Source organism: Trichosurus vulpecula, chromosome 4 (genome assembly GCF_011100635.1).
Source record: "Trichosurus vulpecula isolate mTriVul1 chromosome 4, mTriVul1.pri, whole genome shotgun sequence".
Taxonomy (NCBI): domain Eukaryota; kingdom Metazoa; phylum Chordata; class Mammalia; order Diprotodontia; family Phalangeridae; genus Trichosurus; species Trichosurus vulpecula.
In genome coordinates, this window is record NC_050576.1 from 276,858,752 (window position 1) to 277,002,930 (window position 144,179).

At 37.7% G+C, this 144,179-nt stretch overlaps 1 protein-coding gene and 1 pseudogene across 5 annotated transcripts; both read right to left on the reverse strand.

The window, feature by feature from the left end:
* Positions 1–11,638: 11,638 nt before the first annotated feature.
* Positions 11,639–95,557, reverse strand: ACSL3 (acyl-CoA synthetase long chain family member 3). 5 transcript variants are annotated; one of them, XM_036754093.1, is made up of 16 exons: positions 95,178–95,320; positions 90,538–90,624; positions 64,493–64,909; positions 44,897–45,074; positions 41,264–41,373; positions 38,893–39,031; positions 34,955–35,105; positions 34,340–34,463; positions 34,054–34,125; positions 30,359–30,498; positions 29,100–29,272; positions 26,913–26,987; positions 21,660–21,851; positions 19,645–19,759; positions 18,093–18,250; positions 11,639–15,038 (listed from the first exon to the last, which is right to left on the reverse strand). In XM_036754093.1, the coding sequence occupies exons 3-16, from the start codon at positions 64,868–64,870 to the stop codon at positions 14,881–14,883; spliced, it is 2,163 nt and encodes a 720-aa protein (XP_036609988.1). In that variant the 5' UTR covers positions 64,871–64,909; positions 90,538–90,624; positions 95,178–95,320; the 3' UTR covers positions 11,639–14,880. The 5 variants fall into 5 exon arrangements, with proteins under 5 accessions (XP_036609988.1, XP_036609991.1, XP_036609989.1 ...); XM_036754096.1 differs by lacking the exon at positions 90,538–90,624 and having other exon boundaries at positions 11,639–15,035; positions 95,178–95,557; XM_036754094.1 differs by lacking the exons at positions 90,538–90,624; positions 95,178–95,320 and adding an exon at positions 95,478–95,495.
* A 21,955-nt stretch (positions 95,558–117,512) lies between these two features.
* LOC118845495 lies at positions 117,513–117,876 on the reverse strand (annotated as a pseudogene).
* Positions 117,877–144,179: the final 26,303 nt, after the last annotated feature.

Below are 144,179 nucleotides of genomic sequence, written 5' to 3' on the forward strand. Positions count from 1 at the left end.
CTTGCAGTTGACTTTGATTTGAGTGAGGGAAGGCTGAGGAGGTAACACTTGAAGGAGCCTTGGAATAGAAGTCAAAAGGGCAGGTGTAAGGAGAACATTCCAGGCACGAGGGACAACCTATACAAAGGCACAAAGACAAGATAGGTAATATCACACATAGGAAAAGAAAGTAGGCTAGTCTGGTGGAGAAATCATGTGTATTCCACCTGGAAAAATAGGCTGATTCATATTGCAAATGATTTTAAATGACAAAAAGGAATTTGTGTTTTATTTAGGGGCAACAACAAACCATAGAAGCTTCTGGAGCAGGGGAGTAATATGGTTAGACTTGGGTTTTAGGGAGATCAATGTGGCAGATTTGTGGAGGATGGATTAGAGAGGGGAGAGGGAGATCAATGAAGGGGCTATTTCAATAGGCCAGGAGAGAGGTGTTGAAGACCTGAATCAGTTGGCATGGTTGTGCTAAAGGTGGGGAGGAGATAGGTGTAAGAAGTTGTCGGGGTAGAACATACAAGACATGGTGAATGGTTAGATACTGGAGGGGAAGGGAAGACATATGTGAAATGAGACAAAGCAATATGAGCTGAACCAAGAAAATGATTATACATGATTTCAACAATGCGAAAGGAAAGAGCTACCAGAAAAATCAAACTAAATGCTGTGAAAATAATAGTAACCAAGCCTGGTCCCAGAGAGCAGATAGGAGAAGGCATCTTCTTCCATTCTTTGCAAAGGCAGGATACTATGAGTATGGAACACTGCATAGAATGTTAGACTTGGCTGGTGTATTGGTTAGCTTTGCTAAAATGATTTTCCCTCTCTTTTCAATTCTTTGTTATAAAGGATGGTTCTCTCTTGGAGAGAAAGAGGAGAAAGGAATATTAAAAAATATTTTTATTTTTAAAAATAAAAACCCAAAGCTATCAATTTTTTTAAAGATATGGGAGTGAATAAGAGGAAGATTGAGGATAATTCCTAGGTTGCAAACCTGAGTGACTGTAAGAATGATTGCACCTTATCTCGACGTAGATAAGGAAGAAATGAGGAAAGGGAGTCTTATTTTCTTCAGGCTAAACAACTCTTCACCATCACCATTCTGGCTGCCCACCTCTGGTCACTCTCCAAGCTTATTTTTTTATTGAATATTTCATTTCTCCCCATTTACATGTAAAACAACATTTAACATTCTTTTTATAAATTTTTTGAGTTCCAAATTCTTTTCCTCTCCCTCCACTTTCCCCCTCAGAGAAAAGGCAAGCCCTTCAAATATAGGTTCTGCAGGTATAGTCATGCAAAATATTTCCATGGTAGTCATGCTGTGAAAGAAAACACAGACCAAAAGAAAAAGAAAAAGAAAGAAAGTAGAGAAAAAGTATAATTGGATCTGGATTCAGACTCCATCAGTTCTTTCCCTGGAGACAGACAGCATTTGTCATCATAAATCCTTCATAATTGTCTTGGATCAGTATATTGCTGACAATAGCTATCTCCAGTGTATTAATGACCTTCTTAAACCACATTGCCCAGAATTTAATATAATATTCCAGATAAGATCTGATGAAGGCAAAGCACAGTAGGACAATCATCTCCCCATTCCTGGAGGACAAGATCCTTTTAGCTCTTTTGGCTTCTATGTTACACTGCTGAATTATATTGAGCTTACAGTTAACTAAAAAACACAGGTCTCTTCCAGAACAACCACCATTCTAGCCGTACCTCCCTCACCTACTTGGGAAACTGATTTTTTTTTGTGTACCCAAGAGCAAGACTTTACATATATCCTTATTGAATTTCATCTTATTAAATTCATCTCAATGTTCTAGACTATTGGATCCTGCCTCTGTCATCCGATGTATTAGCTAGCCCTCCCGGCTTGGAGTCATCTGATGACCATCTACGCCTTTATCCAAATTACTGATAAAAATGTTGACTAGCATAGGACCAAGCACAGATCTTTGGGCTATTGCCATAAGGAGCTGGAAAGCTCCTGGCACAGCAGCACTGGTCCATTAACAAATATTATTATTTGAAGTGCTGGAAGGTGGAAAAAGTGGAAGCACCAAAATATTGAGCTTTTTTCTGAGAGTTTGGTTATGAAAGAGAGGAGAGATGCGAATGATAGTTTAACGAGGACATAAAGCCAAATGAAGGTTTGCTTATTTGTTTTCAATAGAGGTAACTTGATAGTTTATAGGCAGAAGGAGAGGAATCAGTGAATATCTGGGCAAGAGAGATCTCAAAGGGGTAAGCTTCCGGGCAGGATGGGATCAATAAACAGAGGGCTTGGTGCTGGATCCTCTGAGAAGAGAGCTAAGGAATAAAAAAAAAGGGTGGATGATATTCTAGTGACTTGAAATGTGGTATTGAGAAGAGGGAACCTGTATCAGTTGACCTCGATCTATAGCACTTTTTCCTTGCCATTTGTCTACCACCCCATAAGACATTAGCTTACTGGTTAGCTCACTTTCTTCTTTCCTTCCTATTCCTTGCCATCATCCCAGGTAATTCCAATATCTATGTTGAAGAAAAATTACATACCTGACCACATTGTTCCTCCTTGACTGTGATTATCTCCACCTCTATTCCACATCGTCACACAGCATGGTATGACTATACCCTAGAATTTATCATCGTAAGATACTTTTTGTCTCCAACATATCAAGCTTGGTTCTTCCTCTCCTGTCATCACTCCCACTCTTTTACAACACAAAAACCTCCCATTATTCAATCACTCCCTTATCACCAAGTCTATTAACGTATTGTGGGCTACATTTGATTATAAATCATGAATTCTGCGAAAAAATTTTTTAAAATAATATTGTATTCAAAACTTTTTTATATCATTGAGATTTCCCAATATAACCTTCCCCCAAACTCTCTCTCCACCTCAAAAATTAATGCCTTACCATAATTTTTAAAAAGGAAAAAAAAAACTAACCTTTTTTAACTTTAAAATTATGTGTATATATTGTTCCACAGCCATAGCTGACCCCTGTCACTACTTCTGAAAAGAATCAGGGGAAGTGCTTTTTCGTAAACCTTTTGGGGCTATGCTATGGCAGCTGAGAGTACCACCAGTTTAGGGTACAAAATCAATTAAAAGATTGCATTGAGGTACATGGTAAAAGATTATAAGCAATATAGTTTCATAAAACAGTGAAAAGCTCTGGAAAGAAAAGTTCAACGAAAACTTGAGAAGAGACCCAACTAAACAAAATCACACTGAATGTACTTAAGGATGAAACTAGGAGCATAACAACAGATAGATGAAAAATGGGAACTATCTGTACCAATGGTTAGAACACCACTTACTATCAAGCGTGGTGGAACTACAACGTTTAAACTCTAATGTGACGAGGGTAGAAAAGGCACCCTAGGAAACAAAGATGGGAAAATAAAGTGAATAGATTAAACCAAAGGTTCCCAAACTTATCTGGACTACCACCCCTTTAAAAAAAATTATTTAGCACCTCCTGGAAATCTACCTTCTTTAACCCTTTAATGGTTTTTTAAAAATTTGTATCATTTCAAAAAAAATACAAATTTTTTTAAATGATGCATTTTAAACATAATAATTTATTGTGAATTTGCGGGGTTCTTCCTTCATTGAAATTTTAATGATGCAATATTGCATCGTGTAACCATATAGTATCATATTGTAAACAAGTCATTTTTTTAATATATTCCAGCCAGTGCATGCTGGACTTCCTGGACAACTTGTGACACACTTGCATGTCAACGTTTGCTTGTTAAGACCTGTCAGCGGACTTGACCACTGATGGATTATAACTTGCATTTTGTGTGTTTATTTGGAAAATAATATAATCACTATGACTTTAACTCTGTTATACAACAGATGAAACATGTACAGTTTTTAAAAATTTTCTTCTCTTCTTTCCTTATGCTTCCACCACCCCTTTTATTGTGTGCCCCAATTGCACCTGAGGCTACTACTGCCCCCTTGGATATTCCAGCACCCCCAGGGCAGTATCACCCATTTTGGGAATCTCTGGATTAAACAAAATATACCAGGAGGAGGTCCACCATGGAGGTCTCCAATGTTGAGGGCATCGAGGAACTGGTTCTCAAAGACTACGAAAGAAGAAAAGAGACCAAAGGCTTGGGGGGAGGGGAAGGAAAGGGAAGGGGAAGTCTAGGATCTTATTATTACAAAAAATTATAATTGACAGAAAAAATATTTAATAACTACCAACCCATATACTCTGAGACCTGACTGATGAGATTTCATTTTATCTTACCCTGAGTCAAGGCCTGATGGTCATGTCAATGAATTCAAGTCTCTTCCTCACACTAGAATTGAAGTTGCTTTTCTTAGAATATAGACTCCTTGAGTTTTACAGGGCCTATCTTGCTTAGTACTGGGCACAAGAGCTTAGGTTTTTCATTCATTTATGCGCATTTGCAGGCAGTAGGGATGCAGCTGGTAGACAGCGGGAAAATGAAGAGAGATGAAAGTGTTGGTACAACAGAGGGAACAGTCGGTTGGAGAAGAGAGATGGACTAGGATCACTCGTGCAAGTGGAGGGATTTACCCTGGTAAGGAGAAAGGTTACCTCATCACGTCAGACAGAGAGGTAGTAGCAGAAGTCTGGTGAGATGTGAGAAGAAGAAGTTCTCGGCAAATGGCCTCCAGTTTTTCAGTGAAATGAGGCAAAATTCTCAGTTAAGAGGATGAGAAGAAGAGAGCTATGGGAGGCTGGAGGAAGGATGAAAAGGTTTGGAAAAAAACTGCTCTGGTAGGAAAGTGAATCAATTAGGGAGGTATAAAAAGAATGCTGTGCAGCAGTGAAGTTCCAGCTGAGTTTACATAACATAAAGTTGCAGTGGCTCTGTGATACTCTCTAAAGCTCTCTTCAGCCATACAAGAGTAGGCGTGAAGACAGTAGATGTTGAGGGTAAACCAGGGCTAAGGCTTTTGAGCAGAAAGTGAAGTTGAACTGGTTCCCTAAGAGGTCAAAAAGGGGAAGGAGAATGTAATCAGTGCAGGAGAGATGGCCTGGAAGAGAACTAAGGGTTCAAAGGACTGGAATCAATGAGGACCAAAAAACAGGGTTTGGGGCATCTAGAAAGGAATCCTGTACTCGTGGGGCATTGTCCTCTCTCCCACATTGCTGTCAGAGTGAGGCACAATGGAAAGGGGGAATCCCTGAGCTGAGCTGGACAAGGCAAAGCTGCCTAGAGAACCCAGAAGGAATACTTCAAGAAGTTTTAATTCCATGTGGAAGAGATTAGAGAGGGATTAAATAATGAGAGAGGTCCTGAGCCAGAGAATTCAAGTCTAAAGTAGACAGAGAGGATGGATAAAGGAGAGAAAGAAGTCCTTCTTGTAAAAGGACACAAAATACACACACAGAGAGAGAGAGAGAGAGAAAGAGAGAGAGAGAGAGAGAGAGAGAGAGAAACTCAAAAAACTAATGAACAGGACTAGCTGAAGGAAAGAGGAAGTAAGAATCTCTTTGACTTGAAAGGGAAAAAAAGAGGAAAAGAAATAAATAACCAGATAAAAGCAGGAAAGAAAAAGAAATTAATAAGCAAAACTCTAAAGAAAAAGTAACGAATGCGAAGGAGGGATCAGGACCAATGGGAATAGAGCCATCTCTTTAAACATTGAGCTAAAGTAAATAAAGAGACATAGTAATTAATATGTTTACAATGAAAGAATGAAAAAAAACCCTAACTTTCCAAAAAATTAAAAAGCTAACAAATAAACCAAAAATAAGCACAAAGGAGGAAATATTAAGAGAGGAAATAAGTTGAAAGCAAAAAAAACCATAGAAACAATAAATAAAACTAAAAGCTAATTCTCTAAAATTGATGAACCTTTACTAATCTGATTTAAATAAGAGGGTAGAAAATCAAATTAATATCATAGCAAATGGACAAGGCAAAACCACAACAAAACCAGAAGGGATAAAAGGAATAATAAGAACATACAGTCATATCCTAACAAAACTGAGACCACAAAAGAAAGAGGAATATTTGCAAAAATACAAAATACCTAAACTATCAGGAGGCCAGGTAGAGATCTTAAATAACCCAATTTCAGAAAACAAAACAATTAAGGAATTACCAAGGGGGCACAGGGGCATTTCTTGTCTAGTGGCTTCACAGGAAGATTCTATCAAACTTTTAAGAACAATTAGTACCTATACTTTATAAATTATTCTCAAAAAAAATGAGAAAGAAAGCACCAGAATCCTTTTATGAAGCAAATATAGTCCTAATAACTAGAGAAAAACAAAACACAGAAGGAAAATGATAGGCCAATATCATTAATATTGACCCAAAAGTTTTTAAACAAAATTCTATCAAGCAGACTGGAGTGATTTATCTAAGGAATCATTCCTTATAACCAAGGCTGGATTTGTGCCAGGGATGTAAGGATGATTCAAGATGAGTACGTTAACATAATTAATCATATCATAAACTAAAACATCCCAAACTACATGATTATCTCACTAGAGGTAAAGCCTTTGACAAAATACAGTAACATTTATGCTTAAAAACCCTACAAGTATATAGACATAAAAGACCTTTCTTTTAATTATAAAAAGTATCTGTCTAAAACCAAAACCAAGTTCATATACAATAAGAATACACTAAAACCTTTCCCAATAACCAACAACAGGAGTGAAGCAAGGATGCCCAGTCTCCCCATTATTATTTGACAAAGTTGTAGAGATGATAGGAAAAGCAAGATGAGAAAAATAAACTAAAGGCATAAAGATAAAGAGGAGCAAAAATTACCCCTATTTGCTGATGATATGATGGAATACTTAGAAAATCCTACAGAATCAGTAAAGATTTTGAGACAATAGCTTAAACAAAGTTGCCAGATACAAAATAAACCCTCAAAAATCAACAGCATTTCTACATAATAAAACACAAGAAGAAGCAATAATACAAAGAGTAATCCTATTCTAATTAACTAGAAAACACATAAACTATCTGGGAATTGACCTACCAAAGCATACAGCCTCGTGTAAATTCAATTATTTCAAAGTGCTCCTTAAAGAAATAAGGAACAACTTAAGTAGCTGGAGGAACAGTCAGAGCTCTTGGCTAGGCTGTGTCAATATAATAAAAATATCAATACTATCAAAGTGAATTTACAATTTAATGCTATACCAATTAAATTACCAAGGGGATACTTTATAGAATTTAATAAAATAATAAATTCATTTGGAAAAGACACAAAAGATAGGGGATATCAAGGGAAATGAATAAGTAGGGATAAAGGGAGAATAGCACTTCCAGAACTCAAACTTTATCATAAAGCAGCATCAAAACCATGTAGTCTTGGTTAGCAGAGAGACGAAAAGAGAGGGAGGGAGAGAGGGAGGGAGGGAGGGAGAGAGAGAGAAAGAGAGAGAGACAGAGAGAGAGAGAGAGAGACAGAGACAGAGACAGAGAGAGAATATTAATAGAACAGACATACAAAGAAGAATCAGAAACAATGGAACTCAATAACCCAGTGAATGATTAAAGAGAAAATATAAATTACCTAGGGAAAAACTGATTTTTTAAAAAACCTACTGGGAAAACTAGACATCTGGTAGAAATTAGCTTTAGACTAACGCCTTGTCGTATATTCCACAATATATTCTAAATACACATACCTAGTTATATAAATACATATTACACATATGTGTATGTGTATATAACTATTGGCCATTATCCAATAAATTGTTGATCAAAGTACATGAACAAATAGTTTTCAAAAGAAGAAATGCAAAGTATTCACAAGTACACAAAAGAATGTCCCAAATCACTAGTAATAAGAGAAATGCATATCAAAACTGAGTTTCACCTCATACCCTGAAATTTGGCAAAGATGACAAAAAATTGTAAGATTAATGTCTGAGTGATTGTAGAACAATTGGTATATTAATACATTGTTGGTGGAGCTGTAAAATGATATAACCATTTTGGAAAATATTTGTTGGAATTAATGTAAATGACTAAAAATGTCCATGCCCTTTGAACCAGAGAATCCATTACTGGGCTTATAGCCCATGGAGGTCACTAATAAAAAGAAAGTTCTCATATAAACCAAAATATTTACAGCATTACTCTTAGTGATAGCAAAGGACTGGTGAAAAATAGTTGCCCATCTATCAGAGAGCGGCTAAATAAATTGCAATACTGTAACAATGTTACTTGCAGCTACTGTGGACGTGTAAGGCATGTGAGGCCTATAACACCAGCACACAGGAGGGCTGCTAGCACAGGATCTTTGATCTGCTTTTCTAAAGGAAAGCAACTTTGAGGGGCTAACAATCTTAATTTAATTAAACATACATATGTCATTCACTTCATTCAGGGGAAAAAGTCAGCACCCTGAACTTCAGAGCAAATACAAACAGAAATTACAGAGAAAATAACACAAATCAACATACAGGCTCCTGTCTGACCATAGCAATACATACATAGTTACCAGAGAGAGAAGTACCAATATCTGGCTTTTCAAAGCTGGGGGGCTCCTTAACAACTACCCAGTCTTGTGTGGCCAAATCACATGAACACTCTTCCAATGAATGAGCCCCTAAAGCAAAATGCTAACCTCAGAGTATATATACACTTCCTCAGGGTCAGGCAACCATGTGACTCAAACTCAAGTGACTTAGGCTTTCTTGTGACTTAAGCAGGTCATCAGACTCTTGATTCAATGAAACACTCAAAGGCACTTGATTGCCTTAGTGCTGAAAAGCACTCCAAAAGAAAAAACAGCAAAAAGTCCCACTTTGCTTGCTATTAGATACATGAAATGTAATAAAATACTAATGTGCTGTAAAAAATTACATATGTGAAGAACAGAGAAACATGTTAAGTTCTATATGAACTATTAGAATGAAGTAAGCAAAGCCAAGAAGACAGTATACAGATAAACCTCCAGGTATTGTTGTTGAGTAGTGTCTGACTCTTCCTAACTCCATTTGGGGTTTTCTTGGCCAAGATACTGGAGTGGTTTGCCATTTTCTTCACCAGCTCATTTTATAGATGAAGAAACTGAGGCAAACAGGGTGAAATGACTTGCCCAGGGTCATGCAGCTAGTGTCTGAGGTAGGATTTGAACTCAGGAAGATGAGTCTTCTGGACTCTGGGCCCAGCACTCTGTCCACTGTGTCACCTAGCTGACCCTTCTCCAAGTTTTTTTTTTATTTTTATATGTGTGATGAAAAACATGACTCTACTCGACCAATTATAATTATTAAATAACTTCTAGTCCCCAAAATAAATACATACACATTATGTAGGAACTAAGCTTCCTGAGTTGGGGGGAAGGACATCTCAAAAAAACATTCCATGGAATAATTGTATAGATAACAGCTATATGCCTTGGCCCAAGCAATTGAGGCCAGTTAGAGCTTCCCCACACAAAGGTTACATAACCAAGTTTTGGAGTGTAGGAAGGAAACATAAATTGTAGTCTTATGACATCACTTGAAATGCCACATTCAAAACATATAACTCTCGTCACTTGCAAGAGGATATTGAAATAGAAAAGCCCAAAGCATAAGAAAGGTAGACCTTAACAGCAAAAAGAAAAATGAGTTTATTATTTAACAGAATTGTGATCAATGGTCAATTACAATATACAAGTAAAAATGAAAAAGATCCTGAATTTTATTGTAAGAACTTTCAGCAACTAGTTTTAAAGACTAGTGACAATTCAGAAGAGGTTAAGCCTAAATGTAAAGAGAATCATGGAAAGAGAACTAGATTCAGTATCAGAGAAGAAAAGAAGAAAATGGCCCACTTGCACAAAATTATTTACAGGAGCTCTTTTTGTGGTGGTGAAGAATGGGAAATTGAGGAATGGCTCCCATTAAATTCCCCATTAATTGGGGAATGGCTGAACCAGCGATGGCAGATGAATGTGATGGAAGACTGTTGTTCTATAAGCAACGATAAAGGGGATGGTTCAGAGAAACCTGGGAAGATTCATATGACCTGATGCAGATTGAAGTGAGCAAATCAGAAAAGCAATATAGTAATTTATATAGCAATCAACTTCTTAGTAATGTTGATGAACACAATGAACCACCTACAATTCCAGGGACTCATAGTGAAACCTGATATCCAGCTCCAAATAATGAACAGATGGACTTAAGAGTGCAGATTAAAGCATCTTTACTTCTATTTCTGCCTTTTTTGGAGGGTGCAGTCTGGAGAACATGGCTAATGCAGAAATTTGTTTTGTCTATATATATTTGTAATGGGTTCTATTTTTCCTCCCTTCCTAATGGGTGGAGAGAATTTGGAATTAAAAATAAAATTGAAATTTCAAAAAAGGCAAAATGCAAATCTAAGCATATTTTAAAACTTTGTTTTGTTGGGTGGGTTCTTTCATAACATGATTAATATGGAAATATCAAGTTCTAAGCACTCCACAGTGCCTGCTTCAGCTGCCTTCATGACCATTGGAACAAATTGTTATCTACCCATTCCACTAGGGGAAGTCTTAACATGCTTCAGGTAGACAAACCCAACCCCAACTAACTCACTGACAAGAACAACGTAGTATTTTGCATGACTGCACATGCATAAGCTATATCAAACTGCTTGTCTTCTCAATGGGGGGAGGAGTGTGATTGAAGACAGAGAATTTGGAACTCAACATCATTAAAAATTAATGTTAAAAAATAAAGTATCTGAAAAATAAGTTTAAGGGGGTTCAAATTCTAACTCTTCTTATTTACTACCTTGTGACGGGCTCTGGTGCTTCATCTAGGTGTGTGAATGAATGACCATCTAAGTGTATGAGTCTCTATTATGGAGAAAAAGAAATCAGCCTGTTATGTTATTTGATACTACCCAATACAAGTGTTTTTGCCAACTCTTAGGATTACATTTATATATCCAAACTTACCCATCTCATTTTGTCTACACAAAGATCAATTGGTCCAATTATAATACTACCCAAGTGTTTTTGCCAACTGTTAGGATTACATTTATATATCCAACCTTCCCCATCTCATTTTGCCTACACAAAGATCAATTAATTTAATTAATAACCTAAATGGTACTATCAGGAATATCCTAATAGCAATATTCAATATCAACTGTCGTCCAAAGATAAATGTTTTGTGTTCAAATATGGACAGGACATAGCCATGGTCTTCCAAAGACCAGCCTCCCTCAAAGTTTTATTTCACTTGCATACAAAAATATCAAGCTCTGAACAATGGTCTAAGTAGCACAAATCTCAGTACTAATGTTCCAAATTTGAGTAATGTAATTTCTGATCTCTATAAATAAGATTAAATGTACAAGACAATCTAGTTACCAGCCCTCATTAGAAAATGTTCTTACAAAAGTACAGCTTTTAGACTCTAAATGAAATGAGACAGGGCACATAAGGAAATAATGGAAGAAGCAGCAGTAAGAAAAACTAAAAAGTTAGAATGTAAAACATCCTAGGATTTAACATCACAGAATACTTTTTAAATGGCAAAATGAAGATCACTTTCATTCAGAAGGAATACTGTGAAAAGGGGGGAGAAGGGAACAGTAAACAATAGAAAAGTTAAGAGCATTCAAGGATGTATTCTGAAGTGCTAGTTACTAGGAAAAGCCTTTTAAAGAAGCACCCAATAAAGTAAAAAATTCGGGGTTTAACTTGAGAAACATATTTTACATTTCTTTATTCTTGAAACTTGTCCAATTACAAATAAATAATCCATACAACATAACTCTTTGATATACACTTTTTTCAGGCAGGTAAGAGCGACAACCAAGAATACATTGAAAATGAGTTTACATTAAATAACCAATTACGATATACAACTGGTCATTCAGTTACATTTTCAGCATGGTCCAATATGTACACTGTTAAAAGTGGACCACTTTATATAAAACACAGATGTATACAATTTTCTTACAGGCCCAAGAGAATGAACACACATCACAGCTTTAAAAAAAAAGTTGCATCACAGAGTCTCTAAGAGTTCAAATACAAAAATGTTTATAAGCTTGTGAATTTTGGCTGCAAACACGAGAATGTATGCCAGGTTACCCTATTCTTGCTGGCAAGTGCTGGAAAAACTGACAAGCTCCACGGGATTTTATAGAGGTTATCAAGTCGACATTTTAAAAAGATTAGTACCTAAAGAGAACTGACATCATCTAATGCCATGGATTCAATCTTGCACTGCATTTAGCTTACTGTTTCAGCAAATTATTTCACTAACAGAAGAATGCTTCCTTGGTGGACACAGCTTATCGTCTGTAAATTGTGGAGATTATTGCATCAACAAACTTGTGACAACTCTTCAGACATCTCATTTTCCCAATTAATTCCAGAAGACCTCTCTACTCTCTTAAGACTAAGTCTTCTGACATCTGCATTGTGACACAGTTCAACATGCATTTTAATTTTTTCAGCAACAATGCCAAAGCTAAGGAAAACACCTTATAACTGATTTCTTTCCTAACTTACTATCTTTCACAATAAAACATTTTAAAGTTATTTAATTTTCCTAATGACAATGCAAGATTAACTGAAGGATAAACAGAAGCTGTTGTACTTACTTAAGTCTCAACATTCTTGTTTTACTGTGGTCATAGGTGTCTGGCTCTGGTTTGGTGGACTGAACAAATATTCAACTTTGTTAATTTGATTATCTAATTGGCAAATCTTTTGTAACTAAACTCTGCCTTTCTTACGCACATCCCCCTAACTGGAAGAAAGTACATTGTAGAACACAACAGAAGCCGAAATTAGAAAAATACTACCCTTGAGGGAATTTCATTCTATGTGGTCAAAAAAAAAAAAAAGTATGACTAAATAGCATGTGAACTGTATTTCTTTTCGAAAGTTTTTTATTCCATTTGCTGCAAATCTACATTTTCTTACTCTTCTTAATCCTTGTGCCACGTTCCATGTAGGCAATAAGCTTAGCGATTTAAATGTTTCTAATCTCCACTTTCCTAGAATCCAATACTTTCTACTTCATGTATTAAAGTTGATGCAGAAAGGCTTCTTGTTCCACCTCAAAAGAATTCATCCCTTTAAATTCTTCCTCATTTTAAAAAAAGCATTTTCTCTGGGCAACTGTTCTAAACTTTATCAAGAAAGCATTTATGGCAAAGGGAGAAATATGCAAATACATGATAATGAGAAGCCAAAGAAGAAATATCTATTTCTCCAAGTGTGATACCTTTGTGATGCAACCAAAGCCTTCCAACCAAGCAACATACATCTGTTTAATCTTAGGCCCTCTCAACATTCAAAAATCTTGCCCAAATTACACACGGCCAAATATCCACTATCTTTGCCTTTATTTTTATACCTAAAGGAGCTGAGATACAGTTATTACTATGAACTGTGCTTTTATGTTAATAGGTACAAAATATTTCATGTAACATGTTGCTGAAAATAGTGCCTCAGAATTAAAAAAGCATTGATTTGTGCACATTTCCATTTGTGTGATCACCTTTGATGCCGTACTCTCTAATTCCTTACGTAACGTTTTATAAATCCAAAGCATTTCAGAAAGCTTATCTATTAAGACAGGCAGCAAGAAGAGTGTGCAGTGATACAGAAAAACCTGCAAATTCAGTCTTGGCACTTCTCTCACTATAAGGTTAACAAGAAGAATATCTTCTAAATTTTCACATAACCCTGACAAGGACACTTTTCAATCCCAGATGGCCCCATTTTTATTCATATAGCATATTCACAACCTTTAAGATAAGAACATTTATAATTAATTAGCAAAAAAGGGAAGTTGAAGACTTCTTTACAAGAAGGACTTAGGTCAAATATCCAACCTATATATATATGATGTAAAATAAATACAACCTGGTGCAAATTTTTATCCAAGAAAATAGTCCTAAATTAAAAACAAGAAACAAGCCATTTGGACTACAGCTAGGAGATGCGACAGTTTTCAATGATTCATGTGTAGCAAATATGGAAACTTGAATGTTTTTTAAGGCTGATGTAGACAAAAGATGTTTGGCTTTTTAAACTCCCACCTTTAAAAAATACCTTGTCAAACCTTCAGAGTTGTTTTCCTTTAACAGTTTCAGTGTCTTCCTAGTTTCAACAATTGCATAAAATTATCTGAATAGATTTTGAAGGAAAACCATCAGAGGAGAGTTACTAACTGGCATCACACTTGCTATGTTAAATATCTTCTGAATTCATAAAGAGTGACCTGTAGTATTGCTTCACTATATACAGTGCCATGACCAAACTTCAGTATTTCCCATTTTAAAACTAAATATTTAAAGAAGAAACTGTCAGGCACATATTCACAAGGTGTTGATCTCTTAAATCATAAGAGCCTGGATATATTTATTTCTCTCAAATGCATACAAGACAATAATTACACAACAACAAATCGGATCTTCTGTTCAACAATGATTTGATTCATAAGCATTTGAAATTTACATAATTTCACATCAATATCCTTTTTGTTTTTAAATACTGTAAGTAAAAAAGGCCCCCAAAGTAACCATTTCTAATATTTCTTAGTTATCCCTCTATACAACCAAACTTTAAAAAGTTACAAACTGAACATTATACAGGATATATAAATCATTTTTAAAAATCTGAGGTTTTAAAATCATTGCTTCCCCAATATGATTCAGGAAAATCCACAAACTGACAAATATATAGTCATAGGTAGTGAAGTAAATTGGGGGTGAAAAAAAAAAAGGAGACAGACACAAGTTTGCTGTCTTAAAATTTTACTAATCCTGTCAGTTAAAGATGGTGATGTCATGAGAAATAACAGTTTGGGCTTAAAATGAGGAACGGTGTTTGTCTCAAAAGCTGAGACATGCAATTCAAGTATTTTCCTATTTGATCTGAGCTCACTGTAGCAAACAGATGCAGAAAGAGAATGATCATTTTCCTCCATACATTCGCTCAATGTCCTCTTGATAATGTGTTTTAAGTTCTTTGCGTTTTAATTTGAAGGCATCAGTCACCAGGCCGGTTTCAGGGGTCCATGGATCTGGGCTCAAACGAATTTTTACTGGAATTTCAAACTTTTCCAGACCTGCTGCCATGACATAAAAAAAAGTTTCAAAATTCAAAAGCATAAAAAACGCCCATTAACAATGTATATTTACTATTCCCCATTTAAAAATTCATCATTATAACTGGTAAAATTTAAAAGGCATGGTTTTTAACCAAGTCCATTTCTTCTCTCAGGTTACCCAAATATCATAAAAAGTTCTAAGAGATGAATATTATTGTAAGAGAACAAATTTCAAAAGGGGAGGGCCCTTTCACCCAGCAATAATATTAAGTACATACCCCAAAGAAATTAAAAGACAAAGGGAAAGTACCCATAATTGCTACAAGAATATTTGTACTCTGGGTTACACCAAAGAACTAGAAGTGGTTATTACCATTAACTGAGAAATGGCTGAATAAATGTAAAATAAATGAGTATAATGTCAGTTAATAAACATTTATTAAGCACCTATTATTTGTGCCAGACACTGTGCTGTGTTCTTGGGATACAAAAAAAGACAGCAAAAACTAGGCACATACAAGAAATACACAGGATAAATAGCAGATAGTCAACAGAGAGAAAGTACTAGCATTGAAGGAGATTGGGAAAAGTTTTCTATAGAAGGTGGGATATTAAGTTGGGACTTGAAGGAAGCCAAGCAAGTCACGAAGCATGGATGTGGAGGCATCCAATCATTCCAAGCATAGAGGACAGGCCTGTGAAAATAAACAGAAATTTGGGAGATAGGGGCATCTTGTTTACACAAGGTAAACTATTTTCACTGAATCTCAGAGTACATGGGATGGTATGAGGTATAAGAAGACTGGAAAGATGGGGTCAGGTTATGAAGAACTTTGAACGTCCAATACAGGATTTAATTGTTGATTCTGGAGACAGTAGGGAACCTCTGGGATTTATTATTAAGAAGGGGTGACATGGTCAGATCAGTGCTTTAAAATCACTTTGACAATTGAGTAGAAGATGTATTAGAGTGAGGAGACCACTGTAATAGTCCAGGTGTGAGGTGATAAGGATGTACCCTAAAATGGTGGCAGTTTCAGAGAAGAAAGCCTATGGGAGGGATGGAAAGGTAGTAAAATTGACAGGACTCAGTGAGAACGAATAGTTAAGGATGACATCTAGGTTTCAAGCCTCAGTGACTCAGAGGATGGTGATGCCTTCAAGGGAAGTCTGGAAGGAGATAGGGTTTGGGGGGAGAAAGATAATGAATTCAGTTTTGGACATGTTAAGTTTAAGATGTCTACAGAACATCCAGCTTGAAATGTTCAATAAGCTTTAAGAGATGTGAAAATGTAAATAGATTCGAGAATCAACAGCATCATTGATACATGGGAAAATAAGATCACCAAGTGAAATAGTACAGATGAAGAAGAGGTTCTATGCCAGAGACCGGGGGAACACCCACAGTTTACAGCATGACTTGGATGAAGATCAAGCAAAGGAGAACAAGAAAGATCAATAGGTAAAAGGAGAACCAGGAGGGCAGTGTCATGAAAACCTAGAGAAGAAAGTACTGAAGGGAAGTGGATGATCTGCAAAGACCACTAAGGGCTGCAGTGAGCTCAAGAAGGATGAGGCTTAAGAAAAGGCCATTAGATCTGGCAATTAAGAAATCATTAGTAACTTTAGACAGAGGAGGCTTGGTTGAATAATGAGGTTAAAAACCACAATGCAAAGAATTAAGAAAAGAGTGAGATATTACTATGTTATAAGAAATGACCAAAGAGACAGATTCAGAGAAACCTGGAGTACTTATATGAATTGAGGAATAAAGTGAGTAAAACCAGAATAAAAATGTATACAATGACTATCATGGTCCCTGCTTCTTGGAAGAGTTTATGGACTAAAGCTACAGAATAAAACATTCATTTTCAGACACTTTTGTTTGACTATATTTCTTTGTGAAAACAGAACATTTGATAGTGATACTAAAAAAAAAAACAAAAGAAGAAAAGATTGTCAATTGACCCATTTAAAAACATAACACAAAAGAATAATAGGTGGTTAGATAGGACAGCACAGACAAGCAGACCAGTGTTGGAACAGGTTAAATTTGAAATACACATTTGCTATGCATAATGCAGCTTTCACATTCTCATATGTAGTCCTTTTTGTTCTTCTTTGTGGGGGAAATGCTTGGTTTTGTTGATATTTATTAAGGTCATGATAAGAAAAAGAAAATTTAATGTAAGGGAAAGAGGAAGAAAGAAGAGCTGATGAATAGTGTCCTGAATAATTGCCTATGAAGTTTGAACTTACAGGAACCTGTATGTACAAAAGTATTTATAGCAGCTCTTTTTGTGGTGGCAAAGAATTGTAAATCAGGGGGATGACCATCAATTGGGGAATGGCTAAACAAATTGTGGTAGATAAATGTAATGGAATACTACTGTGCTATAAGAAATGAGGAACACACGGACTTCGTAATAACCTGGAAAGACTTACGTGATCTGATGCTAAGAGAGGGAGCAGAACCAGGAGAACATTGTACACAACCACAGACATATTGCTTCTGTGATGACTAACTTTAACAGACTTGGCTCTTCTCAGCAATACAAGATTCAAAGACAGCTCCAAAGGACTCATGATAGAAAAAGCTATCCACATCCAGAAAGAATTACAGAATCTGAATGCAGATTGAGGCAAACTATTTGCTCTCTTTTTTTTCCCTTCTTTTTTGGTTTTGTTTCTTCTTTCTCATGATTCATTCCATTGGTTATAATTCTTCTTTACAACTTGACTATTGTGTAAATAAGTTCAATGCGAAAGTGTATGTAGAACCTAAATAGGATTACATGCTGTCTTGGGGGGCAGAGGGGAGGGAGGTAGGGGGAGAAAATTTGGAACTCAAAAACTTGTGGAAGTGAGTGTTGTAAACTAAAAATAAAAAATAAATCAATGAAATAAAACTTCTAGAAATAGGGAGCCATGGAAGTTGTTTGAACAGGAGAATGACATAATTCAAGTTTTCAAAAGGATGATATTGTGTAATATCATCAGAAGACCCACATTGATCCTTCCCATCTCTTCTAGCAGATTTCCCATGAACTCTGCAGAGTCTGACGCAGCGCTCACCTGAAGCGGCGGCTTCAGAGAGCACTTTCAGCACCTCCTTCTCCATTTCAGGGCTGTCACAGATCTCCTCCCAAGTCCCTCGAAGGTCTTTTTGTCGAGCTAGCTCTGTTAGTTCCTTCTGATTTGGCACAACAAATCCAATGACATAAGAATGATAACTGAAATATATAAGATACAGCACATCATGTGTTAATAAGAGGTTTTAGATGAAGCAGCAGTGAATTAGTAATACCTAAGAATACTTGATATTTTCAAAGTTCTGTAGCTAAGAAATTCTAAATTATAAGGTTCTCTAAATTCTTTGTAAACATATGACATTTGAATGTACTGTATTTTACTAAACAAAATTCTATCTATTCCTTCAATATTTCACAGCATTTCACATCTCTCACAATGCTTTTTAGAATTCATTGCTGTAGTAATGCAGATGTGGACATTTATGGCTTTGGATAATTCTAAAACCATCACAGACACCATCCATTTGCACAGTGCTTCATAGTTTTCCAAGTGATTTCACATATTCTTTCTCATTTGGGTCTCAAGACATTATGGACAAAGAAACTTAAATGTAGGAAATCAGGAGGTTTATCCATTATCCTTTGCAGTTTTTCATGCCCAATTATACATTTCTTTAATGTTATGCTTTGTGTCCCTTCTTGCACAAGTCATCCCTAGTGATATTCTATGATCTCTTTATACACACTCTCCATTGCTCTGTCAGCCATAATTTTGATTCTATAGAATGCGTAGTCTATGACTGAAAAAACTGGTATTTAAAAAAAATTTTTTTTAAACTTTCAGAAGCACTTTCAAAGTGCTGAAAGCAGTGAACAATTTCCCCAAAGCAAAGCAGAGCTTTCTCTTTCTTTTATTTAATTCTGGGTCTAGCTCACTGTTGATATGCAGGACCTGACAAAGAGAGATGCACCGTTAACCTCAATGGCATGTCTATTTAACTCTATGCAATATTATGAACAATAGACATTGTTCAGCCATTTGATTTATCCAGTGTAGATTTTTTTTTTAAATCATAAACTTCTACAAAAAAATGCTAGTATTCTGGAACTTGATGAAATCAGTCCAATGTCATCCACAAACAGGAAAATCTGGAAGCCATTGCTTCTGTAATGAACGTCTTTCAACAGTGGTGGATTCTTTATATATTTGTCTCCTCGTTTTATGCCTCACTTGATAGTGTAATGAGGAGAATGTCAAAAAGTTCTTCTGTTACACTGAGGTGAATCAATAATCCAAATAAAATAAGACCCAGACCTGTTGAACAAAGTGATGGTTTAGTTGGTAGATTAGCATAGCTAACTGGAGTAAAATGTCATGAAAGAACTTTAAGCTGGCCTGTCCTAGTTTGGTATTTGAGAATAATCAATAAAAAAATTATTGAAGGGTCAGTTATCTGCATAAAGTTGAAAACTGAACCCATGGAAACTAATGAGACCACTGAAAGAAAGGGTATGGAGACAAAAAAAAAGAGAGATAATCTATATAAAATAAAAATGTTAAAACAGACAAAGTAGCATCAAACGCCTTACCATACCTGTTTGCATATGCACAGATGTTATCTATTAATGGGAGATTCTTTAAGGCCGCCTCAACTTTTCCAAGAGAGACATATTCTCCTGCCTGAAGTTTTACAAGATCCTTTTTACGATCTATTATTAAAAAAAAGAATTTATTCCCCAGATGAAAATTACACATACACATACAGTAAAACTATCCAATATACAGACTCACTAAATATCCTTAAAAAGTTAGTTATCAACTAAATTTATAACAGTAAGACTAAGCAAAAAACAAGTATCATGAACTTAGGCTCTAATGAGCAATATTGAATACGTATTTTTAAAAGTGAGGCCAAACACTTTGCCTTTTTAATAAAGTGGCATCAAAATCAACTAACCTCTAATTTTTCTACTTTTGTTAGATAAATTCAAGAAATAAAGAATATGAAAAGATCTCCAGTTGACATGAAGGCAAAAAGCCACTGTCTTTAAAATAACTTAAAACAAATTGAACATAATGAAATGTATGCTTATGACATAGATGATAGCTAGCTATTAGTGCAAATTCAAGCAAAGACCAACAGCTCCAGCATTTCATCTAATAAAGAAACATTTTTAACAAAGATAAATAACTGTATCCTTCAGATGAGTGTGCTAGAAATTCATTCAAAAGAGAGTAACATATTAGCCCAATACATTTTTAAAAAACTGTTATGTATGACCAACTACGTTCAATGATGAAGGGCCTAATTAGAATGCATGGAGAAATAGTAGTTGCTAAAATAAATCAAGATGGATAACCTAGTCATTATTTTTCCAAGTATAAAAGGGGAAGGTCATAAATAGGGTCAAATACGATCACAGCCTTCCTTCTAACTTTCACATTTTTGTTGATGATACTACCATGTCTGGGTCATCTGGGCTCAAAACGTGGGGGTTATCTTTGATTATTCCCTCTCCTCATGGTCCATATCAAATCATCGACTGCCCACGCTTGCTGATTCTACTTCCATAACATCACTGGTACCCATTCCCTTTCTCTCTAATAATAGTAGTTTATTTCAGGATTTCACTTCCTCTCACTTAGATTAAGTTAATGAAATAGCCTAAGAAGTAGTTTCACTACCTCCTCTCTCTTCCCCCTCCAATCTCTCCTCCATAGAGTTATCAAAATAATTCTCCTAGTGTACACTGTCCCATACAAAGAAGATACTCACTTCATGTCTAATGAATTAAACTGACTCAGGTGGCCAAACAGTGGTAAAAATGACCTACCAAAGACCTCTATACTAGTTGTTCTATGAGACCTCAGAGAGAGGTAAGCCATTTGTGGGAACTCTCCCCAAGGACAAAGCAAACATGACTGTTCAGAAATATAAAACCAAAACCTAGTATAATATCTAGTGAATAGGAAAGGTCACACAAACGAGTGCTGACAACACAGGCAGAAATAAAATGTGTCACTAAATATTACAATAATACTAGAAAATTGTCATAGTATTTATTGGAACCCCACAATATAAAAAGTATCGAACATAATATCCACACTAGAAATAACCATCTTGGTCTGAATATAGGCTTCATTTTGCCCCGAAATATGGCTTACATAAAAGCTGAATGTTAACTTAAAAATCACAATCTTAGTAAGATAAAACAATTCAAAATGTTTAAAAGAGAATTATGAATACAATCATAAATCATAGTCGTAGAGTATTTGTTTTAATTAAAAGATTAAAGATACTTTGACTGGAACTTAAAGAACACAATACTTTTATGGAAAAATTCATTACCTATATATAGTAGGGAACCTACATTTAGATGCAGTCTGTAGCCTAATGCATTCTAACAAAGTGGAACATATGTACATATATCACAAGCTAAAATGATTAAGATTTATGTAATTATTTCTCATAAATTCTCTAATTTGTGTGACAGATGCCACAAAAAGATTAATGTAGTTTTACGCTACTTTAGCTTAAAATATAAGATTTGGGGGGGGGCACTGTTATTAGAAAGGATTTACTTCCAACACCCACATCAGATGGCTCACCAATAATCTTTAAACATCCATCAGGATCAAATTCTCCAATATCTCCCGTACAGAGCCACCTCTGTCCATGTTCATCTTCAAAGAAATCGGTATTTGTTTTTGCATCATTTTTGTAGTAGCCCATTGTCACATTCGGGCCACCAATGAGAATCTCACCTCTTGGATGTGGTTTATCTGTATTAAAGTATCCACCTAATTAATAGAAAGAACATTTTACATTGTGTGTGAATCTTTTTTTTTTAAGTACCAAAAGAAGAAAACACGTATGTCAATGCAAATTACTTATCTACCTTATCTTCCAAGGTTACTTCTAGAAATATACAGCTACATAAATAAAAAAATGCTATGAATATTTAGAAAAAACTCTACATCTAGCTTAAGTATACTAACAGACTGGAGAAATAATTTTATTATAGGTATGTGCACAATACTGTGTGAAATCTATCATTTCCTAATACTCCTGGGAGTAGGGAAAGAAGCAGTCCACACTTGTGAGGGAACAAAAGGGAACTTTTTTTGTTCTATAAAATTTCTAAACATTAGACATCTCACATTCTTCCTTTTTACTAGCTAATCCTCACTGTTTAGTAATCATTGCTCTCATGAAATGTTGTAAAGGATATAAATCACCATTTCGATCTTCACTTTTACCATATATACAAAAGCAAAAGTATGTTTATAAATTATATAACATTAAAATAGAAGTTACATTAATAACTGACATAAATTATATTAATGGTGCTAAGAAAACAGCTTAGAGCACTGAAAGGTTATGAAGATTACCACAGAATCAGGAGTTCTGGTTAAGCAAATTTGTCTAGGTGGAATAAATTAATAAAAAAGCATTTAATAAATACTATTTGCCAAATACTATACTACTAATGAGGATAAAATGAGACAATCTCTGCTATCAAGGAAGTCATACTTTATCGGGGGGGGGAACAAGACATAAGAAAGTTCAGTCACAAGAAAGACAGAGGTGCTTAAGTCCTAAGGGGGCAGCAACAAAGTGGATGGCAAAAGCTCAGAGGTCCAAAGGGCATAAACACAGGGCAAATGGTCAAACCTAGATGACCCGAAGACATAACAGCAGAGCAAATTACAAGGCCTAGCAATCCCCTATCTCTCCAGAGGCACTAGAACATGACTCCCATCCCATCCAAGCCATGTGAGGAGTCTCTGTCACTCTTCCCCATTAGCTTGCCCCATGCAAGTAAAGATGACAAGGAAAGGAACAAAGGGAAGGTAGGAAATCATGCCAAGTGGCACCTGTGAACTGGGGGAAAGGAGTGAAAAGAAGGCAAAGCTTGAAGCATGAATATATTTTTCTGAAAAAATTTGAATTTTTAAAAATTGTTCAAATTGACTTCTCATCTTTATTAAACAGAATGTACTTTGATGGATCCACGATCTCACTGTGGGCATTTTGTAATGATATGGATTATGAGTCATTAACACCTTGTGATCCTATGCACTTACTGTTCATTTGCTACCATAAATTCTTCACGGGGGGTGGGGGCGGTTCTGAGTCCCTTCCAACATGCTGGGAGCTTTTTTTTTTTAAATGCATAGATATAAATAGAGGACATGGGCTGTCCAGTAGTTATTCTCTGTTCCCAGCCTATCTTCTTGTATAAACATACACCTCTCTCAAGATGCATCCTTTCGTGCTAATTGGTAATATGTTGCATTATTATGCCTACCATGCCATCTGCTCACTCTTTTTTGTGTGAGCTGCAATTTTAATTATTTGGAAACTGGTACTCCAAGACGCCATACAGACATTATTGTTCTTAGCCAAAGGTGATACCACCCACTCTCCTCCTAGGTCCAATTCACAGTCCATCTTTAGCATCTAAGGCAGGCACTGGTGGAACAATGCTATGGATTATCCATATAATTGGATATCAGAACCCAGACAAGAAACAATCTTTATCCAGTTGGTTTTATTCTTCTATGAATAGTTGGAACACTCCCAGATGATCCAATATCTCACTTAGGAAACTGCAACATTCTCAAGTTGTATGAAATCAATACTAAGTCATCTGTAATAAAGGAGTCTCTGAAGCACATCATTTATAGAAAAATCAATCTTCTACTCCGGATCTGACAGTGGCAAATACTTTTAGACAGCATTCGCCTCTCTATTCCATGCCTTTTTGGATATTAATAACCAGAAAACTAAATAAAGTTATCTTTTCCAAAGAATCCTGTAGGATTTTAACATACGAATGGAATACACCCTGTCAGAAGGAAGCCTCTAAAGCAATATTTTGATCTCCCAAATCAAATGCCATAAAAAAAAAAACCTGGAACATTCTGAATTTCCCATATTTTAGTCAACTGTACAACTAAAGATGTAGTCTGCTCTAAAATATAATTTATGAAAGCCTATCTGTCCTACTCTCATGCCTTCAAATTGAAGATGTTAGAATTTATAGAGATAGTAAAAAGAGAAATATGGTCAAGTAGCTACTGACATTCTCTCAATCAACTCTTTTGATGAAAATAAGGCCCACTATTCCTTCCAAATGTTTGGCATCCTTCTCACCCAATTACCTTGAGAACTATAACCCCAAATGCTCTCAGTACTGTCACCTTTAGTGCAATCTCCTCCATACAGAATGGTTCAGTCCAGCTACTCTTCCCTTATTTTTTTTTTTACTATTATCGGTGATGTTAACTGTTGCTGATGAAGAATATATTTTATTAAAGAAACAGATTTGCCCAATTTTTTGTCTTTTTGAGACAAAATAGTCTCAGAAGGATCTATATTATTAAGGTATTTTGATGATAAAGTATAGTACCCACAATTACCTGATGAGTTCAGGGGACATTTTTTGTATGAGACCAATACAGGATTTTTTTTGGCTTGACTATCTATATTTACTAAAAGGGATGGCCTTTTTTTTTAATGGGGGACTGGGGAGTCAATTTTCCATTAAAAGCAAATAATCTTTTAAAATAAAGTATTGTTTTCCCTTGAACTCTTTCTTTCTTAGTTTTATGAGGTGATGCTACTAATAATCTTCCAGCATTCTCCTTCAGAATCTTTTATAATCATGTTCAGAATCTAAAGCAGTACAACTCTTGGCTGCCATCTCTTTCCTTATGACATTAAAATCAGGTATTTAGTAGGCTAATTTCATTTCCAAGCTGTGACAGTTGATTTCTACAAGATAAAATGCCTAAGGAAATTAGTGATAGTCTGTATTCATATATATTCTTGTCACTATTTCCTACTGCTTGGTCTCAATTGCTTTTAAAAAACAAGGAAGGCTGGAGTTGCTTCAATTGTATGTCCTATTTTTTTTTTCTCACTATATCTGTGTTAGATTCTCTTCTGCTAAGTTTCTTGCCAGCTTACTGTCCAAAGGCAAAGTGTGAATGTCTTAAGGAGCATTTTTTCATCTGTTCTTCCTCCAGTTGAATCCTCCTAATGTGTTGCCTCCCCTAATTAGAATGTAAGCAGCTTAAGAGCAAAGAATGTCTTGGTTTGCATGGATCCCCAGACGTTAGCAGCGCTTGGCATAAGTAAGAGCTTAATAAATGTTTTTTTTTTTCCCATTCCTTCATTTTAATGAAAATTCAACTATAAAGAAAAGATCTGGAAATTACTCTTATTTATAACCAGTTGTTTCCTGACTTACAGAAAGTAATCAACTTAATTTTTTATGGTGTCATTTGTGCTTAACTTTCCTCTTGAAGTATTAATGACATATGGGAATAAGAGTTTTGCTCAATATACAACAAGCAATTATTACTGGCCTCTCTTTTTCTTACTCCTAAACCAGAGTTTTCCAACACAGTTTTCACTCTCTTGCTTTATACTCAATTTTTACATTAAAGTCACCAAGTATTAAAATATTATGTTGATATAATCTGAAGGGCTTAATCAAGTTCTTCATAAAATTTTTCTACTCCCTTGCACCCGGAACAGATGCTGGAGCACAGCTTGCAATCATTTTTCTGGTGGTCTCTTTGCAAATGTTTATTATGAACACTGGACTGGTGAGATAATCAATTGTCCCAAGAAATGACTTTTTGTTGCCACTGACGCAGAACAAAACCAACTCCACCAACTCCTTTTGCCTGACTAATAAGAACTTAGATCTATCCTTCCATTCAACTGCAAAATTCATAGAATTCATTTCAGGCAGTAGTCAACAGTCCATTGGTCAAGAGACAAAGTTCTCACATGTACAACACCAACATTCAACATTTAAAAAGAGTCAAAAAACTGTGTGATGCCTGGCATCCTCTGACATACATCGTCACAACAGATGTAAAAAAGGTTCACTATCACTAAGAGCCATTTTATATTCTTCCTTGGTTTGCCATAGTCAAAGAATCACCAATGGCCCATTGTCATGGAATTGCTAGGAGGAAAACATTATCTAAAACCTAAAATCACTCTACTAATATGAATGTTCAAAAAATTCTGCCTCCCATGAGAAACTTCATTTTTAAACGGAGCAATAAAGGAATCAACTGTTTAAAATTAGTTGCCTTTTAAACTGTTCCTTGCTTATAACTTGTGAACTCTGACAATAAATGAACATTAAATATTTTACTAGCCCGACTGAATAACAAATCAATTCAACACATTTCAACAATCAATTATTATATGCATCTTACGCACACATGGCAATGTTTTAGGCACTGAGAATTTATTTTATTACCGTAACAACCAAATAGCCTTAGAATTTTACTAAGAAAACAGAACACCAAAGAAATGACTTCTACTAGATCATATAAGATTTTACTTTTTTAATAGAACTAAATGTAATTATTATTTGAATTTATATTTAAGCAGAAAAAATTAGATACTTACATGGTATCACGCACTCATGGATCAATAATTTTCTGTCAATGTGCTGAACTAATAATAAAACATATCCTTAAATCGGATACCAATATTCTAAAAATTCATGTTTTTTGCTAACACAGACCAATAAGGTTATGAATATTTTACCTATTCTTATTCTCTTAATTTCAAAGTTATTTTGGCATAATTTTTAATTATGTTGATTGTAATCAAATAATAAATGAAAAAATAAAAATTTCAAAAACAAATGCTCTTTAAAAACAATAAAACTAACTGAGATCATTATACCTGACAAAATATCATTGCTATACAGGAAAAAAAAATAAGAACACATTAAGAGATTTTATTATAAAATGAGAAAACTAAATTCAAATTTAAAAGTCCAATCATATACTAATATACCATTGTACAAAATGTTTAATTACCTTCTTCCCAGTTTTTTAATTTGATTTCACAGCAAACTAATGGTGCTCCAACTCTGCCTGTATTATAGTCCCAAACTAGATTAAAAAGAAAAAAAGTTTAATCCGAGAAAAGGAAAGACTGTATGCATCTTTTTATATCATCAAAAAAGATGATTCCCTACATACAGTTTTTCTACAGAGAACTTTTGAAGTATGTTAGAGACTCTCATCATTTTATATAGCTTCTTATTTCTCCCCTCATCTATTTGGAGCCCAGATTAGCTCCATTTCAGAGTTATGCTCTTCAAACTACTATCTTCTAATCACTAGGTTATATTTCTTTCAAAAGTATCAAAAATTCCTTGGTGATACCTGTAGACTGCTATGTCCAAAGTAATTAATAACACAACTTTATAGTTCCTGGCATAGGCTAAGTTGTACTCTGTCTTTCTATTGTACAGGGTGTCCCAAAAGTCTTGGTGCAGTTTTAGGCTATCAATGCTTAAGTTAAAGGTTCCAGAGGAAATTTTAAAAAGTTATTTTAAGCTATTGATGTTTAAAAGTGCACTGAGGATTTTTCTGAGACACCCTGTATAGCTTTTAATTTGACATTTTTTTCTTTGAATAAGGACCATAACTTCAGTTCAAATTTTGTATTTTGTAACTAACATTAAGCTCTTGGGAAGAAAGATAAAAGCTCTCATGTTAGGGATGTGGTCCACCTTTTGTGGTGGCCTCTATTCAGACCACTATGGCATATATGTATATGTAGAGATAGGATAGGAACAGGACATGTGATTTAATTGGTACAAGAAACACCTGAAAGAGGAAATTCCCACTACAAACACAGGCTGATACCCCTTCTGCAACTTCAGCATCTCAGATACATGGGTGTGTGTGCGCGTGTGTGTGTAACACAGTCATACGCATACACAAACATAGCACCTATTATGACACCATAGTGCACAAAGTGCTGGCCCTGTAATCAGGAGGACCCGAGTTCAAATTCAACCTCAGACACTAGCTGTGTGACCCTTAGTAAGTCACTCAGCCTCTCTTTGCCTCAGTTTCCTCATCTGTAAAATAAGGATATTATTAGTACTTGCTTCCCAGGATTGTTGTGAAGACCAAATGAGGGAATAATCGTAAAGTGGCTAGACAGTGCCTACCTGGCACATAGTAAGCATTATATAAATATTAGCAAGTGTTTTTTGGTCATTATCATGTATATGGGACATACATAATTTATCTGTTATGCATATACAAATCATCTTAATGTCTTTTTGAACCTCCACAAAAATAATTTTAAAATTACTTTTATCTCCTTTGGACCCATAGCCTTTAAGTTACCTGTTTATACCTCAGCAGTGTTTCTCTGTAAATTTGGTGGACATCATATTTGTACATGTACACACGCACACACACAGCCATCTTTTTCATACACATATGTATATACAGTGAGGATAATGAACCATCTAGGATCACAAAGATACTTTGTTGTGCAATCTCATATTCAAAAATATGGAGTTCAAAAATACATATGGACTACAGTATGTAGAAATCAGCACATCTGACAACATGTTGCTCATCATATCTACAAAGCACTGCCAAGATAGAAACAAAATAAGTTAAGAATATAAAAGGAAATGAAGGTAATTTTAATTCCATTAAAGTTTTCAATTAATATAAAATTTATCTTAATTCAGTCTTTTAAAATTTAATTGTATTCTGAATCCTGAACCAATCCTATATTCTTTGGGAGGTTCCTACCTGCTTAATTTATAGTCTGCAAAATAGCTTAATATAGGCACTTAAATCATAATATAACAAACTGGATTTCATTTTTTCTTGAACAAAATATATTTAAGTATGATGAGAATAAAAAAAAAATTTTACAGTCAAGATTTGTCTTTTTCTAAAATCATTTTAAAATGTCAGTATTTTTTTTAAACTACATAATTTTACTCAATAAGTGCATTTGGATGCATTTATGGATGACAAAATTTCAACCTGCTGCATAAGTGTTTTAAATTCATACTGGTAGTACCTAGAGTTACTTGTCCTTTCCCCCAACTGCTCCTAAAATTTGCTGCATGTTTATTGAAAACAAAACAAACCAAAACTACTCCTCGTCACTTGTTCTTATTTGGGGAAAAATCTATACATATCATCAAATGGATGGGTATTACATTTCAGGTTAACACTGACCTTCAGTGATTGTCCCAGCCCCAGCTGATTCAGTGAGTCCATAGCCCTGACCAACAGGACAGCAGAAACAGATGTTCATAAATCGCTGAGTTGTTGCAGAAAGCGGAGCACCTCCACAGAGCAGGACGCGGATATTTCCACCTAGCAGGCGTCGTACTTTCTGGAAAACAAACCTAGAAATCACAGAGTCAGAGTTTTACATGAAAGGTACTGTCCCCTGATCCCCACTCCTTCCCCCACTACAATCATGTGGCTCCCAACAGAGTTGGTGACCTTGTTCAATTAACAGAACTGGGTCTAGAGCCCAAATCAGCTCCATTTCAGGGTTATGCTCTTAAATTCTTACCATTCAAATGACATAAATACTATATGGTCTAATTGTCTTTAAACAAAGAAATGCTTCTCAAGTGAAGTACAGAAACAAAGTTTTTAGGTATCATTTTTATACACTAATCACAGGTCTGGATTTCCCTCTCCCCTGAAAAAAAAAATCAAAGATACCTTAATCATTTAAAAATGTTTCCAATCTGTGGGAAACCAAGCTATCAACAAGTGTGTGGTGAGCACTGTGACAGGTGCTCGGCAGTGAAAGACAAAAATGACAAATTCAAAATACCACCCTCGACAAGTTCACATTTTAAAGGAGACCAATGTACAGACACATACCAGCAGCACAAAATAAGCATAAGATAATATGGGAGCAAGGGGATGCATCAACTGCTGGTGAATCAGAAAAGGCCCCATACAGGGACTGGCTGGCATATCAGCTGAGCTTTGAAGGAACAAGGGAGTCTAAGAGGTACAGCTGAAGAGGCAATTCATCCCAGGCACATCCTTGCACAGTTGTGCCAAGGTAAGCAGAGATGGCCTTGTTTACAAATTATAGCATAAATCCATAAACTATTAAAAATGTGAAGACTAATATTTTATAAACAATTTTTCATCAACAATTGCCTTCCATTGAAAAGAAATATCTGAATTGGGTTTTTTGATTTATGCTTGTTAGAATAAACGTGGAAGCGACAGGAACTACAGCTCAAATTGGTAGAAACGAAGTCTGTTGGAAAATACAGGTAATATAATTAATACAACCTGGACAAACTGAAGAAAAACTACTGCCAATTTTATTGTCTAAAAGCAGTTAAACCTAAAGGTGATTTGCTTTAATGACTTTCAAAGAGTGATGTGACTTCATGTCAACATCTCAACTCAGCAGTTACTAAATGTAAACTGAAGAGCAAAGGCAGGAATCGAGCTACCTGTCACAAAGTGGGGTGCAATAGCCTTTTGAAAGTTGCTCCATTTTGTAATTATAGGCCAAAATAAATAGATTGCGTTGAAAACTGCTCATTTCATTCACTTTATTCATGACATTTTTGTAGATCCGATCCATGATTTCCTAGTTGATATAAAAAGGAATACATTTAATACCAGAACTTGAATGCATTCCTAACAATGTGATATTAAAACTTATAATATTAAGATAGTTAATTGAATTACTGAACAAAAACCCCAAGATTTTAGGCTTTCCACAATCTGGTTCCAATCTCCCTTTCTTTTTCACATTACTGCACAAATTCTGTTAGCAACAAAGCCACACCATTCCCCTACTCAACAACTTCCAGTCACACCTTCCTACCTCTAGGATAAAATATCAACTAGTCTATTTGGCTTAGAATACCATGGCCTTAACCTACCTTTCCAGCCTCATTATAAATTATACTATAGATTAACTCCCTTCCCAAACTCTTTCAGTCTGACCAAAGCGGCCTTCTAATGATTTTTCACAAATAATACTTCCTCTTTCATCTCTGTGCCCTTTGTTCTGGTCATCCAATGCTGGACTTTATCATTCTTGCCTCTTAGAATAATCTTTATCTTCCCTCAAGGTTCATCTCTGGTACCACATCCCTCAGGCCACCTTCCAAGCTTGACTCTCCCAGTACAAATTATTCTCCTTCCTCAAATATTTCTGGAGACTTTGTTCAGGCACTCATTTACCCATCACTCTTTCTGCCCTGCATTATACGTAACTGTATACACAGAGGTCCCCTCCACACCTCCAAATTATAAAGCCCCTGTTTTTTCATCTCTGGATCCTAAGTGCTTAATCAAATTAACAAAATACTTGTTATTTATTATTGTAGTCATAATACTTATTACTTATTATTTGTTGTTGTCATTATGTGTTGGAGGAGGATTCAAACACACTAATGAAACAATTCTTGTCCTGGTGGAGCTTCTACTCCATTGGGAAGAAAGCAAGTATACTTTATAAGTGAATGTAAAATAGACAAAAAAATAAACACAAGGTAATGGGGGAGGGTGGTGTCAGGGAGATGCAGAAGACATCGACAACAGGGGGCTGGGATCAGAAGAGGCTGAGGTTGTCCAACAGTAGAAGCACCTGAGATGCTTTCTAAAGGAAATCAGTGATTTTAAGACAATGAGGTGTCAACCCATTCTGTGCCTGGGGACAACCTGTGCAAAGCCACAATGATGAGGGACCAAGTGCAACATGTGAGGAAGGGCAAGAAAGTCAGTTTGGCTGGACCACAGGGGGATTGAGGGAAAGTAAAGTATAAAAACATTTGGAAAGACAGGTTGAAAAGAGACTGTGAAGGACTTTAAATACCAAATGGAAGCATTTACATTTTATGCTGAAGGTGAAAGGAAACCCCTGAGGGTCACTGAGCAAGGGAGTGCCAAAGTCTGACTTATGCTTCTGGAAAATCACTTTAGCAACAATGTGGAGGAAAGATTAGGGTGATGACAGACCTGAGACAGGGCAATAATTAGCAGGTTTCTTGAAATAGTCCAGGTAAAAGTTGAGAAGGGTCTGAACTGGGGTTGCAGGAGATTTAAGAGATGTCATGAAATGAGAACTGACAAGACTGAGGCTAAGGAGTGAAGAAGGATTCTTAGGTTGTAAACCTGGGTGCCTGGAAGGATGCTGAAGTTATTGTCAGGAACAGGTTCAGAAAAAGTGATATATCTAGGGGGTGAAATAATAGGCCCATAATCAATGTTCACTAAATGAGCAAGATCTGAACATAGGTATAGGGCTAGCTTTGCAGAGGGTGAACACTCTACAGTTATGAGAATTTTTATTCTACTTATAAACTTTTTGCTAGTGAACCACTTTAGGAAAGGAAGAGTCAGTCAACCAACATTTATTAAGAAATTACTAAAAAACCCAGTCCCTGCACATAAGGAGCGAATAACCTAATGGGGGAGATGGCATGCGAACAGCTACGGTCAAACCAGATATACAAAGGACAAATTGTAGATAATCTCAGAGGGAAGGGAGCAGAATTAAGGAGGATCAGCAAAGCTTCCAGTAAAAAGTGGAATTTTAGCTGTAACTTGAGGAAAGCCAGGAGACAGAGATGAGGAGGGAGAGCATTCCAAGAATAGGGAACATCCAGAAAAAATGTCCCAAGTCAAGAGATGACTGATTGGGGTCTTGTTGGCAGAACAGAAAGAAGACCAGTGTCACTAGATTGAAGAGTACATGGAGAAGATTAAGGGTTTAAGAAGACTACAAAGGTAGGATGGAGCCAAGTTATGAAGGGCTTTAAAAGCCAAATAGAGAATTTTTATATTTGATCTTGGAAATTAATAAATAGAGAACCAATGGAGCTTACTGAATGGGGCAGGGGGAGGGGGAGGATGACATCATTAGGTTTGGATAGAAGATTTGAGACATGCAACATGGAAACAGGAAACAGCTGGAACAGGTTCAATTTTTAATGTTTGCTAATACTAGGGGGATTATCTCCTCCATTCAACCAATGAGAGGTGATTTAGAGGTGGGTCACAACAATGTATAAAATCAAAATTCAAAGATTAGTCTGGGTAGAAAGGACCTTAAGAGAGGAGAGCAATAAGGGGAAGCTGAGTTCGAGAAAAGTCTCATGATGCTGAGTCACAAGGTCAGAAAACAAAAGAATTTAACCTCTTGATTAGTTGTAAAGTTTGGAAACTCCTCTACTACAGAGAACCCTCCACCCTTTCTCCCATTACTATCCCCCTCTACGACCTTCAGTTCTGTTGAACGCCTACCCTCTGAAGCTGCCTGCCAGCCACAGTCTATATATATGGTAAAGAAACACAACCAAGAAACAAACAAGAAATTCTCTGGGTATTGGAGACAACTCCCTGGGATCCTACTGCCCATCCCTAACAATCTTTTCCATTCTCTGGATGCAAGGGGAAGGGGAAAAAATTGATGGGTTTGTAGTGAGATTTCTCTATCTCTAAGGAACCCGAAGGAAAATGCAGAGAGTGGTTGAGAAGACACAAACAGGAGACACCTGCCTCCTTCCTGCCGTACCAGCTGCATCCACACAGGCCCTTTTCTAGCCTCTGTGTACATGTTAAGGGAGGAATGGTTCAGTGGGTTTCAAGACTGCTACTTTTACAACGCCAGTGAGGGCACTAAGATGTAAGCTAAGAGTCTTCCTTCCTTCTCCCTTCTTGATTATGGTCATTCAGCTAACTCTCCTATTAAATACCATGAACAAAATTAAATGATTTGACTTTGAAACAGGAGACTGTTTCTACCTTTCCATATCCTGCTAAGCTACTAGCTAAAATTTCAGAGAATCAAGCAGATAATTATCAGCAAATAAATTATTAAGTAGAGGAACTGTAATGGCATAGAGAAATGGAAAGCAGGACTAGTTCTGGATTAATAAGATTAAAATAATAAAGAGGTTGCAGGCAATGTAGCCAAATTACCTACATAAGAACTAATAAATCAGAAGCAAAATATATACTAACCACTTTATCAATGACAACTTTGTAATATACAATAAGCAGTGACTATGTGAATATAATTTATTAAGTATATAAGAGGAAAAAAAAAAGACAAAGGAATGAGGGAAAAGCCCAAACTGATTCATCTAGTGTATGATTATGTGTGCTGAAAGAGTGAGCACAGCATTCTTACCGGAACAGCTGCCATTAGTGTTGGTCTCAACATGGATGTATCTCCTTTGCTTCCTCTTTTAATTTTTGTTGACTAAAAATGAAAAAAAAAAAATCATGCTCTACCATTTAAGAACTTAAAACCTCACCATATAACATGTTATAAATATGTATGCATTTTTCATTCCTCATTCCAAAGAAAACTACTCAAAAGGCACAGTTGAAAATAAATTATCATAATCCTAACTCTCAAAAATGTACTAAAATTAACAAACTATCTTTATGATTTGGGTTTAGTTAAGGAATACCTGATCTGCTAAAGTTTGTGGTGATGAATAGCCAATGCGGCATCCATGAGAAAGACAAACAAGCTCAGCACTTAATTCTAGAACATGGGCAAGAGGCAAATATCCAATATAGACATCTTCTTCTCTAAAAAGGAAAATGAGAATTCAGACAAGTACTTTACTGGCACTGAAAAAGGGAAAGCGAGTTAGGGATTCTAAAAACTAAATAAAAGATCCATCTATGCTTAAAGGACAGGTGCATCACAAAAATAAGGTAAAAATCTGTCAGATTTCATTAATATACTAAAACTGTCTTGACTGTTCCTCTTATCTAGATATTGTCACAGTTGAATAGTTTAATAAGTTATGTGTTCTAAAAAAATGACATTGCTATTTTTAAAATTTTTCAATTATTGTGAGAAAAATTCTAAAGAAATTTAAAATTTATATAAACATCCAGATAATGATTTCTGATATCCAGTAAACGGCAGTAGAAATAGCAGGTCTAATGTTTCATTTCTATGCCGTTTTTCAAACAGCACCATTTATTGGATCTTAAACTTTGAAGAAATAAGGTAACTATTTCCCTAGTCAAATGTAAAATGAACCAGCTGTTTACTGATCCTTAGGACATACCCCAGGCCTGGAATCCTTTCAGCCATCCCAGTTATACCAGCAATAATATTCAAATGAGAGATCATAACTCCCTTTGGAAGTCCTGTAGATCCACTTGTATACATGATTACAGCAATATCTGAGGGTGTGGGCCTGTTTTCAGGTGTATTTACTGCATAAAAAAAACACAATGTAGAAGAAAACATAAAAATCTAAGAAACTGAGCTCTCTCATCATATCACATAAACTTTGGTGAAATATTCAATTCTTCTGATATTTTTCAGTTGGTGTGCTAATAAAGACTCCTTTATTGACTCTAACATGCCCATACACATTTTTCCTGTCCTAGCTGTGTAAGTGCTTCCTCCCCCCATAGGCAGGTAGGTTGTGCAGCAGATACAGTGCTGGGCCATGACTCAGGGAGACTTGACCTTAGACATAGCTTAGTGTGTAATTCTGGGCAAGTCACTTCACTTCCGTCTGCCTCAGGACGGCACCGACCACTCACGGTTTTTGTGAAGATCAAATGAGATAGTAATTGTACAGCACTTATTCTGCACAGTGCCTAGCACTGAAGTGCTCTATCAGTGCTTCTTCCCTTGCTCCCATGTCCTCACTAGAAAGTGGGCTCCCTGAGTGGAGTGACTGTTTTTGCCTTTCTTTGTATCCATAGTAAGTGTTTAATAAATGCTTGCTGAATGATTCAACTTTTGATACTTTTTTTAAAAAAAGTTCATTTTCAAAACCTTCATTCATATTTAATTTTAGGAGGCAAAACTTCATCCACATAGAAAATCCTGAATAAACTGTTTTAAGCCTGAAAGAAATTCGTATATTCAATTAAAACAGGCAATCACCTAATAATGTATAATTCAAAAAAGTCATTGTTCCAAAGAAGTCAGAGTTCACATCTAATCTCAAGTCTTCACAAAATTTTTTTAAAGGTAATGTTCATCAGTGGCATCATAATTACCTGTGGAGAATCTGTATGGGTGGAAGATCTATGGTAAAATGGCTTAAATTTCACAGAAGGCCAGTGTCAAAAACAAAGCTATAACCCAGGCCCCTTGCTACAACTGATAGACAGCTAACTCAGAGGAATGTTTCCTTTTAAAAGACAAACAGGACTATTAATAATAATAATAGTAATAATAATAGCTTACATTTATATAGCGTTTACTACGTGCCAGACACTGGGCTAAGTGCTCTACAGTTATCGTCTCATCTAATCTTCACAACAATCCTGGGAAATAGGTGCTATTATTATCTCCATATTACAGATGAGGAAACTAAGGCAGAAAGAGTTAAAGTGACTCACCCAGGACCACTCAGCTAGTAAGTGTCTGAGGGCCATCTGAACTTGGGTCTTCATGCTACCAGGTCTGGCACTCTGTATCTACTGCACCACCTAGCTGACCCAATTGTAAAGAAAGCTTTGTTTATAGAATCTAGTGTTTTGAATATGGCCAAAGAAATATTTTAGTAATCTGATTATAGCCAACTCTCTAGAACATGTAACATATACCATTTTCTAGCACAACATTAAGAACTAGAGAGTATACAGAATATCCCGTATTAAGAACAGAGTTGTGCTATACATGTACTGAAGCTTTTTACATTTACTTTCTTAAACCATCAAGTAGAAATTCATCTTTCAACTGCTCTTAATACTGGTACCTCAGAAAAAAGTCCAGCACCTAAATATAACCACAACCATAAAACCTCCAAAACAGTTTAACAAAATAAAATGGACAAAATATATGGAAGCTAAGAATTGGAAATGTGTATACAGACAGACACATCCCTCTTATCCCTGGAGTCTGAAGTATTTTACTTAATTCGCTACCGAGAAGGAAGCTATCAGTTAAATTTCTCTTCTATACTCTAGGAAAAATGATTTCTTATAAATAACTTATTTTTATAAAATCCTATCACAATCAAATAAATTGGGTTGTCCTCTGGGATTCATTATAGATTTTGACCATGCATATATGTTGCCTCTACACTTAATGCTCTGCAAAATACATTCAGGGCACAATCAAGGTGCCTGGTTGGCCCAAGCTGAAAATAAAAAGAGAACTGGGTTTAAAGTAAAAAGAAATGAATATTTAGGAAGGGTGAGTAAAAGTAAGGGCTAGGGAACAAAGGTATCATCACTGAGCTGAGAGCCAGTTATGCTGAGTGGTTGAAAAGTAGGAAGACCAGCAGCAAGGAGCAGTAGAAGCATCAAGAAGCACCAGGATGACAAATGTAGTCCACACAAAGACAGATGAGACAGAGAGCTGTGGTGCTGGGAGATGGAGTGGAGAACATGGTAAAGGTAGAAGGGATACAAAGGCAGAAAAGAGAAACCACAGAAGACTAAAAAGGGGCGGGGGGGGGGGGAGGGAGGCAAATGGAAGAAGAGTCCAAAGGCAGAAGAGACAAGCAAGGAATGGAAAAGACAGGAGGGAAGAAATGGGGGGGAGAGAGAAGGGTGAGGGAGAGAAGTGGCACACAGACATGTAGGAGAACTGGGAGCAGATGGCACAAAGTAAGAGAGAGAAGGCTAAATATGAAGAGCAAAATGGATTGGCATGTGGTCACATGGCAGAAGGGACAAAGGAGATAAGGAAAGAGGAGAAGATGAGGGCAGAAGCCTCCATCCTCATGTCAATGGTGCCTAGCATTTAGACAACAAAGTAAGGTCTGGGTCAGAGGAGCAGGAAATTTTAGGAAAGGAGAGATACATGCTCCAAGAACATATAAATTAATGTCCATGTTTAGGGAATAAAAGCCCTAATGTGTAATCTCAACACATTATACATCTCTCCTAACCACCAAAAAGATGGTTCAATCTACCATCTACATGATCTAAAAAGAGGCAACCGAAAATTTCTTTCAAAATGTACTGTAAATAATACGAAATGAGAAGAGGCAACATTAAGAGATCAAAGTTGAAAATACAATTTGCTTAAAGATAGAAAAAAGAATCATATTAACCAAACTAATTAAAATCTATTGAACTGTAGTTATCACTAGGGCTTCAAATATGTAGCCCTCATTGTAGGGACTTTAAAAAAAAAAGAATTGATGAAATAAGCAGAAGAGAAAATCAGAAAAATTGCCTGCACTTAGGAAGTATGCTCAGGCTAATACTTAATTCACATATTTAGAAAAGACATTTTTTAAATGATGCACAGTTAACTCCCAGTTCTGTACAAAGGAATTTAGGCATCTTCAACATGTGGTCCAGGAACTTCTCTATCCCAAAGCTATTGGTTTCATTTTCTTGGTTTTTTTTTAATCAGGTTATCATTGTAGGTGGACCTATTATAAAAAGGGATACAAGACTTGACTTATGCTAGCAGTTTCCTATTCCAAACACGTTAAATTCTATTTGTATAAATGTTTTCTAATTCAAGAAATTTTCTCAACGAATCAGCATTATAAATAGTGGTTAAGTTCTCAGGCCAACCTTCAGAAGTCTATTTAACACATCACTGTAATAATAGCTACACTTCAACCACATCTAGCCACTATTTATTACATAGATGGGAAAAAGCATGCATTTGGGAATGCTAGGAACCTAAATCTTCCTCTCTCACAAGCTTTGGTGGGCAAAACATATAGTGCAAATGATCCAGGCCACAAATAATATCCAACAATTTTTGGATGTACATTCGTATCTAACCAGTATGAACACAGACAAATTTCATGAAATTTAAGTTACTGACTATTCAGGAATAATCAAAAAAGAAAAATTTGAAAAAAGAACGTAAAATTTTTTTGAAAAGATAATTTTGAATCAAAACTGTTTTTAAAATGCAATAATAGTAATTAATAATAATGTCTTTTTCTTCAAATAACTGTATAATAAAAGTGATGTCCAAAGGGAACATTCATGAGCACACTATACTAATAGGGTTCTATTACGACTAGAAATACTGTTGAAGGGAAATTAGTAAAATAGAGCATACCTGAGTTTGACTTTGCTCCCAAAGCCTGCACTGCTGCCATTGTGTGCACAATGACACCCTTGGGAAACTCGGACCAAGTTGTTGGCTTGCCATCCACAGTTATGATGTGGCGCAGCTGAGGAACTAGAGACACAATATCCTATGGAAATAGGCAGGGTTAAAAATAATCATCAATACTTCATGCAGTGTTCTACACTGAAAGGGCTAACTAATATATTATGAATAAATAAGGAATATATCAAATTTGTGTTTTCCCATGAAAATGGTCTAAAAATAGACCACAGACCTTAAAACTACTCTGTATTTTATATCAACAGATCTACAGATATTCACCTTTTTCTCAAGTAAAAAGGACAGCAACTCATGTTTAAATGTATTGATATATGGCAGGAATTTTGTATATATTCTCACCTAATCCTCAAAACAACTCTGTGAGGGAGGTGTTGCTGTCCCCATTTTACAGATGATAAAACTGAGAGTCTAGACCAACTACATCAATTGATACAATTTTTAAAATTTTACTATATTCTGCTATAATTTCTCCTGTATTTGTAAATGCACTTTAAATAAAAATAATTATAAGCAGATATTGCTTTTACATAAAAGTTTTCTTCCCACCATCTTGATTTTATCTTGCTCATAAAAAAAAAAATACTCTGTCAAATTGACAGGTTGGTACTTTGATTTGTGTGCAAATTCTAGTCCTTTTAGTCAATCAAACAACCAGCATTTACTAAATCCCTAATACATAAGCTCCATGGATAAAAAACAGACATGAAACACTCACTGCCATAAGGAACTTAACATTCTATTGGGGGAAAACAATAACTATACATTTAAGACTACACAAACTACATAAAAAGGAAATACAAGGCAATTTCAAGGAGAGGTACTTACTAGAAGGGAATACAAAAAGTTCAAGAAAGAGGTGGCCCTCCATCTGAACCCTGAAGGACAATAGCGTCTCTAAAAACACAAGGCGGGAGAGGGAGACAATCTATGCTAATAAAGAGAAAAGGGAGGTAGAATGCTGTGAATGAACAAGAGCAAGGCCAGTTTGGCTGGACCATGGAATGCCTGATGGGTAATAATGTAATAAAACTAGGAGAGTAGGTTGGAGCCAGGCTGTGATGGACTTTAAATGACAGAGAAATTTTCATTTGATCCTAGAGTTAGCAAGGAATTGCTGGAGTTTATTGAGTAAGGTATGACAGGGTCAGAACTGTATTTTAGGAATCACTTTGCAAGCTGTGTGGAGAACAGGCTGGAGGAGGGAAAAATCCTAAGGAAAAGAAACCAATCAAGAAGAAGATTATAATGGTACAGATAAACTTAACCCGAGTTACTGTAAGAATGGCTGTACCTTCAACAGAAACAGATAAGTCTGGAAGAGGGGCGAGTTTAAGGGAAAAGGCAATGAGTTCTGTTAGGACATACCTAGTTTGAAATACCAATATGACATTCAGTTGAAAATGAACAATATGGAATTGGTGATTTGGATCTAGAGCTCAGGTGAGACAAGAGCTGGATATAGAAATTGGGATATTACGATGACTGAATCCACAGGACATTAAGTGATCTGTAGTAAGTGTTTAAGACAGGACTCCTAGGACCACAGGATCATAGATTTGGATATGGAAGGAACCTCAGAAATCATCAGCAAGTCCAACCCCCTCTAGGGGACTCTTGAGATGAAGGGAATGCAAAATGAATCCAATGCTCCTGGTTCCTGCAAGGAAGATCACTTAGGCAGCTACAGGGAAGGCAGATTGGAGCAGGGAGACGTGAGGCAGGAAGACCCTCAGAAGGCTACTGACAGCCAAAGAACAAAAAATGCTAAGGCATATGGCAACAGAGTAAGTGCAAATATGGTGAAGGTAGAAACAAGATGGGGAAACTGGATGAGGGGTGAGAGTGAGCAATTACAGGTGATATCCAGGTTTTGAGCCTGGGTGACTAAGAGTATGGTGGTGCTCTAAAGAGTAATAGCAAAGTTTGAAAAGGAAGAGGTTTTCTGGAGGGAAGATAATTCATTCTGAATTGGGCATGTTAAGTTTGAGATGTCCAGGAGGTGATGTGAGACTGGAGCTTAAGGAAATTAGGATTGGATACACTGATCTGAAAAGTCTTCCGCAGAAAATGATAAGTAAACCATGGGTGCTGATAAGATCACCCAGAAAAATAGCACAGAGAGAAGAAAGCCTTGGAGGAAACCTAGTATTATTGGGTATGACCTGGATGAAGAGACAAAGGATCCTTTACTCATCTAGCAAGGGATAAGCACAACAAAAGCTATCACATATTGATCTTCAGTTTTCCCACAAATACTTAGCACATTAGATATAATTATAAAAAAAGCTGCATTTCCTACCTTCAATTTTGTTTGCAATAGTTCTTTACTTGTAATGATGTTGGTTACCTCTGTTTCATTTAATCCATGAACAATTGCTGGACCTCCTAGAGTAGCGTATAGTGTAACAACTATAAGGAACAAAAAAGAAACACTAAAATTAAAACATAATGTGAATATTTAAGCATTTCACAACACTTGTTAATTGAAAGTAAAAAGAACCAGCTTCTGATAGTGAATCTTTATCATTAGGACCTATCAATCAAATAGCATTTGTTACACATTTACTACACCAGGCACCATTTCAATGGCTGAGAACACAAACATTTTAAATCAATTTGTTAAAAAAAAAAAAAGAACAAAAATAAAACCTACTTACATTTGAAAAATTTTAATTTGTACTCTGAAGAAAATTATGCTCACCACATACTTTCTTTCCTGCTCCCAATCACTGAAAATCTTCAAGATTTTCAATTTTCAAAATAGAACCACCTATTTTTGATTTCTCAGGTGTCTTACTTTGGATTATCTTCTATTAGAAAATAAACACAACCAATTTCTAAAATATAACCCCTTTTATTGGTATAGCATGGTATTAAATGCTATGACAGAAGTATAATTGAAGGCCCTGTCCACAAAGACCTCACGAAGCTTGTTTTGGGGAAATAAAGCATAAACACACTTGAAGTAGGTAATGATCCAAGCACCAAAATAAGTGGTGATGAACTGAGCACTGCAGCAATACAAGAAGAAAAGATCAATGTGGGTGATAGTAGTCAAAGAAGAATCATTAAAAGTGGCAGGACTAAAGCTGGCCTTTTGCATTGCCAAGTCCTTGAGAAAGCCATGCTTCATACCTCTACTTCCTTTCATCTCACTAGCTTCCAAATGCTTTGCATTCTGAGTCCCAAACGCATTCAAATAAAATTGCTATCCTCATGGTCAGCTGTTCTTTGTGCTCAAAAAGAACCAAAATGATACCACTCTGTCAGGATCAAGGTACAATGTGTCAGGCACAAATAGTCCATATTAACATTTGGAGTGGCGATCTCTCTAATTTGGCACATTTCCTTTCTTTTGAACTATAATTCTGCTTTGCTCTATAAGCAAAGCGCCCTCTCCTTGATGCATGCTGGATGGTCCTGTCCTAGTGTTTCACAATCAGTTCCAAAGTTCTTAAGAGAGACCTTGAGAGTATCCTCTTATCACTTCTTCTGACCTCTGGGTGACCACTAGCCTTGAGTTCTCCATAAAAAAGTGTTTTAGGCAAATGTACTTTTGGCATGCAAACAACATGGCCAAGCCATCATAGCTGTCCTCTTTGCTGCAGTAGATTTTGAATGCCTGGCAGTTCAGTTTGAGAAAGGACTTCAATATCTGATACCGTATCTTGCAGGAGATGTTTGGAATCTTCCTAAGCTAATTCAAATGGAAGCAATTCAGTTTCCTGGAATGGTGCTGGTAAACTGTCCAGATTTCACAGGCATACAACAAAGAGGTCAGTGCAACAGCTCTGTAAACCTTCAGTTTGATAGGCAGTCTCATACCTCTTCTCTCCCACAACTTTCCTTCAGAGGCTCTCAAACACTGAGCTGGCTCTGGCGATGCATACATCAACCTCATCATCTATGTATACATCTCTAGAAAGTATACTGCCAAGGGGAATGAACTTATCCACAACATTCAAAATTTTTCTATTTGCTGTAACCGATGGTTCCACGTATGGATGGTGGGGTTCTAGCCGGTGGAGAATGTCTTTTCTTTGTGCTGACTGTCAGGCCAAAATCAGCACAGACAGCAGACAATCGATCCATACTCTGTTGCCATCTAGCCTCAGAGGCTTCACTGAGTGCATAATCATCTGCAAACAAAAAAATCATGCACCAATTCTTCCTCCACTTTAGTCTTGGCATGTAGCTCTCTCAAGTTAAATGATATACCATCAGTGTAGTAACTGACCTTGATGCCATTTTCATTCTCATTGAAGGCATCTGACAGTATCAGTGAAAATATCACACTAAAGAAAAAAAAAAAAAAAGCATGGGAGAAGTACACAGCCTTACTTCACTCCACTAGTGACAGGAAAAGCATGAGAGCACTGTCCATTATCCAGAATCCATGCAAGCATGCTGTTGTGGAACTAGCATACAATACTGATGACCTTCTCTGGGCAACCAAATTTTGCCATGATCTTCCACAAGTCCTCACAACCAACAGCCTCATAGTTACCAATGATCTCAATTACTAAAATCTAATGACCATTTCTCAATCCTTATCATCTGACTTTTCTTTAGCCTTTGACAAAGTTGATCACCCTTCTTTTCCTCGATAATATCTCCTGTCTAGGTTTTCATAAAGCTGCTCTTTCTTGGTTCTTCTCTTTCCTGTCTGATCACTTCTTCTCATTCTCTTTTGCTGGATTTTCATCCAAGTCATGCTCAGAAACAGTTGGCATCCCTCTACAAGTCTGTCCTTGGTCCTGTCCTCTCCTGCCTGTACACTCTCACTTGGTAATCTCCTTAGGCCCCACAGGTTCAACTGTCATCTCTATAAAGATGATTCTCAGATCTTTAACTCAGTACTAACCTCTCTCTTGAACTCCAGTTTCACATCACCAATTGCTCTGGGATAACTCAAACTCAATGTCCCATAGAACTCTGAAGCTCAATATGTCCAATCCAGAACTCATTTGCTTGTTCCCCAAGCCATCTACCAAAGTTTCCTAGTGATTTTAAGGGCACCAACATAGTAACAGTTACCCAGCTAGCAGCCTCAGGGTCAGTCTTGGTTTGTCGCTTATACTTAAGCCCATAGGATCCAAAATCACCAATCTTTGTCATTTCCCCTAACAGCGCTACCAAGGTCCCCTTCTCTCCATTCACAAAGCTACCACCCTGGTGCAGGCCTACTTACTGGTCTCCCCACTCCATTCCATCTTCCACTCATCTGCTAAAGTGACTGATCCATGACAAAAGGACTACTTATGTCATTACAGCCATCCTTGAATATTCTCTTTTCTTGCTTACTACCAAAGAATCAAAATCCGTATAACCCTTTGAGTCTAACATCAAACAATCACCCTTCATTTGAAGGCTACCAGAAGGAAAAAGGCAGCTTTCCTACATTAAGACTAGTGACATCAAGATGGTTATTTTGCAATGTAGTAGCCTAAAAAAATGCTTGAAGTTTAAGCCACTTCTGGTGGGCTTTACTCTTAACTTTTCCCTCTTCTATTCTCTCACCTTTCTCATCTCTGCTCTATGCTTCCAATATCAAGGGCATGGAGGGTCAATAATGAGTGATATGATTTAAAGAAAAAATAATAACGAAGGTCACAAAAATTTTAAAATTGATTTGAACACTGCTCATCATATATAAACTGTTTCCAATAGTACCTCCTCTCAAACTATTCTTCTAATAATATCAGAAAAATGGTTTGTTCAGAGGCTATTCAGAAGAGAATCATATTCAAACTGTAATTAAAAAAATTGGGTTAGCCATTGAGTAGAAAGCATACTAATACTCAATTTGCTATCCTTGTAGACTATTAAAAGGAAGTAGGTCAATAGCTTCTTCTACACTCCCATACCAAGACACGTTTAAGAAACTCTTTAAAATAAACAAATAATAATGAAAAAATAAAAACTTACGTACGTTGAAAATTGTACATAAAACAAGCTTGTGCAGCAATCATCCATTCTGCTCTGGTTTCACAGAAGATGGCAATGTTCGTTTTTGGCTTCTGTCCCAATACCCGTAGACCATTTCCAAAGTTAAAGGCTCGAATGTAAACTTCTTCATAAGACATCCAATTGTAATCTCCAAGAATAACCTAATGAGAAAAAAAATAAATACACCATAATGCAACTAAAGTATTTACTTTCAGACTGAAACTGGAACAATTATGTAAAAATTCACAAACTGACCAGTAGCATTTACTTCCAATTCATTCAACAAGCTTACTTAGTCTAAGGAAAATCTGGAAAAGTAAATTTTGAGCAAAAAAACCTTTGAAGTTTAGTTACTGGTTTTTATTAATTATGAAGCTACTTCTTGATGATCAGATTTTAACCTCATCTTCCCTTAAATTCCTCATCTCAACTCCTTTTTAGTTAATTCATTTCTGTACTTCATGTTGGTTTTCCAAGTGCTGGTATCAAAATACCAAAGGTACTAAAATTTGACTTTTTGTGCTGCATGTTTAAATTACTGTTAACAACATTCAGTGCTAGATATTACGGTATTACTGAGCAAAAACTCAACCCTCTTGTACTCTGAAAAATATTCAAGGCTTTTCAGTACCATGTGAACTGTTTGTTTTAGCTTTAGGTTAGCAAGAAAAACAAACCTCTGCCTATTTGGAGTTGGAATGAACTCTGCTACCTAACTCATGAAAAAAAAAAAAACTCATGGAAAACATGAATGTATTACAAATATCTTCTCATGAGTTTCAGTCCAAGACAGATGTACTATAAATCAGTAACAGGTCAATTTCCAAAAACGTAGCATCATACTCACGATACTTATCAAAGACTGCTTTACTACATACCTGTTATATAAAGTACTTCTCAAAATTAAGTTTTATAAAACATGTCAAGGTATAAAGTCACCACATAAGTATGGAAAAAAAGAAAAAAAATAGGTTAAAAAATCTGGTAAGTGCCAACTAAAGGAGCTCTATGGAAATGAGAAATGATCAGAATTTAACCAAAAATATGTATACAATGGATCATAGTTATTAAGAGTATCATAGGCAAAAGATGAATGATTTTCTATAATTTTGCCATACATAAAAATTATATATAATTGATATTTCATCTAAACTCATATGATAGTGCCACCATGTGGCACAAAGAACTCAATGAAATCCTTATAGCAAAAAAAAAAAAAAAAAAATCAAAGTTAGTTGAAAAATTACAAGAACTTACAAAAGCCAACCAAACACACTCCTTTCCACACAGCACTCAGGCTTGGTACTCCTCTAGAGCCAGTTTTGCCTCTGCTATGAAACTGCAGACTAAACTCACACCTGAAATCTGGATAAGTCACATCTCCCCCCCCAAGTGTCTCCAAGGACAAAACAGGAAAATGAATTTATAGACGTTATGTAAAGACGACTGAGAACATCTAAGAGGAATTCCTTCAAAGTGCCTCTTCATTTTCAATTACTTCTCAGCCTTTCCATTCACTTCCTCCCCACCCTTTCCTTGTGTTTCAGAGAATAAGGAAGCCTTAGTCTTTTACTAAAGCTAATTCTTCTACTTGTGTCCTTTATTCATTTTTTTCCTACCTCCTCTAAACCATGATATACCAATTATGCACCCTCACTCCCAAACATCTTCAATCACTCCCTTCTCCCCACATTTACCCTTTTTATATGGAACTACATGGTACACTTTTAGATGCAGGGGAGTATAATGGTGAGCAAAGTGGGATTTTTGCTGGATTGAATGTGCGTTGAATTCAGCCAATCAGAGACCTGAGTTCTAGCCAATTAGATGCCAGCTAAAACTGTATACGGAGAGCCCAGAGTGTGAGAGAAGCAGACATCGAAAGGGCATTGAAGAGAAGACATTGAGACAGCTGCCAGTGTTGAGAAGAGATGAAGAAGAATGAGCTATGAGTATTCAGCTGACAGCAAACCTAAAAGAGCTGGGAGGAGACCTCTAGAGCAGAGAGGAGATCTCTAAGAGCAAGGAGACCTTTCATGGCAGAAACTTGCTGAAGGAACCTCCGAACTTGGAAGGCAACTGCAGCTGTAAGGCAGAGACCTGCTCATGGGAAGGAGGCTTAACTTAAGCCCCTTTCAAGAGCTGTTCAAGTGAACTTAGCTGTTAACACAGAGCATCCGGACTTTGGATGTGTGTGTTGCTGCCCTGTTAAGCTTCATTTTCCCAGAAACAGAAGCTGTAGGCAGGAACCCCTGGAGCCTGCTGTTGGGCAGAAGCTTGGAGTGAAGCAGTTTCCATGGGCTAAGACCTGGTGCAGGAGCGGAGAGCTGCCTCTGTGTGAATCCAGGTGAGAGTCGGCAGCCAGGAGAAGAGCCATGGGACTTGGAAGTCAACCTCAAGTCAAGATGAAAGAGGACTTTACTTGGATGCTGGCTCTAGTTCCTCTCAGCACTAAGGTAGTCAAGTGCCTCTGAATGAAGACTTGCCTTTGTTTGAATCAAGAGTCTTTGATGACCTGCTTAAGTCACAAGGAAGCCTAAGCCACATGAGTTTGAATCACATGGTTGTGACACCTTCTGACCCTGAAGAAGCGTATATATACTCTGTGGTTAGCATTTTGCTTGGGGCTCACTCACTGGAAGAATGTCATGTGATTTGACCAGATGAGACTCTAGGTAGCTGTTGGAGCCCCCTGGCTTTGAAAAACTCAGATGCTGGGTGCTTCTCTCTCTGGTAACTATGTATGTAATGTCTTAGACAGACAGCTAGAAGCTGGTCTGCTGATTTGTGTTATTTTGCTCTGTTTATATAATTTCTGCTTGTAATTTGTTTGTGTTTTCTCTGAAGTTCAGGGTGCTGACTTTTTCCCCTGAACTAAGTGAATGATATATGTATGTTTAATTAAAATAAGATTGTAAACCCCCTAAAGTTGCTTTCCTTAGAAAAGCAGATCAAAGAACCTGTGCTAGCAGCCCTCCTGTGTGCTGGTGTTATTGGCCTTACGTAGCCACAGTAGTGACGAGTAGCACTGTTGTTACAGGGAGACAAACACAAAACTAAAAACAGTCCCTGACCTTAAGGAGCTTACATTCTTTATGGAAACAACAAACTAAACATAAGTATATACTCAATTATTTAAGGTGCTGCTGAATGGAGCTGGCAAAACTACAGACTAGTACACTACAAATTTATGCTAATCTCAATTGGGTCTTCATTGCACCAGGTAATCCTATTATTATTCTCATCTAATTGATTTCCGATCCAACCTTCCCTTCTTCTCCTTCACTGTGCCACACTATCTTTCCCCCTTTCTTTCTCAGTCTAAGAGTTTAACTCATACATCAACAGAAAAACATGTCATTGTAGAAGGAAAGGAGTAGCCCCTCTTGCAAGGCCAACACCTACACATATACCCTTGATCCCATCTACACATCTTCTCTAGCAGATTCCCCCAACATTATTCAACATCCTCTCTCTAATCATCCATTTCTCCTTATCCACTGGTTCCTTCCCAGATATCTATAAATACAATCATGTCTCCCCCATCCTTCAAAAAAAATCCTTACTAGATCCCACCATGTCAACTAGCAGCACCCTCCAGACTACCAGTCCTGCTTCTGGACCAGCCCTCCTCACCAAATGCCAAACAGCTGCTACTCACAGAACAGGCAAGAGAGCCTGCCTGAAGCAGCAAGGCATCTTGAGGGAGAGATAGGAGGTAGTATTCACCAAGGAGGTCAAGCCACTACCACTCAGATCATCTTCTATCTTCCCTCAAACAATGACAAAGACAGTCCAGGATCCTGAAGTCAAGAATACCAATGCTTCCAGTCCGGTACCAAGTGGTTCATTATCAGAAACTGATATAATTTTATCAGTGGAAATGCCATTAAAGAAGAGGCATTACCATCTGCGTACACACATAAATTTAAGTACGCATTAGGTATGTACATGTGATGTTTTTATTCTATGGTCTACATATCCTTGCCTGTATAAATTCATCAACATAGATGCTTGCTCTCAAGATTAAATTCCTTTACAATGGAAAAATGGTTAAAAGATAATAACAATTATCAAATAACAATTTCAAATAAATCCATGCCTTCAATAGCTATATGAGAAAATATCACAAGTCACTAAATTTTAAAAATGCGAATTAAAGCAACTCTAAAAGTTTCACCTTATACCAACAGGATTAGTAAAGTTTACCAAAAAAAAAAAGGAAAATGACAAATGCTGGAGGGTCTGTGGGAAAAAAAATACACATTTTATGTACAAGCTGAATACGTTATCTGTCATCTGCATGCAAGGAACACCTAAAATGACAAGATCGCAGACTCATTTAGACCTCTAGGATGAAAAATAGATATATAGGAGACTTAGAAATACTAGTGAGGATTTATCAAGAAGCAAAGCCAAGATGACGGAACGAAGGTTCCTGCCTTTACTTCAAAATCCCCTCTAAACAACTTTAAAGCAACTCCTCAAATAGAGCTGCAGAAGCAAAAAAAAAAAAAAAAAAAAAAAAAAAAAGCTGATGAAATGATTATCTGGCTCAAGACAACTTAAGAGGTTGGCAGGAAAGGTCTGATTCAACCAGGTAGTGGTCAAGACTGAAGTTGTGCTGCATAGCACAGGTTGCATTTTGACAAGCCTGTAAGAGGCCTTGGAAGCAGCTACCTCGGTGACAGCAGCAGATCCCAAAACTCTCAGGGAGTTGGACAACTGGTCAGAAGGAGTTTATAAGGGACCTTTCACAGGCAGGGTATGAGTTCCTTTTGAACCATCCATCCACAGTTTTGGGTCACAGTCCCATGGTGAAGAGTGCATTAGTGCTTGTGACCAAAGATGAGCAGGGGTCCTGCTCATAGTTCCAGGGTGGAGAAAGTGCTTGTGGGTTGCTCACAAGGATGCAAGGGCCCTAGTCTTAGTTCCAAGGCACTCATGGCTGCAGAAGAGCAGGTGGCATAGTCACACTTCCAGGGACATAAGGAGCACTAGCACTTGCTACTGCAGGGGAGAGCAGGAACCCTGCTCAGAGTTCTAGGGCAGAAAAGAGTGCTTATGGTCACTCACAGACCAGAGGACAGGCTAGGGGAGCAATGACCACACCTCTCCTTAGATCATACACCTTGGAAGAACCAAAAACTTACGGACACCGAGAACTCTAAAAACAGTTGCACAAAAAACCTGAAACTTGACACAGTGTCCCCTCCACCCCTGAGCCCAATTTTAACATAAAGTTAAGTCAAGAAATTGGCTGGGGGGGAGGGTGGGGGCGCGGAGCCAAGATGGCAGCTGGAAAGCAGGGACCTGCGTGAGTTCCCCACCAGGTCCCTCCAAAAACCTATAAAAAATGGCTCTGAACAAATTCTAGAACTGCAGAACACACAAAATAGCAGAGGGAAGCAGGGATCCATCCCAGGACAACCTGGATGGTCCCTGGATAGGGTCTATCGCGCACAAAGCTGGGAGCGGAGCAGAGCCCAGCCTGGGTGGCAGCAGGACCAACCAGACCAGGAGCTGGGCAGAACAGGCCCTAGCGCCCTAAATCATTTAGGTACGGCAGTTACCAGACTTCTCAACCCACAAACACCAAAGACAACAGAGAAGGTTAGTGGGAAAAGCTGCAGGGACAGAGTGAAAAGAGTTCCCGGTTCAGCCACTGCCCCGGGGTTAGCGGGGGTGGTGCAGCTACAGAACCACAGCTGCAGTTGCTTCCAGCCCCAGGCACACCTGGTGGGAGGAATTAAGTGGTGGATCAGAGCAGGAGTGCAGAGCCTCCTTAAGATTTGCATCAAGTCTGGGTTGGGCGTTCTTGGGGAAGGAGGAGTGCTTGTGTGGCAGAGCTGGCTGTATAGAAATAGCTCTGAAATCAACGGCACATCCCCTCAAGCTTGGAACAAAGTACTCTTTACTCTACAAGCAGTCATACCCTGCTGAAAAACTCAAGGGTCAAGTAAGTTGGCTGGGAACACGGCCAGGAAGTGAAAACGAACCCAGATTCAGTCTCAGACTTTGGAATCTTTCTTTGGTGACAAAGAAGACCAAAACATACAGCCAGAAGAAGTCAACAAAGTCAAAGAGCCTACATCAAAAGCCTCCAAGAAAAACATGAACTGGTCTCAGGCCATGGAAGAGCTCAAAAAGCATTTGGAAAAGCAAGTTAGAGAAGTAGAAGAAAAATTGGGAAGAGAAATGAGAAATGATGCAAGAAAACCACGAAAAACAAGTCAATGACTTGATAAAGGAGACGAAAAAAATACTGAAAAAAATATTAAAGAAAACAACACCTTAAAAAATAGACTAACTCAAATGGCAAAAGAGCTCCAAAAAGCCAATGAGGAGAAGAATGCCTTGAAAAGCAGAATTAGCCAAATGGAAAAAGAGGTCCAAAAGACCACTGAAGAAAATACTACCTTAAAAATTAGAATGGAGCAAGAGGAAGCTAGTCACTTGATGAGAAATCAAGATATTATAAAACAGAACCAAAGGAATGAAAAAGTGAAAGACAATGTGAACTATTTCACTGGAAAAACCACTGATCTGGAAAATAGATCCAGGAGAGATAATTTAAAAATTATTGGACTGCCTGAAAGCCATGATCAAAAAAAGAGCCTATATATCAACTTTCAAGAAATTATCAAGGAGAACTGCCCCAATATTCTACAGCCAGAGGGTAAAATAGAAATTGAAAGAATCCACTGATCGCCTCCTGAAAAAGATCCCAAAAAGAAAACTCCTAGGAATATTGTCACCAAATTCCAGAGCTCTGAGATCAAGGAGAAAATACTGCAAGCAGCCAGAAACAAACAATTTGAGTATCGTGGAAAAACAATCAGGATAACACAGGATCTAGCAGCTTCCACATTAAGGGACCGAAGGGCTTGGAATATGATATTCTGGAGGTCAATGGAGCTAGGATTAAAACCAAGAATCACCTACCCGGCAAAACTGAGTATCATGCTCCAAGGCAAAATATGGACTTTCAACAAAATAGAGGACTTTCAAGCTTTCTCAGTGAAAAGACCAGAGCTGAATAGAAAATTTGACTTTCAAATACAAGAATCAAGAGAAGCATGAAAAGGTAAACAAGAAAGAGAAATCATAAGGAACTTACTAAAGTTGAACTGTTTTGTTTACATTCCTACATGGAAAGACGACATGTATGATTCATAAGACCTCAGTATCATAGTAGCTGAAAGGAATATGCATATGTGTATGCGTATGTGTGTGTGTATATATATATATACATATATATATATATATATATATATATATATGTATAGACAGAGGGCACAGCGTGAGTTGAATATGAAGGGATGATATCTAAAAAAATAAAATCAAATTAAGGCATAAGAGAGGAATATATTGAGAGAGGGAGAAAGGGAGAGATAGAATGGGGTAAATTATCTTGCATAAAAGTGGCAAGAAAAAGCAGTTCTGTAGCAAGGGAAGACGGGGCAGGTGAGGAAGAATGAGTAAATCTTGCTCTCATCGGTTTTGACCTGAGGAGGGAATACCATACACACTCAATTGGGTATCTTACCCCACAGGAAAGAAGGAAGAAGAAGATAAGAAAGGGGGGACAATAGAAGGCAGGGCAGACGGGGGAGGAGGTAATCAAAGCAAACACTTTTGAAAAGGGACAGGGTCAAGGGAGAAAATTCAATAAAGGGGGATAGGTTAGGAAGGAGCAAAACATAGTCTTTTACAACATGAGTATTGTGGAAGCATTTTACATAATGATAAGCATGTGGCCTATGTTGAATTGCTTGCCTTCTTAGGGAGGGTGGGTGGGAAGGGAAGAGGGGAGAGAATTTGGAACTCAAAGTTTTAAAAACAGATGTTCAAAAACAAACAAAAAAAAGTTTTTGCATGCAACTAGGAAATAGGATACACAGGCAATGGGGCGTAGAAATTTATCTTGCCCTACAAGAGAAGAAGGGAAAGGGGGATGGGAAGGCAATGGGGTGATAGAAGGGAGGGCTGATTGGGGAAGGGGGCAACCAGAATATATGCCATCTTGGGTGGGAGGGTAGAAATGGGGAGAAAATTCATAATTCAAACTCTTGTGAAAATCAGTGCTGAAAACTAAATATATTAAATAAATTAAATTTAAAAAAAAAGAAGTGAATGAAGGGATGGCTGCTTTAATTAAAAAAAAATCAAACTGGGAGGGAAAGACCCTCAGAGTTGCCAGCCAAAAGACAAACAGCTACTATTTACATCCACTCTGAGCCAGGAGGGCCCAAAAAATAACCTTTAAGTGGTACGTCACAGGGCAGCGACCTATTGTTGTCCAATTAATGAGATTCAGAGTGAATTGGGTTTAAGGCTTGGTCTTTGAGAAACAAATGTAGCCAGTAAACCCCAAGTCAACTACGTAAGTTTTGGCCATCAAAATTTACCTTCCTTTGGGCAGAACACCCTCAGTTAAGGGCATGATATCCCAGGAGAGGACAGAAGGAGCCAAGCTGCCCAACTGGAACTGGCCAGCTGGGTCCCCATTCAGGCAGCTCAGACTATTTGCAGGTTGTGGTTTGTCTTTTGTTCTCGAAGAGGACCATGACATCAGGAAGATGATGACATGACTTGCAACTGAATTTAAGTGAGGGAGGACTGTGCGAAATCATCAGCCTCACTTTCTCCTCCAGAGCCATCTGGGTCCAGTGGCCAGAAAGGGTATGGAGTCAGGAAGACCTGAGTTCAAATCCAGCCTCAGACACTTACTAGCTGTGTGACTCCTAAAAACCACTTAACCCTCTTTGCCTCAGTTTCCTCATATGCAAAAGGAGCTGGAGAAGGAATTGGGAAAACACTCCAGTATCTTTGCTAAAAAAAAAAAAAACCCCAAATGGGGTCAGAAAGATCTGACTCAACTGAAAAAAGGCCAAACAACAATCATTATGTGAACTGTTGTCTTCAATCAATTATTCTCTAGAATCAAACTCTGAATCAATATACACAAATCTTCCTATATTTCTCTGAATTCCTCTATCTTTTCCATACCACCACAATAAAATTAATATGGCTATAAGTTGTCACACACACAAAAAAAGAAATTGGCTGGAAAAATGGACAAACAACAAAAAAGAATCTGACTGTAGAAAGATACTAAGGTAACAGGGTAGCTCAAGAAACAAACTCAAGAGGATGAAGAAGTCAAAATAGCTACATATAAAGCCACAAAGAAAAATGTGAATTTGATATAAATCCAAAAAGAATTCCTGGAAGAGCTCAAAATGGATTTTAAAAATCAAATATGAGAAGAAAAATTTGGAAAAGAGAGTGATGCTAAAAAATTATGAAAAAAAGAATTAACAGCTAGGTAAAAGAGGCACAAAAAATACCAAAGAAAATAAGACTGGGGTGGCTAGGTGGCACGATGAGTACAGTACTGGTCCTGGAGTCAGGAGGACTTGAGTTCAAATCGGGCCTCAGACACGTAACACATATACTAGCTGTGTGACCTCAGGCAAGTCACTTAACACCAATTGCCCTGCATTCCCCCTTCCAAAAAAAAAAAAAGACCTTAAAAAACATGATTGGTCAAGTTGTTTAAAAAAAAAAAAAGTAGAACTCATCAAGAAACAAAAGTCAAAAGAATTAAAAACAGAAGAAAACATGGAATATCTCATTGCAAAAAAAAAAACTGACCTGAAAAATAGATCAAGGAGAGATCTTTTAAGAATTACTGATCTAAAGGCCATGATCAAAAAAAAAAAGAATAGAGATATCACATTTCAAGAAATTGTAAAGGAAAACTGCCCTGATATTTTAGAACCAGAGGGTAAAATTGAAATTAAAAGAATCTGCCTATAACCTCCAGAAATAGATCCCAAAATGAAAACTCCCAAGAATATCACAGTCAAAATCCAGAGCTCCCAGGTCAAGGAGAAAATATTGCAACAGCAGAAAGAAACAATTCAAATATCTTGGAGCCACATCAGGACAACACAAGATTTAGCAGCTTCTACATAAAAGATTTGCAGGGCTTGGAACATATTAGAAGGCAAAGTAACTAGGATTACAACAAAGAATAACCTACCTAGCAAAACTGAGTATAATTGTTAAGGGGGAAAAGGGGATATTTAATGAAATAGAGGAATTCCAAGCATTCCTGATAGGAAAACATCAAAAGAGCTGAATCTCAAATGTAAGACCCAAGAGAAACATAAAAAAGTAAAACACAAGGGATTCAAGAAGGTTAAACTATTTACATTCCTATAGGGAAGGAAGATACATATAATTCCTAAAACTTTATTATTATTAGGGTAGTTAAAAGGAGTTTACATAGACAGAGGGCATGTGTGTGAGCTACGTTGGGATAATTTCTAAAAAAATAAAATGTATGAGTGAGAAAGAAAGAAAATTCTCTCACATAAAAGAGGCAAGGAAGTACCTTTACAGCAGAAGGGAGAATGGAGGGGCTTGGCAGGCAATGTTTGAAACTTGCTCTCAGTGGAGTAGGCTCAAAGAGTATTATATACTCAGCTAGAAGTACTGAAACCTATCTTATCCTACAGGAAAGTAGGAGGGGAAGGGGGAAAGGGGGAGGGGAAGGAGGAAAGGGAGAGAGGTGATAGAAAGGAGGGCAGTTTGGGAGAGGCAGTGATCAGAATCAAAACAAACTTTTGAGGAACAAGTTAGAAAAAGAAAAGGATAAATGGGGTGGGGGGAAAAAGTAATAATCCTAACTGTGAAGGGGATGAACTTGCCCCATAAAACAGAAGACAGCAAAATAGATTAAAAACCAGAATCCAACAATATGATGTTTACAAGAAACATACTTGAAACACAGAGACACTCAAGCAGATGGTATAATGGATTAGAAACCAGAATCCAACAATATATTGTTTATAAAAAGCATACTTGAAACTGAGAGACACACAGAATTAAAATAAGGGGCTAGAGTGCAATCTATTATGCTTCAGTTGAAATTAAAAGGCAGGAGTAGCAATCATAATCTCTTACAAAGCAAAAGCAAAAATAGATCTAAATAAAAGAGATAAGCAGAGAAAGTACATTATGCTAAAAGATACCAGAGACAATGAAGCAATATCAATACTAAATATATATGCGCCAAATGGTATGGCACCCAGATTTTTAAAAGTTAAATGAGTTTTAGGGAGGAAATAGTAAAACTATACTAGTGAAGGACCTCAGCTTTTTCCTCTCAGAACTAGATAAATCTAACTAAAAGATAAACAAGAAAGTTAAGGAGAGAAATAGAATTTTAGAAAAGTTAGATAAGATAGACCTCTGGAGAAAACTGAATGGGAATAAAAAGAAATACACCTTTTTCAGATCAAAATGCAATAAAAATATCATTCATTAAAGGGCCAAGGAAAGATAGATGAAAAAATAATTGGAAACCAAATAATCTAATCCTAAAGAATGAGTGGGTAAAAGAACAAATCATAGAAACAATCATTAATTTCATTAAAAAGAATGACGACAATAAAGTAACAGCAAAATCTATCAGATGCAGCCAAAGCAGTACACAGAATCTCTAAATGCTTATTATCAATAAAATAGAGAAAGAGCAGATCACTGAATTGAGCATTCAACTAAAAAAAGCTAGAAAAAGAACAAATTAAAAATCCCGTATTAAACTCCAAATTAGAAATCTTGAAAATTAAAGGAGAGATGAATAAAATTGAAAGAAAACTATTGAACTAATAAATAAAACTAGGAGCTAATTTTATTTAAAAAAATAATAAAGCAGATAAACCATTGTTTAATTTGACCAAGAAAAAAGAAGAACCTGTCAATGAACCCTCTTAAGAAAAAATCCCCAGGACCACATGGATTCACACATGTATTCTACCAAGCATCTAAAGAACAATTAATTCCAATACTATATAAACTATTCGGAAATAATAGGCAAAGAAGGAGTCCTACCAAAGTCCTTTTATGACATAAATATGGTGCTGATACTTAAACCAGGGAGAGCCAAAACAGAGAAAGAAAACTATAGACCAATTTTTCCCTAATGAATATTGATGTAAAAATTTTAAATAAAATATTAGTGTTAACATTAATATTAGGAAAACTATCAGCATAATGGACATAATAGATATCAGCATGTCAATAACAACAGCAATTTAAAAAATATGATAATCTCAATAGCTACAGAAAAAAGGTTCTGACATAATATAACACTTATTCCTATTAAGAACATTAAGAAGCAAAGGAATAAATGGAGCTTTCCTTAAAATGATAAGTAATACTAAGCATTAATCTGTAACAGGAATAAGCTAGAAGCCTTCCTAATAAAAGCAGGGGTGAAGCAAGGATACCCACTATCACCACTATGCAATACCGTACTAGAAATGCTAGCTATAGCAATAAGAAAAAGAACCTGAAGAAATTACAACAGGCAATGAGGAAACAAAACAATCATTCTTTGCAGATGATATGATGGTATGCTTAGAGAACCCTAGAGCATCAACTACAGAATTACTTGAAATAATTAACAATTTCAACAAGTTGTAGGGTATAAATCCCACATAAATCATCAGTATTTCTATATATTACCAACAAAGTCCAGCAGCAAGAGAAAGAGAAATTCCATTTAAAATAACTACAGACAATATAAAATACTTTGGAGTCTACCTGCCAAGACAAACTCAAGAACTACATGAACACAATTACATAACACTTTTCATACAAATAAAAGTCAGATCTAAACAACTGGAAAATTATTAATTACTCATGGTAGGCCAAGCCAATAATAAAAATGACAATTCTACCTAACATAATTTACTTATTCAGTTCCATACCAATCAATTTATAGAGCTAGGAAAAATAACCAAATTGATCCGGAAGAACAAAAGGTCTAGAATATCAAGGGAATCAATTAAAAAAATATGCAGGAAAGTAGACCTCAAACTATTACAAAATAGTAATCATCAAAACAATCTGGTACTGGCTAAGAAATATAGCAATGGATCACTGAAATAGATTAGGTACACAAGACACATTAGTAAATGAGCACAGTAATCTAGCAGTTGATAAACCCAAAAATCCAGACTTTTGGGAAAAGGACTCAGTAGTTGACAAAAATTGTTGGGAAAACTAGAAAGCAGTTTGGCAGAAACTAGGCATAGACTAACACTTCACATGGCATACCAAAACAAGGTCAAAATGGGCACATGATTTTTAGACATAAACAGTGATAGCACAAGCAAAGAAGAGGAACATGGAATATTTTACCTGTCAGACTGATGGATAAGGGAAGAATTTATAGCCAAAACAAAAGAGAAAAAACATTGTAGTAGGATATAAAATGGGTAATTTTCATTACATTAAATTAAAAGGATTTTACACAAATAAAAACAATGAAGCCAAGACCTAAAGGAAAGTGGGGAGGGAGGGTGGAGGATTTACAAGAAGTTTCTCTGATAAAGGTCTCTCTCCTCAAATTATAAGGAACTGAGTCAAATTTACAAAAATATGAGTCATCCCCCCACTAATAAATGGTCAAAGGATAAGAACAGGGAGTTTTAAAAAAGAAAATCAAAACTATCAAGTCATATAAAAATTCTCTAAATCACTATAGAGAAATGCAAATTAAAACGACTCTGAGGTACATCTACCAAATTGGCTAATATGACAGAGAGGGAAAATAACAAATTTGGAAGGGATATGAAAAAATTGGGACACTAAAGCACTGCTGATGGAGTTGCTAACTGATCCAACTATTCTGGAGAGTAATAAGGAACTATGTCCAAAGGGCTATAAAAGTGGGCATACCCTTTGACCCATCTACATTCTAAAAAGAACAAAGAAAAAAGAAAAGGACCTATACACGAAAATAATTATAGCAGCTCTTTTAGTGGTAGCAAATAATTAGAAATTGAGAGGTTGTCCCTGAACTGGAGAAAGGCTGAATAAGTTGTGGTATTTGATTGTGAAGGAATACTATTGTGCTATAAGAAATGACAAGCAGGATAGTTTCAGCAAACCTGGGAAGACTTGTATAACAGATACAAAGTGAATTGAGCAGAACTAGAAGAACATTATACAAACAATACTGTCAATGACTTAGCTATTTTCAGCAATACAATAATCCAAGCCAATTTCAATGGACTTATGATGAAAAATGCTATATCCACCTTCAGAAGAAAGAACTAATGGAGTTTGGATGCAGATCAAAGCATCCTTTTTTTTTTAAACTTTACTCTTCTTTGGGTTTTTGGTCTGTTTTCTTTTGCAACATGGCTAACATGGAAATGTTTTTCATGACTAAGCATGTATAACTATAGCAAACTGCTTGCCTTCTCAAGAAGAGGGGGAGAGAAGGAGAAAATTTGAAACTCAAAATTTAAAAAACAATGTTAAAAATTGTTTAACATGTAATTGAGGGAAAAAAAAACTTTAAATAACAAAAGAAATATTACTAAGTTATCAGTATCTTATTTAGGTGTTTATTCCAAGAAACAAAATCAATTTTCACAACAAGATCATCACTGAGACTTGCAAAGATCAATTAAAACCCAACGGAACATCCATAAAGAGAAAACCAATTCAAAATTGGCAACTAAATGGATTCTTAGAACTCACTTCCATCATCTCAGCAAGATTAAATAGATTAAATATTGTTTTACATGTAATTGGGAAAAAACAAAATATTAAAATTTTTAAAAATTAAGTAAACTCTAATTTACAGAGAAAACAAGGTGTGTTTATTGAAAACTGAATCCAGAATCAAGCAAGGGATCTGAAATGTTATATAAAAGGAAAATCTGAATACAGATGATTTGTCAAGGGAAAAACATGATGATGATGATGATGCAGCAGCACTTTAGCTATCACAGATGACAGTAACAGAGGCTAATTCCGGGATTCTGTGATAAGCTTATACTCCAAAATTTATTTCACAAATGGGTAATGAAATTACCATAGGTCACACATCAGAATATTTTGAAAAGATACAGTCCTATATGATACAAATCCTAATTAAGAGAACAGATACTGCTTTAAAGAAAATAATTATTATGTCAACAGAGAGACAGCTTGGCTTGGCATAGTGGATAGTGGACCAGTCTCTTATTTAGGAGACTTGGATTCAAGTACTACCTCTGACAACTAGTAGCTGTGTGACAAAAGGCCAGATACGTAACCTCTTAGTGGCACCTCAGGCAATTCTCTAACATTGTAAATAATAAACAAATTGACAACATGCATTGGTGGAAAAAAATATTCATAATGAGTTCCCCACAGAGATAAAATCACATTCCAGATTCTTTCCGCCAAAAATTACTGGAACTGCTAGATATACCTGCAAAAGAAATATCATAAAATACACCAGGAAAAGCAACAAAAACTATATGGCTTTGGGACAGGAACTACATCATCTGGGGACAGTGAAGAAGACAAAAAAAAAGGAGAAAAGAAAGCAACAATTCTGTGTCCACCAGACATATTTTACTTCAATTTAAAAACAGGCATTACTAAATACTTGTAAGTCACCTTTAATATTCTGGAGCAGGTCTGACTGAGACCAGTACAGTAGTTCAGAACTGGAGTTAAAACAATAAGACCCTTGGAATTACAACAATAAGACCCTTACAGACCATACTGCATTTAACAAAAAATACGAGTTAGTTTAACAATAGCATTTTAAAAAGACAGTTTCAGAAGATACAGCCTGTTTCCACAAAAAAAAATAAAGCATCTGGTGGGAAGCGTTTGTTGAAATAGAAGGCTCTGTTGATTTATATTACAGTGGAACATCCCATTAAGTCTGAGGGATACCAATTCCTTCTGGGCTGGGCTTTTTATAACCTGGGAGACCAGGAAACCTCATCAAAGCCACAAACCCTAGTCCTCTGAGACAAATCGTGTCCAGAAGGATGTCTTCCCTGCCTTTTAGGGAAAAACAGCCTAGCCTAGAGGAGTTCCAACAGAATTTGCTCCAACCACAAGGAGATTGAAATCCTACCAAATTACCATTTTAACACTTTTAGCTGGAAACAAATCAAAGCCCATTTAAGTTAGAGCAGTCAAATTTCTGTCTAGCAATAGACATACTACCTAAGTAACTATTGAGTTCTTTCTATAACTAAGCCAAACTCTGGATAATATCCTTTTCAACTTGTTAATTACCCAAAAATTAGCAATTAAGTTACTCTTACATAATCTGCTTAATTAACTTGTTTTTCCTAAAAAGCAAAAACATATCATTGGACTACTCCACGTGTTTAAAAATAAGTCTTGGATGGCTACTCCCAAATCATCTGACTTCTGTGAGTTGATAAATGGGAATAAATAATGTGAAAAGTAGTTTTGAGCACTGTTTCCTTTAAAAAAGCTAGCTGAAATAAAGCACTTTTACTGTTTTGTAAAAATCAAAATCCAATAAGGGTAAATTCCACTTTCTTCTCTTAGATCAAAATTTCAAAGAACATTATTGAATATCCAAGTTATAAATATAAAAGGTCCAAAGATCTACTGAGCAAAGTTTTGTAAGTCACAAATACTGATTCTACAATGAGCAGACACTCTAGTGAAAGGAAATCTTATATTCTATAACCTTTAGTCCTTTAGACAAGGAAAGATGGTATTGCCAGAAAAGAGATGTGTTTTTCACATTCCAACTTTCCCTATTAATGGTCTAGCCATTTCCTATTCTTCTCAATGGCTAACATTTCCAGATTCTTAGAAGTGTACAATATCAATTACTATGTTACAAAATTCAGGGTAAATTATTAAGGAGATAAAAATCTCCTTTGGCTCCAAAATGCTGAAATTCCTTTGGAAGTGACAAAAGTAGGGAACAGCTACTATAGCAACTCTATAATTTCTAATCTTTATAAATGTTATTTTGTGCCAATTACTGCTATATGAATTAGGAGGAACTTGAACTTCTCTACCACAAATACCTTATGCTTTCCTCCTTGTGAAACCACTGTAGGACAGACTAACAGAAAATACAGAAAGCATAGTTTTTAGAAAGCATGATGAGGTAGAAAGTGACTAAGAATCTTTGAATTCAAATATCAAAGGCTTTCTCAAAATTTAGCCCAGATCAGAATCTCATGTGTTTTTAGATATCTTAATCAAGTGAGTAATAAAAGCAACAGAATGTTTTGTGGTCAGAAAGGCAGCCTCAGAGCCAGATGACCTGGGTTCCAGTTCTGCTTTGGCACATACGGAATAAGTTATTTGATATCCCAGTGCTCTAAGCAACTCTTCAAAGACTATGGATTTCAGAGAAATGACTGAACTAAATTTGTAAAGGGAGTTTCCTTATTTCCATAAAGCTAAGTTAGTAAAGAAAGCACAATACCTAGTGTGTTGTCAGGTCCAGCTCATATAAATATATATTTCATACATATGTATATATACATATGTGTGTGTGTATATATACACACATGTGTATATGTGTGTGTGTGTGCATACACACACACAAATATACACACATATATGAAATATGGTCCAGATCTGTTCCTAAAAAAAGTCTTCGGGAAAGTCCAAGAATAGAAAGAAAATACGTATCATCCCCAATGCATAGAAAACAACTTACCACTTTCCCCTCAAACCAACTCCCACTTCTGAGTTCCTTATTTCTGGAAATAGCACTACCATTCATCCAATCATCATGCTAAAAATTTCATTATCTTTTTTTAACTTCCATATCCAAAATGTTACTAAGTCCTATTGCTTCTACCTCTACAACATCTCAACTATGTAAGTCTCCTTCCTCTTTCCTCAGACACAATCCAAGAACCTAATCTCTCTGTCCTCACATAGCACCAATCCCTCTCCCCTAAGTCTCTCCACACTCTAATCTATCTTCACAAGTCACATGCACAGATGTGATCATGTCACTCTTCTACCCAAAACTCTTCGGAGCTGACTGATTACCCAATAAAATAAAATTCAGGTTCCCTAGCAAGCCACTTGGGTGACTTCCAGAAGCTGCTATCTCCCTTTCCAAATCTCTCTCATACTTGTCTCTTCCACATGGACAACAATTCTGCCAAAGTACATTATTATGGTTCCAGCCATCTTTCCATCTTTTGAAATAATACTGACCTTTAGATATGTTTTAATGCCATTTCCTTCAATGATCCCCACAATCAGAAATGATCTTTCCTTCTAGTAACACGCTGTATTTCTCTTGAACTATTAGCTTAAATTCTATACCATAGTTATTGTACAGAATTATGTACTTTGCATGTTTCATGATCCCCAACGTATTTACAAATTAACTTTCTAGTCTTAGGAATACAGTTGGTGACCATATAACATCATAATTAACTGGCCCATAAAGGTCAATCACATAAAATCTTATAATCAAAAAGGCATGTGCCATTTCTTCCAATACAGGGGTCCTAAGAACTGTCTACTAACTTTCACTAGATATGAAAATTATCCAGCTCAGTAATAGCATTTTCATAACTTTTCTATACTTATCTTACAAGGTGATACTAAGAAACTTTACTAGAGATCATTATACTGCCTAATAGGTATTTCTGCTAATAGACATTTGCTAATAATCATTTAAGTATTAAAAGAAAGCCTCTCATAGGAAAGTCTTTTTTGGCGTGTAAAACCTGCCATGTAGTTCAAATCTACTGCGGTAGTTTCTTCTGTACTAGCAAATGAGGGAACACATCTTAAAACACCTTTTCACTTGGACAATGTAGAAATGGATACTGAAGATATAAATAATGGCTTACTTCCCTCTGCCCACTGTAACAACTCTTCATCATCTTTTTCAGAGTTTGAAACAGTAAAAATATCAGACTATCAGAAATCCATGACATCTCCATGTTAACGCTAATCAGATCCATCCATCAATCAATTAATAAAAGTTTATTAAGCGCCTAAGCACAGAGGATACAAAAAGAGGCAAGACAATGCCTACCCTCAAGTAGCTCACAATGTAATGAGGGAGACAAAAAGAAACAAATATATACAAAGGAAGCTATGTACACAACAAATGGGAAATAACTAACAGAGGAAAAATAGTGGAATTAAGAGGGGTTGAGGAAGGCTTCCTATAGAAGGTGGAATTTTAATTGAGACTTAAAGGACACCAAGATGATGAACAGTCTAGTGGAGGAGGAAGAACATTCTAAACATAGTGCCTAGAGTCAAGAGACAACAGTTTGGGTGAACGAGCCAGAATGTCAGTCACTAGATAGAAAAATGTTTTGAGGAATAAGTATTTGGGGGAAAAAGTTGTAAGAAGATTGGAAACGTAGAAGGGATTATGATGGGTTTTGAAGCATTTGATTCTGGAGGCAATGGGAAGAGACAATACTTAAAATACTGGAGTAATTTGGAAAATTTAGGGCCTGTGAGGACATCCTCCTGAGGCCAGGAGGTATATACTGTATCTGTCCCAAGGCCTGTTAGCTTTAGATGTTTGGAAGACCCCCATACCTATCCGTATTTGGAAGATGGCTAAGGAAAAGACATAAAAAAGGGCATTAAAAAAGCCAGTCACTTTCTCTACTTCTAAAACTTTCAAAACTTGCAGAAGCAGAAGTACTCAGTCCCTCACTGCTAACATTACATTTTATTTGTAGGCTCTTACTAGAAACAAAGCCCTGCTTACCTTTTTAAAAATTTTTCCATTCGGTTGCACTTCATCTTCTTCAATTAGTACTTCACGTGTTCCTAGAAGCCTTTTGTCCTTAAATTTGTTCTCTGCATACTTAAAAACTTTATCCAGAGTATCACATCCAGGGTAGAGCACTGAAGCCAAACCGTGCAGGCTGTTAACAGAGCGGTATGCTGCATTAGGCTGTCTATTTACAGGCTTTGCTTTAAGTTGATTGGATCTTGCTTGTCTTGATCCACATATAAGGTAAAATGGAATGTACGTTAAAATAGTGTAGATCAAAATTACAAAGTTTATGAAACATAAAAGAATAGGGTTGATGTTCTGTTTTAGCTTCATTGCAGCTGTTGCTGAAGCTCCTGGGGTACTCATGACTGCTTACAAGTTGGAATAATAGACTTCAGGAAGAATCTAAAGAAAAGGAAAAAATAAGTAAAGTTACTTTAAAGGTTAGATTTTTAAAATATATTTTTAATAATTATTCAGTATCAACAAGGTAATTCAAGTATGTTTTCATACAATTAGACAAACATACTGAGTCTTATTCCTGTATTACCCTCTTCCCTTTCCACTTTAAGCATAGGCATTAGTATCAAACCAATTTGGCTATACAGTTATCAGAAAATTATCATACAAAAGTTTACTAATCTTGAGCACAAAATCCTCAACTGAAGTACTCATTTTCAATTACCAACATCGAAGAGAACAGAGAAAGCTATAAAAGAAAACGATCCAAAGAAGGAAGAGCATTCTAAACACAGTGCCTAGAGTCAAGAGACAAGTTTGGGTGAGCAAGCCAGAATGTCAGTCACTAGACAGAAAAATGTTTTGAGAAATAAGTATTTTTGGGGATTAAGTTGTAAGATTGGAAAGGTAGAAGGGGTTATAATGGGTTTTGAAGCATTTGATCCTGGAGGCAATGGGAAGACAATACTTAAAATATTCAAATTCTAGGTGCCCACTATTCAGCAGCAAGAGTGGTAGAAAAAGTAGCCTTTGACTTTGTTAATTCTTTCCTTATATCTGTGGGTTAGCAGGCATATTTCGATGTTGCAATTTAGAAAACTCAGGTAAGTGACTACCATTTAATAACAAAGTAATTCAGTAACCAAAAGCTGGGGAATTTAGAAGGGGGACATATTTTGAGGGGTAGAGCTGGTAGGCTTTGTTTTGAATATTTTGGTGGCAATACAATTTTTCTTTCTATCCCTGACGTGACCTGAAGACTATTTCAGGGAACATATCTTTTTACACGAACTTAATATACCACATTTAGACTATATTGTATTATGTTGTTCATATATAAAGATGTCACTTAGCATAGAATAATACCTATTTAAAACAGCATCCCAGCAAAATTAGCTAATATTTTTCAGTCAATATTTACTTTAGAATATTTTTTTAAATAAAAGATTACAAAGAACAAGGTATCAGAAGATAAAAGTATAAGATGGTCCCTGCCCTCAACAAACTTGGCATTTATCCGAGGAAAAAGGGAACAAATTTTAAAATTCAACAATTCAAGAGTTTTACAATTATAGAAGACTAAAAAAAATCAGATGTTTCTAAGCAATACATAATTAACTGACACTGATGAATAAGAAGGGCTATAAATTCAGAAGAAAGAAAAGTTGTGGCCTGGAAAGTGTTCATAGAGGAAGGACCTTAAGCTTGACCTTAAGGAACAGATAGGCAAGAATGTGGAATGAAGGGGAGGGCAGTGGAGTCTTCACTGTTACAGGTATATACAGACGAAAGCCAACCAACTCGTTTCAGTACAGCACAGATTTTGTATTCAACAACAGTCTGAGATGGGACAGGACAGGTAGAAAGTGTCAAAATGGAGGCGTTTGTATGCAAGAAGAAGAGGGATTCTGGCCATTTTCTTGTAGGAAGTGAGAAGCCACAAACTGATCTATTCGTTTTAAAGAAACCACCAGAATAGACCAATACCTGGTTAGTTTCATCTTCTGCAGGAAGGCTTAGGAAAAGAGAAATAAATGACTTTACTATTTGTCTGGCTCCTGAATCTAAAGCATACTTGTCAAGCCCTTCTCAGCAGTATGTTTCTTCCCCCCATAAAACAGTCCCATACCAGAGACCTACCCAGGTAGCCTAGGGAGGAATGGGTAGAAAAAGAGAACTTCAAAAATATTTGAAAGCACTACCAAATGGGAGGACAAGAGCAGAATAGATGGCATTTGGAAAATTGTACGTTACTTTTGGTGGCACCAAGGTTTTCCCTGAAATTAATTTCCCTCTTTTTTAACACTAATTTTTTTTTCAGTGAAGTTATAAGGTTTCAAATCACAAAGCACAATTTCTCAGCAATCAAATTTACATCACCCAACAGGTACCAAGAGATGTATGGTGGACATAAATAGACCACAGCAAATTACAAATGAGGAAGGGTGTGGGGGGTGGGGAGCCATCTAGAGCTTGTAATCAGATATACTTATAACCTGAAAAAAGGAAATGGGCTATTATGTATTGAGCAAGAGGAACAATAAAAGATAGATGCAAAGACTTAGTGCTGCATTAGACACTGGGTGGACTCCAATGTAAAGATATATAAGATGATATACATGAGAATCATACACAATGAGACAGTATATCTTAGTCGCAATCTGGAACTCTGGAGGGAATACATATATCCTGGTAAATATTGTAGAAATTACAGTGATATTGTAGCTGAAAAAGATATTTTTTTGCTCTCTGGGTAAAGAGTTACGATGTTCTTGTAGTCACTATAAACATCAAAATTACAAAATGATTCAGGCCTAACATACAAAACTAAATAAAAAGCATCACATCAAAAGAGTTACCTCATAGTTTACGTAACAGAGCATGGGTATCAATAGTAAGCAAAAAATATACTTCTATAACTAGATTAAGCAAGAATGGTATATACTTATGGTTACAAAGCACTATACATCTCATCTGATCCTCACAATCATCTCAGGAGAAAAGTAGGGCAGGTATTGCCCATTTTACAGATGAATAAACTAAGTTAAACTTAGTTAACATCAGGGAATCCCAGTCTTCAGATCCCAAATTCATTGTTTCTTCAATCACACTGTACAGAGTTGCCTTTCTATAAATATTCAGCATGACAAGAATAATTTAAAGGAGCATGAATTTTTAAAATGTTCAATGCACAGCTATTTTAAGTAAACTTGTAAATTAATATCTGTGTTCGAATTCTTTAAATAGAGCTTTGTAACTGTCCCTCATCGAAAGCCTGAAGGGGAAAATATATTTGCGGAAACAGTTATGCAGAATGATACGGCACAGTAACAATTCATAACTAAAGTATGAAGTTCCGGAAAAAATAACATTACACAGTGTTTTTAATAGCTAATAAGGTATGTATGCATGTTAAACACTTCATAGTAAATAATTTTCAATTTTTCAATCAGTGTACAATCAAAATGGTAACAATTCCACAATAAGTTGGTGATCTTAATTCCTCCTAGACACATCTTCACTTTCAAAAAAAAAAAAGAAAAGAAAAAGGAGCAAACATACAACAAAAACCCAAGAGTTAAGTAGGAAATTTCTAACCCGAGAAATCTCCCCTTTCTTCAACTCATTAAATAGAAAGTGAGCTAAAACGCCCCGTCTCTAAGGGTTGGACTGGGATGGCCTGGGGCAGACGCAGCGCTTTTCCTGCAGGGGTGGGAGGGTTTACTTCCAGCCCAGAACACGAGGTCACAGCCCCGCCCCCGGGCAGCGCCGGCCCCAAAGAACGAGAAAACTCACACGTAGCCACAGCGTAACAAACCCATGGCGTCCAGCGGCTCAGGAGAATGGGCGGTCGCTAGAAAAGGGGCGCGGGCACTCGCCCGGGCCCCCGCCCGCCCGCCCCTCACATCACACATGAGACCGAACGCTCTGAGCGTGTTCTCTCGGGTGCGGAGGGGCGGGCGCGCTCTCCTCCCCCCCCAAAGGAGGCAGGCGAGAGCTCGGGGGACCGGGGAGGGGTGGGGGGGGGGAAGGGGGGAAAGAATAGGTGGGGTAGGGGAGGGGAAGGGAAGGGGGAGAGAACTGAGAGGGGGGAGGGAGGAAGCCACGGAGCTCAACAAAGCGGGTGGCCCCGCCCGTCAGGCGGCTTCAATGACGTAAAGCGGAGGGGGCTGGGGTCTCGGTAACCCCTCCCCACCGCGGCTAAGGAGGAGGGGCAGGGCGGGGCACGCAAGGAGGGCACTGTGGCCCACATATCTTCTGGACCCATCTGCTTCACTTTTCCCTCCCTCCCAGGACATACAAGTTCCACGTGACAAAACTAAATCAATAACTGTATAAGAGGTTGGCCTGGAGGACGTGGCATTGGCTGATGAAAAGCCAATCTCTACAAGATTTCATTGCGAGGGAAATTCAGAAAGCCTCGTTTATCGACGGGAAAGGTGCTTCGCATAATAGTTTGTCAAATTTTCAATAGTTAATTAAGCATCCCCAAATCTCTGGCCAGGCTCCAGATGCTAAGACCAACTTGTGAGGGTTTTTCCATTTGTTTTGGCCAGGTCTTATTACTAGTTTTCTGCAATGAGCTCCCAGAGAGGAAACTCCGTTCTCCAACTGCAGATTACCAATCATGCAATTTATAATCTAAGGGAGCTGTTGCCGGGGGCGCTAGAGGGCACCTTCACTTGTCCATGTGGCCAGTATGGTGGCAGAGGCAGGACTTTCACCCAAGGCTTTCTAACTTCCGGGGCTCAACACTGCACTTTGTAGCTATAGCTAAAATTGGAACAGGACTATAGAGCTGGAAGGAACCTCAGAGGCCCCAAATGCAACTCTTTCCTTTTACAGGGGCCAAAACTAAGACGCGGGAAAAGTCAAGTGATTTAGTTAAGGTCATTAAGTCATTAACCCTAACCTAACCCAAAGTCAAGTCCTATGACTCCAACGTGCCCCACCCCCATACCAGCAAAAACTTCTTTACAGGCACTCCATAAAAATAAATTAACAGGCCCTTTTGAAATAAAAAATACTTTTGGAACACAGTATTTAGTCCATATTTTGAATGAGAAAACTAGAGAGAAAAAAAGGGGAAAACATTTATTTTCAAAGACTTGGAAAATAAAGCCATAACTGATTTTTATCGTGTAAAGATTTATATGAGGCAATTCTTTTGGCTCAATCAGAACATGTTTTCTTCCCTGCTTTTCTGGATTAAAGGGATAGTAAAAATTCACAGGTTTGGTCAGGTAGAATTGATATAAAACATTTAATTAGATGATTTAATTATACTCAGCCCAATCTTCCTATCTTAAAAAATTAACAGCAGGTTTACATCTTCAAACATTTAGGTTATATTTATACATACCTATCTACATTATTTCTAAGTTTCTCAAATTTGTAGTAATTCCTCCTTTGAAAGTGATCCTTAGTAGGGTTTCTTTACAAAAATAAGTAAAACAGGCTCACTATCAAATCCAAGAAAACTCAAATTTAGTTTTATCATGAGTTTATACAAAAGGTAAATTTAATGGTGGCTGGACCACACAGCGGATGGAGCGCTGGACCTAGAATCAGGCTTCCTGATTTTGGTTCAAATCTGGCCTCAGAAACTTACTAGCTGTGTGACCCTGGGCAAATCATTTAACCCTGTTTGCCTCAATTTCCTGATGGAAAAACAAGCTGGAAAAGGACATGGAAATCCACTCCAGTATCTTTGCCAAGAAAACTGGGGTCATGAAGAATTAGACAGGACTGAACAACAAATTTAGTGATTTTGAAAACAATACTATAATGTGGTTCTTTGGAAAAACAATAGTCCCCTTTAACTAGAATAGGACAATTGGCCACAAATCCATTTATGCAAATTAATATGCAAAAAATATAACCAGAGGTATTCACTGGGCAATATAAGTGAAATAAAAACAAAAGGTACAAGCAAAAACTTATTTTAAAAACTATAACCAGGGCTATAAAAATGTGCACACCCTTTGACCCAGCAATATCACTTCTAGGGCTATATCCCAAAGAGATCATAAAAATGGGAAAATGACGCACATGTACAAAAATATTTATAGCAGCTCTTTTTGTGGTGGCCAAGAACTGGAAATTGAGGGGATGCCCATCAATTGGGGAATGGCTAAAAAAATTGTGGTATATGAATATAATGGAATATTACTGTGCTATAAGAAATGATGAGCAGGCAGATTTCTGAAAAATCTGGAAAGACTTATTGAACTGATGCTGAGTGAAATGCAGAAACAAGAATACAGTACATAAGAACAGCCACATTGTGCGACGAGTAACTCTGATAGACTTAGCTCTTCTCAACAATGCAAGGACCTAAAACAACTCCAAAAGACTCATGATGGAAAATGCCATCCACATCCAGAGAAAGAAATAAGGAGTCTGAATGCTGATCAAAGCATACTATTTGCTCTCTTTTTTTGTTTTGTTTTTTCTTTCTCATGGTTCCTCTCATTCATTCTAATTCTCCTATATAACATGACTAATGTGAAAATATGTTTAATAAGAAATGTATACGGAAAGTCTATATTGGATTGCACACCATCTTGGGAAAAAGGAAGGGGAGGGGGACCAAGAAAATATAAAACCTATGGAAGTGGATGTTGAAAACTAAAAGTAAATAAATTATTTTTAAAAATTTTAAGTGCTGACAACTGACTAGGACAAACGAGTTATAGTGCCTACTATGTGTCAGGCACTGTGCTAAGCACTTTACAAAAAATTATCTTAATTTAAGCCTCAGAGCAACCCTACAAGGTATGTTCTATCATTATCCCCATTTTACAGATGAGGAAACAGGCAAACAAAGGTTAAGTGACTTGCCAGACAGAATATTTAAGTGTATCAGGATAGTAAATCTAAAATTAAAGATACTAAAGAAGAGTCAATTGTGTGAAGATGGTAGAATAAGGCAGGAAACTACTTGGCTCTCCCAAATAAAATAATGCCTTAAAGTAAATTTTAGAAAAGCAGAATTAATTAAAAGTTAATTAATTACAGCAGTCAGCCAGCTCAAGACAACATGGGAAGGTCCTTGGGAAAGACAGATCTGACCTTCCACAGGGTGGAAGGTCTGGCCTGACTGAAGTTGGACTACTTCCTGCCAACTTAACAATAGCAAGCCCTGGGAGCAGCTATATAAGCCAAAAGCCTTAACTTCTATTGGGGGGGGGCGGGGGGGGACGGTGTCCAGTAACTGCTCAGGGAAGACTGTAGGAACCCTCTGCTGGTGCTGGACAGGAGATCCAGAAGTGCTGACCAGACTCTGTCCCAGGCTGTGGTTGCAGGCAAAGAGGAGTAAGCGCCTGCCCGCTGAGTGTGGTCCCAGGGATAGAGGCCTATTAGTTGTGGTCACTCACAAGAGAGCCGAATCCCCGGTTCAGTTCAAGGACAGAGGTGTGAGCTGACCCTTACAGCCATCTTAAGGACCACAGGGAACAAGAGTACTTCAAGTGGTAGCGGTGCTGGGGTCCTTGGTCATAGCTGAGGAGTGGAGAAGAGTACCTGAGGTCACTTACATAGACCAAGGAATGAACCAGAGGAACAGTGACAACACCTAGCCTTGGATTATACTACACTGAAAGGACTAAGAGGTCAAAGGTCCCCAAACAGAGCCCAGAAAACAGCAGCACAAAAAACCTATAGCCTGGGACTTTATCCCCCACACCCCAGGAGCAGAGTCTGACTCTAACATAAAGTTAACAGCCAAGAAATGGGCTGTTAAAAAAGAATAGGTTAAAAAAAAGAAAGAAAGAATACAGCCATAGATAGCGACTAAGGTAACAGAGAAGCTGTGTTCAAACTCAGGAGAAGACAAAATAGCTTCTTGTAAAGCTTCAAAGAAAAGTGTAAAAAGGTCACAAGCCCAAAAGAGTTCTTGGAAGAGCTTGAAAAGGACTTTAACAATCAAACAAAAGAGGTTAAGGAAAAACTGGGAAAAGAAATGTGTAATGCCAAAAAAAAAAGCAAGAAAATTATAAAAAGAAAGTCAACCAACTCGAAAAAGTGATCTTAAAATTTACTGAAGAAAATAACCCCATAAAACTTACAATTGGTTTAAGGGGAAGCTAATGACTTCTTAAGATATCAAGAAATATTTTAAAAAAATCAGAACAATGAAAAATAGAAGAGAATGCAAAACATCTCATTAGAGAAACAACTGAGCTGGAAAACAGAGGAGAAACGATGTAAGAATTGTTGGACTACCTGAAAGTTAAGATCAAAAACTGTCTAGACACTATACTTCAAGAAATTACTGAGGAAAATTACCCTGAAGTTTTAAAACTAAAGGATAAAACAGAAATTGAAAAAAAAATCCACAGATTACTACATAAAAGAGATCAACATAATTAATCATATTAAAAACAAAAAACTTAAAACCACAGTTAATCAACAGATGCATAAAAAGCACTTGACAAAACTCAACACTCATTTATGTTAAAAGAAAAAACCCTAAAGAGCATCAGTATACAGAGCCTTTTTTAAAATATAAAAAATTATATATGTTAAAGAAAATTGGCATTATTCACAATGAAAAATAACTAAATGTTTTCCCTCTAAATACAAAGGGTAAAGAAGAATCTCCTCTTGCCACTATTAAAGACATTAACAATTAAGCTGTTCTATCAGCAGAGAATAAGATGGTATCCTCTGAAAACTCCAGAGAAATTAGGGAGTTTTGTAAGTGGGATAATTAACAGATTCTGCGAATTAAGAAGATATTAAAGCCAAAAAAAGTTGTATGCACATCTGTTAAAAACTACAAGAAAATTATACGGAAATCCTAATCAAATTAATAATTTATTAATGACAAAAAGCATAAGATATTTCTTAGTCAACATACCAGGACATATTAAGACTTACATAACTACAAAGCACTCTTTACAGAAATTAAGATAAATTCGGGAGTGATATCACTACTTCTGCATGAGTCTTGCTAACATCCATATAATTAATTTACCTATTTATTGTTATACAAATCAAACTACCGGGGGTTACTAAAAAAGAGCTAACAAAAATAATGAAATTCCTATTAAAAACAGAATCTCATGGCAAACACTTTTTAAGTATAAATGAAGGTGAAATAGCATCTTCAGGTTTTAAATTCTATTTTAGAGTGATAAACCAGCAAAACTTTTGGGTACTAGTTAAAAAACAGAAAAATTCAATAGTAAAATGGATTAAGTAAGAATCAGAAAAAAAAAAACCAAGCCCAAGAATGTAAACCACTTATGGAAGATTCTTTATTTGACGAGGAAAGCATAGTTTTAGACCAGCATTCTATTCTACATATCTTAAGTTCCAAAAAGAAATTCAAAATAAATATATAAGTTGCATCATTTTAAAAGCTGCAAGAAAATGGAAGGAACTACCTTTCACAACTATGGTTGATAGTGAATTCCTAACAAAATATAAAAGAGAGCAAGATAAAAGACAGAAAATGTATTTCACAAAAATCAATATAGCTAGAATAGAGGAAAACTGTCATTAAAAAATCATCACATCAAAAATCTAAAATCTGATATCTATGATAAATGTGTGTTAATTTCCTGTAAGATCAAAATTGGAATTCCCAAATAATTAGTCCAAGGGGATAAACATAATTCTCCAAAAATGAATTGTAATCTATCAACAGCCATATGAAAGAAGAGAAATGCACATCACAAGAGCTCTAAATTTCTCCTCACACCCAGCAAATTAACAAAGATGACAAAAGACAAAAATAGTGAATGTTGGAGAAATTACAAGAAGAGGTAACACAATTGTTGGGGTTGTAAATTGGTCCTATCATCATGAATAATTATTTGGAACTACATGATTCCACTGCTACTCATCTGGCCCAAGGAGGGTAAAATATACATACACATACATACATACACACACACACACACACACACACACACACACACGTACGTATTCAAAGATACACTTTGTGACAGCAAAGAACAAAAAACAAAATTGGGATTCCCTTCTAGGGGAACAGCAATGGAATATTATACTGCACCATAAGAAAAGAAAACTAAAAATAATTCAGAGAAACATGGGAAGATCATTTTGAACTGATGAAAAGTAAAGTAGAACCAAGTAAACATGAATATAACGATGTAAACAAAAATAATAAAATGAAACTGAACTTTTAAAATTCTAATCACCAAGCTTAACCCTTGAGAATCAAAGAATCTGAGAGCTAAAACGAACCTTGGGAGCTAGCTAATCCAACTGATATACAGAGTATATAAAATAAGAAAGTGCACTTCCTTCTTTTCCTTGGAGAAGTAGGGGGCTACATATAAAATATTGCATACACAGTGAGAAGAGGTCAATGTGTCATAGTTGGTTTAACTATTTTTTTCTTTTTTTATAAAAAGGGCTCAATGAAAGAAGGAGCAGTATATTTGGGTATGGCTGATATAAAAACAAAAGGCATCAATAAAACTTTAAAAAAAAACTTAGTTATTAAGGAATTCAAAAACCAGTTAGGATAGGAGAAAAGTAAGACATGGGTTTAGGAAGAGGATAGATACAAAAGTAACCATGATGTAAGGAAGATATCACAAATACAAAAAGAGGTCTACCCAAGTGTTATGAAAAATTTGAGAAAGAAAATATTTCTTTTTTTTTCTTTTTTTTTTGGGGGGGGGGGGTAAGATTTGAGCATCAAGGAAGACTTCATTAAAAAGGCTGAGCCTTAAAGGAAAAAAGGGCTTTTCAACTAGTAGAGATGAAAGAAACAGAAAGGTCTGTTTTAGGTATGGTGGACAAAGTAAGCTAAGGGAGGGGAAATAGGAGGGGGCAGGAAAATAGAGGACACAACCATAATCCAGACTAGCTACAATGTAAAGGGGCACAATACGAGGTAATTCTGAAAAGGTAAAGTTGCAGAAGGCCATGGACACCTACATTGAGCGTTTATACTTTATATTAAATAATCAGGGCTCATAACAGGGCTGAAAAGGGCTTTAGAAATCCATTTAGTCAAACTCTTCTTATTTGACAAGAAAATTGAGTCCCAGGGAGAAGGGATTTGCCCAAAATCACGCAGCATTATTAGTAGCTCATCTGGCTATAAGAAACACAATCTCCTAACTTCTAGTTGTCTTGTCTACCCAGAAAGTTTATAAATATCTCAAGGACAGATTTACCATTTTATAACCCCTGTTTCCAGCAATGCTAGATATATATATGTACACACATACATAAATATCTAGCATTGCTGGAAACGGGGGTTATAAAATATACATATGCATACACACACAAATATAAGCAAGGTGCTAAATCTGTTGAAAAAGATGAAAAGTAAACTGAGGTATAAGTGACCTTGCGGAGGTCATACAGCACAAACAGTAGCAAATCTAGGGAAAAGAACCCAGGTCCTCTAACTCCTAATCCAGCTTTCTTTCCCCATGTTACCTGAATAGGATCAAAAGGCTTAGTCTTAGCATTTTCAAAGAGCCATAAGTCCAAGTTCAAAAAGTATCTTTAGGATATAGTTCTGCAGAGAAATGAATTAAAAGGAAAAGTTACTGCTGCCTCTAGAGGGTAGTAGTGATTTTAAAATACACCAAAGGTCCTGGAGGATCAAGTAAAAAATTACTTGAAATAACAAACAAATTTAGCAGAGTTGCAGGATATAAAAATAAACACATAAATTATCAGCATTTTACATATTACTTACTAACAAAGCCCAACAGCAAGAGGTAGAGAAATTACATTTAAAGTTACTGCAGACATCGTAAAACTTGCCCAAAAAAAAATCCAGGAACCATATGAACATAATTACAAAACACTTTTCAGACAAATAAAGTCATCTAAATATTTGAAAAAATATCACTTGCTAATATAATAAAAATAATAATTCTACCTAAATTAATTTACTTATTCAGTTCCACACCCATCAAACTACCAAAAAATTATTTTAAATAGCCAAAAAAAAATACAAAAGGTCCAGAATATCAAGGAAATTAATGAAAAGAAATGCAAGGGAAGATGGCCTAGAAATACCAGACTTTAAATTGTATTATAAAACAGCAATCATCAAAACTACTTGGTACTGGGTAAGAAACAGTAATGGATCAGTGGAATAGGTTAGGTACACAAGATACAATCGTTAAGGACTATAGTAATCTACTATTTGATAAACTCAAAGACTCCAGCTTCTGGGATAAGAACTCATTATTTAACAAAAACTGCTTGGAAAATAGCAGAAACTAGGCATAGACCAACATCTTACACCCTATACCAAGATAAAGTCAAAATGGGTACGTGATTTAGATATAAAAGCAAATATATAAGATACACACATAATAGATATATGGCAGATATAAGCAAACTGGGAAAGCAAGGAATAGTTTACCTGTCAGATTTAAATCAAACAAGAGATAGAGAACATTATGAAATGCAAAATGGATACTTTTGATTACATTAAATTGAAAAGTTTTTGCACAAAGAAAGCCAGTGCAACCAAAATTGGAAGGAAAGCAGAAAGCTGGGAAACAATTTTTACAGCCAGTGTCTCTGATAAAGGCATCATTTCTAAAATACGTAGAGAACAGAGTTGAATTTATAAGAATACAAGTCATTCCCCAATTGATAAATGGTCAAGGGATATGAACAGGCAGTTTTCAGAGGAAGATATTAAAGCTATCTATAGTCTTATGAAAAAATGCTCTAAATCACTATTGGTTAGAGAAACGTAAATCAAAACAACTCTGAGGTAGCATATCACACCTGTCAAATTGGCTAACGTGACGAAACAGGAAAATGATAAATGTTGGAGAAGATGTGGGAAAATTGGAACACTCATGCATTGCTGGTGGAGTTGTGAAGTGATCCAACCATTCTAGACAGTAATTTGAAACTATACCCAAAGGGCTATATCCAACAATACCAATTCTAGGTCTATATCCCAAAGAGATCATAAAAATGGGAAAAGGACCTACATGTACAAAAATATTTATTGCAGCTCTTTTTGTGATGGTCAAGAATTGGAAACTGAGGGGACACCCATTGATTGGGGAATGGCTGAACAAGTTGTGGCATATGAATATAATGGAATTGTGCTATAAGAAATGATGAGCAGGTGGACTTCAGAAAAACCTGGAAAGACATATATGAACTGATGCTGAGTGAACTGAGAAGAACCAGGAGAACACTGCACACAGTAACAGCCACAAGACTCTAGATTGAAAATGCTGTCCTCATCCAGAAAAAAGAACTATGGAGTCTGAGTGCAGAACGAAGCATACTATTTGCTCTCTTATTTTTGTTGTTTTGTTTTGTTTCTTCTTTCTCGTGGTTCCTCCCGTTGGTTCTAATACTTCTTTCTTTACAACATGACTAATGTGAAAATATGAATGAATGTATATGTAGAGCCTATATCACATTGCATGCCGTCTTGGAGAGGGAGGAGGGGAAAAAGGAGGAGAAAATTTATAACTCAAAAGCCAATATTAAAGAAGTCAATGTTACAAACTAAAATTAAATAAACTAATCTAAACAAAAAAAGAATACAGTATAAAAAAGCTTATGGAAGTGAGCGTTGAATACTAAAAATAAATTTAAACAGATTAATGAACAAATAAGTAAATGAAATGCACCAAAGGAAAAAGCCAGGCCTTCACCTTAGCTGTACTAACTAGCCAATAGCCCCTTGTATACCAAGCCCCAAGAATCTCCTACTGGGAACTCTACTCCTTTCCTATACAGTGGCACATCTTATCGTGGATTATGTGCAATGTGGGCTAACCTTAAGTTTTCTTTAATCAATCATAGTCTGACTTTATATTTAATCACATGGACAAGGAGGCTTCATATTTACGGTAAGAGAGGCCTGGGGAGGTTGTCCCTATAGGGACACTCAGACCTCTGCCCATCAAAACTAACCAGATCCCAGAATTCTCTGCCTCCTTGCCCACCTTACCTCTTTCTTAAATGGGATAGAAATCAAATCAGTATCATTGAGTGGCTACCAAAGCACAAAATACAGGAGGCCTCTCCCAAAACACATACACACTGCCAGTAAGGCCTTCCCTCTTAAATTACCTTCAGTCTATTCCTTATTTATCTTGTATGTGCCTAATTGTTTGTAATTTCTTTATGGGAATGTGAGGTCCTTAAGGGCAGGGATCGTTTTTTGCCTTCCTTTGTATCCCTAGCTCTTGGCACAGTGCCTGGCACATAGTTAAGTACTTAATAAATGTTTGTTGACTGAGTGGCCACTGCTAGACTCCCCATCTTCATCTACCTCAGCTATGTCCCTTCCCTCCAGCTTTGATTCTCACTACTTTTGTGACCTCTAAAATCCTTATTCTAATGATAACAACTTTACATTCATTTTAGACTTCTTTAGATTATGCCATCTTCTTGCACTCTCACAAACCTGGTATCTCCCTCACCCTACCACCCCCAGATGATTCCTAGCCACTCCTTCCAGTACTGGCTGCATAGTTTCTCATGCCTCCAACCAATACTGAGCCATAAGGAGTGGATACATTTCTTCCTCTTTACTGCCACTTCTAGACCTTCCTTCTAACACCATCGTTGAGCAAGAAGATTTTGTTTCCTGTTATATACCAGCCACCAGGTCATTCTACTAGGATTCTCCACTCCAACCCCTGCTCTCATACTTGAGGATTCCAATATACATCTTGATGTCCCCTTAGTTATGCTGACCATTTATTTCAGCAACCTCAGCTCCCATAATCTGTACCTTCTATCCAACTCAGACACAAAGGGATGATCATAACCTCTTCATCTTCTCTCTCTCCCATCTGCCTTCCAAAACTATTCCTCAGTATCACAATGTCAAGTTACTCCATGTCTTTCCCTGGCAATGCTTCATTTTCCTTCCTCAAAGCCTTCTGATGCTTTAAATCCTAACAATGAGTTATCTCTGTCACCTATCTTCTACATTCCTATTTACAAGCTATGTGAATCCACACAAATATGGTATTGCTTTGACTACAAATGTATTTTTCCTACTCTCAAATGGGCTCCCTTTTCAAAGGCAATCAATCCTTCCTTTACTGACTCAACACAACCCACAAAGGCTATTCCAAACCTCTTCATTCTATAAAGCCACCTATACTTATGCCTCCCCACACCCTTTCAGCATTAACCAACCACCTTTCCTTATACTTTTCCAACAATATCACATCCATTATAACCATCAATCCCTCTTAGCCTCTGGCACCTAATTGGAAATTGAGGGGATATTCATCATTGGGGAATGGCTTAACAAGTTGTAGCCTAAGATTGTGACAGAGTACTATTGTGTTGTGGAAAATGACAAAAGGAGTGACTTCAGAAAAAAAGTCAAGACCTATGTGAACTGATGCAAAGTGAGAGGAACTGGGAAACCACTGTACACAGTAACAGCAATGCTATAAATAATGATCAACTATAAAAGACTTGGCTACTCTTATCAATATAGTGATCCAAGACAATTCCAGGACTCATGAAAAAATGCTATCCACCTCCAGAGAGCGAACTGATGAATTCCAAGTGCAAACTGAGGTATAATTTTCTCTTTGTTTTTGCAATATTGTTAATACAGAAATGCTTTCCATGATTTTTCATATGTGACTGATATCATATTGTTTGCCTTATCAATGGGTTGGGGAAGTATGGCAAGGACGGAGAGAATCTGAAACTTGACATTTTAAAGGAATGTTAAAAATAAATTAGAAATTAGAAATTTTAAGAGAGTCATAGCTCTCAGAAAAAAAGGACGTGATACCATCTCAAGGTGCTGTGCCCTGGTCAGACTACGTTTGGAGTGTTGTGTTTTTTGGCACCCCAGATTAGGAAGGCCATTGTTAAGCTGAAGAGGAGCCAGAGGAAGGAAACTAAAATGATGAAGGGCCTTGGAGTTCCTGCCATGAGGATCAGCTGAAGGAACTCGAGATTATTATCCTAGAGAAGATTCAGGAAAGACAAGAAAGCTGTCTTTAAGAACTGAAATGGACACCACGCAGAAGTGGGGATCAGATTTGTCCTACTTACCCAGAGAAAGCAGAATCAGAAGGAATGGGTCAAAGTTGCAAAGAGGAAAATTTAGGCTGGATACCAGAAGAAACTTCCTAACAATGGGAATTCTTGAGGGTAGAATGGCTACCTCAGGAGACAATGAGTTGTCACCTTGGGGGACCCTCAAACAAAGAGTTTAATTACAACTTGTCAGGTTGTAATAAGGATACTTTTTCTCGTATAGGTTGAAGTAGATGGCCACTGAGGTCCCTAACAAATCTGAAATCCAATGAATCTGTAATTCTGAGTTTCAGGTTTGCACCTTCAGATTCACAAAAAGGAAGACTCTAGATTTCAGGTTTTTAAGACTTTCCCTTTGACAACCTGTTATTAGGAGATTTTCTTCTTCAATAAAAGTTCTGACCCTAAACATCTTTTACCTATGGCTACATGACACATCAAAAGTTTAGTTAATCCAGAGTAATGTACATTAGCTAATTTAAGGAGTGTATAATAGTTATTATGTCTAGTTGATGTTTTGTTAGAAGTTATTTGGTTCTTGTGACAAGAAAGGAAAATGAGTGAAAATGTCAGTGCCTGGCAAAAAAAAACCCCACTATTTTTATTCCTTTTTTTCTTCTGATACTATCAAGCAGCCAATGGAGATCTGGGAATCTATGACCAAAATCATTTATTCCATTTCCTATTAACAGGCTGGGTTCTCAGAAGCTCTGGCTCAGAGTTTCTCAGCACCTACTCCAAGGAACAGCACCCACACTAAGCAGCCCTACTCAGCCTAAGGGCATAGCCAGCTGGGCTTAACCAAATCCTAAACATTTCCATTCCCTATTATAATGTATCATTTCTCTACAAAGATTTATTTTAAACTTTTATAATTCAGATTTTGACTGCTCAGGAACAGATTTTCCCTTAAAACATTAGTTCAGAGGAAATGCCCTAATGACAATATTTTCCCTGAGTTTTTACAGAACTAGTCAACAATGTTAAGTGAAGTACGTACTTACATGCACCTTTGTATGAATCTATCATTTATAATTTACTATTACTCTTTATGTATCACATCCTCCTATTAAACCACATGTTCTTAATCTAGAGCCTATTAACTTTTGGGGAAATATTTTGATAAATATTTCAATATAACTGATTTTCTTTATAATCCTATGTATTTCATTTTATCCACTTAAAAACCTTATACTGAGAAAGGATCTACAGACCTCACAAGGCGCCCATGATAAAAAAAAAAAAGTTAAGACGCATGGTATTAAATGCTAAGTCCCATGAGAACAAGGCCTTATCTTAGCTGATCTCTAAATTTCGTGCACCAAGAAAAAAATTCTTGCTAAAGTATTTATTCAATAAATATTTATAAATCATCCATGAATCAAATTATATTATGAAACATTTAAGGGCCTACGATGTTACTTTTGGGCAGCAAGGTGGTACAGTTCAAATTCAGCCTCAGATATTTACTAGCTGGGTGACTCTGGGGAAGTCATTTAACTCTGTTTCCCTCAGTTTCCTCATCTGTAAAATGAGCTGGAGAAGCAAATGGCAAACTACTCCAGCCCTTTTACCAAGAAAACACCAAATGGGGTCACAAAGAGTTGGTCACAACTAAACAACAACACCATATTACTTGGAATTGTTCTAGATTCTGGCAAAAAGTAAAGCAGTTCCTGCCTTCAAACAACTTACATTCTACGAAGGGAGACAATGTGTGTATATACTCACATAAAATGCATACAAGGCATTTCCAAGTAGACAAAACAAGAAAGGATTCACTAATAAAGTAGCATCTGGATTGAGCTTTGTAGGAAATGAAAGATTCTAAGAGGCAGAGGTGAGGAGCAAGCCAACACATCTCAGACATAGGGAACAGCAGCCAGATCAGAAACATGGAGATGGGAGTTGTAGTAGTAAGGTGTGTGAAGAACAGCAAAAAGGCCAGTTTGTCAGGACCAAAGAGTGTAAAGGTAAAGACATATGTGGCATATACCACACATATTTCATTAGATGATCTCTAATGGCTACAAAGGTAAGTTGGTTATGTAAGAGAAAACCACTCAAGTTTATTGAGCAGGATCAGGCCTGCTCATAGTCAAACCTATGCTTTAGGCATGAATACCACTTTGGTAGCTGTGGGGAGATTGGATTGTAAAGGAGAGACCTCACAGAATCTGAGAGCTGTTAACGGAGGTAAGTGGCTATATAATCCAACCCACACTCAACAGGAATCCCACTGTAACATACTCAGACAAGAGTTGCCCAGATTTTTCTTGAAGACTTTCCACAGAGAGTAGGCCATTTCATTTTAGAAATTTCGAGCCTACATTTATCTCTGTAACTTTTACCCACTGCTCCTGGTACTGCTCTCTGGGACCAAAGAGAACAAGTTTTATCCCTCCCCTGGGATGACAGCCCTTCAGCTACTTAAAGACAGCTATCATGCTCCCCTACCTCCCAAGCCTTTTCTTCTCTAGGTTAAACATGTCCAGGTTCTTCCTGACATGTCACAGACCCAAAGTCCTTTCCCATCTTTATGGCTTTCCTCTGGATACTCAACAGTTTATCAATGTCTGTCTTAAATCACGGCACCCAGACCTGAACACTTTACTACCTATGAGGCCCAACTAGGGCAGAGTGGGAATGTCATTTCCTTATTCCTGAAAGCCATGCCCCTCTAAATGTTACCCAAGATTGCATTGGTTCATCACAGTAATGACTCATACTAAACTTGTGGTCACTACACCGCCAAATCTTTTTCTGAATAACTGCATTCTAAGTTTATCTTCTCCATCTTATACTTGTGGAGTTGATTTTTTTTTGTACTCAAGTGAAAGACAAAAGTCAGTCCAATACTCTAGAGCTCAGCAAGTTTCTTTTGGATCCTGACTGTGTCATCAGTGTGTTAACTATGCCTCCCATGGATCACCTGCAAATTTGATGAGTACGCTATCTATACCCAAAAGATCAAGCACAAAACTCCTGGGACATTCTGCTATGTTGACCATGAACCATCCATGACAACTCTGTTGAAGCTAGACATCCAACCGGTTCTATATTTATCTATTATCATCTAAATTCATCTCTCTCCATCTTCTCCACAAGAACAGTATGAGATACTTTTATCAGACCTTTGCTAAATTCTACCTAAGCCATATATCTACAGTATCCTACCCTCACCTACAAGCTTAGTAATACTGTCAAAAAAAAAAGGAAATGAAGTTAATTGGCATGACATATTATCGATGAAGCCAGATTCTTTGTAATCACCATGTATCTACCCATGTTTTCTCTTTAACAATTCATTCTAAAATTTTCCCAGGAATCCAAGTCGAGTTTCCTCATATATACTTTGCAGACTCTATTCTCCTTTTTTTAAATAAGAACAATATTTGCCCTTCCCTAATATTGTGGCATCTAATTTTCTATTTTTTAAACATCACTGATAGACTCAGCAATCACATCTACAAGTTCTTTCAGGACCCAGAATATAGTTCATCTGAGCCAGCTGACTTGATTTCATAGTAGTTCTAGATATCAACTTCAAAAGTCATTTTGTTCTAGCATTTTGACCTTCTTTGAAGAGAGCACAGAAAACGCCAAGTAATTGATCTTTTCTCACTGCTGTCAGTTATTGTCCTTTTATAGCTAAAAACAAACAAAAAACTTATGTCCTTTTTTGCTTCTCCCACCAGCCTTACCTCATTCTGAGCATTCCTGACCTAATTTTTACAAGACCATGATGTTATTATTCATATTCTGTCTGCACATTTCTTTTTAAATTAAATCTAAATTGGTTGGTGAGTTCCCTGTATACCTACATGTCTCTTTGGACAAATCCTATTTTTCTTCATTAGAATTCTCTTTATGCCTTCAGAATTTCATCCTTAAGCATCTGCTGAAGTGACTTTTCCTGAAATACTTCAGCCTATAGTACCTTACCTATATTTCCTCAGAACCCTGTGAACTATACTTTCCCAAAATCTTAAGTCCATATCACAGTATACCTGGATTTACTCTCTTCTACTACCAACTCTAGGATGGAAGAGTCACTTCACCTCAAGGTGAAATAACCAGTTCCTCCCTTAGGAAGACTCAGATCTAGAAAATAACTTCCTCTTCTTGATTCCACCACCTCTTGAAAGATAAAAGTATCTCCAGGGCAAATAAAGAAGTGTTAGCTAGCACTTTTCATGATAGCAAAGAATTGTAAACAAAGTAGATACCCATTGATTGGGGAATGGATAAACAAACTGTAGTATGTGAATGTAACAGAAAATGACTGTGCTGTAAGAAATGACAAATGAGGAATACAGAGAGGCATGAAAAGATTAACATGAACTGATACAAACTGAAGTAAGCAGAGCCAAGAAAACAAGACACAGAATGATTACAACACTGAACATATAAAGAACAACCATAAAACAGTGAAAATTAAATGCTGCTAAGTCACAAAGAGCAAGCTTGGCCCCAAAGAAGAGACTACAAGGATGGCACATTCCATATACTGTCCAATTTTTTTCCCCATACTAATGGGTGATTTTCCTGATTTTTCTTTCTCTTCTTTTAAAAAATTATTATGAAGGAAGTATTTCCAGGAAGAAGTGGGGAGGAGTGGATACAGAGCAAAATGTATCAATTTTAATTAAATAAATCAATATACCAATTTTAATTTAATTAAAAGAAAAAAAAATTATAAACTGCTTTGTTTTGGCACAGAAACCAATTAGAAGGCCACTGTACAACGCAATAGATTAGGTGAGCAGTAATCAGGAGCTGAATTAGGGTAGTGGTCACCTGAGTGAAGATAAAGGAATAGATGAAGAATGACGGAGGTAGCATAGACAACACTTGGCAACTACTATGTGTTAAGCACTTTTTACAAATATTACCTCATAAGAGACTGCAAGTATAGAATAAGACATATATTTTCAGCCCTGCCCAAAGTATTAATTCAATTTGTAGAACAATATCCATTTTATATAAGAGGCCCGGGGCAGGGAAGGAGGAGAAAGGATTAAATTAGTATGCAGTGATAAAAGGTATTTTTTTAAAAAAGAGCATTATTTAAACCTTTTTAATGGCAGAGTTTTGGTAACATTATTTTTCATGGGGTGAGTTATCAGAACTGTGATTTCATCAATTTAGAGAACTCCTAATGTAGAAACTCCCTCCACAGGTGCAGAATAGCAACTCATTTGCAATTTGAGTTGCCTGGGGAGACTGAGAAATGATTTTTCTATGTAACAGAGCTAGCGTGTATTAAAGGTAGGACTTACACCCAACTTTCAGTTTCATCACCTAAGTTGGTTGATGAGTTCCCTCTACACCCACACGTGTCTTTGGACAAATCCTATTTTTCCTCCTCATTAAAATTCTCTTTATGCCTTCAGAATTTCATCTTAAGGTTTTACCAACTCTAAGGTGGGCCTTAAGTCCACTCCATTATGCCAAGCCACATACCTCAGGGGGTAATCACAATGTAAAAAACATAGAGAACAATGATAAAATAGGCAGGCAGAATTACAAAGGAATGAAAATCAATATTAAGGGCAAAGAAGTATGCAAACTGAAGTGAGAAAAGGATGGCAATATATAAAACCCCTAAGAGTCAAGAAATACAAGAGATGCACGGCTATCAAGAAAGCAGGCAACCACTACAGGATATCTATCAATCAACAGTAAATATGAATACCAAAAAGAAAGTAGCCCAGAACAGAGCCAAATGCCTACTATCCTTTAAAAAAGTAAAATGGAAGTAAAATGATAGTGGTTAAGATGAGGTACCACAAGAAGGCAATCAGAAAGACGAACAAAAGTCGGGCGGTTTTAATGTACTGATTGTTTTTGCTGAATTTTTCTTCTCTTTTTCTTTTTTGAAAAACTATTTTTTAAAAAAGATGGCTCGCCGAGAGGAATAAAGGAGAAGAACGCAGGGGGAAGTCTAGGTGATAAAATTTTTTAAAACAATCTTTTAAAAAACAGAAGGAGAAATGAAAAATGACATTCCCAAAGCCATTTAAAATAATTAAATGACGCATCTCAGAAATAGTATGGTATAAGTACCCTAAACCAAGGAAAAAAAGGCACACACAAAAAACATAAAGGGATAAAAAGATCAGAGGGAAACTGAGATTAGCATAGTATCATAAGACTGTAACAATAGATTGAGACATCCCATACTACAGGAATAAAAGGATACTTGTAATTAAAATCAGCATCAGCTAGAATATATGCAATCTATCAACAACTATATGGGGGAAAATGCTCTAAAGAACATGGAGAAATACAAATTAAAACAACTGAAGGGTTCCAATTCATACCCCTCAGATTAGCGAAAATGAGAAAAGGGACAAAGATAATTGTCAGGACTTTGGAAGCCCTGCACACTAATGCCTTGCTAGTGGAGCTATGAATTGGCCCAACAGTTCTGTAAAGTAATTTGAAAAAAGACCCAAGAAGTCATCAAATTGTACATATTCTTTTGTCCTATCTAAATACCATTACTGGGCCTATATCCTGAAGGAGGTTAAAGTCAAAGGAAAAGGACCCCCACATACGTAGAGAAATATTTGTAACATCACTTTTTGTCTTAAGAAGTACCTGGGAAAAAGTGGGTGACCATCAAGTAGGAAATAGCTGAATAAACTATAATACATCAACATAATGGAATATTTCTTTAAGAAATGACAAAACAAACAGATCCTGAGAAACTCAGAAATACTTGTAAGAACTGATAAAGAACAAATTGGGCAGAATCAAAATAATAATTTATCAATGATTACAATGAGCTAAAGGCAAACAACTCTGAAACAGTTACAAACTCTGATGAATGCAATCACCAACCATCATTCCAAAAGACTGCTATCAAAGTATGTCTCCCACCTCCTAGCAGAGATGGGCTAGAAGTACAGGGTGAAATATACAATTTCAGACATAACCAATGATTTTGGGTTTTTTTGCCTATAGATTATTTCAAGGGAGGGTAGATTTCATGTGGGAGTGGAAAGCAAGTAGAGTTGCTGAGGTAGGGTAATAGTGATGGTAATTTTTTTTAAAGAAAGAAAAAAAGTTATCAGTGAGACAAAAATACACAAAAGAGTACAGAAAGAAGTTTAAAATGGGATACCAACAAGCAGGACAGTGTTGATACTACTGTGTTAAATTTAAAATATAAATTTTTTAAAGAATCTGTACATAAAAGATTCAGAGATTAATAGGCAATCCTGTTTTCCTCTTTTTTGCAGAAATGTTTATGTTTATTGATGATTTAAATTCATAATAAAAAACTATTTATTTTTTCATCAATATCAGTTCTACTAAGTTACTGAGCACTAAGCCTCCTTACCCCCCAATTATTATGAAGTTTACTGTATTATATTTATTTACTCTAATTCAGTAGGAACTGAAAGACAAGACCCATCTAACCAAAATACTGATTTCCCGGGAAAGATGTGAATTATTGACTTATAAAAGGGAGCCTAGTGGTTTTCATGCACAAGAAAACCAGTACAATCCACTCCCAGCATGGTCTATGGAACAGGAAACAAGTTCAACTAAAAGACAACATGAGGGAAGGGGAGATAGAAAGTTTTCTCCTCTTGAGACAGCATGGGTGGTTTCTCTATTTTGCTGAAAATGCAAACATAAATAGAAAAAATACCTGTCAAAGTGAAACAGAAATAATTTTATTCTGTGAGCATGGACAGCCAAGCATTAATCATACTCCTCTGACTACACAAACTCATCCAGACAGCTCTAGCACTTTGACAGAATTCATTTCACTTTCAGTTATATACAATTCCTATGACCAACACTGAGCAACCTACTAATTTCTTAAAAGACTTATCTGTGAAACCAAGATTTCAGAAATTGGCATGGTTCCTACCCTAGGTACCCAAATAGTCTGAAAACTGATTTTATTTCTTTATTGCTAAGATAGGACGTACCCAATGACTCATACCACCCAACGGGCCATATTAAGGAACTTCAAGGCTCTTACTCTTATCAGATAACAGCCCTTTGCAGGTGCATAGGGAATGGTAATAAAGCTCCCACTATCTTCAGAGGCATCTCAGGGGACTAGTAGGACAGGAAAGAAATCTAGTTAAATCTTCAATTTCCCTATAGTCAATAAGTAAACCAAAAGATAAGAGAGGAATAGTGTTACCACTGGTCTCTGAATTGCCACCTTTCTAAACTACCTTATTTTTTGTAAGCAATCCTTTTATTTACTATACCTAATACTTTTGGAAGACTTAGTCATGGTTAAACAGGTAGTATACAAAAAGCTCAAGATGCTTTAGAAGAAAATTTCAATTTTCACTGATGTGAATTTAAGTATATTAATGGTATATGAATATTAGTAATGTAATAAATACCATGGTAAAATGTTGATTAAAAACAATATCAAGTGTCAATTCAGATTCAAAATATGTTACTGCAGGTTTCAACATACCATTTTAAAAGTTTATAGTACCTAAGTTTAAAGACCTGTTTAAGATTTTCTGGTGCAATCAAGTGATTTTCTTAAGTAAGTTTTCACTGTAATACTACCAGTGCAACCTACAAATCAGTCAACAAGTACTTATAAAGGGCAGCTAGGTGGCAAAGCAGACAGACTCATCTTCCTGAGATCAAACCTGGCCTCAGACACTTACTAGTTGGATGATCCTGGACAAATCACTTAACCCTGTTTGACTCGGTTTCCTCATCTGTGTAAAATGAGGTGGAAAAGGAAATGGCAAACCATTCCAGTATCTCTGCCAAGAAAACCCCAAAATGGGGTCACCAAGAGTCAGACACAACTGAAAAATGACTGAACACTTATTAAGCGCCTACTATATAATCAGTCACTGTGATGGTAATGAGTACAAAAATGAAAACAATACCTGCTCTTAAGGACCTTGTATCTTAATGGGGGAGACAAATTCAAACATATGCAGCATAAACATAAAATCAATAAATACAAACATACACAAAGTAGTTAAGAGAAGTTAGCTTAGGAGAAAGGACATTAGCAGACCAAGAAAGGTTTCATGCAGAAGTCAGCACTTGAGCTGCCTCTAAAACGAAGAAAGTAAGGAAGGAGGTGGAGATAAAGAGAGGAGTGCAATAGAGTAGGAGATGATGAGGACCTGAACTAAGGTGGTAGCTGTGAGAGTTGGAGGGGAGGGGTCAGATACAAGGATGTTGCGAAAGCAGAAACAGCAAGATCTGTCGATTGACTGCATACATGGGATATCCTAAAGTGAGAAATTTAAGATAATGCTGAGATCATGAACCTGGGAGACAAGAAAATGGGGAAGAAGTTTGGAAGAGGTGATGGTTTGCAGGAAAAGATAAGTTTAGTTCTGGACATGATCAGTTTGACATGTCTCCAAGGATATCAAGGTGCAATGTCCAACAGGCAACAGGGATGGGGGAGCGAATCTCTGGACTCCAATGACTCTGGAGGAGAGAGTGGGGCTGATAACTCTGCCTCACTTAAATCCAATTCATAAGCAAGTCAAGACATCCCCTTATGTTGTCATTGGTCCTCATGGAGAATGAAGAATGAACAACAGCAACACCAAGAGGCTTTTAGGTACTACAGTAAACAGGGAGCAGGACTTGGAATGAGGAAGATCTGAGTTCGAATACTGCCTCAGATAGTCTTGTGTGTGACCTAGTCATGCTCTGTGCCTCAGTTTCCTCACTTATAAAATGGTGATGATGACAATATCACAAGGCTGTGATGACCAACTAAATTAACATATCTAAAATGCTTTGCAAAGATTAAAGTACTGTAAGTACGCAGTTACTGTTGTAATTATCATCATCATCATCATCACCATCATTATTATTACAGAGATCTGAGAATCACTGGAATAGAGATAACTAAACCCATGAGAGCTGACAAGGTCACCTAGAGAGAATGTAATAGGAGTACGAAGTGGGCCTAGGACAGAGCCTTAGGGAGCACCCACATTTCAGTAGCCAGACCTGGATGAGAAACCAGTAAAGGATAGTGAGGAGAGATTTAACAAACAAGTAGGAGGAGCAGGAGAGTGCAGACATACCTCAGATATGTTTTGGGTTCGGTTCCAGATCACCGAAAGAAAGCATACATGTAGAGGGGCTGGCCTTGGCAAAAAGAAGAGCCACCTCTGTCAGAAACAAAGATAAATAGGTTTAAAAGAACAGCAAACAGAGTCATGCAGAATAGGAAATATTATAAAGAAGCATTATTAATGACAAATCTAAAAGGTTATTTTAAAATCAAATCTCTCTAGGCATTTATCATGTCTGATAATCCAAAGGGAATATAAGAATTTGTTTCCTTGTGAAACTAACGTTCAAAATAAGTCACATTATTAAAAGGCTAGAATGTCTCCAAACTAGGTAAACTAAGGTCCAAGGACAAGCAAAGTAAAGGAAGTAGCTGAAATCAGGATCTTAGCACACAGATTCAGTACCACAATTTTGTGGAACGGCACCTTCTCAAAGAGCGCACACTGAATCTCCATAGGCCACCTGAGGTTCACAGTGATTTGTAATGAGCCACTACCACATTTCAGAACATAAGATCACAGATCTAGTTAGAAGGAACCTCAAAAACCACCTAGGACAATTTATTATTTTCTCACTGAGGAAACAATTCCCACAGAGGTGAAGTGACTTGCTCAAGGTAACCAAGGTTTCAGAGACATCATTCCAACTCAGGTCTCCTGACTCCAGTGGTGAGTGCTCTTTCCACTGTATCATAAAGGATGCCTCCTTGACACAGGGGATAAAGAATGACTGATTCCATAAATTTAAATTAAAATATCTGTATCAGGTACATAGTAGATGCTCAACACTTACTAGAATGAAGTATATATCTATGTATATGATGATCTGAAATACTGCAGTCCGCATCACTGTGGGTAGCCTGGAGTGGTGAAGAGAGAGAGCTAGCCTTGGAGTCATTAAGACTTGGGTTCAAGTCTTGTTTCTGATACATGAGTGTGTGACTCCAGGCAAGTCTCTTCATCTTTTAGTGTCTCAGGAAATTCTCTGTAAGTTACAGACCAATGGAATCACAAGTCTAGTCCAAAAAGAGAAGGGAAAAAAAAGGGTTTACCTGAAGACATAAGCTTGTTTTTAGCATACCACTAAGGAATGAATCCGAACCAAGTCCTCTTCACACCTGTCTACTAATTTTCCCCTTCGAGAAATTCATCAGTCCTAAAGCCAGCTCAAGGATATCTGATTCTGGCTTCTTAGTTTCTTCCTGTCTTTGACACATTCCTAGCTGTTCAACCTTGGGCAAATCATTTAACCCATACCAGCACTTGGCTTACCTTGAGGATCAAGTGAGCATCCAGCACAGTGCCTGGCGCAGAGTAAGTGCTATACAAGTGTTAGCTATGATTATTCTTATCTTAGAAATCAAAGATGAACTTGTCTGATCAAAGGGGATACTGCTGGTAAAAAGCACTTAAAATGTGGCCTGGTACAGAGTAGGCACTATATATATATGCTTGTTGCCTCTTCTTCCCCTTCCTTGTATAGTCAATCTGAGATTCTCAAAAAGTGGCCATTTATTCTGAAAGCCAATCTTACTCATTCCATGGTATATGGCCTGCAATGATGCTAGAGATGAAGGCTGAGAGAAGAAATGAGGGAGTCAACCGCTGGCCCCAAAGTTTTGGTTCCCATGACTAAGTTTCGTCTAAATCCAAAATGAAGCAATTTTATATGGTTAAAACCCTGGCTCCAGTCTTAGTATCTGACCGCAAACAGTACTTGACTTCCATGTCCACATTATAACAGAAAAGTCTGGTCGGAGCCCACTGTTCTCTCAGTTCTGGGCTCTGCAACTTGGAGAAATAAAAAGCCTCTAAATATGTTCAACGTCTCAGGGTTTTGATCTCTTCACTCCACATGTTTCAGACTCATGAGTTGTATTTTCTAATAAGACCTTACTTTGAAGAGAAACAGACCAATCTAGGGTCACAGAACCGAAAAAGACCTTAAAGTTACCTGATCCAACCCCTTCATTAAATGGATTAATAGGATCATGGACTTAGAACTGGAATGGCCCTTCCATCTTCCAGTCCAACAACAAACTTAGACCTGCCTGGAGAGATTAAGTGATTTGACTAAGGTCAAGTTAGAGACAAAGAGAAGTCAGCTCTCCCCAATGCCAGTTTAATACACACCACACTGATGACATCTAGATTTTTTTTTTAAATGAAAAACATTGGTAAGAACTAAATCTAAAAAGAAAATTCAGTGGAGTGACTAGGGAAATAATATAGCAATTCAAAAAAGTACCCGCATGACAAGGAAAAAAACAACATAACAATATGCTAACTACATCCCCATGACATAGTAGTTCTTCCTTAATGAATTCTTCAAAGGTCTTAAGGTCTAATTCATCCTCACATTTAAACCCTTAAGAACTAATTCAAGACACTCCACAGAACAAAACTTTTTAAATTTAAGATCACCATGAAGTAGATGTATTTCAAACTACAGTTCTCCTAGGACAGTCATAGAAATGATAAAAAATGGCCAAACACCACTTTGAAGATCTGCAGCTCCATTCATTTTCACTAGATCTATTTCTTCTCTAGTGTTCATGTTATTTGAATGTTTCTATGCCCCAGTCAGAGAAATGCAGCATGGTACAAGAAGAGAATACAGCAGTGAACCTGGATGTCAGAAAGACCCAGGTCAAAATGCAGCTTCAGACTCTTACCTATTCAGATTACTTAACCTCTGTGCCTCGGTTTTTTCATCTACTGGACTTGATGGCCTCTAAATTCTCTATATTTGAAAGGGGGATTGCTGACTTCAGAGATGTTCAGGCTCTAAAGCTTACTCCATTTGTGACATTAGGTTAAGTTATTTGCACATAGGAAATGCTTTGTTGAAAGGAATTGAACTGTCCAAGGTAATAGATAAGAAGTGGCAATGTCTTGGGGCAAGCCACTTCTCCTCAAAGAGTTGGACTTTATTACCTGGAAGGTCCCATTCTAGCTCTAAATCCTGGTTTTTAAGTCTCCGAAAAGCATTAAGGTAAAAAATAAGTGTAATTAATTCTCAAATGACTGCCTGGATCAGAGGAACAAGGTCTCAAAAGGATGTCCATAATTTCCACAGCAAAAAAAAGAAAAAACAAACAAAAACAAAAAAACAAAACTATGGCACATTCTTTGTGTTGTCCCAAATAGTAAAGGTGGCTTGGATTGGTGAAGTAGACCCCATAACCCAATTTCATCCACCTTGCATGCCCAGAAATTCCCCTGACCCTCCAGCCCAAAAATTGCCAAAAACACAACAATAAAGCAGTCTAATTTCATGTGCATTTGAGTTGGCTCAGGTATGGGTTCAGCCTCAATTCCGCCCAGTCCCCACCCCACCCCCAGTTTATGCCTCAATTTCTACCACACACAGTCTTGGAAACAACACTCCCACTCCCACCCCAATCCAGACGACGCAGTGGCTTTGCACTTCCCTCTCCCACCCCCAAGCTAAGCCAGATCCAGCAGCAGCAATGCTCTTAACAGCACATACACACCCCCAGTCCAGATCAGACTTTTCCCCTTCACACCTTCATGCTAAACAGGCTCCAGCAGCTGAATGCTCTTAAAGGCCTCCCCCCCACCCTCCATCCAGACCAGGTTTTCCTTCTTCCGCCCCCGCTAAGGCAGATCCAGCAGGAGCGGCAAAGCTCTTAAACTCTCCCCCCCTCCAGTCGACCACGTTCTCCCCCCTCCCACTCCCACGCTAAGTCAGATCCAACAGCAGCAAAGCTCTTAGAGCCCCTACCCCTCAGACCAGGTTCTCCTCCTATCACCCCAACGCAGAGCAGCAACAGCGATGTTTTTAGGGACTCCCCAACCAGCACCAGGCTCTCCCCGTCTAAGCCCCACGCTGTCAGGTCCAGAAGCAGCAATGCTTTTAGAGGCCCCCCCACACACCCCAATCTAAGTCAGATGCAGCAGCAATGCTCTCGGAGAACCCCCTCCCAGGGTCTCCCCCCCACCCATAGTCCAAGCTAAGTCAGATGCAACAGCAGCAGCAATGCTCTCAGAGCCCCCACCCCGGGCTCCCACACACACCCCAAGCTAAGTCAGATGCAGCAGCAACGCTCTCAGAGGCCCCCACCCCAGGGTCTCCCCTACACATACCCCAAGCTAAGTCAGTTGCAGTAACAGCAGCAATGCTATCGGAGCCCCCCTCGGGGTCACCCCCACACACACCCCAAGCTAAGTCAGATGCAGCAGCAGCAATGCTCTGGGAGCCCCTCCCCCAGGCTCTCCTCCCCTCGCCTCCACGCTGTCAGGTCCAGCCTGAAGCTCCAGGAGCCCACCCCCATCACTCCTGAGAGTTGGACTGCAGCATCGCCGCAGCATCCGCCTCCTCCCTCCCTCTCGGGGGGTCCCCCGCCCAAGCCCTACCCCCACCCCCAAGCAGCAGCCCCTAGAGCCGCCGTGGGGCTGAGGCCGGGCCGCGCGGGTTCGGGGGCGCGCACGCCTCAGCCCCGTTCCCCCCATCCCTCGGCGCGGCTCCGTGCGCGCCCCCAACGCCCCTCAGCAGCGGGGGAAGCTGGGGGCGGGGCCCGCGTGCCGGCCAACGCTCCCCGGCCCCAGCCCGGCTGCCGGGTTGCCGGGTTGCCCGGACCTGAAGAAGTAACAATGGGTCGGCGGAGCGTGCGTCCCTCACTCACCCAGCGCCGGCGCCACAGCCTGCGAAGGCCGGCTCGCCGCGCCGCGTCTCGGCTCCCCGTCCGCCTCCGCGCCGGGCCGGCCAGAGGCCTGGAAGCATTCAACCCCACCCCCTTCCTCGCCCGCTGACTCCGGGAGCAAGACCCGCGGCCGCACTTCCGAGGCGGAGGCCCTCCTCCTCCCTCCCTCCCAGGCCACCCAGCGTCCCAACCGCCCCTTGACCGTGGCGACCAACGCTACAGCCACTCTCGGGTGCTGGGAAGCCAGTGTCTGTTAAGTCCCGAACCGTCCGGGACACGCACCTCCCAGCGGCTCGTTTGCATATTCAGGAGCCGCCACAGCCCATTGGCCCGCTGGCGGTGGCGCGTGAGGGGATGAGCCTATCGAATTCCGGCCGGGAAGAGTAAAGCGAGCGGAGGAAAGAGGGAGGAGCGAGGTTACTACAGGTCATTTGGGCCCGGACTCCGGAGTCTCTCTGGAGGAGGCTCCCCCGGCTGCGGCTGGGCGTGCACTGGAGAGGAGGTCCCCGGAGCGGTTCGTCGAAGTCTGGGTCGCTATCTGCCGCGGGGGAGGGAGAGAAGAGATTTCCTCCAAATAATCAAAAGTGCGTTATTCCTGTCGCACAATATAGAATCTGTAGAACTCACCTATGTTTCCTCTCCTTCATTTTTAATAGCACTAATTGACAGTTTTAGCAAATATCGTCCTTTTTGGACCAAAGAGCTTTAGCAACGCCAAATAATAAGGCCATCTAGCTAGAACTGAACGCTTAACATCCGGCAGCGGGGGGAAAATCCTTCTACCCCGTCCATCCCCTCCCCGCCCCCCCCCCCCTTAGTACAATATGCAGAAAAAATGGTTTGTTTTTTTTTTTAATCAAAGCTTACTTCAAACTCCTGTTTTATGCCCTCAGGCTTACCGTGTTTATGCTTAAAAAAGTGTATCCGTGTCAATTACTCTGAACGATAGAGGAAAAATGCCATTAACAAAATGAATATTCACACGGAAATGACCACTTATCCCTGCAAGCTTATGGCAAACAGCCTCACTGTCTATTTCTAGTTTTAGGGTCCTGTCCTCGAGATGAAAATCGGGCTGGCCGAATGAATGAAAGCCAGTCTGCAAGTCAGGAAGACCTGGGAAGAGAGCCAACCTCAAAGTCAGGAAGACCTAGGCTCCAATCCAGCCTCGAATACATACTGGATGGGTGACCCTGTGCAAATCACAACCTCTTCATGACTTCTGAAACTCTTAAGATCCTCCAGTTTTTCAGAGACTGTGTAGATCTGCTATGAGAGGCAGGACTCCGTCTCCTCACCTACGAGTCCCTTATACATACCTGTGAAATCATAGATCTAGTCTCTAGTCTGTCTTCCATAGTAAGTTCTCTGGGTCACCAAGGTCAATAAAACAGTTTTAATTTCTCTAGGTATACAGTTACTTGAACTGTACCAAGGAAGAAAAGTAAACCAGTAAAGTACTCTGGGTCACCAAGGTCAATAAAACAGTTTTAATTTCTCTAGGTATGTAGTTAGTTGAATTGTACCAAGGTAGAAAAGTAAAGCAGGTTTTCCTTTTCAAGAACAGGAACTTTTTTTTTCTTTAGTGCAAAGAAGCCAGAAGCTCTGATGCAAATCTTTAAGTAGGTGAAAGGTGATTTTCATTAGCTAGCCTCCAGCTAAAACAGGGGCTTACTTCCCTAGAGAATCTCCTGCAGCCAGAATAGGGTGGAGTGATGTACTGAACAAAGACATACTAGTCAACTTGGGCCTGCCGCCAATTTATCTACCTGAAGGAAACGGATACTTTACCTGAGTAACCTGTTCTTCCACTAGAGTCCTATAGAAATGCTGCTACTCATTAAATAGTTTGAAATATTGTCTTTTGATATTCCCTGAAGATAGCTGGGCTATAAAATTTCTTATCAGAAAATACCTCTTAGTATTTTGTTTTTGCAGTCTAGTGTGGGAGGGTTTTTTTTTCCCTACAAAACTAAGGAACCCACTCTCAAAGTGACAGACTTAAAAAAAGCATAGCTTAAGCCTGAACCCTACCAACATCTTTTAAAGATAATGTAACCTAATGAGACTCATCTATACCCTCTTATTACATACTTGTATTTAAAGAGAAAACATGAGATGTTCAAAATTCCTTACTAAATTGCAATTTTTAATGCTCTATATGAATTTTATGTATGCTGAAGATACACGAACTGGTTAAATGATACTGTATTTTATATTACACTTATTCTCAAAAATAATTTTGGATAAATATTTATACTGGAATGCTTTAAATACCTGAGTGCTCATCCTGTTTGTCCTTTTAGTACTCCTGTTTTAAGAAAAATGTCCAGTCATTGGATAATGCAGACAGGTTTTCATTTTATTTCATAGGTTGATAGTGCATACACAAGCATGAGAGAGAAAGAAGATTTCTGGGATCTTTATTCTCTAATAAGGCTTCTGTCTTTTGTACAAACCAAATCTCCAGTAATTCGCAGTCAGAGCCAGGATTTTTAGGGCATGAAAAATAGGAAACTACCCAAGGGTCCCAAGGAGGTATGCTTTTTAATTTTATATATAGAAAATATTAGTGATTTATTTTACATGCATATATTCTTGGTACTGGAAAATCCCATTCTCCATAGCACACAGGTATTTATTTTGTGGCAAGTGCCATTTGTTCCGAAAAAAGGCTAGAAGTCTCTGGTGAATAAAAATAGCTAGCATTTGTATAACTCTTTAAGGTTTGAAATGCACTTTACGTATAACATCTTGTTTGGTAAAGGTAGATGCAAATATTAGTCCCAGAAAAGATGGTTAAGCCTAAAACAGACTGAATGACTTGCCCAGAGTCATACAGTAGTATATGTCTGAGGCAGCAGTTCCTGACTCCAGGTCTAACACTTTGGCCGTGCCACCTAGCTACCTTATCCACCAAGCTTACTTTATTAAACAAGGAAGTCATTTTCAAACCTTACCTAGGGTCATAGATGCCTTGTCCTGGCACCAGTCTCCATTACCTATCCCCTAAAAAATGCCACACCCATTAGCAGCTGTCTCTCAACTACTCCTGTCATTTCCTAGCTTGGGACTTTGTTCCCAATGCCTGAAATGTCTCTCTTCCTAAACTTCACCCAGACTCTGCACGTTAAACTTCTAGCCTTCAAAGCCTTCAGATGCCTCTTCCATTAAGTTTTCCCTAATCCCCAAGTCAACTGTGATGTTCATAGTACTTTGCTTGTACTTTTATGAATTAACCATTTTCCAAATTTGTTTTATGCCTATTTGTATATTATGTTTTGGTGCTGTAGAAAGTGCCCTAGACGTGGACTGAAAACACTTGAATTTCAGTCAGGGGTGTGCTGGTTAATATTTAACAACTAGCTCTCAGAAAAAAAAAATATACAAGATAAACCTTGTCTCATTGGCATTTTTAATATTTTCTCCATCACTTTCTTAAGCTTAGACAATCAACAAAGCAATAAGCCAAGACCTGAGTTGTGGTTTACAGATTTCATGGGCAAATTTTGCCATTCCCTTTCCCAAGTTGAATGGAGCTGACTTACCCAATCACCCAGCTAGTACATGTCAGAGGTGGAAATTGGACCCAGTTCTTCCCAGCTATGAGGGGGGCCTTTTATACACTATTCAGGGCCTCCAAAATGTGCTTTGATATAGTAGGTGCTTCAAACATGTTTGCTTAATTAATTGATTCCTGGATCAAAGATTATATTTATACTTGCAAAATGCTTATTCTGTTGATGAGTGTTTCTTTGGAAACATCAACAGAGCGTTCACAGATTTATGAAATTGGTTCCATTTCTTTCCCTGTTATGAAACATTCAGTTCAGTATTCCAAAGGCAAATTGATATGGAAAAGTTCCATAACAATGACAGTCATTACTTTTTACAATTATGATATTAAACCTTCTAAATTACTGGCTCATTGAAAGCCAGTAATTTCCTTGACTATTTAAAGACCATATTTTATCTGAGTTGAGGCAGAAATATTTTCTGGTTTTTCTGTCAACTGTGTCAATTTCAACCTGGGAGGTAGAGGGGAATAGAGGAGAGTTAGCCAGGACCTGCCATTTTGTTAATTAAACAGTCTGAAAACTCCTTGCATTAATGAATATCCTCAACTCAGCTATAATCTGAGATCTCAAAGAGTTTTCTGGGGGGACTAATCCATCAGAAACAAGACTTAAATACAGATTTTGCAGCCTTTGTCCGCTATGATATGGTGCATCTCCCACACTTTGTTTCATGAATTATAACATCATCTTAGTTGAGGTTTGGAGGTTTTTTTCCAAATTATTTTTTATTTCAAATCAAGTGGAATATATAAATGGTAATTTTTTTTGCACAAAGAGTTTTTTCATTCTTTTTTTAGTTCCAAATTCTCCCTTTAGCCATACTCCTTCTTATACCCAATAAGAACACAAGAAAAACAAAATCTATTACAAATATGTATAGTTATGCGAAACAAATTTCCACATTAGCTCTGTTAACAGTAAAATTATAATAGCCTTATTTCTGAGGATTTATAAACTACAGTCATGTTGTCTATAACCAAATATACTGGAATGTTATGTCTTGAAATTTCCCAGTTAATTGGCCTAGCAATTCCCATAATCACCAATTTATGCTTAATCACTAAATCATAATAAGAAACTTCAAGAGATCATTTGGTTCAGGCCTGATACCACTCAGTAATTGGTAATAAATTTACCAGTTTGGTAATAAATACCAAATTGGTAATAAAATTACCAATCTTCATCTTTATAAAGCTCTCCATGATTACAGGTCTGGTCTCTCAACCTCCCTTGGAACTATGACCTAGAATGTTTAAATGTTCTCCAGACTATTTCTCACATCTAATTCAATTTTCCAAAATTTAACATCATTTCTTCTTGCTGTACCATCTGTGATTATGAAGAACAGTCAGTTGGTCAGAATCCTCTTTTTAAGAGTCCTTCATATGTATAGGAGTGACTAAGTCATCATTTCACCTCCTCTTTTCTAGTCTAAAAAAATCCTTTCCATTTTAAGCTCTCCCCAAGGGCCCATTGCCTATCCTTTTAATCATGCTTATTGTTTCCCTTATGAGCCCTCATTTGGAGCTACCTCATTTGAAGCCTAAAATAATCCTTTTCAGATCTTATCCTACTTGTCTCCTCTTGTGGCCAGAATGACCTTTGCTTTCTTTGAGTGACTCAGCTTACCTCATTGAGCCTCGCTGGGGGCTGGGGCTTGCTCTTCTGGGGCAGGAAGCCCAGCGAGCATGCCAGGAAGCACAGAACTTCCTGTGTGATGAGTCATGGGGCTGGATGAGGGGAGGTGTTAACTCCAGAGCCATGCCCTATTAGGTGTTAACCTAGTCTACGCTAGGGGGAGGGGCCAACTCAAGAACCAATCGGCCCTGGTCATTCAGGCAGCGCTTGATGATGTCAAAAACTCTATAAGAGGGGAGAGGACAGCTTGAAGAGCTCTCTTTCCTTTTCCAGTTGGCGCAGCAGCGGTGGGGAGCGTGACTCTGGGCCAGCCCTTGCTCTTGAGCCGAGCCCAGATGTTGGTAACTATGAATTGCATTGGGTCTGTCTGTTGATATTTGTAATTTGTTTGTATTTTGGTTTTGAGGTTCGGGATGCTGGTTCTTTTCACCCCGAACTAAATGAATGTTCTGAACCTCAGGGTGCTGGTTTTTTTCCGCTGAAGTATGTCTTTTGATGCTTGTGTGTATGCTCCCCTGAACTAACTGAATGCTAACTGAATGCTGGCGTTTTTCCCCTGAACTAAATGAATGTTGTCTGTATGCTAACTGAATGCTGGATTAAAGTAAGCTGGTCAACCCCTTCACTGTGCTTTCCTTGTTTAAGCAGATAAAAAGAACCCGTGCTTTCCTGGCAGTCTCCTGGGTGCCAGCAGCCTCCTAGGTGCCAGCTGTGGGGGGGATCTTACGCCCCCACAGGAGCTGCTAGCTGGATTGTTAAAACACCTCTACAGTTTTTTGTTCCGTTGCCCATCCCCAAGCTGGCCTACTGAGCGTTCCATATCTTATGTTCCCACCTTCATACACCTTGTATTCCTCACCTGCCCTTAGAAGCCTTTCAAGGATCAGCTCAGGGCTATCTCTTTAAGGAAGCCCTTCCCTGATCACCCACCCTCACTATTAGAGCTCTCCCCATTCCTCAGGTTACCTTGTAATTATTTATCTGCATATATATATATATATATATATATATATATATATATATATATATATATATATAATATACACCTTGTATCAGCCAACCGATTAACAAGCATTTATTAAGATTGCTATGCCCCAGGCACTATTCTAAGAATGGGAGCTCCTATAGGACCAGTGGATTTGTTTTAGTCTTGCCTTTGGATCCCCAGCATCTAAAAATGTTTTCTATATAATAGCTGCTCAATATATGCTCATTGATTTGATTTAAATGACCAATGCAAATGTAAGTGAAAGAATTACTTGCCTTGTGTTATATATCATACCCTGTTATTAGATACTAATATAATACTAATGTTAAAATGGCATTAAAATATTAATTCATGTTCAGTTTTTGTTTTTGTTTGTTTTACTAAAACTCTCAATTCTTTTCAGTTTAAGTTAGAATCAGGCCTTGTTCATTATCGTATTGATGACCTAGTAATATCTTGATCTCTCAATTCATCAACCTCCTCAACTTCTATGATCTCTACGTCTAGAAAGTCAACAATGAATTGTTTCTTGGTCGTTGAGGACCTAAAGAAAGTTTGGAGAGGTTCACCACCACGCTGGCTGCAGGGTGATTAGTTTTTTGGTCACAGCAATGGATAATTTCTCTAGCAGTTCTTGTGGAAAAGATGGCAAGATGTGGGATCAATAATAGAAAAGTTAGGTGGATTCCAGTTTGGTTGAATGGTACCAGTCAATCTACAAGCATTTATTCAGCCCCTGCTACATGTCATTTATTAAGTACCTGCTGTGTAACAGATACCGTACTGTATACTGAGGAAACAAAGACCAAAAAAAAAAGAAAAAAAGAAATAATTCCTGCTCTCAACAAGTTTACATCTTATCAGCGGGAATACCCAAAGAGTAATTTGATATCACCTGGAAATCTCCAGTTAAGCAGTAGAGCTCTCCAGGGATCTATGGTTGATCTCCATTTGTTTTTATTCAGTCCTTTCAGTTGTGTTCTTCTGACTCTCCATGATCCCATTGGGGTTTTCTTAGCAAAGATTCTGGAATGCTTTGTCATTTCCTTCTCCAGCTCATTTTACAGATGGGGAAAATGAGGCAAACAGGGTTAAGTGACTTGCCTAGGGTCATGCAGCTAGTAAGTGTCTGAGGCCAGATTGGAACTCAGGAAGATGAGTCTTCCCGGTTCTCAGCCCAGTGTTCTATCCACTATGCCAACACCACAACAACATAAGATATCCTTACTTATCAAATTCACCAATAGGGCAAAGCTTGAAAGGGATAACAGCTACAGGGATGTTTCGGAGCCACCTTGGACCAGCTTCCAGTTTTCCAACTGTTAAATTTTCAGTTTAAGCATTACACCAATTATTATCTATATTGTAATTATTGCCTTGGAATTGGGCAAATGCTACAAATCAGGGCTTGAGTTATTGTTTTGTTAATTGTCTAGGCTTAAGAAAATGTTGGAGAAAATGTTCATAAACAGATTAAACTTAAAAGCTTTTTATGCATGCATTTTTTTTTTCTTCAGAGATCTGGTTGTCAAACATTTGCCAGCATACCCCTGGAGAGCTAACACATTGAATAACAGTGTTAAGCTTCAGAATGATCTTGACTGGGTATAAAATTGGTCCAAATTTTAAAAAGATGAAATTTTATAAGAATAGGTTAAAAAGTTTTTCACTTGGGTTCCAAGAAAAATCAGCTTTACAAGTATAAGATGGGGAGTGTGTAACTAAATAAGCAGTTCATCTGAAAAAGATCTGAGGGCCCAAGTGAATTGAAAACTAAACATGCATCAACAGTGTGATATGGCAGGCAAGAAAGCTAAGGCAATCCTAGGCTGTAGTGAGTGAGCCACAGTGCCCAGGACAAGGGGGATGTTAAGCCTGCTGTATGTTCTGGCCCTATCAAGCCACATCTGAAGTATTATGCTCAGTTCTGGTTGTCACATTTTAGGAAAGACCCGAGTAAACTGGAGAGTATCTTGAAGATGACAAGCAGGAGGGCAAAGGTAATACCACATGAGGACCATTTTAAGAACTGTAGCTGCTGAGCGGAGAAGACTTAGTAGGGATGTAGTGGCCTTCTTTAAATATTTGAAGTGCTGTCCCACAGAGGTGAGATGAGACTCCCTCTGCTTGATCTCAGAAGGCACAACAAAGGGCAACACATCATATTCTATTTTGTCCTATTGCCGTGTCCACTGAATCTTTCCTCCACAATTGTGAGGAAAGGGACCATATCACTTCTATTTTTTTTTTTGTCTTTCCACATCAAGCACAGTCCCTTGTATATCAAAGACATTGAATAAATGTTTGATGGATAAATAAGTTATTTCTACAAAAGTAATGTAAAGCGTATTACAAAACTGCTTTTTCATTGCTGTTGTCTGTTCAGTTCGGATTCTTTATGATCCCATTTGAGGTTTTCTTGGCAAAGATACTGGAGTGATTTGCCATTTCCTTCTCCAGCTCATTTTACAGATAAGGAAACTGAGGCAAATAGAGTTAAATGACTTGCCTGGGGTCACACAAGTAGTAAGTGTCTGAAGTCACATTTGAACTTCCTGGTCTTCCCGGTCTCTAGGCTTGGTGCTCTATTCACTGAGCCACTTAGCCCACAACAAAAAACAAAAATGCCAGAGACTACCAATTTTTGTACATAAGCATGATTTTTAATTTTTTTTTGTCATTGGAGAACTTAGTTGGCACTGATCAACTCCAGTGGGTTGAATTGTCATCTTTCTGCAGATGACTAACAAATATGCATACAGGCATGTGCACATGCACGTGTGTGTGTATGTGTGTGTGTGCATACAGTCCCAATCTCTGCTGAGCTTCAGACTTTTGTCTTCAATTGTCTATTGGAGCTTTCCAATAAAAATTCCAGAGACATCTCAAACCTCATCATTTCCAAAACTGAACTCACTATCTTTTCCACCCAAGCCTTCCACTCTTCTGAACTTTCCTTTTTTTATATATTAAATTTTATTTTACCAGAACCCAAATACAAAATAGAGAAAAGAAACAAAAACATATCATAAACTTAAATATTGAAACTTAAATATAGAGTAAGAAAAAAAGCATGTCATGTGCATAGCACATAGGAGAGGATTCAAAATATGTAACAATAAATTTTCATTTCAAGAAAGCCTGTATGATAAATAACATACTTTATGTTGAGAATTATCCATCTTTTCTTTGCTTCCTTGTGTTTTCTTTTGTTCTCTGCTGTGCACTTTTTACCTTTTTCTTTTTTCCCCTCCCCCCATCCCCCAGAAGGTTACAATATAATTTAGATATTTCTTGATATATACATACACATACAGATATATACATACACTTATATACATGCGTATATAGACATATACTTTCCCAAACATAATCTACTCCAGATCTTTGTGTTTTATGTTTGTACATATCTTTTGTTTCCTAGCCTTTACTCCTACCCGCTACATCACCTTCCTATTACTTGCCTACCCCACTCCTCCACCACTTTCCTTTTGAAGGCACCAACATCTTTCAGTCTCCCAGATCCTTTACCTTTGCATTACGCTCAACCTCTCACTTTCCCTCACTCCACACATCCAATCAGTGGCCCAATCTTGTCATTTTTGCCTCCATGACATCTTTCACCTCTGACTTCTTCTCTCTACTCACACTGCTACCCCCTCAGTTCATGCCTCCTCACCTCTCTCCCGTGTTATTCCAACAACCTCCCAATTGGGCTTGATGCCTCAAGTCTCTCATCACTCTGGTCTGCCCTGTGCAGATTCCAACTCAGTGGCTTCCTGTTACCTCTAGGATGAAGTGTAAACTCCTGTGGTTAGCATTTAAAGCTCCTCACAACCTGACCCAAATCTATAGAGCCAGCTTCACTGGACGTTACTCCTCTTCCTGCTTTCTGCAATCCAGCCAAACTGGACTACTCTTTGTTTCTCACCACTTCGTTTTCAGTCTTGGTGCCATTACGCTGTCTCACTAAACTGGAATTCACTTCCTGCCTACCCCTGCCTCATAGGGTCATTTTCTAAGACTCAGTTTAGGCATCCTCAGCATGAAGCCTTTCCTGCCCTTCTCCTCCCATTCCCCAAATATTCATGTCCTCCTTCCTAAACTACCTAGTCCTTGACTAATTTGCATGTATTTGCACTTATTCATTTTATATTTATGCTTATTTCTTTCTTCTTCCACTTTTAATCCCTTTAAAATATTATTTCTTATATATGGGATGGCTCTTGGGGAAGGGGGCGAGAAATTCTGATGATATAAAAAACAAAAGATATCAATAAAATTTTAATTTGATACTGATTATCAACAAAATTCTTAAATAATTATGTCTTCCTTTTAGCGAACATTATATATGTCATAGGTACATAGTTGTTTGTCTCCTCCATTAGAATGTGAGCTTTCTTGACAGCAAGGTCCATGTTTTTGTCTTTCCCCAGCACTTAAAATGGGACACAGCACATAGTGCTTAATAAGTGCTTGTTAATCAACTGAATGTGTATTTTATATGTATTTGTCATCTCCCCCATCAGAATGGCAGCTCCTTGTAAGGACTGTTTCATTTTTAGCAGTTGTATCCCCAGTGCCTAGTACAGTACCTGCTATATAGTAGGCACTTAATGGTTGCTTGTCCTCAGTTCTGGAAGAGGACCATGACATCAGGTAGATGATGCCATGACTTGCAAGTGAATTGGATTGAAGTGAGGGAGGGCTGTGCAAAGTCAGCAGCTGCACTTTCCCATCCAGAGCCATCTGGGTCCAGCGGCAAGATATAGATGAGGATGACTGGAGACGGTCCTGGATACAGGACCTGTTTCCCAGGTCTCATTTTGACCGAGGCAAAGCCCATTCAGTGATTAAGGCTAGTTAAGAAATGAGCCAAAGAATGGCCCCTTTTATCCAATTAAAAAAATCAATCTAGGAGAAGCCCCCTAGGGTGTCTGTCCCAAACAGAGACAATTACTATTTACATTCACACAGAACCATGGGGGCGGGGAGCAGAGGCAACGATGACCACCAAGTGGTAGTTAGGCTGGGACCTATTGTTGGCCTATCAATGAGAGTCAGAGTGAACTGGGTTTAAGGCATGGTCTTAAGAAAAAAAATCTAGCCAGTAAGCCTCAAGATATCTTGCTAAGTTTCAGCCATCAAAATTTACTTTGGGCAGAGCACCTGAAGGTAAGGGCATGGTACCCCATGTGGACAGAGGGAGATGAAGAAGGGAAGGGAAAGGAAAGGAAAGGAAGAAGGAAGGAGCTGAGTTGCTCAATTGGAACTGGCCCCCAGTGGGACAGCTCAGACAACTCACAGGTTGCTCTCTGTTCTGGAAGAGGACCATGCTCTCAGGAAGATGATGCCATGACTTGAAAGTGAGTTGGATTTCAGTGAGGGAGGACTGTGCAAGGTCACCAGCTGCACTTTCTCCTCTGGAACCATCTGGGTCCAGTGGCCAGATACAGATCAGGATGACTGGAGATGGCCCCCAGCAGGCACTTAATAAATTCTTGTTGATTGGTTGGCTGATTCCACATAAGTATATATTATATATCATATACATATGTACATTATCTCATTTAATCCAAATTATATATGACTCTGTTGTTGTTGTTCAGTCATGTCTGATTCTTCATGACCCCATTTGGGGTTTTCTTTGAAAAGACAATGAAGTGGTTTGCCATTTCCTTCTCCAGCTTATTTTACAGATGAGGAAACTGAGGCAAACAGGGTTAAATGACTTGCCCAGGGTCACACAGCTAGTATCTGAGTTCAAATTTGAACTCAGGTCTTCTTGACTCCAGGCCTGGCACACTATCCACTGCTCCATCTAGCTGCCTGGTATAACTCTGAGCCAGGTGCTATTATATTATGTAGAATATATGTGTTTTTTATGTAATATATGTGTGTATATATATCTATATACAGCATATATTTAGTTGTAGACAACTTAAGCTAACCTCTTTGTGTTTCAAAATATTTTATATTTGAAATAAAAATCTCTCTAAATGTATTATGCACTTCCTTGTCTTCCCAAACAGAAATACTAAAAAGTTTATGATTACCTAACAATCATATCTATTGGCTATGGTACCGTGCTGAAAAGCAATGAGGCCTCCAAGGGACTTTCAGGTGAGTAGAGATTTTCACTCCAACATTATAATATTGTGCTTTTAAGATTTGCAAAGCACTTTACATGTATTAGCTCACTTAATCCTAACACAACTCTTCGAGGCAGGTGCTATTGTTATCCTGGGGCAGCTAGGTGATGTATGGATAGAGCCCTAGCCGTGAGATCAGGAGGACCTGAGTTCAAATGTGACCTCAGATGCTGACTAGCGATGGACCCTGGACAAGTCATTTAACCCTGATTTACTCAAAAAACCTCAGAAAACTTAGGCTGGGAGAGGGTAAGAGAGGTGCTCAAGATCACATGGCTTCTAAGTATCTGAGGCTAGATTTGAATTACGGTCTTTCCAAGTCTCTCACCCATACCACCAGCTACCTCAATGGCTCCGGACTAATGTATTTTTTTAGTTTATTTTCTTTCATATAAAGGCACACCACTTTTGTAGAAGTAATCGAATAAATCAATTCATTTGTCAAACATTAATTAAATATCTGTTATAGATCTTCTGCCGCTTTCCTCACCATCCTGCTTTCAATCAATCACCTTTGCTTCTATCTAGCACCATCCCACCTCTTCCCACTTTCTAATTTCCTTCTTCTAATATGCTGAAATTTGGAAAAACAGAAAAGAAAACTGGTCAGTGATACATCTAAAGCCAGAATAAACTCCGAATGAGGGCCTCACAGATTTCTGCCAAGAGAAGGGGCTGTGGACATCTTTTGGGAAACTCGGAGGCTTTTCTGGCTGTCTCTGTCTCTCTGTCTTTCTTTTTGCTTGCTAATTTCTTAATCATTTACTCTGTTCTATATTGCTGAAATTGCCATAGAAGTGACCTCTGGATAAGTGAAGTGTTACTCTACCACACTTCATAGTATCACAGTGAGCCATACTCCTTAGCAACTTTGAAAATAATCATCTATGTCTCTTCCAAAACCTTCTGCCCAATTACCCTCCTGTTTGTTTACTGAGCACACTTTCTTTCACATTCTATTCTGGCGTCAATAATTCTAACAAGTGCTGAATGTTCAGGACCTTCCCTCTTCCTCTTCACTTTGAGTAATTAATGGGCAATATTCAAGACATGTGTAGCTAGGAAGAAGAAAAAGCAGGGGAATGCCTGAGGGGAGAGAGAGAGAGCAGTAGGAACCCCAGGAAAAGAAAAGGATTATACCAGAGAGTATCATGTAACATTTCTCCAGGTTACCTGAACTGGGGCTAAAAGTCAGGAGAATGAGGAAATCCTCCTGCGACCCTGGGTCTTTATTCATATTATGAAGCTATGCCTGAAGCAAGGCTATGTTCTAATGAGAATTGAAGCACATAGTAGTGTCATGCCTTCCTTCCCCTTTTCTGTAAAAACTGAACTTACCGCAAACGCTGTCATCATGATGCAAAAAAAAATTGCAGACTACTTTAATGACAACAGCAAACAGTAACAGGCAGGATTTTCCTACAAGTACACATTCAAAATAAAATGGTGTGTCAAGACATTGTTCAGCAAAAGGATTACGATAAGTGATAGTTCAGAATTGCTAGTTACAGGAATCCCTCTCCACCCTTACCCTCGACATGTTGGTGAGATACAAAGCCCAAGACTACAAGAAGTAACTCCTTTTACTCAGAGTACTGTGTTGTGGGAGGTTTTCTCAGTCTATTTATTAATTTTGGTTACAGAGAATACTAAATTTGAGGGCTCAGTATGCTGTATCCCAAGGGTTTGTATAAATTGAAAATATAAAGTAGTCTGTATTTTATTAAAAATTTTATCTAAATGATGTTTCACCCAAAGCATTTTATCAAAAAATTAAAATAAAATCCCTAAATTAGACTTATTAAATCAGTGCAACCAGAAGATAGTCTTAGAAACATGAAAATGTTTTCTTGGTGTAAACAACACTGAGAAGTATGGCACATCTATGATGGAAAATTCAGTGATATTGGGAATATGAAACAAAAAGAAATTAAAGACAAAGATTTTCCTTCCTTGACTAACAGGGATCCTGAGGAGTTGAAAGGCTAAGTGCCTTATTAAGGAATCCTGCTTTTTGTTACATTTTTTAAAAAATGAAACTAAATCTGATTTTACCAAAGCATTAATTAAAGCAATAATTCAGATTTGGCTGTCAGGAGAGAGTAAGCTCTAGCACCAACTCCGCCAGTAACCTTGGGTAAATCTCTGTAGTTCTCTTAATTTCAATTTCCACATCTGTAAAATGCTAAGATTAGACTGAATCAAGATACCTCAAGTTTTTCATGGGGAGAATTTGTTTTTTTTTTCTTTTAACCCTAATGGATTGGTCATAGAGTTAGAGATAGGGTAAAGGTACTGAAGGTGAAATGCATGATTTGACAGGGGAAGTTCATGATTGGCCTTAGCAGACAAGGGTCAGGGATAAAAATAGAGAAGTGAGGGAAAAGGTAGAGAAGGAGAGGGAAGGAAAAGAAGAGAAGAGAAGAGAAGTTCAAGAGGAATGAAGTTTTCTTCCTTCTACCCCATAGCAATGCCTGTAGATTATAGGGAGCAGGCATTAATTAGATGGGAAGATGCTGCCCTGAAATAGACCAGTTCTGGTTTTCCATTCTGTCTTTTGGACATTTTAGATTAGATGATGTCTATGGGAGATAATGTAGTGTAGGGAAAAGAGTACTGGACTTGGAGTCAGGAAACCTGGGTCTAAATCCTGCCATTGCCCCCTTACCATCCGTGTAACTATGAATAAATCTTTTAATATCTCAGAGCCTGTTTCCCTCTCTGTCAAATTGGGCTAATAATTCTCCCAGTACTTAACTCATCTTCCTTACTTGTGTGGAAAGCATTCCAAACCCCAAAGTGCTATATGAATGGCTTCTTCTGGCCTTAAAATTCTGTGATTCATTTGTTCTGAATCTTTAATCATAGGAAAGAAGGAAAAGAGGGGGAAGGGAAGGGGAGGGGAGCAAAGGAGAGGGGAGGGAAGGAAGGGGAAGGAGGAAAAGAGGGGAGGGAGGAAGGAAAGGGAGGGAGGAACAGAGGGAAGGAGAGAAGGAAGGGAGAAAGGGTGGAAGGAAGGGAGGGAGGGAGAAGGGAGGAAGTGAAGAAAGTATTTCTACACTTGTGTTAAACCCTGGAAATACAGACAGAAGAGAGTCTCTGGTCTCAAGGAGGTCACATTCTGATTAAGGAAGACATTACTAATAGGAAGGAGGGCTCAACTGAAGAGCAGATGAGGAGCTTGGGGGTACAAAAAAAGAGGAAAGTTTAATCAAGGAACATTTGCCTGTATCAATTGACCCACAATATTATTTTGGTAGTTCTGATAAAGGAGAGATTTCAAGTGCCATTTTTCAAGGAGCATTTCTCTGAGAATTTCTCTTTTCTAACAAGAATACTACAGAATACAAGAAATTAAGAAAGGAGCAATGAATTCTAAGGAAAAATATGGTTCTGATGATATTCTATCATGCTAAAAAAGAGTAATGGCCATGAAGAATTTACATAGAAAGTTTAGAAGAGAACACAGACAAGCAGAGCTGTTTTGTTACTATCATGTTAAATGCAATACAAATTTTTTAAAAAACAAAGTATCAAAGGAAGGAAGAACCAGTTTCATTCCTCTTTTTCTATTCTTCATATGTTAAGATGTTCATGTTCATTGTTAATTGGTAAGTTCATAGTAAACATTAAATTTAAAAAGAATTTATAAATATAGATGATTCCTTTGAACTTGATTTTAATTAAATGTATTAAAAATTAGGTTAATCTGATTGCTTACCTTGATACTTTAAAAAAAAAGTCTTAATGGGATGTATTTTTGACATTACATTCCTTTGGGCTTGTTCTCATTGAGAAAAACAATCAAATTTCAGAAAAACACCCAGAGAGGAGTGCTTTATTTTACAAGGCAGCTACTTTTGAATTGGACATAAAGGGAGAAGCAAAGTATTTCTCTGCTCTTTCCCCATAATTCAAATGGCAAATACTTCCTCATTTTTCTCAGGAAGGAGTGACTTGTATGAAACATTAGTTTTCTGAAGTTTACTAAACTTAATTAGTTCAGTAGAGTGGTACAAATCTTCCAAACATAATTGATATTTATTTGGGGAAATGTGCTTTTTGTACTAAAGAGTTTGAATGTGTGTTTCCAGAACAATTGTGAAACCACTTAAAAAGCCCACAGTGCGCAGAGTTGACTGAAGAAACTAGAATGTGGTCCTTTGCTCACTTTCTTTGTTACTCTCTCAGTACTGTTGGTGGATGCTATCATCTCAGGATAAATATGAAATGCTAACCTTAGAAAAGTGACTCTGTCTCTGTCTCTCTTTCTCTCTCTGTCTCTTTCACTCCGGCCCCCCCCCCCCCCATTTGCTTTCTTTTGGGCTGATAGGCTTTCTAGTACCTAGGAAATGGTTAATTATTTGGGTTTTTAAAGCTCTTCTATATATGACAAGGTATTCACCAAAGACCCACTAATGTCAATGAAAGACTAATCTAAACAGAGTAGACAATGTTGAATTCATGAATAGATCTGACTTCCAATACTTAGACATTAAAAAGATGAACTTGTGTCTCTATATTCCACTCTCCTCCAAAACACAAACTTCTTGTAGACAATGATGTGAAACTGAATGATTCTCTAACAACCTGGCTAGGTGTCCTATACCTCAATCAGAAAGGAAAATTTACTCATTATAAAACTTGTGCTTAGTGTCTCAAACCAGTACCAGTCGGTGGCCTTTGGAGCCTCCACAATATCGCGATAGTAAGGGGCTCAACGGATTAAAAGTGGATCTATTCACATTTTCAGTGGGCCTTTGGTTCTGTGTTGCTCCAACTCTGTAAGACACAAAATGCCTTTTAAGCCAGAAGATTTTTTCCCTAAAGCCTCTACTCTTTTATCATATACTTCTTGTTATTACAGTATTTTCAAATTCTAACAAAGTTCCTTTCACAGCCCTTCTGAACTATTTTGGCATAAAATAATTCTTTTTTAAAAATTTCCACAAAACTTCAATATTAACTTTTAAAATGAAGATTTGTTTTTCCATGCATTCCTGAATGTTTTTCATTTCTGTGAATAATTTAAATTTCAGAAATTTACTTGTATTCCAGAAATCTAAATCCCATTTGACATTTCACAAAGGTGGTTTAAATGGCTTGGTTTTTATTTTATGAGAAATTTACTTCCTCATTCCATAATGTTTTTCTGAGCCAATTCTAAGGCTTTGCTTTTCTGCTGCTTTTTACCTGAGGGCTCCTCGGCAAATAGAAGTACATAAAAGTGAGGACAGAATATAGGATGAGCTGATCTAGAAGAGAACAGTTGGGAAAATACTTTGTAAGAAGGGTTTAAGCATTCAGGTCAAAAAGAGGAACCAGAAAGAACAGATTAACAGATTTAGAGGGAAAAGAGAATTTAAAGATCATCTAATCTATTCTCATTTTATTAATGAAGAAGCTGAGGCCTAGAATGGCAAAAGGACTTCATTTAATTCAACAATATTTATTAAGGGCCTGCTCATTAGGTGCAAGGCACTTGGTTAGGAGTGGGGAACAGAAGGGAAAAACAGAAACAGTCCCTGCTCTTAGGGGACTTACATTCTGCTATGGACATACAGCAGTGATGAAATTACACAGATAATTCATAGAGCTGAGATTCTGAAGCTGGTGACAAACCCAGACCAGAGCTCTTTTCATGACCTCGCACTCTCTATTCTTATGGACAGAGCTCAGAGTTTTATCAACAGCTAAACATTATGACTACAGAGACAGAAATTTGCACCCAGAAACCAAAAAGGAGAGGCCCTGAGAGTCAAGAGGAAAGGGCTTTACTTCTCTAGAAACCAAAAGTTCAACAATACAAATTCACCCTAGGACCAGAAGGTGGTACCTTATCCATTAAAGGTACTCAATGGCTAGCACCTTATCCATTTTTCCCAGGTTTTGATCCACCTGAAGGGGATAAAATGTGAAAAAGAGAGGTGTAAGAATGGAGACTCTTCCTTCCTCCATGCCAAGAAGGATTTAGCCTTTAAGCCTTCTCTGAAAGAGGCCAATGGTTATATTTCAATATTTCTCATGTATTAGAGATAAGTCTGACTCATGCTGGTACTCTGCTTCTTCGGCTTTGATGTCAGAATGAAATGAGGCAGTCAGAAATCATTCAACAGTAAACAAAAAGATTTTACTTAGAGCATAGAATGAATGTTCAAAATGATACTCTAGTTAGCCCTTAACCTGTGTTGGAGAGAGGAATAGGAACCTTCTTCTCCACATGGAAATGCATATTATCAGCAGGGCAAGGAGAAATGACAGAGAGTAAGGACATCTGCCAAGTCTGTAGAGCCTTATACCTCATGAATGGGCTTTTAATGATCTTAGGTGAACAGGAAGCCAGGTAATTATGACCAGAGGCTACCAGGAAGCTATGTCAAGGGAAATGCAAATTGATCCTTGGCTCCTGGGCTAACCAAGCCCCAGGACAGCTTTGTCACCTTTCAAGGACTCATCTTGTAGAGGGAAAGAGGGAACTCTGGTAAGTTGTACTCCTGTTCTCTTAATATCATGGCTGCCCCCTCCAATGTAGTATTATCAGACCTCTCTACTCTTTCTCATTCTCTGTAGTTCTTGTCCATCTCCTTTCATAAATCCACCATGGAACATTTACCCAACATCTTGGAGTTCTTCCTTATGAAAGGATTTCTATGAAAATTTTCCTCCACTGTATTATTGTGGCTTGATGATAATTCTGTGTTCTCAAATTTGTGCCACCACAGTACAAGTTCTGGCAGATTCTGTCAGGCTGGAAAGGCTGGTTAAGCATGGCAAAAGGCTCATCACTAGGAGTTTGATCATTGGGTGATGGGTTCCTTGGCCATGATAACTCATGAAACAAAGGGGAAAAAAAAACAATACAATATCTGGAAAACTGCTAAGCCAACATCTTGTGACCTTGAAGTGAACTGAAAAAGAAAATATCATTGGAGACTTAGTTGACGATAAAGTTAGTTACTAAAGGTATTGAAGATAGGAGTGAACCTCCTATTGAAGATAGGAGGAACCTCCAATATATTTCCGTTGCACAATTTAAGTCAAAGTGAATGGCTCATTGGCTAAGAAAATCTGCTTAATGACTCACTAGAATCAATATATAAACTATACAGAACTCTTCATGTGGTATTTCATAGTCCTTTGTAGTAGATTGAAAACCAAATGCGTCATCCCGACCTTAAATTAAAAGCATCTGCTTTTAAAAGAAAAATTTTGAATTCCTGAAATCGAAAGGAATTTCCACAAATGAACAGAAACAGAAAGTCTTTTGTTTCCCATGTATAAGATGTTAAGTGAAAGGATATAAGGCAAAACAAGTCCCAGCTCAAAGGAATTGAAGTAAGCATGGCTAGTGGGAGAAAAATAAAAAACAGACATGCCCGGAAAATAGGTATTTGAAAGAATCTTAAAACATCATATTGGAAATTGGTGGAAAGATACCCAAAGAGGCCTTTTGTTTTATTTTTGTTTGATTTGGATGTTAAAGCCTGCATCTGGCCAGAGTCTGGCTGCTGCATTTGGAAAAGTGGAGTGGCATAATCAAATTGTGATCCATCTGCAATAAATTTGTATTTAATTCTTTTTGCATTTAGCTAGATAACCTTAGGTTTGCTTCATATTTTTTTCCAATGAAGTTGTGTGAAGCTGTATAATAAGACTGAAATGACAAATGAGTTAAATTATAAGGAAGAAAAATAAACAAACGAAAATAACACTAAGAATTCTTCATTCTGCAACATGTTCCCGGAAGTAATGCAGTTAGCGCTCACTTTGGTGAATAACAAGAGTTACCATTTACATAGCATTTTAAGGTTGGCAAAGTGTGGCTGTTCTCATGATGACTCTGTGGAGTAAGCAAGAAGGGTATTGTCATCTCCATTTTACAGATGAGGAAATTGAGGCTGAGATAATGGTTAAATGGCCAAGGAACAATCGGTAAATATCAGAAATGACATTTGAGTCTGAGTCTTGCTCAGGTTTGGTGTCTCTTCCATTAGAGCTTGCTGCCTAGGTCTTTGGCATTAATTTCTTTATGAGACTGCTGGGAAGATCTTTTAACTCAGAAACAGGTTCTCACACAAGAATTGGGGAGGCAAGTATTTCAAATTAGTCAATTATTCTGGAATTGAATACATGGAAGAAGGGTCTGTGAAATTTACTTTGAGGAAATTTCCTAAATGAAGAAAGGACATGGTGTACCTTTGCTTTTAACACACATGTTCTATTTTGGGGCAAGGCTATTTCTGGGCAGATTTATGTTGTTAATCACTCCATTTTGCCATCCAAGGAAGATAATAAAGAAAACTGAAGGCATTTAGATCTCAGTTGTCCTTTACTCTGGACAGCACTCAAAGGATCAAAACAATCACAACATGGTATCTTTCAGATTCCTCCAGTGCTCTTCTAATCTTTCAGTGCCTAGATGGAAATGAGTAATGAGGCTTCAGGGTGACTGTGCTGTGTTACTTTTTCAATATCATTCTACTACTATTTATCATCATAGAACACATTAAAACAGCATAGAACACATTAAATATTTATGTTCTTGAAATTCCATCATTTTGGACTCCAGTATGGCAGAAACGGTCAATTTCATTCACAGATCCTTCAACTCAGCCTATCTAATTTTACCATAATCAAATTTATTTGTGGCCAGCAGGATGGACAAATTAATTTGTCTGACCATGTAGTAATCTGTTTGACTCCAGAAGTGGTGTGGCATAGTAGAGTTAGTACTGAACACCTCAGATGCTGACTAGCTGAATGGCTCAGGGCAAGTCACTTGTCTGTTTTAACCTCTGGTTTCCTCATCTGTAAAATAAAGATTGTATTAGCAGCTGTGGCACAAGACTAGAATAAGAATCAAATGAGACAATGCATATAGACTACCTTGAATCTTAAAGCACTATATAAATGTGTGCTATTATCCATGAGTATTTGTAGAAATGTCCTTATAAGCTCATAAATATGCAGTTTGGGCTGAAACCCAGTTTTTTTAGCTCTTGTTTATGACATCATGTTACTATTTCCTGAAGGTTTTCATATTTTAACTAAAAAATTATTCTGTGGGTTTTAAATATTCAATTTTTTTAATAAGGCAATGCCTGAGCTGTCTTAGAGTGTGATTGAGCCAATCCTACCCAACTCTCGGACCACTGGGAACTATAGTACCAGAAAATGTAAACCTGTTCTCTGCTGTTGAACCCTCTGCCATATTGAGGCAAGGGGTGGAATGACCAAACCGAGAACCTAAAAAAACACAGCCTGAGGTCAAGTGCATTCCCAGAGGGCCAACAACCCACAGATCTACTGAAAATGATTCATTTCATTTCAGTGAAAGTGAGATGGCTGCAAGGTGTCCCTGCTCTCCTTGCCTCTCCTCCTCCTGACTCACCGCTGTTCGCTCTCACCGAGATATAAGTCGGTCAGGAAGCTGCTCCATTGTCATGGCATTCAAAGACACCGGCAAGACCCTTGTGGAGCCCGAAGTGGCCATTCACCGGATGCGGATCAAAAGTGTGTGCTGACCTAATTAGAGGAGCCAAAGAAAAGAACTTGAAAGTGAAGGGACCTCTTCGAATGTCTACTAAGACACTTCGGATCACAACTAGAGAAACTCCTTGCGGTGAAGGTTCAAAGACTTCGAATCGGTTCCAGATGAGAATCCACAAACGCCTTATTGATTTGCAGAGTCCTTCTGAAGTTGTTAAACAGATCACTTCTATCAGCATTGAACCAGGTGTAGAAGTTGAGGTCACCATTGCAGATGCCTAACCAATCATCTCTTTTAATAAATTGATTGCAACTATTAAAAAAAAAAGTGAGACAGTTAACTGTTCTTGTTGGTAGGAACGTCTGTTTATTAACATTTTAATGCTAATATTAACTTTTTTTTTTTTAAAGATAGACCGACCATTTTATTTTCCTCTGATCGATTCGGGAATGTCGATGGACACATAGCTTTTTACATGGGCTTTGGAGGGGGTCTGGGGGCAGCACCTGCTGGTCTGAATCGGGGCGGGGCGTCCGATCCTTCCAAGCCTCAGGGGAGCGATTCCTCACTACCTTGCTGTGGATCGCGCAGCTCACACAGCAATGTAGTTTCACATACAGTTTGGGCAGCACATAGGAGTCGAAGACGCCGGCGTCGGAGATGTCCCTAACGGCCGCGGCTTCCACGATGTTGCGGATTACAAATTTCTTGATGGCCCTGTCCTTCGGCACGCAGCGGGCGCAGTTGGTGCAACGGGTGGGTTGCACGTGGCCGCGGCCCTTCTTGGCGCGCCCGTTGTTCCTCCTCTTCTTGGTCATCTTGGAAGCCAGGAACCGAAAAAGCTAATATTAACTTTTCAATATCCTTTCAAAGTTTGCAAAGCACATTACCTACAGTCTCTCAGTGTGTGTACTACTAGGAAACAGGTAAAACAAGGAGGTCAATCAATCGTTTATTATTAAGTGCTAGGCAATGTGCTAAGTATTGTTCTCCATATAGGACAGATTAAGGAATGGAGGATCCAAAAGATTAAACCACTGACTCGCGTTCACAGAACTAGCAAGCTCCATTGCCAGGCCACACCTGTGTTAGTTCTGGTTGCCGTAGTTTAAAAAGGACATTTTCAAGCTGGAGAAGATCCAGAGACTGAACAACAACAACAAAAAGTCCGGAGAAAATGTTCAGAGGTGACATTCACTGCTTTCATCTGGCCAACCTGGATGACCAAATCCAAGGGACTCTAGAATTCCTGGTATTATTTCAACCCATCTCAACTCCTTCTTGATTGGGGGTGGGGGTGGAAATCACTGATTTTATGGATAGTTATTAATTTGGTGCATGATTATTATGGTTTTATTTCAAAAATAAAAATTAAAAATAATACCAACAAATCAGACACCCCAAAGGGTCAGAAAGGTTTGGGAAATTGATACTCATTGTATCAAAAAGGAAGGTGGTTAGTGGCACAATGGATAGAGCCCTGGACCTGGAGTCAGGAAGACCTGAATTTAAATCCAGTCTGAGACACTTACTGGCTGTGTGACTTACGGGCACATCACTTATGCTCACTCTGCCTCAGTTTCCTTTTCTGTAAAGCAGGGATAATAATGCCTACCCCTTGGGAATATTGTGAGGATAAAACAGGCTAATATTTGTAAAGCACTCTGCAAACCTTAAAGTGCTATGTAAATGCTGTCTGTTATTACTCTTGTTCAATTTGGCCCTGGAGGCAGAACCAGAAACAATTAGGAGAAGCTGCCAAGATGTCAATCAGGGATACTTCCCCATAGTTAGAGCTGCCCCAAAGGGGAATGGGCTGCTTCAGGAGTTGGTGGGTTCTACCTCATTGGAGGCCTTCAAGAAGAGGTTGGATGACCACTTTCTGGATATGCTGCAGTAAGAAAGCCTTTCTTTACTCTCTGTATTGGACCACTGAAGTCTCTCTAAAATTAGGTGATTTTATGATTTTTTTTTGAAGCACCAGAGGCAAGATCTGAACCCAGGTCTTCCTTACTTTAAGCTCAATACTCTATCAACTAGACACACTACTATAAATACAAATATGATTTTTTAATCCCTACTTCTTTAAGCAGGAGATTCGAAGTATTTAGTTCTCTCATTGAAATCATATCCACAGGAACTGGCTTGAGTGAAAGGCATTAATATATGTGTGACTTACAAAATGAAAGTGTTAATGTTTTGTTGTGCTACAATAAATTACACGTATGTGTTCGCTTAAGAAAGATAGACTAGAAGCTGGTGATTTAATGTCATTTGCCCTTTATTTTTGAAGAGGAACAATGACATTATGGAGTGATGTCTTGCTTGTGTGTGAGTTGGATTTAAGTGAGGCAGTGTTGCACAAAGTGGTCAAGTCTCACTCTTCCACAGTCATCAAAGTCCAGTGGCAAGACAAAAAGTACAGAAGACTGGAGATGGCCCTGATGCAGTGCATGGCCTTGGTGTCTTTGATCTCTGACCAAGCTCTAAATGCTCCCCAGCACCTTCATGACCGTTGGAACAAATTGTTCTCATCCCCCCATTCTGTCACAGCAAGTCTACACATACTTGGCGTAGACAATCCCCTAACTCACTAACAAGTTTGAGCCTGTTGGTTCCCTTCAACGTAGTTTAGCCCTTCCGCCAAGAAGGTTTTAGCAGGGTGTAGATGCTGAGCATGCTACAGCTTCTTGGAGCCATGGGTGAGAGTTGGATGACAAGTGGACATGAAACATGGATGAGCAGACCTGAGAAAAGCCACTGACAGCAGAAGCACTAGTCCTTCCTGAATGCCCCATATACCTGAGATGAATGAAAAGTCTGAGAAACAGAGCTTCTGGGTAATAATCAATTTATTAATTTGGCTAACAAATAATCAATAATTTGATAGTCAGTGGTTTTTCTCTGTAACCAAAGACAAAAGGCTATGGGAATCACTGAATATTTAAATACCTTTGGAGAAGTGGGTGGCCCTGATGGTCAGAGATCAACCCTGATTGGTGAACAATGAGGAGGTAGACATATTAAGGAGGAGATGGGCCAAAAGTCTTCATCTCCTCCTGCTGAGAACTTGATATTTTAAGACTCAGCTACCTCCTGCTATCTGGATAAAGGAGTCCATCTCTACCCAGACCCTTAGGCTGAACAATTGGGTGGAGGACAGAGGAGTTACAAGGGCATGAGCCTAATGCTTTTTAGGGCCAGAATTCACTTTCATCAGAAATACACTCTGCCAGTTGGGTGGGGTCCCACCAAAAATTGAGGAGAATGTTCCTGAAGGGTTAGACCAATCTCATTGTCAACCTTGAGCTTCAGAGACTGGCTGAATGACCTACAAGGGTTGACTGGTCTTTGAGCAAAGAAGTAAAAAGACAAAAAAATCTCAATAATTGATCATTTCTCTCATACCCTGGTAATTTAATATGCTCAATAGAAAAATGTCAATACGTTATTTTAAAAATTAGCTATATGCTTCAATATCTCATTGATCTCCATTGGAACAGACCACAACTTTTTTTTTATATAATTTCGTAGATAGTCTTTACGAATTATCCTGGCTGAAAAATTCAGCACTGTGTGGCCAGTCTAGTGAGAAGGCTTTTCAGACTTGGTCAATAGAAAAAGACCCACACCCAAAGCTTGTCCAACTTGGCAAGACCTCTCAGAACCTGTATTTCATTGGCATAACTTTTAAGAACCCAGGGTCACTTACCCACAATAATGAACATGAAACATTGGAGGAGGACTTCAATGGAGAAATTCATTGACTAATTACTTACTTGTAAGAAATGCTGCTGTAAGAAATGTATGTAATAACTTCAATTTTTTAATCTGTTCAGAAGGTGTTACAGAATAATAGTAACTCACATTTATATATCACTTAAGGTTTCCAAAGTACTTTCCTTAAAACAACCTTGTAAGAAGGGAACACGGTAAAATGGAAGAGAATACTAAATTTGGAGCCAGAAGTCCTAGTTTTGAATCAATTCTCCTGTTGTCTACTATGTGATCTTGGGCAAGTCATTTTATTTCTCTGGATCTCAGTTTTCCAATCTGTTAAATGAGAATACTGGACTAGATGGAATGTCCCCTTCTGGTTCCTGTGACAAGATAGATAACCTGAGTATTATAATTTCCCATTTTATTAATGAGGAAATTGAGAATCCGTGAGGTTAAGTGTGATTTTGGGGCAGGTCATCTAACCTCTCCATGCTTCTGTTTCCTCATTTCTAAAGTGGAAAATAGTAATACTTGTGTTACCTATCTGGTCATAGGACCTGGGAAGGGCTTTAGCTAATAAATAGTAGGTACCAGAACTTGAATCCAGTTCCTCTGACTTTAGAGCCATTTTTCTTTCTGCCATATTGCCCTAACAGATAATTAAATAGTATATGGGACTAGATTACTTACTAGTGTAACTAACTCAATATCATTACCTTCTAGTTTGAGTATTTCTTTAGTATAATTTAAGGTATTTTTTAAATTACAGGAGAACAGAATGTCAGCAGCTTGACATGATGGCTTTTCTTTAAAGAATTATGTGACTTAAATGGTACCCAAAAGGATAGCTTCCTGCGGCGAGAGCACTATTGATTTTTTGAATTTTCATCAACATTGGTAATATTACATCCAACTTCTCAGTGGGTTTTCTGAGTTCTTATGGTTTCTCCAAGAGAAAATGAAGGTGACAGATTGGAAGAGTAGAGGCAGATGGCAGAAACATAGAAGTCCCCATGAAAGCCGTTAGTGACACATGAGGTGCATTTTGTGCCTGGGGAAGCCCTGAAAGTCTGGAGGTAGGGAAGAAACAGAAAGGGAAGTACAAGTTAAGGGTCAAAATCAAGTGAGAAGGTATTGTACTCAGTGTTCAGGAAGTGTTACTTTCTCCATCATCTCAGAACCAGGAAGTAACGGCAAACTCTTGAAAAACGTACATTAAGGTTTATGTGTCCCATCATTTCCTTGATGAAAGGCATAAGAGTAAGTGGTGGAGAGGGGAACTGAATTCTAGGGAATAAAAGCTAAAAGGGAGCCAGTGTTATCAGGCAAGTTGTCCTTACAAACCGTAACCCATCCCAGGCACTTCTGTCTGAGGGCTGTGGTTGGGGCAGTTTTCTTTCTTCCCATCCTTATGCCCTGGAATAACGATGGAAGGACTGAGGACTGTCCTGTGTTAAGCACTGGAGAAACAAATATAAAAAATGAAATAGTCCCTGACTTCAAGGAGCTTATATTCTATTATGGAGGGAATTAGCATGCACACATCCAAGGAAATATAAAATATATACAAAGTAGTTTGGGGGAATCCTAGTATCTGAGGGAGAAGAGATATTTGGATACCTATTTTCCCCCTTGGAGATTTTTTGTGGGTTTTTTTTAAAAAAAAATTCAAATACTGAAAAAGTTCCCTAGGCTCTTTGAGGCTCCATTACATTTATACTCTGTCCTCCCCCAACACAGCTCTAATTCCCACGGTAGCTTTTCTTTAAAAGCACAGCAATCTTCAAAGACAGGTATATTAGAATGAAGTTCCCAGCCTGCTTTACAGAGAGAGACAAGGGAGCTGAGTCTACAGCAGTCAGCTCTAGATGGACAGTCCCATTACCCCTAATCATCTGGCACCAATCCCAGCACACAAGACATTTTTCCTGTGGAACTGGACCTATCCTTTCATTTTCAGTCCATTTTCCCTATAGTAACCTCCACACCCAGCCATCACCAACCAAGGGTTACCGAAAAAAGGCATAGGGAGTTAACTATTTAAACTGAGCTTTGAAGAAAAACAGGGATTCTAAGAAGTGAGGTGGGACAAGCATTCCAGGCATAGGGGACAGACAGCCTGTGCAGAGCAGAGAGATGGAATACAGTAACAAAGGAACTACATTATTCAATCATTCGTATAAGTTGAGAATTGATCATTTCCCAGCTTTTCTCTTCAGTGTAACTGTATTAAGAAGGAATCACCATAGAACGACTATGATGGAAAGCTATATGAGAGACAAGAATTACAGAGGCTCTAACTTACCAAAATGGAAAAAGGTAAAGTGGATAAAGGAAACCTAGCAGAGAAGGAACATAATTCTTGGTCTTTTAGCCATGTCTTTTGCTTATAACTTCAAGAATAATCACAATTACACTACTAGAATCGCCCAAAAGATGTTGTTTATGAGTTAACAAACAATGAGCCTCCCTGGCATCAGGGATAAGAACTCACTATTTGACAAAAAAAAAATGCTGGGAAAACTGGAAAATAGCATGGCAGAAACTGGGCATAGACCAACATCTTATACCATATACCAAAATAAAGTCCAAATGGATACTTGATCTCGATATAAAGGCTGATACTATAAGCAAATTAGGAGAGCAAGGGATAGTTTACCTGTCAGATTTATGGAGAATGGAGGAATTTATGACCAAACAAGAGTTGGAGAACATTATGAAATGCAAAACAGATAATTTTGATTACATTAAATTGAAAAGTTTTTGCACAAACGAAGCCAATGCAACCAAGATTAAGAGGGAAGCAGAAAACTGGAAAGAATTTTTACAGCCAATGCATCTGATAAAGGCCTTGTTTCTAAATTACATAGAGAACTGAGTCTAATTTATAAGAATACAAGTCATTCCCCAATTGTTAAATGGTCGAAAGATATGAACAGGCAGTTTTCAGAGGAAGAAATTAAAGCTATCTATAGTCATATGAAAAAATGCTCTAAGAGAAATGCAAATCAAAACAACTCTTAGGTACCACGTCATACCTATCAGATCTGCTAACTTGACAAGACAGAAAAATTATAAATATTGAAGAAAATGTGGGAAAATTGGGAAAAAAATGATTGTGGAGTTGTGAATTGATCCAACCATTCTGGAGATCAATTTGGAGCTATGCCCAAAGGGCTATAAAAATGTTCATACCCTTTGACCCAGCAATAACCCTTCTAGGTCTATATCCCCAAAAGATCATAAAAATGGGGAAAGGACCCACATGAACAAAAATATTTAAAGCAGCTCTTTTTGTAGTGGCCAAGAACTGAAAATTGAGGGGATGGCCATCAATTGGGGAATGACTGAACAAGTTGTGGTATATGAATGTAATGTAATATTATTGTGCTATAAGAAATGGTGAGGAGGCAGACTTCAGAAAATCCTGGAAAGACTTATATGAACTGAGCAGAACCAAGAGAACATTGTACACAGTAACAGCCACATTGCATGATGACTGACTTTAATAGACTTAGATCTTCTCAGCAATGTAAGGACCTAAAACAACTCCAAAAGACTCATGATAGAAAATGCCATCCACATCCAGACAAAGAAATATGGAGTCTGAATGCGGATCAAAGCATACCATTTGCTCTCTTATTTTGTTTTGTTTTGTTTTTTCTTTCTCGCGGTTCCTTTTATATGTTCTAATTCTTCTATACAATATGACTAATGTGAAAAATGTTTAATAAAAATGTATAGAGACAAGGGAACCTATACTGGATTGCATGCCATCTTGGGGAGGGGGGAGGGCAAGAGGTGGAGAAAATTTAAAACTTATGGAAGTGAATGTTGAAAACTAAAAATAAATTAATTCATTTGTAAAAAAAAAAAAAGGAAAGAAAAAAAAACAGACAATAAGCCCACATCCTAATACTTTAATTCAATTCCAAAAACCAATCATTTTATCTACCTGGACAATAGGCCTAAGAACATTAAATATGAAAGAATAAAAGTGTAATGACCTGTCCCAGGATTCTTTCTGAGTTCCATTGAAATAAGGAAGAGGTGAAAAAATTCTTTACATTGAACTGAAATCTTCCCCTTAACTTCTAGCCTTTGGCCTGGTTCTGACCTCTGGAACTAAAGAAAGTAAATCTAATTATTCTTCCTGAAGAAACCCCCTCTCAAGTTAGAAGATAGCTGTCATGTGAACTCCTGCTCCCAAGCCTTCCCAGAACTCCAAGAGCATGACGAGTGCAGAGTGCAATAGAGATATCAGCTCATTTTTCTGGACACATTTCCTAACCTGGTACTTCCTTATGCCAATGAAATCACAGGTCCAGTGTCTATTCTTCTATCCCTGGATCCTGAGATTACATTAGCAGAAATCACATTTGGGTGAGATTCCAGCTTATTGTCCCCTGAGATATGAAAGAAGTGTTCTTAACCTAATCTATGGAACTCAACCGTAGATACAGAGCTTATATAAATATTGACTAATAGAAATATATATATTCATATATGTGTATATGTGTGTATATATGCATATATATACATATATATGTACACACACACACACACACACACGCACACCCCTGAATTCAATCTTCTGATCACAGGGATCCAGCTTCACCCCAGAAGCTGTGTTATACTTGAGATTAAAGTAGCAGATCCAGAGTAATTTGTACAACCATCCTAAGAAGAAATAAAGAATGATTCACTACACTGAGAGAACCCAGCAACAGACTTGATTCCTGGAAAGTAACCCATGAGGCAGCAAGTTTTTTCCTTTGGATAGAATTCCTGAGGCAGATGTTCTTCCCATTCAGCCTGCTACGAATCCCTCTGGGAAAGAGAGTAGTGATAAAAATAACAGTATTAACAGCAATGATAATATTTCGTTTGGTCCTCAAAACAACCCCGTGAGGTTGGTAGCTATTATGTTATATCCATTTTACAGATGAAGAAACTGAGGCTGTTGACATCTGTGAAGGACAGCACTGTGAAGATTGTATATTTCACTTTTAAAAATCTGTTTTTAAAAATTGCACAGAACATACTTCTTGGCTTTTCAGTCTATATTTGGAATAATAGGTTAACAGACATTTGTTAACTTGTAGTTTGGCTGCACTCTACATGTTGCTAAAGGGCTTTGAAACAATTTTTATCAGACTTAGAGGTTTAGTGATTTTCCCAGGACCACCGAAATAGCAAATGTCAGAGGCAGGGTTTGAACCCATGTCTGCCTGATACCAAATTCAATGCTCTCTTCAAAACTATACCACCCCAAATTACCATCTGGTGATTATTCAATGGCAAAAGCATATTTGCTGAAAGAGAAATAACCTAAGAAAAAGGATGCTAGAAATGACATGCATTAAATATTGAAGGAAATCAATCCCTAACTAGAGGGCTTATGCAATTAATATCTTTCATTACACAAGAATAGAACAATTCTATACAGGCAGGATTTCATAATAGGATCTTACATAACATCATTTTGCCTTCATTTTAAAAAAGAAAGATAAAGGGAGCCACAGGACAGACCTGGGTTTGATTTCCATCACTAATACTCACTAGTGCTCAGTCAGCTTCTGTTGAAATACTTCCAGTGAAAAAGAAGCAGATGACTAGATTATCTTTAAGGTCTCTTTCAGTTCTAAACCTTGTGATCTTACTTGATGAAGTCAATCAACTCCATTTGGGAATCAGTCCTTAATCCTCAGAGGTTCTGACTAGAATAGCTGATCAGTCAACCAGCATGTGCTAAGCTCCTCCCATGTACCAGGAACTGTGCTAGGCACTGAGCAGAACAACAAACATTCCAAAATTTCATTCAACGCTATTTTGCTTTCATAAAAGAAAAATGGCAAATAGAGCGAGGGGACAATACTAGGTTTGAGCTGCAACTCTAGTATGAATTAACTGTTTGACCTTAGGCAAGTCACTTAATTTCTCCACCCTTCCACTCTCCCATCTGTAAAACTCAAACAATAATATCTATAAAATTTACCTCATCACTGTGAGGATCAACTGAGACAATACATTAAAAAAAGTTGTGTAAACATTAACGACTCATATAAGTAGCATGTGCTATTCTCATTATATTTACACATGTTAAGAAAGATAGGATGGATAAGTATTAAACCCTTTGAAGTTACAAATTATCATTAGAGATCATTGAAATTATTCAAAAGAGTTCCCTGAGTACTTCATGGTACCAAGAAATTCCAATGTTAAGGTTACCCTATGTTGCACAGATAACATTACTGTTCCTGGTAGGCACTGTTTTCGTGGTGATGACTAATTATTGTTTCACTGGGCACCCAGTTCTATAGAGCATTACACAGCTCTGGCTTCTGCTGAAGCCACCAGATGAGATGCTACCTCTTTCCCTTAAAAACTAAGGAGGAAAGGTAGTCTACTTTCTCTCTTTTTGCCTGGAGACTTTAGGTTTAATCACCTCTTTTAGTATCTCAACAACCCAGTATCACCCTAGAGGAAATACTCAACTGCTTTTTTTCTTCCTCATGAGGACATCCAGTCAGTACCCAGAATGCTAGTTTTGTGGGGCTTTTTCTCTTCAGAGGGAGATTCTCTACCTCTAGAGCTCCAACTCTGAGAAGCCAGAACAGACAGCCAGCTAAGTAGAGTCCACAACATTTACTTTATCTTTTGAACTGTTTATATTTGAGATCAAATCCAAGCCCTTTATCCTAGACAACTCTCTGATGCGTGGCTAGAAACTCCCAAGCTGACCCGGCCTTGCAACCTCATTGTCATCCTAAACTCCTCCCTCTCATTTACTAGAGATATCTAATCCAGGGCCAAATCTCGTAATATTTTTCCTTATGTTTCTTGACTACATTCCATCCTTTCTGCTCACAGAGCCATCACCCTACTTTAGCACCTTATCACCTCTTACCTGGACTTGTGCAATAGTCTTCCAATTCTATGTCATCTGAGCTACATCATCATGAGGATGATGATAATAACTTAGCATTTACATAGCACTTTAATGTTTGCTACGTGCTTTACAATTATTGTCTCATTTTACCCTCACCACAACCCTGGGAAGGGTGCTGATATTATCCCCATTTTACAGATGAGGAAATGGAGCCAGGCAGATGTGGAGTCACTAGTCCAGGATCATACAACTATTAAGAGTCTGACGTCAGATTTGGACTCTTCCTGACTCAAGGTCCAGCATGTATAACTGCCTAGACTATTGAGAAAGCTTGACTGCTCACATGGTTAGGAAGAAATGGGAATCATTAACTCTGTTCCTTCCAGTAAGATAGAGGACCACTAGGCCTTACTATCTTCCCTGTCATGAAAGGTGTCCAGGCCTTACCATTTTCCTTGCTTTTATGCCATTTATTCCCCCTTCCTGCACTGTCATCTGACCTAATGAAGCAACCAAAGAACCCCTAAGGCTTTCCAACCACCCAAGAAGAGCATGAGCTTCTTAAGAACAGGGACTTTCTAGCTTTTTCTATTTGTGTCCCCAGCAACCAGAACAATTCTTAAAACATAGTAAGTGCTTAATAAATGTTTTATCATTTGTTCATTCATTCAGTTAATCAATAAACATTTATTAAGTGCCTACTATGTATCTAACAGTTGACGATGGTGATGATGATGATGATGATACTGTACCACCAAGCTGCCATAATTATGATCAGCATTTTTCCTGGTTTTTTTTTAAGATTTGCAAAGTACTTTATATACTTATCTCATTTAATCATAACAACAACATTGGAGAAGTAGATGATATTATCTTCATTTTAGATACAGGGAAACTGAGGTTGTGAAAGAGGTTAAGTAACTTGCACAAGATCACACAGTAAGTGTCTGAAGCAGGATTCAAACTGAGTCTGCCAACATGCTAACCGCTAAACCACCTCACTGCCTCAAGCTGATCTCTTGGCATATAGAAAGAGATTTTAAAATGATAAAGAGACAGAGAAAGAGAGAAGCCTAAGTCCATTAATTCACCAATATTCATCAATATCTCTCAAATTAGGTTTGCTTTAAGAACCAAATTGAATTGCTCCTATTTACTCATTTTATCTAACAATAACTTTAAGCATCTTTTTTTTTTTCCTGTGTGATTTAGATGAGATCAGCCATCAGCTGAATAAGCACAGTGTCAGGCTGGGATCTTAATTGAATAGTATAGTCATTTCCTATTTTCTCTACTAAACCCAATTAATCTTAGAGGCTGAAGAATAACTTAGATTTGGAGTCCTATCTATCCATACTTGAACAGAAATCCCCTTTATGCCATCCCCAAGAAGTTATATAGTTCTTGTTTGAAAACCTCTAGTGGGTTTAGAACTCTCAAAGGAAATATTCTTTACTCACTCACTCCTGAGTCAGCCCATTGACCTTTCAGTAGTTCTAACTGTTGGCAAGCCGTGACTCACAATTTAACAATAGCCATACATAAGAATGCATCATATGACATCAATAACACCTGTATCTATTGACTCTCGTTCCTCTTACCATACATAATCCAATTACAAACCTTTATCAGGTATGTATATATACTCTTAGACTTCTCATTTAGATAGATATAACCACCTACACTTGAATGTATTGTGGATCAAATTTGTTTTCCCACTCATTTCGGAATTCATATTATCAAAATCATCAGGAAGGCAATAGATGTCAGTGACCTAATTTTCCTAGGTCAAATGTCACTATGAGCACAAAGTATTGCAGTCTTATTTTGATATGATGTTGATCCCTTGGAACTAGCCACCATTTAAGGCCACATACAATTATTAGTAGTTAGTGGGGTCCCATGTTAAATGTGTTTACCTATGGACTTTACCATGCACCAGAAGTTCAAGGCAGGCTGGGAGAATGTGTTTTAATAGCAACAAAAGCTTCTGGTTCCCAGAGGTTATTTAAAGCTGGAGGATTCTCTCTCTCTCTCTCTCTCTCTCTCCTTGTTTTCTGTATATAGCCCAAGGCATGCAGGTCCAGGCTCATGAGCTTCTATGTGAATACTGAAAGGAAAGGTGGAAGGATGTGAAAGAAGCTTTGCCTCCTTTTCATAGTCTCAGGGCTATGGAACCAGAACTTTCCCTGCTTATGGAAGGTTGATGGCTGGAGCTCTAGCCTTTCCTCCTCAGAGACATTGGGACTATGCCATAGCAGGGTTCCAACAGCCACTAATAATTCTTTGATCTTCAGTATTTAGGGGAAAGAGAAGGCTCCTGGATGAGGACCAAACGTCAAATATTTTTTTCTCCTCTCAGAAGGGAATAAATAGAGGTATAGATCAAAGTATAAACACCTTTGGTTGGTCTAATTTCTTGAGCATTACTTTAAAGATGAAATCACTCAAGACTCTCATAAAATTTCTAGTATTTTTTCTTTTTTTCCCATTGTATTGAGGAAAAGTAAAAGAATAAGGAGACTTCCTCCAACCGTACAGACTGTACTATTTAGTCAAGAGAATTCTGATTATTGGAGTAACTCAGGCCAAAAAAAAAATCTGTTTTGTGGCCTGAACTCTCCAGTTTCACTTTCTATACTGGCGGAAAAAAGAAAAGATCAAATCTCCACGTCTTCATGCTGTACAAACTTAACATCATAAGCAACATAAATGACAGTACTTTCAAGAAAAATTGATGAACTGATGCTGAATGAAGTGAGCAGAACCAGGAGAACATGGTACATAGTAACAATCACACTGTGTGATGACTGACTTGGATAGACTTAGATCTTCTCAGCAGTATAAGGACCTGAAACAACTCCAAAAGACTCACAATGGAAAATGCCATTCACATCCAGACAAAGAAATATGGAGTCTGAATGCAGATCAAAGCATACTATTTGCTCTCTTTTTTTGTTTTGTTTTTTCTTTCTCATGGTTCCTCCCATTCATTCTAATTCTTCTATACAACATGACTCATGTGAAAATATGTTTAATAAGAATATGTATATAGAGCCTATATTAGATTGCACACTGTCTTGGGTGGAGGGAGGAGAGGCAAGTGGAGAAAATTTAAAACTCATGGAAGTGAATGTTGAAAACTAAAAATAAATAAATTAATTTGTAAAAGAAAAAAAGAAAAGAAAAAGAAAATTTGATCCCAACCTTACCAATACTGGGAAGATTTGACACCAAACACATGTAAATGGTAATTTTTTTTTAGTATTAACCTTGAAAACTGAGAATTATGAAATGTATTTGCATGATTGCGGTTCCTCCCTTTAGGATCTATTTAAGAATAGATTCTATATTGGGATGAAAAAGAATAAAGCCTATTCCCCTTTCAGATTTCTAGTATTAAATAAGAAAATCCTTTTTTTTTTGTTTAAATACGTTAAAGGTCCTTAATCTTTTTCCCATGAATACTTCCTCTTCTGATGCAACTTCTACATGACTTTACAGAACCCTTAGAGGATGCAGTAACTAAAAAACCTTATGACTAAGGTCTTGAACTATTCTGAAGTTGGGCTAGTAGTTGGATGTGTACATGCCATTTATCCTGGCATTATTCACACCTAGTTCATACCTCTGGTTTATTGATCCAATTGAGATGTGTTCTCATCTGACCTACATATTAGAATTTTTCTCTTCTCTCAATAGAAGGCTAGATCCTTGGATCTGCTCTCTCCAAGAGGATTATGCTACCCAGGAACTCCTCTTCTCCCTCTAGAAGCGTAGTCTAAAAGGACTTTGAAACTTATGTTTGTAGGAGGCAATCCCAAGGCTAGCATGACAAGCACAAAAAATTCAGTGGAAAGAGCATTGACACTGGATTCAATGGGTTCAAAAAGCTTAAGTTTAAACCCTGCTTTTGATGCTTACTACCAATGTGAACTTGAATAAATCATTTAACCTCCCTGACCTCCAGTATCCTCACCCATAAAATGAGGAAGTTACACTACATGGCCTCTGAGGTCTCATCCAACTCTAAATCTATGATCCAATTGCTCTGTGACTAGAATTTAGGAATGTTTTCCTTGATACACGCATTGGAGAGCATTTGCAGTTTCAATACACCTCTGACAATATCCCTCTAAGATTAGGTACATGAATTTGGGGTCCAGACATTCAATTCTTGGGTGAAATTTTATAACAATAAGAGCCATTCCTCAACTGATAAATGGTCAAAATTTTACGAACAGGCAGTTTTCAGAAGAAGAGATCAAAGCTATCAATAGTCACATAAAAAATGTTCTAAATCATTAATTAGAGAAATGCAAATTAAAATAACTCTGAGGTACCACCTCACATCTAGCAGATTGGCTAACATAATAGAAAAGGAAATCGATAAATACTGAAAGGAATGTGGAAAAATAGGCACATTAATGCACTGTTTCTGGAGTTGTGAACTGGTCCAAACATTTTGAAGAATAATTAGGAACTATGCCAAAAAGGCAATAAAACTGTGCATACCTTTTGATCCTGCAATACTACTAATAGGTTTGTATCCCAGAGAGATCATAGAAAAGGAAAAAGAACCTATTTATACAAAAATATTTACAGTAGCTTTTTTTGTGATGGCAAAGAATTGGCAATCGAATGGATGTCGATCAATTGGGGAATGGCTGAACAAGTTGTGGCATATGATTGTGATGGAATACTATTATGCTTTATGAAATGACTAGCAGGATAGTTTCAGAAAACCTGAGAAGATATACATATAAACTGTTGCAAAGTGAAGTGAGCCAGACCAGGAGAACATTGTACTCAGCAACAGCAGTATGTTAACAGCAAACAACATAGCTACTCTGATGAAGCAATCCAAGACAGTTCTAAAGGACCCATGATGAAAGTGCTGTTTACCTCCAGAGAGAGAAATGTTGACCTCTGAGTGCAGACTGAAGAATACTTTTTTTCACTTTCCTTATTTTTCTTGCTTTCCTCCTCCAATATGGCGAATACGGAACTATGTTTTGCAGGAGTTCATGTCTAATTAATATCATATTGCTTGTTTTCTCAATGGGTGGGGGAGGGGTGGGAGGGAGGCAAAGAATTTAGAATTCAAAATTTAAAAAAATCAATGTTCAAAATAAAAACAAAAAATGAAGGAAGGAAGGAAGGAAGAGAGAGAGAGAAAGAGAAAGAGAAAGAAAGAAAGAAAGAAAGAAAGAAAGAAAGAAAGAAAGAAAGAAAGAAAGAAAAGAAAGAAAGAAAAAAGGAAGGAAGAAAGGAAGGAAGGAAGAAAAGAAAGAAAGGAAGAAAGGAAGAAAGAAAAAGAAAGAAAGAAAAAGAAAGGAAGGAAGGAAGAGAGAGAAAGAGAAAGAAAGAAAGAAAAAGAAAGGAAGGAAGGAAGGAAGGAAAGAAGGAAGGAAGGAAGGAAGGAAGGAAGGAAGGAAGGAAGGAAGGAAAGAAGATGAATTCTTGGGGTAAACAGATGAGAGCTCAACCAACTCTCATTTGTTTCTGCCCCAAGGAAGCCATTAGTGATTTCCAGGGAAGACCTATGTAGTCCCCACCACTGAGCCCAAGTCCACTCTTATCTCTGTAGTTGTTTAGTCTATGCTCTGAAAAGGGAAAAATGGCAAAAAGAGGCACTTTTTTGCATATTACCCCACAGAAATGAGGAACTTTGACTCACAATTCCAAAAAAGTTTTTTATCCCCAATTGATGACACAAAGTCTAAAAAAATTTTTAAAAAGCTTACCTTCCCATGAACTCAGCAAGCTGATCAGGGAACTGATCAACCCCCTACATGATAAGTGCTTAAAATAAAGGTCAGAACCAAACACAGAATTTGGTATAGAGTAAACACCTGGAAGACAGGTACTGCACCTTTCTTGTTTTAAACTATTTTGGACGGTATTCAGGAGTCTCAATAAATATGAAATGAGGATAAACTTTTAAAGAATAGTCTGATCACTAAATACAGATTGTTTAGCCTACAATGAACGTATTCAATTTTATTTTTACATTGTAGTTATGCATTGAAAATATAAGTAGCCATAACAAGCTTCTAATATAACAAACCAGATTCTCTCCCTCTATAAAAGAAACGGGGAGTGGTGTGAAAGGAAAGAGACTTTTGCTTCTGGGAGACAATGTCTCTGAATCTCAATTAGGGAAGCAGAAGTGCAAACTTGCCAGTCCTATATACCAATTGTTTGAAGCCTTTTGCTTCTAGGACACTGTGATGGAGGGATGTTTATTCTCCAAACACCAGGGAGCTAGGTATTAGGGTGGTACAGAATTAAGACCACAGTCTGGGCCCACAGAAACTGGACTGAATTAAGGTTTTATTTTATTTAATGTTTTAGTTTTCAACGTTGATTTCCACAAGATTTTGAGTTACAAATTTTCTCCCCATTTCTACCCTCCCCCCATTCCAAGATGGCATATATCCTGATTGCCTCATTCCCTGGTCAGCCCTCCCCTCTTTCACCCCACTCCCCCCCATCCCCTTTCTTCTTACTTTCTTGTAGGGCAGGATAGATTTCTATGCCCCATTCCCTATATATCTTGTTTCCCAGCTGCATGCAAAAAAAACCCAAACCAACTTTTTTTTTATTGTTTTTAAGCATCTGCTTTTAAAACTTTGAGTTCCAAATTCTCTCCCCTCATAATTATTGGTAAAATATGGAAACTGTGACTGGAATCTATCTTTGGGAATATATTCCTTATTCAAGAAGAAAAGGACACATAGAAGGGGTGGGGTAGACTACTGGTGTTTACGGCATTAAGATGATGTGATTATGTAAGGAAATCAAAGAACTAAAACAGGGAAGCATGACGAAAAGCATTTGGGTGAAGATCTTTAATCTTTCATTTCTCTCTGGGCCCCACTCCTGACCATCCAGACTTCTATATCTACTGAATCTCAGCTGTCTTCTCACCCTGGAAGATCCCTCCATCCTTGTAACCCCTACTTTAATTGGCAATTTCCTTCCAGAAGCCCTATTTTAAGGAAGGGACCAGGTTTGCCATGTTTATGCCTTCATTCCTCTCTGGACCCCACTCCTGACTCTCTAGACTTAATATGTCTACCAAGTCTCAGCAGTTTTCTCTCCCTGGAAGATCCTTCCACCTCTGTAGACCCTTCCTCTGATTGGTAAGTTTCTTCTGGAGATTTATTTTAAGGAAAGGACCAGGCCAGCCATGTTTATTCCTTCCTTCCTCTCTAAGTCCTACTCCTGACTCTGGATTTCTTTCTCCACCATACCGCCTTGGAGGGTATCTTTTTTCCTCCCTCTTCCCCTTGTTTTTCAGCTTCCTTTATATGTTGTCTTTTCTTATTAGAATGTAAGCTCCTTTAGGGTAGGGATTGTTTTTTTCTTTTTTTATTGTATTTGTATTCCCATCTCTTAGCATAATGCCTGTTATGTAGTAAGTGCTTAATAAAAGCTTGTTGATTTGACTTGAAGATCAATACAGAAATGATATTGACATTGGACTACAGGCTATGTAAACATAAAGATGAAATAAAGAATGAGTTTGGGAAATAGATTATAAGCGTGGCACTTGATATAGTTACTTACAGAGATATTTGCAGGAGCTCATTTTTCCCAAACCAGAGAACTAATAATTTCCCAACTTTCCTTAATGATAATTTTATCCTTAGAAATTTAGATGGAGAGAGACAGAGAGAGAGAGACAGAGACACAGACAGAGACACAGAGAGCACACTGTGGGTAGGGGTATTCTTCATCCAATTCTCATGAACAAGAAGTAACTAGTCACTGGGAGGAAATGATTACAATCTTCAGGGAGAAGTAATCATTCAATTTTGGAATTTGTGATAGACAAAGAGAGGAAAGCCAGGCAGTGTTGGACATGTGCCTTAGATTTTAGGAGAACAGAGTTGAGGAATAGCAGTTTGAAAATGGGCCAGAAGAATCAAGGATAGAAAAGAGTATTATAGTTGAATTAATCAACCATAATAGCAACTAATAAAGACTATGAAAGGAAGAAAGCAAGACCAGAGCAAGATTAGGAGAACGGGGAGGGATAGAGAGACTAGAGGCTGTGGGTAAGACAAAGGATAGGCTCAGGATGAATAAGGTAGAGGGGGAAAGAGAAAGAAAGGAGATCTGATTATGTTCAGAGAGGAGAATTTCAGTGATCAGAAGCATGGAAGCAGCAGGATTATGGGTCATGGTGAAATCTAAGTTATAAGTAACCCCTGTGGATGGCTGAGGTAGACTGAAGTTATGGTCATAGGAATCGAATTCAATAAAAGGTCAGGGTGTTTGAGAAGATTTGAAGATGGAGATAGGGCTTGGGATTGGAGAGAAGGGCAATGCGGCAGGTCCTGAAATTCCTAAGAAAGGAGAAAGAGTGGGCTGGAGGCCTGTAGATCATAGGAACAAAGACCTAGACCATATCATAAATAGATAGATGAAACTTGGGAAGGAGAGAGATTGCTGAAGGAAATGGCAATGGGGGGCAGCAGCTTCCTAACTCTTCTTTCTATTCCAGTCCTATGAGTATTGCTAAAACTGGGAATGGGCTGGGGATGAGAAGGAAGGGATAGTAGAAGAGTCATCACTAGCAAGGATGGTCAGTGTCTTCCAGAAACAGTCAGATTTTGGTGAGTGCAAGAAGATAAGAAGAGTTTGATAGGAATAAAGAAATGTATCTTAATGGTACCACTTTAGTTAGTGGTGGAGCTCGGGGTAGGGCATTATAGAGTATACAGTGGAAAAAGTAGGCAGAGGAGGAAAGGCACACTGGAGGGGTAGGGAGTTCTCTGCTTTGGGAAATTGCCGAGGACAAGAATAAAGGGAAAAGAAACGGGGAGTGGTGTGAAAGGAAAGAGACTTTTGCTTCTGGGAGACAATGTCTCTGAATCTCAATTAGGGAAGCAGAAGTGCAAACTTGCCAGTCCTATATACCAATTGTTTGAAGCCTTTTGCTTCTAGGACACTGTGATGGAGGGATGTTTATTCTCCAAACACCAGGGAGCTAGGTATTAGGGTGGTACAGAATTAAGACCACAGTCTGGGCCCACAGAAACTGGACTGAATTAAGGTTTTATTTTATTTAATGTTTTAGTTTTCAACGTTGATTTCCACAAGATTTTGAGTTACAAATTTTCTCCCCATTTCTACCCTCCCCCCATTCCAAGATGGCATATATCCTGATTGCCTCATTCCCTGGTCAGCCCTCCCCTCTTTCACCCCACTCCCCCCCATCCCCTTTCTTCTTACTTTCTTGTAGGGCAGGATAGATTTCTATGCCCCATTCCCTATATATCTTGTTTCCCAGCTGCATGCAAAAAAAACCCAAACCAACTTTTTTTTTTATTGTTTTTAAGCATCTGCTTTTAAAACTTTGAGTTCCAAATTCTCTCCCCTCTTCCCTTCCCACCCACCCTCCCTAGGAAGGCAAGCAATTCAACATAGATCACACATGTATCATTATGTAAAATACTTCCACAATGCTCATGTTATGAAAGGCTGACTATATTTCCTTCCATCCTATCCTGTCCCCCTTTATTCCATTTTCTCCCTTGACTGTGTCCCTTTTCAAAGGTGTTTGCTTTTGATTACCTCCTCCCCAAATTTGCCCTCCTTTCTATCATCCCCCCTCTCTTATCCCCTTCCCCCCTACTTTCCTGTGGGGTAAGATACCCAATTGATTGTGTATGGTATTCCCTTCTCAAGTCAAATCCAATGAGAGCAAGATTCACTCATTCCCCCTCACCTGCCCCCTCTTCCCTTCCAACAGAACTGCTTTTTCTTGTCACTTTTATGTGAGATAATTTACCCCATTCTATCTCTCCCTTTCTCCCTCTCTCAATATATTCCTTTCTCACTCCTTAAATTTATTTCAGTTTTTTAGATATCATCCCTTCATGTTCAACTCATCCTGTGCCCTCTGTCTATATTTCCTTCAACTCCCCTAATACTGAGAAAGGTCTCATGAATTACACACAGCATCTTTCCATGTAGGAATATAAACATAACAATTCAACTTTAGTAAGTCCCTTATGAATTCTCTTTTTTGTTTACCTTTTCATGCTTCTCTTGATTCTTGTGTTTGAAAGTCAAATTTTCTATTCAGCTCTTGTCTTTTCATTGAGAAAGCTTGAAAGTCCTCTATTTTATTGAAAATCTATATTTTGCCTTGGAGCATGATACTCAGTTTTGCTGGGTAGGTGATTCTTGATTTTAATCCTAGCTCCTTTGACCTCCAGAATATCATATTCCAAGCCCTTTGATCCCTTAATGTAGAAGCTGCTAGATCTTGTATTATCCTGATTGTGTTTCCACAATATTCAAATTATTTCTTTCTGGCTGCTTGCAACATTTTTTCCTTGACCTGGAAACTCTGCAATTTGGAGTTTTCTTTTTGGGATCTTTTTCAGGAGGCGATTGGTGGATTCTTTCAATTTCTATTTTACCCTCTGGTTCTAGAATATCAGGGCAGTCTTCCTTGATAATTTCTTGAAAGATGACATCTAGGGTCTTTTTTTGATCATGGCTTTCAGGTAGTCCAGTAATTTTTAAGTTATCTCTCCTGGATCTATTCTCCAGATCAGTGGTTTTTCCAATGAGATATTTCACATTGTCTTCCATTTTTTCATTCCTTTGGTTCAGTTTTATAATATCTTGGTTTCTCATAAAGTAACTAGCTTCCACTTGCTCCAATCTAATTTTTAAGGTGGTATTTTCTTCAGTGGTCTTTTGGACCTCTTTTTCCATTTGGCTAATTCTGCCTTTCAAGGCATTCTTCTCCTCATTTGCTTTTTGGAGCTCTTTTGCCATTTGGGTTAGTCTATTCTTTAAGGTGTTATTTTCTTCAGTATTTTTTTGGGTCTCCTTTAGCAAGTCATTGACTTGTTTTTCATGGTTTTCTCGCATCACTCTCATTTCTCATCCCAATTTTTCCTCTACTTCTCTTATTTGCTTTTCCAAATCCATTTTGAGTTCTTCCATGGCCTGAGCCCAGTTCATATTTTTCTTGGAAGCTTTTGATGTAGGCTTTTTGACTTTGTTGACTTCCTCTGGCTGTATGGTTTGGTCTTCTTTGTCACCAAAAAAGGAATCTAGAGTTTAGGTTTGAGTCTGAGTTTGATTATGAGTTAATTTTCACTGCCTGTTCATGTTCCCAGCCAACCACTTGACCCTTGAGCTTTTTTTGTCAGTATATGACTGCTTATAGAGTAGAGAGTACTTTGTCCCAAGCTTTAGGATTCAAGCACTGCTGTTTTCAGAGCTACTTCTACTCCAATGTTACCCCAGGCTCTGTCACAGCAGTGTTCCTCCTCCCCCAAGAACTGCCAACCAGGACCGCAATACTGATCCGAGCAGAGCACAGTTGGCTGCCAGACTGCTCTGAACTTGATCCCTCAGTTTCCCCCTAACCTGCTCTTTGGCGTTTGTGGGTTGAGCAGTATGGTAACTGCCACAGCTCACTGTTTCATGGCCCCAAGGCCTGTTCCAGCTGGCCGACTCAGGGTCTGGTCTGTCCCGGTGGGGCCCACGCTGGGCAGCCCTCCACTCTCAGCATTTTGCGATAGACCCTTCCTGGCAACCATCCAGGCTCTCCTGGGCTGGAGACCTGTTTCCCCCTGCTATTTCATGGGTTCTGCAGCTCTAGAATTTGTTTGGAGCCATTTTTTACAGGTATTTGGAGGGATTTGGGGGGAAGCTTAAGCCATTTTGGCTCCACTGCCCCACTGGACAGAATTAAAATGTGGCACTTATAATTGTGCCCCAAGAGGCCTGGGAAAGAAGGTACATATAGAAGATATACATGTTGATACCCATATTGAACGTGCACTCAGCCTTGCCTCTCTGTCCAGGTGTTAAGGACTTTTCCTCTTAATTGTCTAAGGCTTAGGTTAAAGAAACATTAGTGTCTTGCCCCTGCCTCAGTCTTTTCAGCTTAAGTTGTGGCATTTGAGGCCCATCCCTAAGGCAACAACAGGTTTTTGGCTGAGACTCCAGGCTCCCTGGGAATCTAAATGTGTGGTATGGTCCCAAGAGTATTTATAAAACTGGGAATAGGCAGAGGCTGGTGAGCAAAGCAAAGAACAATGAAAAAGGGGTGATTTTTAGTTATATGAGAGGGAAAAGAAGAATCAAGGGAGGAGGAGTAGAATTTCACTGGCTGAGCTGTCCAGTTCTTGCTTTGCTTCTGCTAAGAAAAATGACCTCTGGACTGGAAAGAACAGAACAAGGTTTGCTCATAAGAAATTAATGCTGAAGATAAGTAGGAAGATAGTAAGAGGGAAACTAGCTGCCCTTGATGAGCTCAAGGCACCTGTCCCAGTTGAACTACACCCAACCACAATGAAATACCCAGAAGATGTGATTCTTGAACTGTTGTCACTGATCCTTGAAAGGCTATGAAGAACTAGAGAGGTACCACAACATCAGACAAGGCCAAATGTTGACCTCTTTTTTTTTTTAAAGGTAAAAGACCATAGAATTTGCAAAATTATAGGCCAGTAAACTTGGCAAAATTCTAGAACACCTTACAAAAAGTTAGCAAACACCTGGAAGAGAAAGCTATGGTCCCAAAAAAGCCAGTGTGGCTTCATTGGGAAAAGGTCGTACTGGTCAAACCTCATTTCCTTTTCACGACTGTATTATTATTGGATTGGTGAGATGCAGTACGGAGCAGTGCATAGAGAGCTGAAGTCAATTTCAAGAAGATGATCTCAAGTCCTATCTGTGTGACTCTGTACAAGTCACTTAACAGCTCCACAACCCAGACAATTCTCTGCTAGTTGCAGAATAGTTGCCCATTTGAACAAGTAAAGAGAATTTCCTCACTAGGAGCTCCTTGTATTGATGAAATCTCAGTACAAACACACACACAACTAATAGATCTGGGTAATCCCATATCTATAGTTTGTCTAGATTTTAGTAAAGCATTTGGCAAGACATTTCATGATGTTCTGTGGAAAAGGTAGAGTGATAAGGATTAGTTAAATTAATTCAGAAGTAGGTGAATGGCTAATGCAAAGAGTAACCATTAATGATGTGATGTCAACTAGAAAGGAGGATTCCTCCGGAGTTCTTTCAATATAAAAAGCAATAAGGTGGAAAGAAAAGAGCACTAGACTTCATTGCAGAGTGTTGGGTTTTGAGTCCTAACTCTGCAACCAAACACTCTGCAACTAGTGGCTGAGTCACTTTGGGCAATTCAATTCAACAAACATTTTTAAAGCAGCTACTATGGTATTGTGCTAGTTTCTGGGAATACAAATACAAAAAAAATAGTTTTCCCTGCCCTCAAGAAGCTTATATTTTATTGTGGGTAATAACACAATCAGATAAATAAATACGAAATACATGCAAAGAAACTATAATGTATTAGAGGATGGGGTGAGGTCAGGGCTCTAGTTATCGGGACAGATCACTTTATGTCTCTAGATGTCAGTTTCCTTATCTGTAAAATGAGAAGGTTGAACCAAATGATCTCCAAATTCCCTTCCGGTTCTAAATTTTGATAGAACTTCATTTCATCTTTGAAGTCTAATTCTACTAGTTTTCATTCAAGATGTTTCATTTATTCATTCATTCATTCAGAAAGATAAATAGACAGACAGAAAGACAGATAAACTCTCTTTAAGGGTACTTGTCATTGAATCTATATGTCTTTTGTATGCTTTGGTAGATTGACCCCCAGATACTTTATACATTTTGTAGTTATTTAGAATGGGATCTTTTTTTGTTATTGCCTCTTAGATTTTGTAATGATTACATAGAAATGCAGTTGACTTTTGAGGGTTTATTTTGTAGCCTGAAACTTTGCTGAAGCTATTAACTATCTCATTAGTATCTTCACTAATTTTCTAGTATTTTCTAAATATACCATCAAAGCACCCAATAGAGAGAGTTTTAAATCCTCTTTATCTATCTTTATACCATTAATTTTTTCCCTTGTCTTATTGCTGTTGCTAGCATTTCCAGAACAATATCAAATAATAATGTGGACAGGGGGTATCCTTATTTTACTCCCTTATTTATTGGAAAAGGTTCTAGTGCATCCCTAGAACTGCATATAATGCCTGCTTTTGGTTTTAGATAGATGCTTTTTATGATTTTTTAAAAGATCGCCCATGCCTATATTTTGTATAGTTTTTAGCATAGATGAGTGTTGTACTTTCATAATCAACTCTCAACACAGACTTGATGTACTAATGGAGGAGGAATTAGTTGTTTCACCAAGTCTTCTGGCACTAGAGCGATGCTCTTTCTACAACTGACCAGACATGTCGAAAATAAACCCACCCACTTGGTCATAAGTTCCACCGAGGACTGAAGTAGGTACATGAGAACTCTAGTTCTTATCATGCATCATGATGCTGGTCGTCCCAAGTGATCTGAATTTCTCCGCCCCCCCCAAATGAATTGAACTAAAATGCTCTATACCACTGAATCCATTTCAACTTCTGCAGGTATCAGCCACTCTCTTGGGGTCCTGACAGATAAGCCATAAGCTTATTCTCTGGGGTCTTGACATACATATCATAAGCTTATTCTCTCCCTTATTCAACACTATATCCTTTTCTTCTCTATTCTATCACCAAGTAAGTTAACATTAATGAGTGCCTGTGAATTAACTGATACCATTTAGGGGATTTTTAAGCAATGACTTTTCAGTAAAAGTCCATTGGGATGTATTTGAACAATTGTTGTAATTTATTCTGCTCGATGCCTTAGCTGTGTGAACAGAATCTATTTCTTTATAAAGTTCACTTCCCTAGACATCAATACATTTTATCTTTAATAATAGCAACATCAATAAAAGCTACTAAAATCATGCATCTCTAATTGGGTGACTTCTTTCATTGTGACAATTCATACATCATTTTCAAGTTCAAAACAAAGAAATGTCTTGTTTTTTGGCTTGTTTTTAATCAACATCATGCCAGAGAACTGGATGTTTTGAGTGGGATAAGACGCTATGGGGGCAGACTTTATGACATGTATAGCAAAACACCAAAGTCAGGGGCCAGAGTTACTTGAATTAAGTTTCTTTCTTTGTTTAAGGATCACCTTACCTTCTATAGAAAGGCAATCATCCTCATCACAAAATGTAATAGTCAGCTGCCAAGTAACCCAACTCTGCAAAACCTTTTGAATTAGGAACTGAAAAAAAAAAAAGCACAGACAGTGTAAATGACAGGGAGAATGTGACCACAAATAAATGACTATTCAAAGGAAGCAGTGTGTTTTAGAGTTGGACAAACCTGTTCTTTGTTTTGCAAGTGTGCCAGAACTCACTTGTGCTTCTCAAAATAGAGAAGGGAACTTGTTCCCAACCAGTCATCCAACCTATTTAATCTCCAGGGTGAAACATTATACAAGTCCGATTTTTCTACTGTTCATTGTTGTCAATAATAAACATGGTACAGGTACAGTCTTCTCATTTTTAGGAAGCTCCAATATATCTTTTCATGTACTGTTCTTTTCAGTCTATATTTCATATAATTATAATGAGGAGGAATAATTCAGCTAATTTCATTTCCATTTTTTTTTAGTTCATATATTTAAGATTGGAACTATACAGTTTGGTGTTCCAGACTAGGAGCTACAAAACAAAATCTGCTGAGGTCTACTTGACTAACTTTAGGGTTTTTTTAGAATGTTTTGGCTTTAGATGATAAATATGACACCTGGGACTAGCCTTGTTCCCTAGACTCAGTTCAACTTATGGAAGTGGTAGAATGCTTTAGGCTAAGAAGGGGCTTAGAGATCATCCAGAATGACCCCCTTGATTTATAGAACAATTAAGACTATTTATTAATTACCTACTATGTGCCATGTACTGTGTTAGATACTAGGGTTATAAATACAAAGAACAAAATAATCCCTACTCTCAAGAAATTGACATTCCAATAAAGAGACAGGTACAGTATATGTAGTGTGCTCTAGGGCAATTATTACAACTCTCAGTTGAAGTGATGAATCGGGTAGATTTTGCCACAAGCTGCTGTTATCCTGGGGAGAAAGAGCCAAGATGCAGATGAGAAGATAGGAAGTCAAAAATCCTCTGGACCCTCCAAACCTCACATGATTCTCCTCTGGCCAAGGGGAGGGGAAGGAAGGAAAGAAAGTTTAGCTAGAATGAAGCACTTCACACCCTTTCCTTGAGGAGTTTTGCTGAAAAGTTCTCTCTTGGATCACATTTGATCCAGTGCTTTGGAACAAACTGGCTTAACCTCTAGAGCAGGGATGGGGAACCTGTGGCCTCAAGGTCATATGTGGCCCTCTAGGTCCTCAGGTGTGGCCCTTTGACTGATTCCAAACTTCACAGAACAAATCCCCTTAATAAAAGGGTTTGTTCTATAAAACTTGGACTCAGTCAAAAGGCTGCCCCCAAGGACCTAGAAGGCCACATGTGGTCTCAAGGCCACAGGTTCCTCAGCCATACCCTAGTGTGTCACAAAATTTCCTCATCCAATCCAAACAAGCTTCCTATGCAAAGTTACTCCAGTTGACTTTTTGTACTTAGTTGAAAGATTTTG

Bases quoted from the DNA above. Each gene is read 5' to 3' on its own strand.
- ACSL3 (XM_036754094.1), bottom strand. From the start codon at position 64,870: ATGAGTACCCCAGGAGCTTCAGCAACAGCTGCAATGAAGCTAAAACAG. The intron at 45,075-64,492 runs GTAAGCAGGGCT...TTTTCTCATTAG, and splicing joins ATGGAAAAATTTTTAAAAAG to GTTATTCTTGGAGATTACAA. The intron at 29,273-30,358 runs GTAGCTCGATTC...TGTGATTTCTAG, and splicing joins TGCACCCCACTTTGTGACAG to GTTTGTTTTCCAGAAAGTAC.